Source organism: Tiliqua scincoides, chromosome 5 (genome assembly GCF_035046505.1).
Source record: "Tiliqua scincoides isolate rTilSci1 chromosome 5, rTilSci1.hap2, whole genome shotgun sequence".
NCBI lineage: Eukaryota > Metazoa > Chordata > Lepidosauria > Squamata > Scincidae > Tiliqua > Tiliqua scincoides.
Genome location: NC_089825.1, coordinates 50563851 through 50667116, shown reverse-complemented (window position 1 = coordinate 50667116; position 103266 = coordinate 50563851). Strand labels below are relative to the sequence as shown.

At 45.2% G+C, this 103266-nt stretch overlaps 4 protein-coding genes across 4 annotated transcripts; all 4 read left to right on the top strand.

The window, feature by feature from the left end:
- The first annotated feature begins 41520 nt into the window (after window positions 1-41520).
- On the top strand, window positions 41521-49663 carry LOC136651369 (C-C chemokine receptor type 2-like). The gene is made up of 2 exons (XM_066627684.1): window positions 41521-41691; window positions 47780-49663. Exon 2 carries the CDS (start codon window positions 47791-47793, stop codon window positions 48841-48843), a length of 1053 nt encoding a protein of 350 aa, XP_066483781.1. The 5' UTR covers window positions 41521-41691; window positions 47780-47790; the 3' UTR covers window positions 48844-49663.
- A 9229-nt stretch (window positions 49664-58892) lies between these two features.
- On the top strand, window positions 58893-72413 carry LOC136651007 (C-C chemokine receptor type 5-like). The gene is made up of 2 exons (XM_066627039.1): window positions 58893-58978; window positions 71036-72413. Exon 2 carries the CDS (start codon window positions 71047-71049, stop codon window positions 72103-72105), a length of 1059 nt encoding a protein of 352 aa, XP_066483136.1. The 5' UTR covers window positions 58893-58978; window positions 71036-71046; the 3' UTR covers window positions 72106-72413.
- Window positions 58920-80699, top strand: LOC136652246 (C-C chemokine receptor type 5-like). The gene is made up of 2 exons (XM_066629174.1): window positions 58920-58978; window positions 79636-80699. The coding sequence occupies exon 2, from the start codon at window positions 79644-79646 to the stop codon at window positions 80697-80699; it is 1056 nt and encodes a 351-aa protein (XP_066485271.1). The 5' UTR covers window positions 58920-58978; window positions 79636-79643.
- Window positions 80700-96807: 16108 nt separating this feature from the next.
- Window positions 96808-97989, top strand: LOC136651681 (C-C chemokine receptor type 5-like). Its single transcript, XM_066628289.1, has one exon. The coding sequence runs from the start codon at window positions 96808-96810 to the stop codon at window positions 97882-97884; it is 1077 nt and encodes a 358-aa protein (XP_066484386.1). The 3' UTR covers window positions 97885-97989.
- The last annotated feature ends 5277 nt before the right edge of the window (window positions 97990-103266 follow it).

The window sequence follows — 103266 nt, the reverse complement described above, 5'->3', positions numbered from 1 at the left end:
CTGCGGCTGCCCCAATTCTCTTCTCTCTCAGTGAATAGGAAGAGGATCGGAGAGCTGACTGAAGCAGCTTGAGAGAGCAGTCGGCTGGAGAAACCATGGACAGATGCAAGGTGCTGGTCACCCCTTGTGAATTTGCAACTTCCCTCAGCTTCAAGAAGACGTGGGCACAAGAAGCAGTGGCCTCACTCTTTGTAAATATAAAAACCAGTAGTAATTCAAAACTGCCTCTAATCACAGTTGTTCAGACAATCAGCACAGAAAGAGGATTTCTTCTTTGTCTGTTCTTACAATAGAATTCCTACTTGGAGTGTTACAATGGAAGGATACTAAATGGAGAGAACCTGCAGAGAGGTGACTGAGCCCAATCTAGAGTAGGGCCTCTGAGCCCACAAAATGCTCACAGCCTGTCCATGCTTGTCCTGCACCAGCACAGCAAGCATAACAATACATTGACATACCACAACTGTTATACCAATAGGGGACTCCACAGGGGCATATCTTGAGATTCACTGATATATGGAGTTTTGCAAAAAGTCTAGAGTTCCTCAGATAGCGTAATTTAAGCATAAAATAGTGCACCCTTAATCAATAGCAGCCCAATCCTATGGGGGTCTACTCAGAAGTAGGTCCTATTGTGTTCAATGGGAACTACGTCCAGGAAAGTGTGCAGGGTTGCAGCTGTAGTTGAATTCTTTTTTGAATTTGAATTTGAATTCAAATTTGAATTTGAATTTTGCAGCTGTAGTTGAATTCTATTTGAATTTGAATTCTTTTTCAAATTCAAATACAGGTAATTTCTATATGAGTCAGGTTAGCAAGAACAGAAGATTAGGAAAACTAACTACTTCATATATAGCAACAGGAAATAGTTGGCAGGTTTAATAGTTTCTGTATGAGTCAGTTTAATAGAACGGGTCAGAATTAGCAAACTCTGCTGTGACCATGGAAAATAGGAAGAAGATAGAAATTACCTATATGAGTCAATCTGAAAACTGGAATTGATGAACCTACAAAAATATACCCCATAACCACAACAAATCCATTGGAAGTAGATAACAAATGCACTGTATTCACAGGCAGTAGAAACAGTGACAGGTAGGAATTGTTTTAAAGAAAAAAATCTGGTCAGCCTTAGTATAATCTCACATCAATGCCCTCCTTCCAGCTGCAACAGCTTTGCTATCTCTGTCTTCTGTCTGCCCTACCTTGAAGTTATAAGAATACTCAACATCTGTAGAGTGATCAGAGTGCAAAGTCAGCATGTATATTATACTGATGTTGTCCTTACAACAACCCTGCAAGGTAAGTAACAACAGAAGCCTAGAAATTCAGAAGCCTAGGATTCAGAAGTAAGTTCCAAAGGCTTCAAGGGGACTTACCTCCGTGTAAGTGTGTATGGGCTCACAGCCTATCCACACTCACCTGGGAGGAAGTCCTATTGAACTTAGCAAGATATACTTCTAAGTAGACACACATAGTACTACCCTGTAAGGTATTACTACCCCCCACATTGTACTTGGGGAGCTAAGGCTGAGAGGGAACGACTTGCTGTCCCACCAAATTCCCTTTCCAAACTTTAGAAACCATATAAGAACATAAGAACATAAGAACATAAGAACAGCCCCACTGGATCAGGCCAATAGGCCCATCTAGTCCAGCTTCCTGTATCTCACAGCGGCCCACCAAATGCCCCAGGGAGCACACCAGATAACAAGAGACCTCATCCTGGTGCCCTCCCTTGCATCTGGCATTCTGACTTAACCCATTCCTAAAATCAGGAGGTTGCGCATACACATCATGGCTTGTACCCCATAATGGATTTTTCCTCCAGAAACTCGTCCAATCCCCTTTTAAAGGCGTCTAGGCTAGACGCCAGCACCACATCCTGTGGCAAGGAGTTCCACAGACCGACCACGCGCTGAGTAAAGAAATATTTTCTTTTGTCTGTCCTAACCCACCCAACACTCAATTTTAGTGGATGTCCCCTGGTTCTGGTATTATGTGAGAGTGTAAAGAGCATCTCCCTATCCACTCTGTCCATCCCCTGCATAATTTTGTATGTCTCAATCATGTCCCCCCTCAAGCGTCTCTTTTCTAGGCTGAAGAGGCCCAAACGCCGTAGCCTTTCCTCATAAGGAAGGTGCCCCAGCCCCGTAATCATCTTAGTCGCTCTCTTTTGCACCTTTTCCATTTCCACTATGTCTTTTTTGAGATGCGGCGACCAGAACTGGACACAATACTCCAGGTGTGGCCTTACCATAGATTTGTACAACGGCATTATAATACTAACCATTTTGTTCTCAATACCCTTCCTAATGATCCCAAGCATAGAATTGGCCTTCTTCACTGCTGCCGCACATTGGGTCGACACTTTCATCGACCTGTCCACCACCACCCCAAGATCTCTCTCCTGATCTGTCACAGACAGCTCAGAACCCATCAGCCTATATCTAAAGTTTTGATTTTTTGCCCCAATGTGCATGACTTTACACTTACTGACATATGCCCACTGCAGACTAATTAGTTTCCTTTCTTCTCCCCAAAATGAAACCCTAGGTCTGCAGAAAGCACCACTGGGACCCAACCACCAGCATAGCTTGCCTATTCAAACTGCAGAAGTCCTCCTTCCTCCCTACTCCCATCAGCAGGTTCTCCAGCTACAGCTGCAATACCTTAGTTCTTAGCAGCTCCTGGACAAGGCAGCCACACATCCATACATATGTCCCCTGCTCCGGCACTTGTCTGGCAATGATTCTTTCACTTTTATTCCCAAGGTGCTCCTTATCTCTACCACCTTGCTGCTGTAAACCACCCATTACAAATCAAAGTTCTGGTTTTAATTCCATACTTTTCAGACCTGTCAACACAAGGAGTCACTGCTAACTGCACACACTGTCTCCTCAGGGAAAATCTTCTGCATTTCCGCTATACTTGCCTAAGGTTCCTAAGTGAGTTTATGACAGAGGCAGGGTGCAAAGTCGTGGTGCGCAGCAGCTAGCCATTATGCAATATCAGCTCAGGTAGAGCACACTTCATGGATGATCCCCAAAGGAATGTGCCGAAATAAGGTGGAAATGTTGAGACCAGGATAGTGCAGTTGTTGAAGTTTCCTGGGTGACCTTGGGCTAGTCACTATCTGTCAACCTCACCTACCTCACAGGGTTGTTGTGAGTACAAAAGGAGGGAAGGAACTATGTGTAACACTCTGAGCTCCTTGGAGAAAGGGAGGCATCAAAATGTGAAAAATGCATAAAATAAAATGGGGAGAGAGGTAGATCTATCTGTTCATCCGATTGCCTGCTGAGCATTGAGCGACTGCACTTTAAAATCAGGAATTATAGGTTCTGTAGTGTTAGACACTCTTCATGCATCTTACCCACAGCCACTTATGTGCATCATTAGGTCACATCCTGTCTTTGTTGTGGCTTGGTTCTTTCAAAGCTCTAAAAGAAACTGTAGACTACATCCCCACTAGCTGTTTGCTCTGGAATAGAAATCATTCATTTCCTCAGCATAGAGAATCTGAACAATATTGCTTCCAAACAGACACAACCCATTGATTTCTGTGCTATGTCCTATCTTTTCAGAGACTGAGGGCCCAATCCTATCCAATTTTCCAGCCCCGGTGCAACTACAATGCAGCCCCATGGTAAGGGAACAAATACCTTAACGAGACCTCTGTGACTGCTGCCCCACTACAAGATGCAGTGCATGCCCCATTAGCACAGTTGCACCGGCACTGGAAAATTAGATAGGATTGGGCCTTGAGAGCTCAAGTCTATACTTACTTTGTGCGTACTGAGTGTTCTGGAATTTATTTTATGCCAATAAAGGTATCAGTGCATGCCCCATTGGCATGGCTGCACAGGCCCTGGAAAATTGGATAGGACTGGGCCCTAAATGTCCTGTTTCGGTGGCATACCTAAGGGGGTGCAAGAAGTAGCAGGAGGGTCACACTTTTTATTTATTTACTTCAGTGGTTCTCAAATGTTTAGCATGGGACCCACTTTTAAGAATGAGAATCTGTCAGGGCCCACCAGAAGTGACGTCATCAAGCAGGAAACTTTTTAACAATCCTAGGCTGGAATCCTACCCACACTTACCCAGAAGTGACTATCATTGTTGAAAGCATATATATATATAGTAGCCTGTTAAAAGTACATATCTGTAACATATCCACAAATGCAGTCACATACCAGTCTAATATAATAAAAATAAAATATTGAAATGAATGGGGATGCACCTGAAATTGGCTTGTGACCCACAGTTTGAGAACAGCTGTTGGCGCCAATCAGGCGCTAGCAGCCGATTGCCCCCTCCCTGCCTCGTGCTCCAGGGCTGAGGCTTAAGCCGCAATTGGGTGAAGTGGCTGGGGAGGCGGGACTTGAGCTCCAGCAAGGAGCGCGCGCTCTGGCTGGAGCTCAGTTTGCTCCCGGCTGGCAACGAGGACAGATGGAGCAGCTGGGCGAGTGCGTGTCCTCTCCCCGTTTCCCCTAGGGATCGTGGGTGGCCTCAAAGGCGGGGAGGAGCAGGATAGAAGCGGCTAGGGCGCTGGAGCAGCAATGGAGGCTCTTCGTTGAGGCTGTAGTGCCCTGCCCTGCTGGCGTGGTGGTTCCTGTGACTGGCTTCTGAGCAAGTGGGAGTGAAGGAAGCACACCTCCTCCCCCATTTTGTGCTGGTGTAGCACTTGTATCCTCTGTGAATCTAGTACATGGGGATGGTGGTTTTCACACGGCGGTCGGCGGCAGCGCTCTGTTGTGGGACCCGGGCCGTGCGGAGGACAGCGTGGAGGACGTGAGGACCACACAGAGGACAGTTTGGAAGACGGGTAGGACAGCGCAGAGGACCACGCAGAGGACGCGGAGGATTGCGCGGAGGACTTGGAGGACTGCACGGAGGATGCAGAGGACCGTGCGGAGGACACAGAGGACCGCGCGGAGGACGCCCGGACAGCATCCACCTGTGCCCGAGAGGAGCGGAGAGAGTCGTGGGAGCGCTGGGGAGGGGGCTTCTTCGGCCTCCTCTGTTGTTTTGTGCTTTGTGCACCTGTATCCTACTGTGAAATTTAGCACTTGGGCGGGGGGACACTTCGTTTACAGGTTCCCTATGGGTGAGAAAGCTAGAATAAGGGTGGTAATGCCCCCCCAGGCGTCCAGCACCCCCTCCCTCCCCCTGCATGCCTTCTCCAGAGGATGAGGAAGTTGAGGGTGCTTCTTGCGCGCTCTGAGGCTAGGGAGAAAGAGAAAGCTCTCTGAGGGTCCGGTAAAGGCGATGGAGGTGGAGTTCCCGGTGCAGCCACGCCGCTTCGTAGGGCTACCTGAGAGGGGCAAAGGAGTTGTCTCAAGGAACTCTTGTCTTCCGGGAAGCGTGCGAGGGGACAAGGGGGTGAGGACGTTTCAGATTCTTCCATGCAGGGGGACATTGCTCCTGATGTGGAGATCACAGGTGCCACGCTGGCAGCACAGAAGGGTGCTCAGCCCGCGCCTGGCGCTGCAGATGCAGCGAGGATGGATGCTGGCAGTAGCATTGGCTCTGTATGGCACGAACGGGAAGGCATTGTAGTGCCTTCTGCTGCCTCAGGGGCGCAAGGGTGGCCTTGGTCTCTGTGGGGGGCCCCCTACCCAACATCTGCCTGGAGGGCCTCCAGCCTGGCGTGGGGTGCTCACTCCGATGGCGGGCACCTTATAGCCAGGAGCAAATCGGAACCCAGGAAAGCAACTAACAGTGCCGCATGGGTTCTCAACCCGTGGTCTTGCTTCACATTCCACGCCTCGGGAAAGTGTGGTAGGAACAACTGCACTTTCCTGCATGCATGTGGTCTGTGTGGGGCAATGCATCCGGTGTTTTCCTGCCCGAAGCTGGGGAGGTCCAGGCCAAACGCAGGGCAGCAGCCCAGGTGGGGCCAAAGGGGGGGGGCTCCTCCCCTTCTCCCCCCCAATAGCAAGGGAGCCAACACCGATTAAATTGCCCCAGTTCACGTTTATAATGGGCTTGTCGCCCTGATAAAGTTGCAGCTGTTCGTTTGGTGGAGTTTTTTTCTTGGGGTTTTCAAATTCCGGCAGTAAAGCCAGTTGGGCCTGTGCTGTCCGAGAATTTATGTTCTGTTAAAGGCTTTGAGCATAATTTAGGAATGAGATAGTAAAGGAGGTTGAGGCTGGTAGGGTGGTCGGCCCCTTCTCGACCCCTCCTATTCGAAAGCTGAGGGTGTCCCCATTGGGGGTCGTTTCTAAGAAGGCTCCAGGGGAGTTTAGGATGATTCATCACCTCGTCCCCGGAGGGTAGTTCCGTGAACGATGGCATTCCGAGCACTATGTGCTCGGTTAAGTATACTTCATTAGATCACGCTATAGGGTGGTGGTGATCCTGTGGTAGCGGCGCATTGATGGCCAAGGCAGACATTGAGTCAGCCTTTCGCCTACTTCCGGTCTATCCTGAGGACTTTTGTCACTGGGGATTTTGTTTCAAGGGCACCATTATGTGATAGGGCGCTGCCCATGGGTTGCGCTATCTCGTGTGCCCATTTTGTGCGTTTAGTGCCTTTCTGGAGCAGGCGGTCCAGTTTAGGACTGGAATATTTTTTCACGACTCATTATCTTGATGAATTTTGTTATGGGTCCAGAAGGTATTGGAACGTGCGAGATGCTGCCCTCGAGTTTATGTCTTCGTGTGAGCAGTGGGGAGTTCCCCTAGCACGGGATATAAACGAGGGCTCTGCCACTCAGCTTACATATCTGGGTATTGAGTTGGACACGGTCAATTAGTGTAGCAGGCTCCCTGAGGCTAAGCTGCACAAGCTGGAGGAGTTGCTCAGACTGGCTCTGGTGGCTAAGAAACTGACTCTAAGGGAGTTGCAGGTGCTCGTAGGTAACCTGAACTCTGCCTGTCAAGTAGTGGCACCGGGCCGCGCCTTTCTAAGGCGCTGGGTGAGGCTCTGGCTGGATTGCATGGGCCTTTTCACTGCACCCGAGTCACGGCTGCCCTGCAGGGCGGTGTGGCGATGCAGCTTCAGTTCCTCATCTGGTTTAATGGCATCTCCTTCTGGAGGACTCAGAAGCTGGTTGAGGCTGAGCTGCAGGTGCAGTCTGGCACGGAGGGTGGTCATGGGTTTAGAGTTTATGTTAGGGGCTGCTGGTGCACTGCGCGCTGGCCAAGTGACTGGGTGCATGCAGGGTTCGCCAGGGACCTTGCGTTTTGGTCTTTTTCCCATCCTTGTGGACATGCATATATGGGCTCATGAGTTGGCCAACTCGGTTTTTCGTTTCTGGTTTGATACCTAGGCAGTAGTGGTGGTTATCAACCAGCAGACATCCAAGTCCCCTAGTGTTATGCGCGGGGTGAGAGCTTTTGTTCTCCAGTGCTCGTGATTAATGCTCTCTTTATGCGAGGCACGGCCCGGGGTGCAGAACGGCATTGCTGACGCTCTCTCTCGTTTTCAGGAGGAGCGTTTCTGGCTGCTGGCTCCAGTGGCTCGTGTGGACCCAGAACCCATGCCCCTATGGCTGTGGAGCCTTGGCTCAGTTCTGCCCAAGATTTGATCTGGGCATCCCTAGCGTCCATTACCAGGGTCAGTTAGAGGAGGAAGGTTCAGGATTTCTTGGCCTTTCGCGGGCAGCAGCGTCTGGCGGACGTGTGGCCGGTGCCATGCACCACTTAATGTGCTTGGTTCTTGCCCTTAGGACAAGGGGGCTCTCAGCGCGCTCAATCTCAGTCTATTCGGCGGTGCTCTCTTTTCAATTCAAGGCCCTGGGGTGCGCTGTCAGCACCTCTGCCTTTAGGGTCCGGGGGATGCTGGAAGGAGTCAGGCGGCATGCCCCGGTGGTTCGGGATGCCTGGAGACCGGTCACCCCAGACCTATCGAGCAGCTTATGTGTGGATTTCAGTCTGCACTGTGCATTGCGATATGAAGCCATGCTTTCAAGGCTTGTTGCCTGGTGCTGTTTTGTCCGGGCTTTCGCCCAGTGAAGTCTTGTCTGTTTCCGAGGCTTCTCCTGGGGGCAGGGACTTGCGATGGGATGATTGTCAGTTGGGTGTTAACCATCTTTTCTTTCTTGTTAAGGTACTCTACAACTGACCAGAGAGGTAAGGGCCAGTGGGTCCATCTGAAAAGAGTGGCCTGTGAGGTCATCTGTCTTGTGCGGGCGGTGGTGGAATACTGCCGAGTGGCGCCCTGTGGAGAGGGGCCTTTCTTCCGTCACCAGGATGCTCCCCCGCTGACTGTGTACCAGTTTTGGGCAGTGCTCAACGCCACCCTGCGATGGCTGGGTGTAGCAGCCGGACAGTTCGACTTGCATTCATTCAGATTTGGAGCCGCATCGGCGGCAGTGGGGCTGGGCTTCCGAGCGGGAGCTGTTCAGAGGATTGGGCGGTGGTGCTCTGTGGCGTTCAAGTACTATGTGCGTTGAGGCCAGCTGGGTGGGGGCCGGAACGCAGGTTATTGGGCTCCCCCAGTGGTTGAGGGGGCATGTTGACTGGCATTGCCAGCCTTGGTGTTAATTCCGGAGGGATGTCCACGTTGGAGTCCCTGGTTTTGTTGCCTAGCGGCATCTTGTTACAGGGGAATCAGGAGCTTATGTCACCTTATCTGTTGCAAGTCTGCCCCGGTTGACTCTGGTGAGGGTCCTAATCTGCGGTCATGCAATTGTCTTTTGGGCCAGGAAAAGAGTGCTGGCGGGCAGCTTCAGATTCCAGTTGGGACTGGGGTGGCCTGGCCAGTGTCACCCGGGGCTGCCAGGAGGGGGCATGCGCTAGGAGCAGTTATGCCCATATTGTTCGACTGTCTTAGGTGGCACCCCCCCGCCCCAGGTAATCGTAATGCATTTCGGGAGAACGACTTGGGCCAGAGGACTTCACTGTCGTTGAGGCTCCAGGTCCGTAGGGAGTTCTCGTTGATCAGAAGTTGGTTTACGGGGATCGCCATCCTCCGGTCCGATCTCCTTCCCCGTCATGTTTGGCACGGGGCACGGTGTGTCCGTAGGATCAATGTCACCAGAAAACGGGTGGACGCTTACCTGGGGAGGGTCGTAGTCGGGCAGGGCGGGGCTGTGATTCAGCGCCCTGCCATTGGGTTCCATCAGCCCGCCCTGTTTTTCATAGTGACGGGGGTACCTTTAACCGACGGGCAATGATTTGCTTTTGGCTGATCTGCAGCAGGGCTTGGGGGATTTTCTCCTTGTGGGGAGCGGTGAGGACAAGCGCTAGGCTGTCTCTCCCCTGTGGCAAGGTACGTGCGGGGCTGGGTAGGCAGGTGCTTGGCTCGGTGTTTATCCAAGGCAGCAGGGTGAGGGGTAAGTCTGAACCACTCCTATGATGCCTGACCGGCTCCAGGAGGCAGGCAGGTGAACCCCTTGCCTGGACTGACAGGATGGTGCGGCTCAGCCGAATAGCCTGAAGTCCAGCTGCCTTGCCCCCCTTTGGGGGGTGGCGGTGACAGACCTAAGCTGGCATCTGATGGCCAGGTAGTACGCCCAATGAGTACGCAGGGGGAGGCAGACGGCTAGGACCGTTTCCCCCATATGGCCCCGCACGATTGATGTTCAGTGTTATTGCCCTGCTGCAGTTAAAGTTCAACAAAGTGGCCCATTTTCATCCAAGCCAAAGTCTGGTATCTTCATTGCGGGTGTGGGGGTAAACACTGTAATTAAATTTGATCTTGTCGGGGGGGGGCTACAAATCTTCTTCGACCCCAAGTAGCAGATAGATGCCTTAGCTATGCCACTGGCTGGGGGGAGGTGGCAGAGCAAGTGGGTGGCGAGCTGCTGGGGGGATGGGGTGACCAGATACAATGGAGTGCCTATACCTTTAACCATTGTAAAGAAGAGGGAATTTTGGCAGGTGCAGCTTTTTAAACCCTTCCAGGTTGCACCTGCCAAAATCCCCTCTTCTATAGAATGACCCCCCCCCCCATTTTCACTTTTTTAAAGTGAACTTCCAGTTGTGACATCACTTCTGGGGCATCATTTTGAGCTTGGCATCGGGCTACACAATCGTTAGCTGTGTCACTGTCCTGTTCAAGTAGTACTGGTAGCTGAGTTCTAGTACAGGAAATGATTGATTTCAAGGGCAGATTTCTGTAATGGTGATGGATGTGAGGATGCTAATTCAGGAAATTACTAGATAAAAAGTTAATTTCTGACAGGTGGTGAAGACATTCAAAACCACATCATCTGGGGTTTGCTGACTTACTTTTGCTGACTAAAGGATGCAATTCCAAGCACAGTGTCTAGAACAAGATAGGACTTTGGAGGAAATGCACTTCTGACCTGGGGGCAGGCATTGTGGGATTTGTATGTCATCACTGTAAGATTCTTCAGAGACCCAGGAAACGCCAGAGAAGTACTGACAGTAAAAATGTTTTTATTGCATGTGATGAAATTTGAGCCCTGAATACCATTTGGGGCTGTGCCGCTTCAGCTTCTGGCATTTTAGAGATACAATATTTGGAAAATATGAAGTGGATCTCTGAATGTCACAGAGTGCAAAGTGAAACCACAGTTTCTAACTGGATGCAGAATTGCTGTGTCTCAGTTCTGCTCATTAGGTGCAGCTCTGCAAGAGGCTGACTGTACCGTGTTACTGTTTTTATCCCATGCATGCAGATCCTGATTTCATTGTGCCCTCTGTTGTTTTTAAGATGCTATTGCAGTATGGTTCTAATAACATTAAGGAAGAAATCCTAACCATGAGTTAGGCTGGTGCAAGTCCCTAGGAGGGTTGCAAATGTGTTGTAAAGCATGTTTGCATCTCCTTGGGAGCAAGCTGTGCCAGCACATGAAGGTGCAGTGGCACATAGAGGCTGCATCCAGCCTGGGTGGTGGCTTGCAGGGCAAGCCTTGCATTGGCTGAGCTTGGTGGACACATGGCTCTGGTGTGGATAGGGAAGAGGTGGGGAGGAGGTGGGAGGAAGGTGTTCTGGGGTGGGGGGAGGATGAGTGGGGAGCTGGAGGCAGGGCTGGGATCTGGCTGTTATGCTGAATCCCAACCCCCATTCCTGAGCAGCGCAGAACAGCTTCAAGCCACTCCGCTCTCCTTGGACTTGTGCCACTTCCTGAGGTGGCACGTCAGAGGTGACCCATAGGGGCTGCAGTGGCTTACCCAGTAGGTAAGGGGAAGAGTTTTCCCTTACCTCTGGCTGAGCCACTTTGGTGCCCTATCTTGCTCTGGATACAGCGCAAGCCTCCTGACTTGCCTGTTCTAATGCAAGATAGGATTGCGCTGCAAGCTGCATAAGTTGTAAAATAACTCTAGTAACATCTAATGACACAGAATAGGAGAGTGGCTCTAGCTCAGCAACATCGAATAACACAAAATGGGTACAGGAGAAAGGCTGTAGCCCAGGAGTGATTACAGCACTTGCCTTGGGTGTAAGAAGTCCCAAATTCAATCCTGGCATAGCTGTTTATTATTCATTGGAATATTTGTGTACTGCTCCCTGCATTTAAGTTCCTTAAGTATTCTTGGATAGATGCCATCTGGATCCCATGTGTTGGGTGCTAATTTTTAATTTGTCAATGCACCCTAGAATCTCATCCCTTGTTACTGCTACTTGACTCGCTGCCCAATCCTGAGCTGCCCGGAATACGGGGCTCTCACAGCGGCATAAATGGCTGCTGCGGCATCCAATGTGCAATTGGGCAGCTGCTGGTGTCTCCTCAGGAGAAGGGGACATTTGTTCCCTTCCCTGGGTAAGGAAAGTAGCCCTGCAATGGGGCAACCATTGGGCTGGCGCAGAATCAAAGAGCTCTATGTTGGGCTGCGTGGCCCGACACAGAGTTCAGAATCCTGTGGAGCTGAGCTCCACCAGGCCCACCCTGCTCCCTCCCCTGCCACACCTCCTCCCCACCCTCTGCCCGCCTCCCCCCACCCTGGAACGCCTCCTCTCCGTCTCTCCCCATGCCCCTATCTACCTCTCCACTGCTTGGCAGTTTGTCCTCTCTGAGCTCTGAATCCTGATGGAAGCTGCACAGGGGTGAGAGACCCTGAGGAGAACTCCAGCAGCCAAAAATCCCCCGTGGGATGCAGTGTAGCCCATGCTGGTGTTGCTGCATCGTCACATGGAGATTTAGTTAGGATTGGGCTGTTAGTGTATCTAGACATTTTCTCTGTTTGTGATGACCTGAACATGAATTCATTCAGATATGACAGTAGTATAAGTCACTCGTATAATACACTTTGTCCTTTGAATAGCTCCCTGAAGTCTTTCTCCAAGCTAAGATCACCCCCAGCATTTTGGTCAGGAGGATAATTACAGCAATATATTTGTGGGGGGAGGGGCTGTTATTTTGGTTCTGTGGATGAGTCAGGTATGTGTTGTGCCCCCCAATGTTCAAGTTTGTTGGATTCTGTACCCTCTTTGACCTACAGAATTTCACTACCAGTGGTGTAGTTGTAAATGGTGACATGCAGGAGTTCTTCATAACATTCCCCCATAGCTATGCTTTCAGGAAGGTGCCTAGCGCTTCCAAGCATTTCAGTTTATTCAAAAATGGGGGGAGGGCTTTAGGAACATGCAACCCAGGCAATCTCCAGAGGGACTTGGCTGCCAGGTTTGGAGGAGTGGTAGCACCAAAGACTTCAATTTATTTTGGAGAAAGCAGTATACCTCTGAATACAAGTTACTGGGCAGGAAGGGCTGTCACCTTCATGCCCTGTTTATGGGCTTTGTTGAAGCATCTGGTTGGCCACTGTCGGAAACAGGATGGTGGACAAGGGCTGCAATCCTACACACACTTATCTGGGTGTCAGTTCCACTGAACTCAGTGGAACATACTTCAAACTGTTGCAAGGTCAGCAGCAAAGTTCAAAAGCAAACTCAGTAGGCAAGAGTGGTGATCGTTTGCAAGCTTTATTCGTTGCCAGTAACGGGCTTCTCAGGGACTCCTGTCCAAAAGGAGAGAGCAATGGGAGCTATGTGGGAACTCCCAGCACTCTCAGAGAAAAGCAATGTTCCAGTGTGAGCCTTTTGCTTATATAGTATTTTGGCTCCTTTGTCCGAGAATCTCACAATGTCATTGGCTGGGGTTATGACATCAGAGATGGAGGCTTTCTTAGGATTGGTTAGTTTCAAGTTACAAGTCAAAATTTACATTTGAGACATATAATTTAACAATCACTAGAAGGCACTCTTTACTCATTTATTACAGTGCTAGGTTTTGATATGTCTTTTGCAATTATCCCCTGACCTTCACAAGAGCCACCTGCTTATCTATTCAACATTCTTTCTGTCTGGGCTCATTAATCACTGTAGGCTTTCTGCTAACCTTTGTCTGAACTAGCCTCTTGGTTTTTAATTCTTCCATGTGTGATTCCCTATATGTGATCTGTATAGTGGTATCTTCTATGTGTAAACATTTATTTAATACAAGACAAACTAATTTCTTTTTGTAAATAAAGATTTTAAGAGACTCTTTTTATTTTAATTAAATCCAGCTTTCTCTGTCAGCTTCGAGGCTCTGACAGAGGTCCTCTGGAATGTTCTGCCAATTAGGGGCTTTTTCATATTATCTTGTTCCTGTCTATTTCTGCTTATCTGTTCCTGTCTGGCTAGTTTCTGCTGATGGCTGTATTTGTCAAACTCCAATTTAATTAGCATCGGATTTACTGTCTTAGCCAATGTCTTTTTCCCCATTAAATTGTCACTGACCTGTGTATAAACTCTTAGTTATCTGCTATAACTCTTCCTAATTAACGGTGCAAGTGTATCCTGACTACTCCTTATCTGTCTTTCCTGTATGTTGTAAATCTGTCTCTGAATTGTAAATTTCTAGTTCCAGTTAAGCAGGACTTTAAGTCTAAGATAAGAGTCTTATCTAAGGAGTATACCACATTCCAGGTCTATGAGCTGTCTGATTCTCTTAATTAACTTTGCCAGACTTCTGCCTCAGACTTGTGGCTTTAAGTAAAACTCAACAATTTTCTTTCTCCGTGTATTTCTATACTATTATTTATCTTTCAATAACATCAGGCAATCAAACTATTCCAACAGCCAAAACTCATCACTGTACCCCTATATATGTTGACTACATTTAAAAAAACAATTTCTACAATTATTAAGGCATTAAAACTATTGGCATGCAAGCATGTTGACACTTGTGTTGCTATGGTGTTTATAACCCTTCTTAGTCTTTATTTTGGTTTAAAAGGGAACTAATAGAATAACAGGAAAGTCTGAAAATCCAATATGTTCTCTATTCAGAAACAAACAGTGAATTTCCAGCAACCCTGTCTTCATAGAAACCAGAGGGAGTGTGTGTTATTCCCTTATCAGCAGACAGTGGCTTCAAAGGAACTTCTCTGGCAGGCTTGTTAAACATTTCTTTGAACTGATTTATGACCTGTCAGCTAGCCTGCACTTTCTAAATCAGACTGAGACAAAAATGCTTCTTGGTTCTGAATTTAAACATGTGAGCATGCTCAAGCATATGAACATTTGATTTGGTCCAAGCATTCATTTTCAAACATATAAGCTAATAATTTGTTTTAAACTAATTCACTCATAACATAGCATAACATTTGGTTCATTAACATAAGTAAACATAAATGATTAGTTTCAGCATAATTGCTACATACACTCATAGCATGGCATAACATTAAACATTTGGTCTGTTAGCACGAGTGGCTTCATGGCCTTGTCTCAAAACTGATATAGATTTTAGGGGTTAACCTAACTTCTCTCAGAGGAGGAACATTAGGAAAAACATGACTAGTGTTTTTCTGTTAAAAACAAGGTAGAAAATGTCAAGATGACCTGCAGAGAGAAAAAAACATGTGTGTCATAGCTTTCCCAAAAGGAACATTCCAAGGTCTTGTGAAATCAAAGTGCAAGCCAGAACTTCTCCATACATGGATAACGGACTTCCCAGTTAGGGCTAGAACCATGCACCAGCATGCCAAATAAGGAGAGGAAAATGACGTGTATATCACATGGGTCACTTGTTTTTCATAGAGTACAAGTACAGAAGTTTTGGGTGTGGTTCGGAGAAGAAATCAAAGATCCACCATGGGGTAACTTAGAACCTGTATCCATCCTAATCTATTCTTAATCTGTAAATAGCATGTAAATAAATTTTTCTATATGCTTATACAGAAGTCTATGTCTGCTTAGCAATTTGACCCAGAGACCGAGTCCCAGAAATCTCTCTATCAGTTGGCGACCCAGATGGGACTCTGGTTGTTCTCTGCTAAGCAGTTGGGGAAAAAAAACCAAGCAACTTAAATTGGAAAAGACATGGGATACAGGTTCTCCCTGTACATGATGATTTCTCCCCTGATTGCACATGATGTCTAATGGTGTGAGTGGTGCAAGCAGGTAAGTGTTGTCTAAGTGTCTGTCTGTCTGGTCGACCAGAGGTTGTTGCAGTGGAGTTGCTGCAGTGGAGTTGCTGCATGAGGGTGTGAACCTCAAGGAAAGTACAGGGTACAGAAGTACAGTAATGTACAAGGTACCTACCACAAGGAAGAACAGGGTACAATAGGAGCAGGTGTCCTTGTCTGGTACCTTAAGTAAACCTTGTTGGGTAAATAAGGGCCCTCAGGGAAAATTGTGTGTATCCCCGGTGATTTTACTGTCTGGGTAAGACAGGTTCCAGTTCTGGGTGGCCAGAACTGCGGTGGAACAGGTAAAAAAGACATACCTGTGGGAAAGTTAGTAAGGAATCTTTAATTAGTGCTCACTGTCCTTTTAGAGACAGAGAAAGAGTTTAAATTTGTAAATATTAGAGTGACTCAAGCAGTTTCTGTAGTTAAAAATTCGCTTTAGCAGCATAGCAACTTGGCAGTTCTTCTAAAAATAGTCAGTGAATCTGCTTCCTGTCTAAGGCTGTGTTGTTTTAAGCTAAAGTGAGTTAATAGTTATAACAGAGCTGTGTGCTTGTGTGCTGGTTAAAAAAGAAAATGGGGCAAAGTAAGAATTTAGGAGGAGCGAATACGAGGAAAGTTAAGAAAAAATTAAAAAGGACAATGTGCCCAGTGTTGATTCAACAATGAGATCTAACAGAAGTTAGTACCTGAAGTGGTAAGGCTGTCGTGGCATCTGAAGAGAAGAGAGGTAAGATTGTATTGTAAGTGTGCTTTCAGTGTTGGAAACCTAGGAATGGAGGGAAGTCTGAAGTAAGTATGACATGTTTAATTCTTTTGCATGTACATTAGAGCTGTAAATTATAAGCATGTGTAATGTGAAATATGCTATTTATAGGTGTATAAAGTGAGTAATGTGTTTGGAGTGTTTGAAGTCCATGGACATGTGTGAAGTGTGAGAATGAGAGTGATAAGTAAATATAATACATGCTGTAGTATTATGAAGTGCTCTTTGTCAAAGTTCTTCCCTCACAGGAATTGCTAATTGTTATGCAAACGTTAGTAAGCGTCACTTCCAAAGTGACTGTGAATTTAAGTAATGAACTCATTATGATTTTGACTTTATGCTGCCTGTTTATTTCATGTTTCTTTGTTTCATGTTGTCTATCACATGTGCCTTATCTCCTATTGTCTAAATAGGGTATGTAAACTTCTCTAATTCCTCTGGTTGCAATTAGTGCTTCTAGTTGACTTTTAAGTAAAGTCAGCTAAGTTAACAGCAGTGATTTTTTTTAACAGTGAGTGGAGTCACTCCAGTTTTCAGCCTGGCCAGGTGAGGGAAATCTGAGTTAATTTCCCTAGTTTATAAATGTATGTTTATTTTTTGGACTTTAGAAAGTCCTGAGTTTTTTTCAGTTTAAATGTTAAAAGAAAGAAATTCCTGCTTGTGCTTTTAGTAAAAGTTAAGCTAAAATGGTCTGTCTGGGTGTTCACCAGTTGTTTGGCAATTTCCCAGCCTGGTTGCGTAAGCTCCCTGTTGCAGCTATTTTTAACTGTGATCTGCTCGGTTCGAGTAAGAATTTTTCCTTTCTGCGCAATAATGTGCAAAAAAAAAAAAATTGAAAAGATTTTACTTGAAAGTAAAATAATGCTTGAAATGATTGTTTTAAAGGCTGCACCTCAAGTTACTAGTCCACAAAGAGGATTTTGGTAGCTTGCTGAACGGCAAAGCAAGATTCTGAACTTTTGTTCCCAATAAACAATGAACCAACATGGTAAAAAGAGATTTTACTTGTTGAGTACCTAGGTTGCAGGAAGTTGCAAGGGCAGCAGTTGATGGAGTGTCTGAAACCCTTGAGGACAAAGTCTTCCCTCAGTAGGGCTAAAAGCAATTTGCAAAGCTATCCGCTTAGTTTCCCCTTCCCATTGGAATGCAATACAGTTGCATTCCACTCTGGTAGGTTCCTGGTAGTCTATGGAAGTGCCACCTTGTCACCTTCTGTGGGTTGTAGGTTCCTTGCAGCTAGGAATGCAAGCCCCTCTGGGTTGCTAGGTTATTTTGGTTCAGGCTTTGCGATGCTACTAAGTCTAAACCATACATATTCATAACACTCTCCTCTGCTGACTGAACCTAAATGAATCTCATAGTTGTTTGCAGTGCTGCAGTAAGGTCTGCTTTGTCTTTACCTTGGAACACAGACTGTTGTAGCCCCTGCCTGCCTTGCAAGTGGCTGCATCTCTTCTAGCTTTCCTACAACCGTGATCTTGGGTGGGAAGTGTCAGTGTGGGTGAGCTATGTTGCTAAGTGGGTGATGGCACTGGTTTTCTTTCTTCCTGGATGCATCTTTGTACCTAACCTAGTTACTGATAGGATTTAAAGCTGCAGTACATGCCAGTGAGTCTGTATTCTGAAAGAGTCTGATGTGCAATTGCACACCTCTCTGCAATGAAGTATCCACATTTTGATGAAAACAAAAACACGCTAGTCCCCTAAAGTTGGTTGGCTTGGCTAGCTCAGCTGATGTTTCTCAGTCCCAACCTCTGCCCTATTATTTCTGTGCCTGAGTCCCAGAACTGTCCCCTCATACCCCAGTCCTCAAACCCAGATTTTTCTACAGCGTCACTGTTATGGGTGCAGCAGCAGCCAGAGCTGTGGTAGTGGATTGCTGGCAAGTTCTTGTAGAGGGCTTTGCTGTAAGGATGAGGCAGTAGCCCAGCTAGAGTGCGATTAATGTAACATTGTGCAAGTGGGCTGTGCAGTAGTATGCCTAAGTGTGCAGAAACTTGGACTGACATAAGAATCAAAATCCCAACAGGATCCCTGCAGAAAGCAGGATTGCTCCAAAGGTGACCCCCACCAAAAGGAGGGTGAGGCGTCCCACCAGTAGATTCTGGACTGGGACCAGCACCGCACACGCCCAGCAGTCCAGAGACCCTTGTAGCTCCAAAGCCCTTTCTTAGCATAAAGAGGAGGTGGCAGCGAGGAGACCTCTGGAACGCCTTTGTGCTCCAGGAACCCTGAATCGATCCTTTCAGAGCATGTGTCTGATCCCATGGCAGCTTCTTTTCTAGCTGCACTCTAAACCTGAGTTCTGTACCCAGTCCCCAAAGACAGTCCTACTTCCTTTCTTATCCCTTGAAATTTTTAAACTGGACATGCCTAGGACTAAACTGTAGACAGTAGGGGAGTCTATCCTGAATGAGCTGTTACTTACTCACAATCAGTAATTGCAATAACTTGTTAATGCAATTGTCCTGTGAGAGCAGATGGCATTTCCTCTGCACAGGCTGAGTCTCATTTGAGTGTCCCAAAGCAGAAGATGAAGTCCCACCAAGTTCATTGGGACTTACTACCAAATAAGTATTACCCAGAACCACAGCATCACAAGTTGGCATAAAAGCAGAAGCATCACCCAATGGGAAGCTTCCCATTCCAGCATTCCCGAGAATCTGGTCTGGGATAAGAAAAATACCTGGTTATCCTAACTGCCAAAAGGGAATGGGTAGAGTCTACAATATAACACTGCAAAAAGAGAAGACGAAACTTTACAGTAACCTAACCTGAAGGCTGCTGTAGATGAACCCAGCTGAAGGCCCGCAAAATAAGCCTCTAGCCCACATGTGGGATAATGTCTCTTCTGCATCTTGTGTTCACCAGGTGCTGTTCCATCTCCCAGTTGCAGCTGCTTCAGCTTTTAGAGCTGCTCACTTTCGTGTGTGTGTTTTTAAAGAGAAAGCAGGATGCAGCTGTATACCCAGCAGGGATGGAGAGAGAAGAGCAGAGGCGTAAGAGAGGCAAAGAGAGAGCCAGCATCAAAGCATGAGGACAGGCCTTGGCAGCTGCCCTCTCAGCATCCAATTCCTTCAGGTGGGCCTGGACTCCAAACAGAAAGATACACAGCCAGGGTGCTGGCAGTACCTGTGACACTGATGCCATTGCTTGTGCTGTATTGGAGCATGGCATGGGAATATGAACTGACCATGGAGCAAAGGAGAGGTATGAAGAATGCTGATATTGGACTGAGTGGGGATGGCCCTGGTAGTGTGAACACTTTGTGCATACATAAAGATTATTGCTTGCATGCAGGGCTTCTGGACCAGATTGGAGATTTGGCAAGGAGTGGATTTGTGCTGCATGAAAATGTCCTTTTGAAAAAGGCACTGCAAACAGATCTTCATGCTCAGACCTTGTGGCTGGGTGCAGATGATCCACTGGAGCAATGAATCCATCCATTAAAGATCCATATGTGTGAAATGTGAATGTGTTGATGAATCCTAGATGAGTGGTGAAATCTCAGTTTACTCGCTTGCATTTCACAACAAGGTGGTGAGCTGCAATTGTATCACATGGTGATGTGTTAGCCCCTTCCCACAGTCACTATAGGGAAGTTTCATCTTTCACTATTGGTCTGAATTCCTTTGGATGGCTTTATTTGGAGTTGGCAATAAATGTCCTTTGGGTCTGATTGGTTACAATGGTCACTTGCTTAACCATCGGCCATGCAGACACCCCTGATGTGTTGCCTTCTTCCTGTTCCCATTTTATTTTTGGTACATGATGATATGAGTTACTTGTGTAAGTGGATTACAAAGTCTAGCCCCTTACCATAAAAGTATGCCAAAGTTTCATTTTTAGTTTCAGAAGGGAGGCTACTCTGCAAATAATCCCATTTTTAGTTTCAGTAGGGAGGCTACCTTGCAAACAATCCCAGTGCCTCAGTTTCCCTAAAAACAGTGATCTTTGTCCTCCTGTTGCATAAAATGGGGTGACCCTAACACTCTGAAAAAAATGCTGAAAAAAGTTTCAGGTCTCCTCTTTCCAAAGAAAAAAATTCAGAAAAACTTTTTTTAACCCCTTACTTTTGGTGAAAATAATGCCATTAAATTATTATTATTAATTTAAAGTAAAACAAAGCAGTTTGAATGACATTATCTTGGACCTGATGGTCCTCTGCCCCCTTTCTACAATTGGCAGCAAGACCTACATTCCTGAGAAAGATCTGCAAGTCTTGAATGGCAGCCTCCTGCCCAGTGCTACATGGAAAACCACTTTTGAAATTGAGGGGGCTTTCTAAAGGAGCTTGCGAGAAGTCACTGGGCAAAAATGAAATCATATCTACCTTGCTAAAGGGAAGGGAAATATTTGATTGCCTCTCAACAGCCTCTTGCTTTGCATTTTAATGAGCACAATAGACATTGCACAATAGATAATGCACAATAGACATTACATGGCAAATGAATATTGCTGTCTGCATGTATCACAAATCCTAGGGGACTATGTTTGACCATCTTGCCTGCTTCAAGTACATGTGGTGGTAAAAAGCCTTTGCTCTGGTGCAGTATTGAATATCTTAACCCTGGAAATAATGAATGGGAAGAAACTGTGACTGTATAGTGAAGGCTGGGATGTGGGGATTTTTCCATCTGTAATGCAGGGGTAAGTTCTAGGCCAGTGGTTCCCAAACAGTGAGGCATGGCTCCTAAAGGAACTATGGCATACTCACAGGGGTGTCACGGGATATCCTCTTCCACGTGCTGCCGTCTTGATCATGTGAGATTGTATGCTATAGTATGAGATTTTTGTGATCCAGGATGGCACCCAAGAAGAAAATGCTGTGGACAAAGAGCATTGTGATGCCAGTAAGTTTGGGAATGGCTGGTCTAGGCCAGGACAGAGCATCTTGTCTTACCAGTTGCCTACATAAACATATTCCACTGGAATGCCTGAACCCTTGAGAAAGCCTAAATTAACTCTTTGGATCCCTGTCAATGAGTCCTCATCAGCAATGAATAACTTACCAGGTTTCTGGTCTTTTTCTTGATCCTCTACTACAACAGTGATTCTCAAACATTTTAGCATTTAGCATCAGGACCCACCTTTAAAAAGTTCACTTTACCAGCTGCTCAGACCTCTGTGGCTATAATGATGATTGGGCAGCAGTGCTTCTCCCAAGTAGCAGGTTATTTAACCTTTGATGCACATAGACTAATCTACCCTGTCAGTTTTCTGAACCACCCAAAATTGGGTTGTGGCTACAGACCAGTGGTTGGAGAACCACTGCTCTCCCAGATGCCCCATGTATGGTTGTGTACTCACATTAGAGATAATGTTGGGCTCACATCACAGATAACATTGGGCTACCTCTCGAGAAGCATTACTGGGGATTGCTTTTTTGTTAGCTTCCTAAATTAAACTTGTTCCACCCCAGCCCCTAGTGAGAGTTTTGTAACTGCACAGACTTATGCAATGCTAAAACAGAATTATTGCAACATGCCTTTTTCCAGATGTTTCCCTGGCAATACAGTTATTTGAAAAAACTTAAGGTCTGTGATGGAGTCCCTGCTGCTAGCAAGAACAAATTGATCAGACATACACCCCCCTTTGTAGACTGGAGGTATTCTCCCACACTGCACAAAAAGTACACCTATCCTACTGCAGTTGCAAGACATGGAGAAGCTCATCCAAGCCCAGAGCTTTCAACATAGAAGGGTTGCTGTCTTGTTCCAGACAGGGTTATTGGTCACATGAGCATTCTAGCTAGAACAGCAGTTCAGGCCAGGGCAAGAGTCCATGTGTAGGGGAGCAGACCATGGATAGCTCCAAGTGGACTGAGAAGAGAACTGGCTGAGACCTGAGCAAGCTTAGATCTTCCTCCAGCAAGGAAGCTTACAGTCCAATCCTATGCATGTCTACTCAGAAGTAAGTCCCATTAGAGTCAATGGGGTTTACTCCCAGAAAAGTGTGGATAGGAATGGGCTGTTACTTGTTTGGAGTTTACTGAAGGCTGATCTAGCCCAGTTCAGATGGTTGGGTCTTCCTTCTCCTGGGAAAACCTTCCGTGCTTTAAAGGGACTTGGTGCAGTTTTTCAAGCACTATCTCTAGGCATGATCAAGAGAGATTGGCTGTGTTGTAGAGACCTCATGGCAATCCCCCAAGTTGGAGAAAGAGAGTAGAGTAACATCCTCTGGCTGAGGGCAATCTAGAATAAGGAACTGAAAATATGATGCGTCCTACATGATATTCCAAAGGAAGCCAGGAAACATTCTAAAGGTATGAATTAAAGGTATGAAAAGGCAGGAGGTCTGGTCTAGAGGGTAGAGCCTCCATTTGCCTGAAGATAACATCCGCAGGTCGCCAGTTCAAGGCCACCAGCACCCTGCGACCTTGAAGCAGCTGACAAGCTGAGCCGAGTTATTCCATCTGCTCTGAGCGTGGGAGGATGGAGGCCAGAATGTTGCGACCAGAAAGAAACATCTGAATGTTGTGGTTTCTTGAAAGATAGAACCTTCTTTCAAATTGTAAAAATCCCTACGGGGATTTAATTAGCCTGCCTATGTAAACCGCCTTGAATAAAGTCCGAGGAGAAATCTGAGGACCAAGAAAGGCGGTATAGAAATACCAGTATTATTATTATTATTATTATTTATTATTATTATTATTATTACTACTACTACTACCCTGGGCGCCACCAGAGTGCAGTAGAAACACAATGACCCCGAGGAGGGGATAATAAACTGAGTGCATGTGGAAGGAGCCAAGATGGAAACATTCTCCTACCCCAGATAGGTTCACTACTATTGAGATTGAGATGGTGGAAGCTTATGTGCAAGAACAAGACTCAAAAAGTGAGGTGAGCAATAGCCTGTGGTGATCACGCTTAACCCTTCTGTTGCTCAGAATACGCAAACTGACCATTGTTCTTATACAATGGTCAGCCTTCATTACATAACTTCTGATCTCCTGGAAAGGACCTCTTTGGCCAGTCATAATATAAAGGCCAAGTCTTGTCCATGTCCTGGTTTTGGGACCCACCATTGGCTTGAGTTCTGATACCCACTCTTTCATTTGTATGACAGCAAGCTATGAAAGGGGAAGACATTTGGGGAAGGAAACCTACACACAGAAGAACAAACCATGTTTTACTTGCAGAAGTGTAGGAGGAAGCCTCAGTGACCTTTTTAGAAAGAATTGTTGGGACTTCCTCCTACACTTCTGCATGTAAAATATATTGAACAATTGTATTGAAAGCTACAATTCTGAACAGAGGAATGGGGAGGGGCATTGCTCTTTTCCCTGCTGGCTATTTTATGTCTAAATAGCCTCCACACCTGCTTTGTGAGATCCCAGGATCATGTTTACCCTGATAAGCCTGCACTTGGAACCCCAAGCAGCTGACAATTTGAAGTGGAAAGGCAGGGAAAGGATTAACCTTGCACTCCCCCTGCCACTCTTCCATTCATACACTCTCCTGAAGCTTTTTTCAGTTTAAAAGAAAAGGTTCTTGAAGCCTCCATCTAGACATTTCTGAATATGTAGTTACCCCAGAGATAATGCATACATGACTTTCTACAAACCCTGTTGGTATTCAAGTTGCAGTTTTGTCAGGAAATAGGTCTATTTCTATCTCTTTAGGCAATGTGGGTATATGTGTATAGTTTTACAATTTCATTTTTTCTTTTTTAAAGGACAAAAAAAAATGCAGTTTTCATCACCATGTTCTTTGAAAGAAAAAAAAAACCAAGAAAAGAAAGAAACACGAAACCTGAAAAAAATTGTAGTGTTTGAACATTACCCAATTTCTGCAGAAGGATGACTAAGGCCCCTTCCCATCAACCAACTTTGCAGAGGTGCAAGGTTGCAAACTTCAGTGACCAAAACCTCAACCCTGGGCGGGGCACTGACAGACCTTGATGTTTAGCTTTTGGCTTAACAAAAGCTCTGTTAAACCTTTTTGGCTTAACCACGTACCCAACTGTAATGGAAGCCATCCTTAGCCATCCTTCCTTCCTCCCCCCCTCCCCCGTAGACTTTTCTCCATGGTCAAAATTTAGACAAGGCAGCCCTGGCAAGGCACCCCTCTGGGCTTGGCCTGCCTGCCTGCCTGCCTGCCTCTCTCTCTCTCTCTCTCTCTCTCTCTCTCTCACACACACACGCACACACAATTTATTTACTGCATTTTTTATCCCACTTTTCTCCCTGTAAGGGGACCTGTATCATCATCATCATCAAGGCAACATTTTGCATCATAACAGCAGGATCAGGCTATTGAGGCCACATTATTTTAAGAGATACCATTTGGTCTTGCTTTCCTTTATGTACGGCCTGATGCAATCCGTACATCTCAATGGGATGTAATGACACCCTGCCCTCACATTGCTTGTGGGTGGTAGATTTGGTTTAGATTAGTGGTTCTCAAACTTTGAGGAAGCTTTACTCCCTCAGTATGTTCTTGCGGGGGAGGGGCTAGGGCAGCGACACGATTCCCAGGATTGCGCAGCTGAGGGGGGTGCTTGTGACTTAATTTATGAACACAGGGTTGCATGTCCTGTTGCAGTGCTCCCCGAGGCTTGAAACATTCTGTAATAGCAGGTGCAAAGCACCTCCTGCAAAACAAAAGTGCTTTGCACCTGCTTTCTCTGAACCTTATTACATGTTATTACATATTAAAATTCGCAAACTGACTTGGAGTGGAACAAGCAAGCAGAACAAAGTAATTCCTTAATTGTGTCTAGCTAGAAGTACAATCCCTACAGCTAGCTTCTTAACATTGTCCCAGAAGTACTGGCCTTCTACATGTACTGGAGGGTAAGCAAGTGCGCCTTCTGCAAACCAGCAGCTGGTTCCAGTGGCAAACCTGGCAAAACAACACCTGGCAAAACAAACAATCTTACAGGAAAGAGATCTGGGAAAATGGAAGCATTATCATTCCAATTGTTTTGTTGCAATTCGCCCATGAATCTAATGCTTGGCCCTACTCTGGTTTTGATGTCTATAGCCCCACTTTTACTGGGAGTCAGAGGACTTGTCCATGCAGTTGGCTACACCACAGGCTTTTGGCTCAAGGCTATCTTTCCCCCCACTAGTGAAACTAGTTATCCTTTATCCTCATATAATTATCAATTACTAGTTATCAATTATCCTCATGTAGACTGGGTCAATTTGTGTTCTGGTCACGAAAAGGAGACTGGGTTCCTTGACACGCTAAATGACTATGCCTTAGAGCAGCTAGTCATGGAGCCCACCAGAAGACAGGTGACTCTGGATTTAATATTGTGCAGTACACAGGACCTGGTTAGAGATGTCAGTGTTATGGAGCCATTGGGGAACAGTGATAATGCTGCGAACCGTTTTGACATGCATGTCGGGGGAAGAATACCAGGCAAATCTCTCACAAAAACCCTTGACTTCCGACGGGCAGACTTCCCTCAAATGAGGAGGCTGGTTAGAAGGAGGTTGAAAGGGAGGGTAAAAAGAGTCCAATCTGTCCAGAGTGCATGGAGGCTGCTTAAAACAACAGTAATAGAGGACCAGCAGAGGTGTATATCGCAAAGAAAGAAGGGTTCCACTAAATCCAGGAGGGTGCCTGCATGGCTAACCAGCCAAGTTAGAGAGGCTGTAAAGGGTAAGGAAGCTTCCGTCCGTAAATGGAAGTCTTGCCCTAATGAGGAGAATAAAAAGGAACATAAACTGTGGCAAAAGAAATGTAAGAAGGTGATATGGGAGGCCAAGCGAGACTATGAGGAATGCATGGCCAGCAACATTAAGGGGAATAATAAAAGCTTCTTCAAATATGTTAGAAGCAGGAAACCCACCAGAGAAGCGGTTGGTCCTCTGGGTGGTGAGGAAGGGAAAGGGGAGATAAAAGGAGACTTAGAGATGGCAGAGAAACTAAATGAGTTCTTTGCATCTGTCTTCACAGCAGAAGACCTTGGGCAGATACTGCTGTCCGAACGGCCCCTCCTGACCGAGGAGTTAAGTCAGATAGAGGTTAAAAGAGAAGATGTTTCAGACCTCATTGATAAATTAAAGATCAATAAGTCACCAGGCCCTGATGGCATCCACCCAAGGGTTATTAAGGAATTGAAGAATGAAGTTGCTAATCTCTTGACTAAAATATGCAACTTGTCCCTCAAAACGGCCACGGTGCCAGAAGATTGGAGGATAGCAAATGTCACGCCGATCCTTAAAAAGGGAAAGAGGGAGGACCCGGGAAACTATAGGCCGGTCAGCCTAACATCTATACCAGGTAAGATGGTGGAATGCCTCATCAAAGATAGGATCTCAAAACACATAGACGAACAGGCCTTGCTGAGGCAGAATCAGCATGGCTTCTGTAAGGGTAAGTCTTGCCTCACAAACCTTATAGAATTCTTTGAAAAGGTCAACAGGCATGTGGATGCGGGAGAACCCGTAGACATTATATAACTGGACTTTCAGAAGGCGTTCGACACAGTCCCCCACCAAAGGCTACTTAAAAATCTCCACAGTCAGGGAATTAGAGGACAGGTCCTCTCATGGATTGAGAACTGGTTGAAGATCAGGAAACAGAGAGTGGGTGTCAATGGGCAATTTTCACAATGGAGAGAGGTGAAAAGCGGTGTGCCCCAAGGATCTGTCCTGGGACCGGTGCTCTTCAACCTCTTCATAAATGACCTGGAGACAGGGGTGAGCAGTGAGGTGGCTAAGTTTGCAGACGACACCAAACTTTTCAGAGTGGTAAAGACCAGAAGTGATTGTGAGGAGCTCCAGAAGGATCTCTCCAGACTGGCAGAATGGGCAGCAAAATGGCAGATGCGCTTCAATGTCAGTAAGTGTAAAGTCATGCACATTGGGGCAAAAAGTCAAAACTTTAGATATAGGCTGTTGGGTTCTGAGCTGTCTGTGACAGATCAGATCTTGGGCTGGTGGTGGACAGGTCGATGAAAGTGTTGACCCAATATGCGGTGGCAGTAAAGAAGGCCAATTCTATGCTTGGGATAATTAGAAAAGGTACTGAGAACAAAACGGCTAATATTATAATGCCGTTGTACAAATCTATGGTAAGGCCACACCTGGAGTATTGTGTCCAGTTCTGGTTGCCACATCTCAAAAAAGACATAGTGGAAATGGAAAAGGTACAAAAGAGAGCGACTAAGATGATTACAGGGCTGGGGCATCTTCCTTATGACGAAAGGGTACAGCGTTTGGGCCTCTTCAGCCTAGAAAAGAGGCGCCTGAGGGGGGACATGATTGAGACATACAAAATTATGCAGGGGATGGACAGAGTGGATAGGGAGATGCTCTTTACACTCTCACATAACACCAGAACCAGGGGACATCCACTAAAATTGAGTGTTGGGCGGGCTAGGACAGACAAAAGAAAATATTTCTTTACTCAGCGTGTGGTTGGTCTGTGGAACTCCTTGCCACAGGATGTGGTGCTGGCGTCTAGCCTAGACGCCTTTAAAAGGGGATTGGACAAGTTTCTGGAGGAAAAATCCATTATGGGTTACAAGCCATGATGTGTATGCGCAACCTCCTGATTTTTGAAATGGGCTATGTCAGAGTGCCAGATGCAAGGGAGGGCACCAGGATGAGGTCTCTTGTTATCTGGTGTGCTCCCTGGGGCATTTGGTGGGCCGCTGTGAGATACAGGAAGCTGGACTAGATGGGTCTATGGCCTGATCCAGTGAGGCTGTTCTTATATCTTTTTAAGATTGTGAGCCCTTTGGAGACAGTGAGCTATTTATTAATTTAGGGCACAATCCTATCCTGCGCTCGAACAGGCAAGCCAAGAGGATCCTGCACTGTATCCAGCACAGGATAGGCACCAGAAGCGCCTCAGCCAGAGGTAAGGAGAAACTTAAGGGTAAGGGCCACTGGCCCCTATGGGTCTCCTTGGACTTGCACCACCTCTTGAGGTGCAAGTTCAAGGAGAGTGGAGCAACTTGGAGCCTGTTCCCGGAGGAAAAATCCATTATGGGTTACAAGCCATGATGTGTATGTGCAACCTCCTGATTTTAGAAATGGGCTATGTCAGAATGCCAATGCAAGGGAGGGCACCAGAATGAGGTCTCTTGTTATCTGGTACGAGGTCCCTGGGGCATTTGGTGGGCTGCTGTGAGATACAGGAAGCTGGACTAGATGGGCCTATGGCCTGATCCAGTGGGGCTGTTCTTATGTTCTTATGTAACTGTGCTGAATAGGCACACAGAAATGCAATTGCTCCCATTTCTTTTACCAAGAACCCAAAGTTATAATCCTATCCCAATGAGCATATAATAGAGAACATATGTCAACACAGGTGTGGTAAAAAAAAAAAGAATACATGGACATAAGCGATTATGGCTGTTACCCAATTAAATACGTCATATGACCCAGTCTATATCCCACCATATTTTGCCATGCAACTGTACCCATGGAGTGTGTGCTGAATGCAATGGTGGAGGTAAGTAAAAATTATATTTTTCTTACCTCCTAGTAGGCAACCTTGTTACCAATGGTGTTACCAAAAGGGCTGTTTTGTTTAGGGGAATTATTACACTACCCTTATTGGAACCTTAGGGTCGTAGGCTGGATAACAAGACAATGAATAATGATTTAAGATGCCAGTCTTCCTCCCATAATGTGTGGCCATAGGGAGGTGGTCGTTGTGTAACCATGAGCTTGTGACTTGACCAGAGTTTTGGAAATGTGGCCTGTGTGAGAAGTTTAGCCTGCATGATATTTTAATCCATAGTAACATAACCAAATATAGAGAGAAAATTGCAACTAAAAGGGAAAAAGGGGATTTTCACGTAACAATGGGTCTGATTAGAAATATGTCAGCTATTTTGCCAGTGTAACTCCAAGGAGAGTGAGGAGGAAGGAAAGGGAGATAGGATTGAGCATGCATGACTGCTGCTGAGATCCTCCACCTCCTGCCTCCTCTTCCACTTTGCCTGTACCAGTGGAGCATCTGGGCAATTCAGGCACGCACACAGAGTCTCCAGCTGTTTCCACCCATTTCTCAGAAGTGTGCCATGGTGGTGCAATGTTTATACTGTTGCAAAGCAACTTACAGCAATAGATCACAAGATCTGCAGCTATAACTGGCCCGTAGGATTGGGCCATATGTCAGTTAATGTCATGGTGTTTAATTGATTAAATTTGCAAGTGAATATAAATGATTGTTCTGAAGTAAGAAGAAGCATGTTGAATTTCACTCTACTAAAGCTATCTGGTAAAGCGAAACTCACAGTGCAATCCTAACTTGTGCTAGAACTGGCAGGCTGGCAGGCCTGTGCACAAGTTTGGGGCTGGCTGAGGTTCAACCTGAGGCAATGGGAAAAAATTCCCCTTACTCCCGAGAGAGCTACAGTCTACCAGACTGGGTCTACCAGATCTGTGCCACTTGAAGAGGTCCGAGCAGAACAGGTCCGAGCAGAACAAAGCAGCCTGGAACTGCTCTGCACTGCCCTGGAACTGCCAGATCCTGGCCCTGCCTCCCGCTCTCCACCCACCTGCCCAAGGGACTTGTGCTGGCCGAATGCATCTGTAGGATTGCACTTGTCAGGGAGAAATGCAGCAGAGAAGAATTTTGTAACCATCCCTAATTTTTATCTGTACTATTTTGTACATGCAGACCATGGTTCAACCATCAATCACATGCACACTTATGCCAGCTTGCATTTCCTCACCAGGATCCTGAACGCAGGTTTGTGAATGCAGACTGCTACCAGTGGAACCTGCAAGGCAGCCCTCTACAGTTACAGAAGTCCTGGGTGGTGAATCTGTTTGTAGAACTAGGACTTCTGTGCCACTTGTCAGCATGATTTGCAAAAGTGGGTAGTGGTAGTTGGAGGGTCATTTTTTTTAAAGCCTTCTTGCTTTCACTTCTTGCAAAACAGCTAGGGAGGCTGTGTGCCATCTAATGCAGGAAATGCTACACAGTATTTCTTTCAAAAGCAAGAGGTGCATAGTCTACAATTTTCCTTTGTTACAAAACCAGGGACTTCCCGCTCATCCATGAAGTGCTTTGTCGACTGGTGAGTACTGAAACTTCCCATTCTTCCCTCCCCTATATATTCAGTGATTGAAAACTAATCATGTACCATTGATAACTGACTCAGAAATAGCAGTTTGGATACTGGTATGCAATGGATATTGTTAATAAGAAACCAATTTCTGACTCATACATCATGTTTGATTGTAAAACTTATAGAAGGAAGCTTTACAGAAAACCAGAAATGTTTGACATTTTTATTGTATTCTGTTTGGGATTATCAAAAAAGTTGTGCTTCTTTTTTTCTTCTTCTTCTTTTTTTGCCCCCACTGGAAGCATACAAAGATCTAGCCAGATCTTTGGAATCTAACCAAAAGAGTCAGTTATATGTGTCATAGTTCAAGGTGTTTTTGCTGACTTGGTTCCAGCAAGTGGTTATGGTTAATATGGTTAATATGATTATATTATGGTTAATAATAATCTTATTAACAAAGCAGTTAAATTAGCTGCTTATCCTTATATTTTTATAGCTGCTTATAGAATATTACTTAGGGCGCAATCCTAACCCCTCATGTCATTGCTTTCCAGCACGGGCATAGCTGTGCCAATGGGACATGTGCTGAATCCTGCAGTTGGTTGTCACTCACGGAGGCCTCCTCAAAGTAAGGGAATGCTTGTTCCCTTGCCTCAGAGCTGCATTGCCCTTATGTCAGTGCTGACATAAGGGGTTAGGATTGCGCCCTTACATTCTAACCCATTATAGTTCCATTGGAATGACTCCTTTAAACATATTGTTATGTATAACCATAGAGATTTTGAATGAGAAAAGGATTATAAGACAAACACTGTCCTGACTACCATCTAGTTCCAGATACTGGTCTATTAACTTCACACTTTGATGATCACAATGTCAAAATGAAATTCAAATTATCCGTTTCTCATTATCATAGCCAGTGGCCAAGACTGCCACACCAAACTCCTGTACTCAAAACATGCGAAAGAGAAATAGCGCAGACCCTCGCCTATATGTTGATCTCACAGATAAGTCAAGGGCAGGTTTTGAGGCAAGAATCATAGAATTTTCTATGACCCTCGGATAAGTCAGGGTCATAAACTTGGGTGTGTGTGTGTCTGATTATAGTTTTGTCTGATTTTACCCTAGGCCAGATCCTGAAAAATAACCTACCAGTAATTGTTACCTAAGAACTGACAGTCTCTAATTTATTAAAAATATAGTAAAAGATCATAAGATTCATTTTTATTCATAAACTTTTAAATTCTGGTCTTCACCATCTTTTTGTAAACACTATCAAAGAGTAACTGCACTGTAAACAACATACTAATAGAATAGTGGTTCCCAACCTGGGGTTCATGTACCCCTAGGGGCACTCAACAGGACCTTTAAAGAGAATGGAATAATGGCAGTGCTCCAGAATGCCTTGCAGGGCCAGCAAGGCAGGAAGGGAGGTAGCTAGTTGACTGTGAAAGCCCCACCAATAGCTAATTTTTGGTGATCAATTCATGTATGAACCAGTGATTGAAGACCAGCACAGGAAAAAAACTAAAACATAAAAAAATGATCAGAATGACTGATCATCAAAATGACTCAGAATTTCTCAGGACATATCTGGTGCAAAACAGTGCAAAGGCAGAGTCCTCTGCTCTTAAGCCAGAAGCTCTGCATATAACATACAACTTAGAACACAACTGGGAGTGTGGAATTCAATTCATAGCAGAGACAAGCAACCTCAAATGGCTGTGACCAAGTGCAGCTGCACAAAGCTGAAACCCTATTTACTCAGAAGCAGACCCATTGCTTTCCCTGGGTCTGCTTCCTGTTTCCTGTAATGGTGCTCTGAATTTTAGTTTGTGAGACATTTGATGGGAGTGTTTCCACTTTCAGGGAAGGTGCATCCTGCAGCTGCAACAAGCCCACCCTCACCTGGTCTCTGTTTCCTCCTCTTGATTTACAGCAGGATCAAGGCTTTCAGGGGGGTTTCACTCTGAAAGAAGTGGGGTGATGCTGGGGAGCTGGTTCAGCTCTGCTCTCTGTCTTGGGGGGGGGGATGTGCCAATGGAAACTGCTGTCTGCTGCTCTAATCAGTTTCCTGGTCGGTTTCCCTGATTGCATGGCTTGTAAATAGGGGGCAGAGAAAAAGAGACAGTGGGGAAGGGAGAAGAGAAGGGGGAGAAAACAGTACAACAGAGTGAAGGCTGGTGGAGGGAAGAGAGGGGCCTGAGTGGGCGGGACTGCAATGCCCAGGAGCAGCAAGGAGGAGGGAGCGGTAGGTGAGCCGAGCAACTCCGTCAGGCTCCCTGCTCCAGGTGGGAAGCGTGCAGTGGGGGAGCGGGTGGCGCATCACCCTCCCCAGCAGCACCACTGCTGCTCCGCAGTGTGCTTGAAACAGTCCTGACCCCTAGTGGCCCCACAGATAAGGCGAAGGGCTGATTCAGGAGCGATCTGTTGGGACAAATTTATCGCCCTATAGGTGAGTATCTACGGTAGGTTTGGATGAAGATACTGAATCCAGTATGAAGATGTATAAGTTTCTTTATTCTTGATCTTGCTTTTTGCTCACCAGAGCAGAGAAACTGTGAGGAATGAGTTGAGAGGAGCTGGCAGAACTTCAGTGTGAGTGGTGGAAACACAAGTTCTCAAGCAAATGTGGCAGGGATGGAAACTTGGGTCAAGTGACTCATTCATTCGGGTCAAGTGAAAATACATGTTTTTTGCTGACTCATGTGGACATGAGTCATGCACGTCAAACACTCGGGCAAACACTCGCGTCTGGGGTTGCTGACTCAGGAGACACCATGGATTTGAGCAACTTGAGTCACCCACAAACATCTTGGCGTTGCGCTGCCTCCGTCTTGCTCAAAAGACCTCTTGTGGTGATTGGGAAACCAGACTTTGCGCACATAAGCAGCATCAACCAGCAGCAGCGTACCTTATATTGAGAGACAGGCTGGGGAGTGGTGGAGGGAAATGTTTACTTTTTTATTTGCGTTTAAAACTTTCAGCGTCTCCGGTTGCAGAAGTAACACCTTTTGCAAAAGTGACAATCTTAGCTGGGTGGTTACTCCACGTGAGGGTCCTGCACGTGTACAGAACACCGGGGAGGGAGGTGCTTCTTCGTGTCCCCCAAGAAGGGGGGACAGAGGATGTGTCTCTGGGAGAGGAAGGGGAGAGGAGCAGCTGTTTCACGCCAAACGGACAAGTGGGTTTTGCAAGCAGGAGGGGCTAGAGAAGGCAGGGGAAGCCGGGGGGGGGGGGGGAGGTGGTTCAGTCAGCCCACCTGCCTGCTCCTAGACTGCCTGTGTGCGTGCCTCTGTCCTGGGCCCAGCTCAGCCTCTGTGCCATAGGCTAGATTGCAATCATCAATGAATGAATGTATGCAACTGCAATCCACTTATGCCCTCCACAGTCACCTGGGAGGAAGGAAGCCCCGTTGATGGGCACTATCATCGATGAGACTCTTGTAGGGAGTTCTGAATAGAGCTGCAAAAGAGGAGTGGGTGGGTCATAAGCTAGCCTCCCAGCTACTGTGGGTGAGTGATGTGTCCTGCCCACCTGTGGCCTCTTCTGTTCCCTTGTTTGCTTGCTCGCAATGCCCCCGGTGCCCTCCTGTCTTGACTGGGATGCGTCCTCCCCTCCCTGCAGTTCCACCCATACCTGTGATGGAAAGGGTGGTGCGTCTCATCGTGGCTGGGGTGGGATCATATGGAGGGAACCACTTTCTGCACTGCTGCCTTACAGGCTGGATGGGGAGGGACAGCAGGGGAGTGTTTAAAGAGAACTCTGAAAAACACACACACAGCCCAACAGCAGCCCCGTTTTTTTCCACAGAGCCACAGCTGGCTTTTTAAAGGGACAGACTTATGACTTGAGTCTTTTCGAGCTGCAAAAATGCTCTGGGTGACTCAGAAAGTCTGCCCAAGTTTTCAAGTTGAGTTGCGGGGGGGGGGGGGGAACAGAGACTTGTGACTCGACTCAAGTCAAGTTGCAGTGGAATCGCCCATCCCTTATATATGATCTTGTCTTTGACAACAAATGATCAAAACAAAATAGAATTTGGAGACCTTCCATATAACTAGATTGGTTGGATATGCTAGCACTTCAAATTGCTCTGAAACATGGATGATGAGCCCGTGGAAGGAAAGATACAGTTCAATTAATTCATAATTGAACTAGGTTTTATGGCCCTATGCCAGTTGCAGGCAAAAATGTTTGTTTGGTTTCCATGGTAACTCATCAAAGCAGTAGTGCTGAAAAATGATAAATGACATTTGTATGATATTGGGCTGGAACTCTGTTTGTTTTCCACCATTATGAGAGAGCCTTGTGGGAAGAATTTGCCACATTTCCCAGCATGTTTTTGGTTCGTTCAAGTCCTTGGTTACTTGGGTTACTAAGGGTGCAACCACTGACACAAAAGAAATCCAACCAGAGACTATAGGGATGCAGACAGACTCTTAACAGTGGGTGTGCATGTTCCTTTCTGGTTGAAATTTCAAGCATAAGAGGAACCACAGTGCACATTAGGAATCATGATTTTGAACATTCAGAGCCCAATCCTATGCTTGTCCAGCACAGCATGGTACAGTGAAACGGCCGCCACTGTACCCTGCAGGGCTAGAGAAGCAGCTGGAGGTCTCCTCAGGGTAACGGAACATTGGTTTCCTTACTCTGTGTAGTGCCCCTGCAGCCCCTATGGGTCTACTTGAATCTGCACCAACAAAATTGTGGTGCAGATTTGAGTACCCCATGTTAGGCTTTCAGGTGCAGGGAGAGGGGGATAGGATCCAGTAGCAGCCTCTGCTGCTATCCTTGCCCCCCTCCTGAGCCTGAACGGTCCCACGGGCCACTCTCCCTTGCCCAGAAACACTCCTTTCCCATCTTCCCCCACTCCAAAACACTTCCCCACTGCCCAGCAGAGACACTTAACCGCACACTCCACTTCAGAGACCCACCGGCACAGAGACTCAACATTGATCAGCACTGGCCTCTCCCCCAGCGCTGCTCAGTGCCCACTAGCGACCAAGTGCCTTATGGCAATTTGTGACAGCATTTGCTGGGGCAGCATGTGGGCTGCCAGCACTGCCCTGGTGTTAGATTGGGCTGTCCATCTGTCAGCAAAACTTTCTCTATGTAAAATAAAATAGAACAGATGCAAGAGGTGGGAGTATGCATATATCATGCCTGGGAACTGTATCACTCCTAAATTTATGTATTTAAAAAGTATTATGTATGTAAAATGTATTCTTATACAAAACACATTAACTTAAATTGAAATTTTATCTTTCTGCAACATCTTTACTGGTACTGTATTATTCTGATGCATTAATATTTGAATTGACATTTCTGTAGCGTCTGGTTCTTTTCTGGTTGTTCTACTAACTAGACCGGCGATTTGCATCTACTGTACCGTGGCACATTGGTGTAATGTGAATGATCTGCAGATGTGCTGCAGGAGTTTGGGAGCGGGTCATATATTAGTAGGTCCATTTGGGGATGTGAGCCCCCCAGCTGGCAGTGTGATGTGCCTTGTCAATTGTAAAAAAAAACAAATGGTGTGGCTTGATAATTTTAACGTCTTCTCAGCGGGCTATGAGATTATAAAGGTTGAACATTGTTGTCCAGTTTCTAAATACATTTGCTAGATATTTTGTCCAGTTTCCATAGGGACCCTCTTTTCAGTGCCTTTCCACTTACAATATCATGGATGCTTATAGACTGGTTGCTCATGGGGGGAGGGTTCTGGTATGTTTGCTGTCCTAAGTATTGCCTGTCTCCCTCAACATCTTGTCCAAACCTAAGACCCATCCTGAGTCCTCCATGTAAGGATTTAAACTTGGGCACAGACTGGTGCAGAACTAGTTTATGTCTACAACTCATCATTTGCTTTCACAAACATGTATAACGCTTATTAAGGACAGACACAAGACCCAGTCAGGAAGAAATTAGTTGTGTGTGAGCACAATCATATCCTGTGCTGGAACAGGCAAGCCAAGAGGCTTGCATTGTATCCAGCACAGGATAGTGGCCATAAGCAGCTCAGCCAGAGGTAAGGGGAAACATTTCCCCTTACCTCTGGGTAAGGGCTGCAGGCCCTAATGGGTTACCTCTGACTTGCACCACCTCTGGAGGTGGCGCAAGTCCAAGGAGAGCGGAGTGATTTGAAGCTGGTCCATTCTCCCTGGGAACGGGGGTTGGGATCTGGCATAACTGCTGGATTCCAGCCCTACCTCCCACTCTCCGCCCACCTGCCCCTGGGGCCACACCTCTTCTCCGTCTCCACTTACCTAACCACTGCTTGGCGGTCCCTGTGACCACCAAGCAGCAGAGCTCTGGTGGCTGCCCTGTGGTAGGTCAGCACCGGCCAGTGCTGGGCTACCACCGGCACTCGCCCAGCGGTAGGGCCTGCAAATGTTCCTTATGGCACGTTTGCGACAGTGTGCTCTGATGGTAAGCTGGCGCACATTGTTCTGGATTGGGCCCTTAGTTGGAACTCAAGTCCCTTCTGCTACACCTCTGTTATAGCCCACGATGTTCACAAATATTTCTCTCAGGTGATCATTACTTTCCAGCTTTCCATCCAGTTCTGTTTAGTCTTAGGTAATTCTTAATCTCATCTTCTCAGGATTTTTTGGGGTATCAGTAAAAATTCTGATATAAACTTAAAAAAAAACAAAAAACACAGTTTGACGTTCCCATAAACTCATCAGAAGTTTTCACCACAATTATTTACAAGCACCGACAATTGATTAAAGGTTTTTAGCTGATGCATAGTCTGACGTTGATCTATGAGTCCACAGCCGGGAACCAGTAGTGGGAGGACTGTCTCCTTGTGCATGAATCAGCCTGCTCTCTGAGACTGACAGGGGGGTGCCCTTTTAGTTCAGTTCTGCCACTGATAGGAATACTTCCAGGGGCAACATGTGTAAGTACTTCTGTGGTGGTGCCCAGATTCTGGAACTCTCTCCTAAGGGAGGTGAATTTGGCACCCTCGCTAATTCAGTTCTGGTGTTGGTTGAAAATGCTTTTTATTTTGGTTGGCCTTCCCTTCTTGATTGTGGTGCTAGTTTGACATTTCTAGCTTCTAGCTTCAGATCTGCTTTTGGTACTGTAAACGCAGTAAATCAGTAGTAACTGATTGATTTCTGTGTTTTTGCTGATCCTTGAGCATGTCCCTAAAGGAAGGGGAAAGCATGGCAAGTAAATTCTCTCTCTCGCACGTGCGTGCACACAGACACACACAATCAATATAGATTGTTTTCTGAGGATATTGACGGAAAGATATTACTCTATTTCTCTTAGGTGTGCTTAAAATAAACAAAAGCAGGCCCTCATTGTTAGGAAGAAACCCCACATCTTTATTATGTTACAGCAGTGTTTCTCAAACTGTGGGTCGGGAGCCAGTAGGTGGGTCGCAAGCCAAATTCAGATGGGTCCCCATTTATTTCAATATTTTATTTTTAATATATTAGACTTGATGCTACCCTGGTATGTGACTGCATTGGGGAAGTGTTACAGACCTGGACTTTTAACAAGCTACTATGTATATGCTTTTAACAACGATAGCAAATGGGACTTACTCCTGGGAGAGTGTGGGTAGGATTGCAGCCTAGATTGTTAAAAATTTTCCTGCTTGATGATGTCACTTCCGGTGGGTCCTGACAAATTCTCCTTCTAAAAAGTGGGTCCCAGTGCTAGAAGTGTGAGAACCATTGTGTTACAGGATTAGGTAGATGACCAATTGGTCCAACAGATCCTTGGCTAACAGATCCTTAGCTCTGAAGGATTCTTAAGGGGAGACTTTGCTAGAAGATGGAGGCAACCATGAAAGCTAGAGGAAGGGCTAAGGTGAGTGTATAAGTTGACTCATTTTCCTGTCTGATGTAGCCAGTATAAAAATGAATAGGAAGCAGCTAGAGATGGGCAGAGTTGCTTTGAATGAGACTGAGACATACATTCAGCTGTTCCAGGCAGGGGTGTAGTCAAGAGGGAGCAGTGTGGAGTGAAACTCCAGGACTTCTACAACTGGAAGTGTGGCATTATCAGCTGGAGCACCTGGGTGCTACCTTTCAAACTTTTTTCCAAAGGATTTTAGAAGCATCAGGCTCAGCAGGAGGTAAATTTGCTTAGTTGCATATTGTTATTGTTGTTAAGAATATTTATGGTCTAATCCTATTGAGTCATGAACTGGCAGAACATGTGTTCTGCCAGTGCGCACTCTCACAAAAGTGCCATAAAGCAATTTGTGACAGTGCTTCAAGCTGGCATCATGCTAGCAAGGCCAAAGCCTTCCTGCACAAGCCAGCAGTTCCAGGGGTGCCTGCCGAATCTGGCACAGGGATGGGAGGAGAGAAAAGTGAGGACAGGGAGAAGTGGACTAGGGCGGGAGGAAGGAAACACTGGGGGCGGGGTGAGCAGATTGGACTTGGGAAGGGGCAGAATCAGTAGCACTGGCATGTGTCGTAGCTTATCCCCCTTCCCAGGGTTGATCAGCCTGCCCGAATCAACTTGGACTTTTGCCACGTTATAGCTGATGAAGGTCCGAATTGACCCATAGCAGCTGCTGGGGCTTACCCAGGGCAAGGGGACAAATGTCCCCTTACCCTCTAAAATTCTCCTGTGGGATACAGCGTAGCCTGTATCGGAGCTGCTACAACTCTGCATGGGAATTTAGTGAGGATTGTGCTGCCCTGTATTGCTTTTCAGAAAAGTAGTTCATAAAACTGTTGTCAAAATAGATGGAGAAATGGTTCCCTGTCCCCAAAGGGCTCACATCTAAAAAATGATGCAGAAGAAACACCAGCAAATGACTACTAGAAAAGATGTTTTGCTGAGGTAAATGTTCATTCCTAGGCCATCGTCTTTCCACAGGCTATCTGAGACAACACAGTTCTCGTGTTACATTCAGGTTATAATTGTATGCAGATTTACATGGGAGTCAGTCCTATTGAACCTATCTAGGCTAGCACTCCAATGCATCTTTCACATTTATCTGAGATATTTTTAAATCCCATTTTAAAAAATCTGTTGTGAAATGATTGCAGCCAAGTCCAAGGGTTTGGAAAGAAATTGGCTACATCTTTAACAGCCCAGTTCAAAGCTGTTCTGGCACCCAGAGGAGGAGCACCACCAAAATAGCCACTTCTGTATCCTGTGGGGCTGGGGCAGCCGCTGGAGACACCTTGGGGGAAGGGACCATTTGCAACGGTTACCCTGCACATGCCGGATCTTGTCTGATCTCAGAAGCTAAGCAGGTTCAGGCCTGGTTAGTACTTGGATGGGAGACCGCCTGGGAATACCGGGTGCTGTAGGCTTATATACCATAGTCTTTCGAGACTGAAGGTTGCCAACCAGTGTGGCCCCAATGGGTCTCCTCAGATCTGTGTCTGCTTTTTAACGGATGCAGAACCGAGGAGGCCTGTGCCAGACTTTCTGGCCAGGAAGGGGGCATAGGATTTGGTGGCAGAGCCTGCTCCTGTCCCTGCCCCTCCTGGGAACCATACGGCTCCGTTTTGCCCCCCCCGGGAATGGCTCTGAAGGGAGGGGCCGCTTGCCCACCCTGCTGAGGCTCCCTGCCAGGCTGAGTGCTCCGCCCCCCTCCAGCTACTCCACCAAGCTCATGTAATGATTCTCTCTCTTTTTAAAATCAGTGTGCAAATCTGGCATACACAATGTTTCCTATTACAATGACAGCCAACGTCATCTCAAAAGCAAGCAGATTTCAGTCTCCTCCATTTTGGAGAACATCCTGCTTTAAAAGCTGTATTGAGACTGATTTCTGTTAAGTGGGATCGGCTTCCGAGTCTTCTTGTGGCTAGAAGAAAAGCCATGGAGGCTTCCACTTGAAATTCGAATAACAGTTTGCTTTGTACAGACACAAAGGAAAATCTATTTTTAAGTCATGTTTGCAACAGCTTGTGAACAAGAAGGGGGAAGTTTCCCCATCTGTGTGACTTGAAGGCCTGTGTGCAGATAAGTGAAAATGTGCAGAAAATTTAAAAGGACCCTTTTTGTGACTAAATAAAAGGACGGAAGAAAATAAGAATTTTGAATAGAGACGCACGTTACACATACGAAAGGTTAAAAGATGGGAACCTACCTACAACTTCCTTGTTTCTCTATTCATTCTTTGAATTATTAGCAGGAAATGGAACCATTTTCAGGTACCATTACATTTTGAGGCAAATCAAATCAGTCTTAAGCCCTGTCCAGACATGCATAGAAAGAGTGTGTGCAAGATGGGGGGGGGGGAGTGAGAACATGCCAAGAAGCTCATCTCCTGTTCTGATGTGCTCCCGAATGCCCACTCCCACCAACCACCTATAAAGCATTTCTCTGCACTGCTTTCAACTTAGGGAGAGAGCCTCCCTGTGATCTGGGCCAACCAGGGTTCCTGATCAGAGGCAGGAGCTCTCCCAGGGTACAGAAATTGGCTCTGGAGACAAATGTTGTATGCATGGTCAGTAGGGATGAAGCTTCAGCAGGACACTGGCATTGGGAGAGGGGCTTGCCAGTATGGTCTTGCTCCACCTCCAAGTGTACCTTCTGTGCGTGAACAAATGTCTGAGCAGGGCTTCTGGCTTTTCAGTGGCCCCTGGTCTCTGAATTTCTTTCTCCCTGAAATATGCCAAATCCAAACCACTGACTTGTTTGAGAGAACTGCAGGAATGATTTTCCTGCCAGGTCTATGAGCCATAGACCATTGGGATTGAAATATTGTTGCTTCGATAATGCCTTTAGGTTTTGTGAGTATTATTTTGATGTATTGCTGTAAGCCACAGGGTTACTGAGCTGGATGCATCCTAAGCCCTGAGATTGCTTAGGCAGGGCTTAAGAAGAGTAAACCAACGAAAAAAAATTAGAGAAGAATTGGTACTGGGTCACAGCCCAGCAATTAAAGGGCAGAGCCAAGTGGTAAAGGGCCAGAGGAGACCAGTGAGATGACCTGAGATTAACTGTGATTAATCGATGTGTGATCTGAGATTAACAGCCTCAAAAGATGATCTGATATTAACTGTCCTGCTCACCTGCCGGGGGGGGGGGGGGAAGCAAAAATGGAAGAAACAAAGTAATCTTTAGCAAACTGGCAACCCTAGTAAAACACCTTGTTCCACACTTGGTGGAAAAATGAGACAGGACTTGTACAATAAAACATAAATAAAATAAATATCTGACCCTCCCTATCCCTAACGTTAGAAGTTTCCTGTGTCAAAATTGCCAACGAGCAACTCCTGTCTTGAGCTCCCAGAACTGGTGGAAAGGCAAGGTATAAAACTTGGAAATAAATAAATATTCAGGTCCACGCACTGATTTAGACCAAATTCCTCCTCCCTTTTATCTCCCTTTGGGTACTGAAACTGCTGACCATGTCAGTTTATATTCGTGGCTTGTGGGCAGTCTATTTGTAGAGCTCATGCTCATATATATGCCTAGCTGTTTAATCAATGTTTATAACTTGGCTTCTGAGAAAATGGAATTGGCTATTTCTTGAATAGCTGCTTGGAGATCTTGGCGATTGATGTGGCAACTATGTGAATTGCATGAGACCTGACAGTGACTTCTTCACTAGCCAGGAAGATTTTGGTATGACAGTCCTTGAATTCTCACTTCCTATGCTGCATTGGACTGATTATTAGAAGGTAAGTAATCAGACATTTTTACAACAAGAAACACATCTTGGCTCTCTCCGAAACCTATTTTCGTTGGCACAAATGCTATTTTATGGTCTGCAAAGGAAACTTAACAAGTTTGCTTAAGTGGGTGACTACCCTTCTGTCAAGGTGTGAGTTTTGAAATGAGTAATTCCTCAAGCCACGAGGCCTTTCAGAAATCAGAACAGCCCTGCAAAGAGCTCTTGCAGTTTGCATGCATTTGTAAATATAGAGAGATAAATGTTGGAGCATCTTTTTTTCTTATTATTATTACAAGTAAATAAGTAAAAAAATATTATTTCTTTCTAGGTTATTTTTAAGTCTTGTAAACCTAGGTGGGTCCTGATAGTGTCATTTTAAAAAGTGGGTCATGGTGCTGAAAGGTTTGGGAACCACTCTTCTAAGAGATAACAAATCGTGTCAAATATCATTGCAAAGACTTCCAGTGGAAGATGATTGCATGACTTGGCATTCAGTAATGGTCTAATGCAAGTGTAATGGAAATAATTCTCACAAGCTTTCCGTTTTTCATACTAAAAGACAAAACAATCCTGGAGAAAAAAAGGAAGCTGAAATAAAGCTGAAGACCATTGATGACAACCCTTTTCTTTCTCGGATATTCCCCTCTGGTGTTCTCTTGCTGGATCAAGACAACTATGAAAGCCAATTTATTGCAGCAGAACCTTGGATATGAAAACATTACTGTTTTTCGCTGTGCCTTAACCAAACCCACATTCCCTAGACTTCAGTGCCTCTTCACTGCTCCAATATTTAGTCTTTACAAAGGAAGGGCAGGAAAATATTGATAATTCAGACCCAAGAGTTGACACGCTAGAGTAGACTAAATGACTTGTGTTGAAATTCTGTCCACTGGCCAGCTGAAAAATGCTTGGAAAGAAGCTCTACCAGGAAAAACTGTGACAGGCTTAATCCATTAAATCCTTTCTCTTTAATTTCTGTCATTGGACTTCTCCTAGTCTTAATCTTTTTACTGTATTTTATGCACTCTCAATTGGCTCTATGATTTTAATTACCATGTTAGGTGTGCTGGGCACCTTACACAGGGGAAAGGACGATGTACTCTTACCAAAAAGGGCTGTTATGTTTTAAGGGGAATTATTATATTACCCTTTTGGAAACTTCAGGATCGCAGGCTAGATAACAAGACAGCGTAATGCAAAGAAATTCCTTTTTAGCTTGAAAAGAGACTGAGAGAAAGATGACTTTCAGTAAAAGATTATTTTTATTACAAAAGCACACAGGTAAACATAATGCACATGGAAAAATAACAAGTATATGTTTCTAGTACCTAGCTTGTGGTGGTTGCATGTGCCATGTGCCATGTGTTTGGTGCATCCGAGGAAATCAGGAAAAGGGAAAGATTTTAGGGAAGGATTTTAGGGGTCCCTGATCTGCCAACCCAGTTGCTGACTAAAGATGGGTAGAGAAGGGGAGAAAAGGGGGGGGGGAAGAAGGGAAAAGGTTCCAGATGCAAGATATAGTTACCTGTCCTGAGGAGCAGATGGATGGGGGGGGGGGAAGTCCTGGAAGGAGGACCTGCCTTGGAGGGACAGTCAGAGAGAGAGAGAGAGAGAGAGCTAACATGTGCCAGCCTTCTCTTAAAAGGGTTTTTGCTGACCTGAATGACCCGGATGTGACCTAGAGCTGTCCTGGATGCACTTGCTCACTACACACAGTGGGAAATGTGGAGCATGCAAGAAAAACAGGATGATTAGGAAGTCAGCTATCAGCCATGGCTGACCTCCTGGGAGGGGGGGAAGGCAGTTTGCATACAGTACTTAAGAGTGATTAAGCTACAACAATAGGAAACATTTAAACAACGATTTACAGTGATTGAGACAACAATTTGCTCTTTAGACTTTGCTGCTAAAGTCTTTGTTGCTGTGTGCATGGAGAGGTAGAGGTTGTGTAAACTTGTGACTTTTACCAGGGTTTTTGGAAAAGTGTGCTGGGGGAAGTGTGTCCTGTGTTTTGAGGCTTGGCCTGCATGAGTTTTAGTCCATAATACATAACCAGATATAAAAATCACAACTTAAAAGGAAAAAAGGGGATTTTCACATAACAGTACACATTTTAAAATCAATAAAAATAAAATAAACTCTAGAAAGTTTGGGCAAAGGTGGGAGCAAACCTAGCAAAATATATCGTTTGAATAATGGGCAGTCCAATCTGAAGCTGTGCTGGCAGAGCCAGGCCACATGGCCTGCACTGCATTCAGTGCAGCTTTGGAGGTGGCTGGGGGTCTCCTTGAGGTAAAGGGATTTATTTCTTCCTGCTTTGCCTGCTCAAGAAGATTTTCGGATTGTGTGGTGAGTTACATAAGCATTATTTGGATTGGCTTTCTCACTGACACATTCAGTCTCAAGAGGATCCGAATTACTTTGGTTATTTCCCTCTTTGAAAATGGGGCATTTGTACATCTCTGGAAGTGGGAGGCAAGAACTATATCCTAGCAGTGTTAAAATATTTCTCTGCCTGCTAGAAATCAGAGGTATCAGACCTGCAAAGTTCATATTCAGCTTATTTACCCAAAAAAGAGAGAATAGAGATTTGTTGCATTCCCTGCCTTGAACTGGAAGATATGAAGTATAGCCCCCAAAGTTACTACTCCATTTAGCTAGAAAGTGGAAATCTGGCACCCTCATATTTCAGGACTGCCTGATGCCTAAAAGCATTTTCATGTCTAAGGATCAAAAATGGGGCCTTCCTAAACTCATCATAGAAGCTTGTGTTCCAAGCTAATGCAAACCACGCCACACATGGGATGGAATATGGGTGTGTGCGAAATCCATTTCCCCTTCATACTGTCAGTCTCTGATAGGAGTTGGAGGACCCAATCCTATCCAATTTTCCAGTGTCAGTGCAGCTGTGCAAACAGGGCATGCACTGCATCCTTTGGTGGGGAGGCAGTCACAGAGGCCTCCTCAAGGTATGGGGACATTTGTTCCCTTACCTTGGGGCTGCATTGCAGTCGCACCGGTGCTGGAAAGTTGAATAGGATTGGGCACAGAGTCAGGAAGGTCCTGTATTATCTGAACCCAGGACAAGCAACATATGCAACTGGATGGGTAGACTGGATGGGTAGGAAAACCTCTCTTGACACAGCAGACTGGATGGGTAGGAAAACCCCTCTTGACACAGCATTTTGTTTGATATCGTGATTCATAGCCAGAAGCCTATCCAAAATTGCAAAATGTACTGGATTTAAAAATATAATTGTGAACACACAGAATGCTGATATTTAAGGCACATGTAGGACAATACATCCCCATTACAAAAAAAAAATTATACAAGAACAGAGTTGAAAGGAACTTCAAGACCACCTGCTCAAACCCCTTCTTGAAGCACAGAAATCTTCTCAAAAGCATCTCCAAAAGCTGCCTTTCAAGCCTCTGCTTGAAGATCCCCAGCAAGGGAGAACCCACCACTTCTTTGGGCAGATTAAAAGGGGAAACTTTTTTTAGTCTTCCACCATCACAGCTTCAACTTCCTCTATCCAAATTATCTCATTTCTCATTTCCTCTTCCTTTGCTGGCACTCTCTCTTGGACTGGTCTTGCATGAGTTTCCATTCTTTGGTTTTCTCCTGCTTCCTCTACGTGCTCTTTCCTAGGCTACCTGCTTTTCCCATCCTTTCAGCTTCTACAATGTAATGGTTGCCTAGTCTGATCTCTGACTTCATGCCCCGATTCGGTTACACTGAACCTTCAGTCATACTGAGCCATTGCCAGTCAGAGCAGCCTTTTACCACCATGCAAATATTTGTTTTAATGGCAGGAAGGAGCTGGTTTATCAGCAGTTGATACCACAATGGGGCAACCACAACTGTACAGGATATTCCAAATGTGGCCACTTTCTCCAGCCTTTTCTGGTGGTTTCCTCGCTCAGTTATTTTCAAAGGGTCTCTGCAACTGTTTTATTTGTATAGTGGCATCAGTGTGCATGACATTTTAGAGTAGAAGAGAAGAGAGGGTTTTGCATTCGGGGCGCTCACAATCTCCCTTGTGTCTTACAGCAGTTCTGCTGCTGTAAGACACAAGGGAAACAATGGAAGAGGAGGGGAGTGGTGTGAGGAAATATGAGAAAAAATATAGGATTCTTTCCTGTACACATACATAAACGGGCAGTCCAACCCTATCCCCCACCAACGCATAGCATGCAGCACCACTGACAGAGCATGCATTGCATTCTTTGGGGGGAGGCATTATAATATTAGCCGTTTTGTTCTCAATACCCTTCCTAATGATCCCAAGCATAGAATTGGTCTTCTTCACTGCCGCCGCACAATGGGTCGACACTCTCATCGACCTGTCCACCACCACCCCAAGATCTCTCTCCTGATCTGTCACAGACAGCTCAGAACCCATCAGCCTATATCTAAAGTTTTGATTTTTTGCCCCAATGTGCATGACTTTACACTTACTGACATTGAAGCGCATCTGCCATTTTGCTGCCCATTCTGCCAGTCTGGAGTGATTCTTCTGGAGCTCCTCACAATCACTTCTGGTCTTCACCACTCAGAAAAGTTTGGTGTCATCCGCAAACTTTGAAACCTCACTGCTCAACCCTGTCTCCAGGTCATTTATGAAGAGGTTGAAAAGCACTGGTCCCAGGACAGATCCTTGGGGCACACCACTTTTCACTTCTCTCCATTGTGAAAATTGCCCATTGACACCCACTCTCTTTCCTGGCCTTCAACCAGTTCTCAATCCATGAGAGGACCTGTCCTCTAATTCCCTGACTGTGGAGATTTTTCAGTAGCCTTTGGTGAGGGACCGTGTCGAACGCCTTCTGAAAGTCCAGATATGTAATGTCCACGGGTTCTCCCGCATCCACATGCCTTATGTTAAATTGTACTTTTGATCTTGCCTGTGTTGGTGATGGCTGTAACTTCAGTGTGCAAATGCATTCACCTGGCATTTACCATCTTGAATCCCTATTCTGCCTTTGGATGCAGCATCAACCTGGGATAGTGAGGGTAATAAAAAAAAAGTCTGCTTCAAAAAAAAATGGGCACACTGCTGTTGTTCTCATTGGATTTTGTACCCTTTGGGTCTAGTTTGTGGCATGCATTTTATCTGAACTTCTATCATAGTGGCTTTAAATGATCTCCAGATCATCTGAATGGATTTGATCCTCCTTTCTTCCCCACTTCCTCAGTTTTTCCATGATGGATCTCATCCATCCTAGTGAAAGCATTTGTGGATGGAGGAAATGGACCCTTACAGCATTACATATATATGAAGATGTCAGCACTAGTTTGCTTCTCATGACCTGTCAATGCTATATTTTTCCCAGAGGTTTTATTTTCTTTTTTTGCTGCTAATATTTTACCTGCTAAGTAACATACTGACCTGCACCTTATACAAAGTGTATCAGGCCAAAGACTCAGCATTCCATTGGCATTATACTTTGTATGCAGACTAAGTAACCAATCCTATCCAATTTTCCAGCACTGGTTCTGCTGTGCCAGTGAGGCATGCGCTGCATCTTGCAGTAGGGGAGTAGTTACGGAGGCCTTCTCCAGCTAAGGGAACATTTGTTCCCTTTCCTCAGGGCTGCATTGCAGCTGCACTGGCACTGGAAAGTTGGATAGGATTGGGCCCTTAGGCCTAGTGAACCAGTGGTTCTCACACATTTAGCACCAGGACCCACTTTTTAGAATGAGAATCTGTCAGGACCCACTGGAAGTGATGTCATGACGAGAAGTGACATCATGAAGCAGGAAAATTTTTAACCATCCTAGGCTGCAATCTTACTCATACTTACCCAGGAACAAGTCCCATTGACTATCATTGTTAAAAGTACATGCATAGTAGCTTGTTAAAAGTACAGGTCTGTAACATTTCCCCCAATGCAGTCACATATCATGGTAGCATCAAGTTAATCTATTAAAAATAAAAAATTGAAATGAATGGGGACCCACCTGAAATTGGCTCATGTCTCACCTAGTGGGTCCCGGCCCACAGTTTGAGAAACAGTGCTTTATACTATAGTTTAATGTTTCTATTTTACCACGTTATCCTGTTTCATTTAAATGCATTCTTCATTCTCAGGGAAGAAGAAGATGGACAACTCTACCAGTGTGCTAGATAATGGGCTGGAAACCACAACAGATTATTATGATGATGATGACCCACTATTTCTCAACAATGCCGCCGTCAAAACATTTGCTGCCCATTTCCTGCCGCTGCTTTACTCTTTGGTGTTCATATTTGGCCTGCTGGGCAACGGACTGGTTGTGCTGATCCTCATCAGATACAAGAAGCTCAAGAGCATGACCGATATCTTCCTGCTCAATTTAGCCATTTCTGATTTGCTCTTTGTTTTCTCACTCCCCTTTTGGGCTTATTATGTAGCACATGACAGTTGGGTATTTGGTGAGGCAATGTGCAAAGTGCTTTCCGCTATTTATGATGTAGGTTTCTACAGTGGTAGCCTTTTTATCATTCTTTTGACTATTGATCGATACCTGGCAATTGTTCATGCCATCTTTGCGCTGAAAGCAAGGACAGTGGCCTATGGCATTGTCACAAGTTTCACCATGTGGGCTGTAGCATTTTCAGCCGCCATGCCAGGGTTTATATTTTACAAGGTTCAATTTGCATTTGGGGCAGGTTATAGATGTGAACCTGACTATCCTACAGCATGGGAAACATTGACTCCTTTAATGAATCTCATTCTAGGTCTGGTCCTGCCATGGATCATTATGGCCTTCTGCTATGTGAGCATTTTAAGAATTTTGTTTATGGTGAGGAATGAGAGAAAGCAGAAGGCTATCAGGCTTATTTTTGTGATCACAATTGTCTATTTTATCTTTTGGGTACCATACAATGTTGTTGTAGTACTGCGGACTTTCTCATGTAAAGGGGATTACAATTGTCAGAGCAACTTACAAATAGCACTCCAAGTGACCGAAACCATTGTGATGATGCACAGTTGCATCAACCCTGTCATCTATGCTTTTGTGGGGGAAAAGTTTAGAAAATACCTCTCCACCCTGTTCCGAAAATATATGGTTTGTCTGCATAGGTTCTGTCCAAGTTTTGATCATGCTCCCTTTGAGAGGTCTCCGTCATCCATGAGCACATCAGAGCGTGACATTTCAGCTGGTTTGTGAAGTGCCTTTCAGCTGTGTATATCTGTGTGTATATTTCTGCAGGTTTGTGAAGTAGCTTCTAGTTCCATATCAGTAATGATGCTTACCTTTAGTGATAGGATCAGCGGGGGCGGGGCTTGAAGCAGTATTGTGCAAGAGCCTCCTAATGGCACACTCTCCCCGTGCATTGGAAGGTACGTGTGTGTGCTTAGCTGTCTTCCCACCTTGGCTGAGAACCAGGCAATGGATAGGTGAGAGTCCTATACCACTGCTATTTTTGTTTTGGTGATGGCACAAAGGACAACTCACACTATGGTTTTCATCTGCATCCTGCCACATCCTGCTCAGCCTCTCCATCAGACCCTGGGAGAAGGACAATCTGCTACTGCTGCTGCTTTTCCAGCATCATCCAGTGAGCATCCCCATGGGCCCTGTTGCAGTAGATGGTGGTAAGGAGCAGTAGCAGGCCGCCACTGCTTCAGAGGTTTGCTGGGCACAAGTGTGGGCCCTTGAATGGTTACTGGTCCCTGGCACATGCCCCACCAGGTCCTGCTTGTGCGGCAACTCTTGTTTAGAGTTCACCATTGTCAAATTTTCTGTATGACTTCACTTATTCTCTTCTAGTGTGTACCATAATTCAGGAAACAATCTCACATGCTACACTCTGTTTATGTTTTAATTGATCGATGGTATGATGTTTTCTGTTTTCTTATCAGTGCAAGTCTTGTGATGGCTTGGCAAAGACAAAGAACAAGGAAGAATATCTGTCAAGAAAAATTAGCTGTGTGTCACACCTCAGTCTACATGAAATGATAAAAGAGAAATTATTGCTAGAAAGTTTCATTTGCCTCTGTGTTTCTGTGGCTTGACTTCTTGAATGGCTGTGTCACTGTGAGTGGGAGTGATACATCTGACTGTAAGATGGAGGGAAAGATAAATGCTTGTAGAAATTGTAACCCCTGCTGTGGAAGCCCACACAATACCGCTTCCTCCCTAGAATCTGAGTGGGCTAGAGCACAGGAAGGCTGCTGAGTAAGCAGCCCTGATTGCCTTATGACATTAGCAGTCAGTGGACCTCTATTCGCATGATGAGAGCCACCCAAGCTTACACTGATATTTTTTTAATTAATTAATTATTTTTATTAACACACACAAACATACAAACATATAACATACATTTAAGAGTGCTAAATACCATATACCATTACTAATTAATCATACTGTATCTCCTAATCTACTTACTCATCTATTTCTACCTCTTATTGATTTATCCATTTATTTATATAATATACAATAAATTTTCCCTAATGCCCTATACTATATTTTCTAAATATTCACTTTCTACCAAGCGTAAACTAATTTCAATTGTTCATTTATATTAAAACAAAATAATCTAATTACCAAAATTATCACCTCAGCTATTTCAACTCTAATCTAATTCTCCAGTCTAATTGCACTTTTTTATCTTTGACATAATAACCATATATGACAGTTCTTCCACACGTTTACATTTCCAGCTATATTTTTTAAATACATTCTAATTCATATTTATCAATTTCATACGTATTCTTTTTTTCTTCTTCTTCAAATAAATTTGGACCATTGTTATTAGCTGAATAAATCCTCCAATTTTCTTTAACCCTCAGATTACCCCTCAGGGTTCTTTTTCTTTTTTACTTTCCATTTTTTCTCCTGTAATATCTTTAATAATTTATCTCTATAACAGAATCTGATAAATCCACACTTCCTTATATAGGGTGTGTTCATTCTTCCAGTTAACTGGATATATTTTCTCCTTGTTCCAACCAATTTTGTGATTTGTGCACTCCTGTTACTCTGTCCATCTTATCTTTCTTAATCTCCATCAGCGCCTCTTCTTTGTCCTGTTGATCATCCTGTTGATTTTCCTCCTTGTCCACTTTTTCACTCCCTTGATAATCTTCTGCTTGTTTCTTCACATCTTCCAATTGTTCCTTACAGACATCTATATGTTGGGAAAGAGTCTCCAGACTGGCTTGAATCTGTGAGGACCAATTCAGCTGTTGTCGCTCCATAACAAGCAATCTCTCCATATTAATCAAGATTTTATGTATCCACATTTCTGGAACAGAGTCCATTTTGTAATTTCTCTCTAGTCCACTAGATGTCCACAACATATTATTCTCCTCACTTCCACCACCTCATTACTACTCTGCCATCCGCATTCCTTGCATACCTCTTGCAGATAACAGTCCAGTGCAGTTAACGGAGAGAAAAACCAAAACAAAAGAAAACAGTCTCACAATCTCTGGTGCAGAGAAAACAAAGCTCTTTCAAATCTAATGAGAATTATATTTATATCCAATTATGTCCAAGAATAATGTCCAAGAATAATTTTAGTTCACAACCAAGTTATAGCTGTAATTATAATCCACCACCAATTTATTCCACGACAGAGAAAAAGAGCACTTTCAACCTACTTAAAAAGTCTCTCATTAACGCCTCCAATATATCCAGGGCTTTTAGCCAAATCAGTCAATCAGAGCCAGGGACAATATTAACACTTGCTTATCTTAAATTTCCAACTTAAACTTTACACTTCACACTTCCCCCCCCCCCTCCATATGGCATCTTAGCACGGAGCCAGCAGCTTGATTGCAGATCAATGCACCTCCCCCAATACTGTCACAAATGGTTAGATTCCTCTGAGAAGAAAGGCCCCCCCAGTCGGGCTTTCAGTTTCCCAGATATCTGCACCAATGAAGATCTTGTCTCTCCTAACAAAGATCTTCAGGTCCTCTTCAGACCTGCAGTATTTGGGGGAAAACAAACTGTCTCCCAGAAGCTCCTGGGGACATGTCTGTTCGTCCACTGTTGGCTCCTCCTCCAGCTTTCATTGATATTATGGGGGTGGACTGGAAGGGGAATCAGTGGCAAGTTGGCAATAGGTCCCCCTTGCCACCAAGATGGCACTCCTCCATGTCACTCAATCTGGTAGTGTCCATCTACAGAAGTGCTACTCCTTCCTATCCTTCATGCCACTACCACAACTATAGCAGTGGTGGTGGCAGACTCTCACATGGTTCCCAACCACCATAGAGAAATAGCTAAGCACACACATGTACCTTCCAAAGCAAGGGAGAGAGTGCTGTTGGGGGGCATGGGATAACATAAAGAGCCCAATCCTATCCCCCACCATTGGCGATGATGCCAAGGAGGTGCACACTACATCCAGTGATGGTGGGAGGGGTGATCTGGAGGCCTGGGAGAAGTAAGGAAAAGTATTTTTTTTTCCCCTTTCCTCTTCATAGCTCTCCTGATGGCCTATGGGCCTCCTTGGAGCTATATACCTGGCATAAGTCGGAGGAGTGACAAGGGAAAGGACTAGTTGAAAAGGAGGGAGTAGGATCTTTAAAAAAAAAAAAGATACAGAAGAGACATCAGCAACAGACACTGGAAAAGATGCCATGTTGGGGTGAAGAATGACATTTTCTGTCCCCCTACTAAATATAAGAGGACATCACTTTAAAAGCTGCCTCTCTGTCCAGTTAGCAACATTCCATGTTGATGAAAAGTCAGCCTTGAGCTCACACAGAAATTTCATTGAAGACAAAAGGATTTACATGGTCTCTCTCTGGTGTGAGTTTGTTCATGAGGCATCAGGTCTGAGAGCTGATGGAAACATTTTTATGGAGTCTCCCTTATGTGGGTTTTTCCATAATAAGTCAGGCTTGAGCTCACACTGAAGCTCTTACCACTCTCAAGGCATTTATATGGTTTCTCCCTTGTGTGGGTCCTTTGATGCAAAGTCAAGTTTTTGCTCACACCGAAGCACTTTTCACACACCAAGCACTGATATGGTTTCACCCCTGTATGGGTTCTTTGACATTTAGTGTTGTCTACACTTCAACTGAAGCTCTTTCCACATTCAAAGCATTTATATGGTTTCTCTCCTGTGTGGATTTGTTGATGAAAAGTTAGGCTTGAGTTCATACTGAAGTACATATCTATATAAAATGCATTCTGGGGCAACAGTAAAGGAGCATGGAAACTGGAAGTGGATCTTTAAAACTATCTTTAACTCTGAGAAGCTTGCAACCAGTGCAATTTAACAGTGCATAGGTAGGAAATGGGTTTGGGGTACTTTTTTTCCCTTGTTACAAGGCATTTAACCCATTTTTGCCTGGGCCACAGGTGTATATACTCAGTCCCTGTTTTGTATATGCAACGTTGGGCAGAAATGACTTAAGGTAAACCCCAGTATCAGCAGTGAGTCAAATCAGTGGACACTGAGGTCCCACCTGCATTCTGGGGATAAGACCCTAGCATTTAAAACGTCATGCTCTGATTTTGACATGTGGGTTGGTAAATGAGTACACTGTGAATGAAGGCGGCATTTTTCCCTTGATAGCTAGAGGTGTTTGCTTCCAGTGAGTAAGATAGGATTACAGCCTTGGTATTACTGAACACAATGGGCTTATGAAGGCAAATAACATTATTATAATCCCCCTCTACTTCTAGACTGGGAGCCTAATCCTATGCACATCTACTCAGAAGTAAGTCCCATTATATCCAATGGGGCTTACTCCCAGGAAAGTGTGGAGAGGACTGTAGCCTAAGAGTCCAAGCCTATGCATGTCTGCTCAGAAGCAAGCCCCATTACAGTCATTGAGGCTTACTCCCAGGAAAGTGTGGATAGGATTGGAGCCTGGGACTGGGCAGGGCTTGCGGTTCTAACAGGCAGCCCAGTCCTGGGCAGGACTCAGGCTCAAGTCCCAATGGGGTCCATGGGGCTTTGTCCCAGGAGGGCAATCTCTGTCGCCCCCTCCACCCTCTGCTTCTGCCCCTTGGTTTCCAGACAGGCAGGGCTGGGCGGGCGAGGCGCCCCCTCCTGGCGGCGAGCGGGGATGGACGGACGGCCGGGCGCTCGGAGACCCACTCCGGCTGCGTACAGGGTGCGTTCTGGAGAGGCTCGCCGGGTCAGACTGTGAGTCTGCGAGGGGATGTGCTGCAGCGCTTGCGGGTTCCGGGGAGAGACTGGACCTTTCCTTGCAACGTGGGGCAGCCAAGACCGCGATCCCAGCAGGAGCTGGGCGCCCCCTGCCCACCCCAGGGTTTAACTGGAGACTTCTCGATTGGCAGGCAGCACCAGGGAATGGACACTCTGCACACTGTCAGCTGCGGTGGCGTAGCTAGAGGGGGTGCAAAGCACTACGTTTTGCAGGGAGCCTCCCCGCAGCGTGCAAGCGGCCCCTCCCCTTTGCAGCCATTCTGGGCAGGGGGAGCATTCGCCTCCGTTTTGCTCCCCCCACCCGGAATCTCCAAGGGGGAAGGGCTGCCTGCACCCCCTGCAAAACGTAGCGCTTTGCCCCCCCTCTAGCTATGCCACTGGTGAGCTGAAGCCTTCATGTGGAGGCTTCGGCCTTTGTGAACAGAAGACAAGATACTCGCTGCATTCATCAGGCTCAGCACTGCAGGTGGCTGTGCTGGTCCTTGCAATATACAACCACCATAACATAGGGCCAGGCTTTATTTAGGATCAGGCACAAGAAACAATGAGACAGTGAGCTTGCAAATCCTTCCAGGTACGTATGGATAAGATTGCAGCTCAAGTCCCATGCTTAGAATTTGTTCCAGTTGAAATCCTACCCCAGTTGTCACAAACCACCCCTTTCATCATTGTGGGGTGATGCTGCGGGGACGTTGGGAGAGCCTAATTAGCACACTGGTTGCGCTTTCTGCAGCGCCGCTTCTGCCAAGGCTTCACTTCACACACCACCTCTCAACCACTGAGCTGAGCTCTCTTGTATCAAGAAATTATTATCAAGATTTGCATGTTTTCTCTTCTGTCGTTTGCAGTTAATGGACTTCTGTGTGAGAATAAAGTACATATTTCTAGCCGTCATCTGCTTAATGACTTCACTTCCTGTGTAATGATGTCACTTCTGGCCCTCAGCAGGTACCATGAAAGCTATTCAGTCCACTATAGGAAATGAGTTTGACACCCTGATATATAACATGATGGTATTATTCAAAAATACCAAGCTTTTCATATTTTTGGCCAGTAGTGTTATCATCACCCCACAGGGTGTCACCCGGTGAGGTCCATACTCCCCAAGTAATGCCACTGTCCCAAAGTGAGCATCTTCTCTTCCCAACATAGAGCAGAAAGAGATGTATGTATTGTATTGGCAACCTTCAGTCTCGAAAGACTATGGTATCGCGCTCTGAAAGGTGGTTCTGGCACAGCGTCTAGTGTGGCTGAAAAGGCCAATCCGGGAGTGACAATCCCTTCCACACCGGGAGCAAGTGCAGTCTGTCCCTGGTCTGTCTCCCTGGCTATGGGCCTTCCTTCTTTGCCTCTTAGCCTCAGACTGTTGGCAAAGTGTCTCTTCAAACTGGGAAAGGCCATGCTGCACAGCCTGCCTCCAAGCGGGCCGCTCAGAGGCCAGGGTTTCCCACTTGTTGAGGTCCATCCCTAAGGCCTTCAGATCCCTCTTGCAGATGTCCTTGCAGAAAGAGATACTCATTCAACAATGGCCACGGTACAGCACCTGGCGACATCCTTGACGTTCTTCCTTTAGATTGACCTTTCCTGTGAATCAGCCTTTGGTTGGGAAACTTGCCTGCCAAATGGAAAGGAAGCCCAAGCATGTGGGATTGGCATCTGTGCATCTCCAAGATGTGTGTGCCTTGTTTTGCTGTGGTCATGTAAGAATCTCCTGCAAGTGAGGAAAAAAAAAAGAGCACTACAGTAATGTAAGGGTTAATCTCTCCTGCAAGTGAGGTAAAAATGGGGTTGCTGTGGTCATGTAAGGGTTAACCTGTCTTGCAAGCTAGGCAAAAAATGCCCCCCCAGTTGGCCCCCCCATAAGAAAACCCATTTGGCCCCTGATCAGGCCAAAGGCCCATCTAGTCCAGCTTCCTGAATCTCACAGTGGCTCTCCAGGTGCCTCAGGGAGCACACAAAACAACAAGAGACCTGCGTCCTGGTGCCCTTCCTTTCACCTGGCTTTCTGAGGTAGCCTACTTCTAGAACTAGCAGATTGCACGTACCCATCATAGCTTCTAAGCTGCGATGAAGTTCTTTCAGTTCGTATGAATGAATTTCCTTTCTCAATTTATCCATTGGGTTTTTTTTTTACATCTCTCAGTAGCACCAATCATGGGCAGCATGTGATATCCCCCCCCCCCCCGGAAATAGGCCAGGCATGGAAGAAACCAACCCACATCCTGGGACTGCATACTGTCAGCCCATCAATGCACCAACCTGATGTGGGTTGCATCGGTGGCAGATTGCAAGAGATCTGAGGGGTGGTGGATTCAGGGTGCCATTCAGTCTGAGTCAGCTGCAGCCATCACCTCCTTCCAACCTGTCACCCAATCCAAGTTTCCCACCCAATCCATTTACCACTCACTTGAGCAAGGAGCAGATCAGTCCCCTTCTTTCCATGCTCCTTGTGTGCTCCCGTGAAACCCTAAAGTGCAAACTTCTGGTTTCATTTATCCTGTAAATCACTGATTCCCAACCTGTGGTCCACAAGACCCTGAGAAGTAGTCTGCAAGGTCTCAGGAAAAAAATCACCTTTGATCACTTCCAATGTCTTGTCAAGCAAGCACACCCTCATGAACCACCAGAGAGGGTGGACAACAGACTGTCCACAAGTGGCAGTGAAGAATGGAATCATCATGGACCACAAGCAATGCCAGCTGCGGAAGGTCCATTCTTCGCCCTCTCTGATAGGGAGAGGGAGTACTCACGTGGGAGATGCTTCCCCATGGACCACTAGATAAAGTGGAGGCACTGCAGGCTGTGGGCTGTCTCTTCTCCACCCTCTCTAGTGGTCCATGGAGGAGTGCTCACTTGGGAGGTGCTTCCCCACGGACCACCAGAGAGTGAGGAGAATGGACTGCCCAGAGCTGGTATTGCATGTGGTCCAGGATGATTCCAATTTCTGCCTCAGTCGTCTGCAGGCTCCTAAAGTTTGGGAACCATTGTGTTAGAGAGACCTAGTGGCAAGGTATAGCCTCAAAAAAGGACTGAAATTTCACATCTTTATATCTTATATTCAAACGTTTTGGCTGAATTTCTAGCTAGACCTGACAGTCGCATGGCAACCCCAAATATTTCCCATGGAGATATGAAATCTGTTTCCTGGCCTTGAAAGATGTTTCACTTGCCACAAACTCAAGGCAAAACTAAAGACCTGAATATTTTTGTATGCTTTCTCTGTTTGGAAAGCAGTTTGTTTGGGATACTGTTACAGAAAAGATCCTGTCTCATGCACCCACCCACCACCTGAACATTCAAGAAAGAGGGCAGGGGTGTGTATGCTGATCTCCGTACTTAGATAGGTTCCTATGTGAGGGGCAAGTCTTTAGGTATTCTGGTCCCAGACCAATTAAAGGTTTAATTGGCAGACCCAGGACTTTGAACAAATTGGTAGCCAACACCCTGAACTGCAACTGTTTGTTAGCTTTGTTCAGATATGAACATAAGAACAGCCCGCTGGATCAGGCCATAGGCCCTTCTAGTCCAGCTTCCTGTATCTCACAGTGGCCCACCAAGAAAGAAAAACGTACTCTTAAATTACTTTTGCATCAGCTTTGGAAAAGGAAGGAGGACAGGCCTATGTGACTTGAACAACCATGTGCAGAAAAGTGGTATAAAGAAAAAAAAAAACACCAGTTCAAATAATACATAAATTAAACCGAATGAACAAATTGTGAAGCATGTTGCATATGAAAAAGACTAACAGCCCGATCCTATCCTTTCCCCTCCCCCCCGATGATGCAGCTGCACCATTGGACGGGGGGGGGGAGATTGGGAGAGGCTTGGGAGAGGTAAGGGAAAATATTTTTCCTTACCTTCGGGTAAGACTCCTGCTTGCCAATGGGTCTTCTCAGATCTGTGCCAACTCATGAGCTGGGGCAAGTCTCAGGAGAGAAAGGGGCATGTTAGGAAGCAAGGAAGGGGACAGCCTACAGACACAGGTTGCACGTACTACTACACATCCCCTCCCACACCATTCCGCCCCTGCCCTCATCCTGCCTGTTCTGCCCTTCCCCACCACTATCTTACCTGATCCAGCAGGTGTGGTGGAGTCCATCGGCTGAGCTGTGACATTGCCATTTGTTGCAGCAGTGCTCACAAAATAGCCACCGATGGAACACTGTGTGCTCCATCCAAAGCCATTTAATGACAGCAGAAGTGTCTTCTGTTGTCATAAGAGGCCCAGCACAATGGCCTGCAAAGGACTGGGATGCAAATGTTACAGACTAATCTAGAAGTTTCCTTGCTTCTCTGCTCCTCCCTCTGAATTATTATCAGGAATTGAAGCCCACCTTCAGGTGCCAGAATATTTGGAAGACAATCTAATTAACCTATTTTTGCCCGGCCCACAGGTGTACACATTTGGTCCCTGTTGCATATATGTACCATTGGGCAGAAATGTCTTAATCTGAGACAAGACCTTTCTCAGCTATAACCCCTTGTCTGCTTAGAAAAGCCATGAAAACATTTCTCTTCCGCAGGTGTTTCAGCCTTCAGGCCACTGGGACTGAAACATGAGGCTTTGAGATACTGCCCTCAGCTTTTGTGATTATTGTGTGTTTTTTGAGTTGGTTTGCTGTATTTGTTGTTGTGTAAGTCCAGTTGAGAATTTATGTGTGTGCAGGGATTGGATATGCATGTTTAAAAAATACTGCATAGTTAATATCTAAAAGTGCCTAGCCCTGCTATTAGAAGCCCAATGTAAAGCTTTTCTCTTGTGCCAGAATTGCCAACACCTCCCCCTGAACTTCCTTATCTGGAAGGTGCTCAATGTGGACCAATTCCCCCCCCCCCTTCTGCTTCACTTTAGATATTATACAGGAAGTATGAATTTATGCCCATGATTTGTGTGCAGACTGTAAGCAGAACACATGCTAATGCATGCGCCTATCTGTTTTATCAATATTTACAGCTTGGCTTCCAAGAAAACTGGATATCAGTGTTGCATATTTCTTGCACAGCTGCTTGAAGTTGTACACATCTCAGAACAGTTTGACTAGCGACATGGCACCTATGTGAATTGCAAGCAACTTGAGCCTGGCTTCTTCATTTGCTGGAAGAGCTTTTGGTACAGGAGTCCTTGAATTCTCATTTCTTGCGCTGAATTAAAACAGTTACCAGAAGGTAAGAAGCCTGACAATTTTACTATAAGAAGCACACCTTGGCTACCACAGAAGCCACTTTTCATTGACACAGTACCATTTTACAGCAGTGCAAAGGAAACTTGATTTACAATTTGCTCCAGTTGGAGTCTGCCTCCATAGCCCATGAAAGGGGGTTGCAGGGAGTACATTTTACCTGGGCCTGAGGTAAAAAAAGGTGGCCTGGGAGCCAAAGGAGAGGAGCCAAAAATTTCCAGGGATCTCAGAAAATGTTTACGTATATTGTGTGGAGACTAGCATTCACATTTTGTGTACACCTACATATTTTTATGTATAGTACAGGTCCAGCCTATTTATACACAGATTTTTTTATACACGGATTTGACTCAGAATGAATGACCCCCTGCAAATGAGAAGGAATGTGCTGATCCCTGGAGAAGCGGAAAAATGCATCCCTTTAAAATCAGTTTAAAAAACTGAAAAGTCCTTTAACAATAGCCTCATTAATGAGAGAGGGGGGGCAGCTGGCTGACAATCCATCAGACCTTCTCTCTCCAGGTGACCCCTCCCTTTCCCCATAGCACATAAAAGAAAAGTGATCACTTTGCATTGGTGAAGGGAGGGGCTGAGTGAAGCTCCTTTCTAAGCTCTTAGAGGACTGATTGATGGATTGTTTTCTTAATAACTCTTATCTTACATCACAAAGGTCAGCAAGTCTGTTTTTAAATCACTGGAGCAAAGAAACTTTGTTTTTTAAATTGATTTGCTATAGTGCTTGTTTTTTTTTTGTTTTTTTTGCCAACCACATGAGTGCTTGGAACGGAATAATGAGGCTCAACCTGTAATTTGTAGAAATTATGATCCAATGGAGAAGGGAAGCAACCCAAGAGAAACTTTGTATCCCCTATTAAAATTCCTCTCAGAGGTCATGTCTGACTCTCTGCGCAGCTACTGTGATTTAAAGGTGTTAGTTTCAAAATGAAACAGCTGGTGCAGAAAAAAGATAGGTGAAGAATGTGGTGTGGAGATGGCAGGAACTTGCTAAAAGGCAGAAGATGAAATACAGTACAGGAGTAAAACAGCAAGTGGAGATAAGGGTAGTTATAGGAAGAGATAAGGTAGTGTGTCGAGAGGGTTGTGTCACAACTGCTCCAGAGCGGTGTTCTTTAGAAGATGGAAGAGAGTAATGGGTCATGGGAGGAACATTTTTAACCCAAGTTTTACCCAAACTATTATACAGCACACCCTTTATTGGCATATTTAAGATTGGAGAGAATAAATAACATAATAAATAGAACAGCTTTAAAGATGCTAACTTTGAACTTTGGCCTTGGAGACTACCGCTAAAAATTCCGCCACCAAGTTGGTAATAGGAGGGGAATAATCACTAAGAAGAATTGGGAAAGGATCAACAAGGGAAACAGGAAGAGAAGAAAGAAAAGAATCAAGTAAGTGAAACCTGAGATTGTGATGAGCAGTGCACCGAAGAAGGATATGATCCAGAGTGTCTGGTTCAACTGAGCAAAATAAGCATAGTCTCCCCTGGGGCAACACCCACCAGGGGCTCAGCTCCTTTCCAGGGCTGAAGCCATGGCCACAGTCCCAAACACAGGAGCAGCCAGTGGAAGGGCTGGGTCTGGACTAGGTGTGGGTGGATTGGAAGGCGCAGGACTCCAGGGGCAGGCCTCCCCTGAGGAGGAAGGAGTGGGGCCTGAGGAGGCCGGCCTCCCGCATAAAACTCAGCCCACCCGAGGATGAGGGTCAGTGTTGACTAGGCTGCCAGCTGGAGTAGAAGCCGGCCAGCCCGAGCCAGGAGCCACAAGGTTTAGAGACCCTGTGACCTTAGGGGAGAAGGAACCGGGTGATGCAACCCCCTTCCCCCACAACTGTACTGAGGCCTTTGGGGCTGGGTTGCCCATGCTGGAGCTAAACCTGGCAGTGCCCTGCTGCTACCCTTTGAGGACCCAACAGGCCTCCATGGTATGGACCCCAACAACTTTAAAGAAGGACTCTTATTGAAATGCACATTACATTAGTTTTTCACTTACATTACGGGTAACAACATTCTCTTTTCCACAGAGGGCAACCAATTGCCTCTGGAAAGCCCACAAACAGGAGAGAAAGGCATCAGAAAGGCCTGAGGAAACAGATCAGGGAGGTGACAAGGAAGGACAGGGTTGTAATCATGGGGGACTTCAATTATCCTCATATTGACTGGGTCAATTTGTGTTCTGGTCACGATAAGGAAACCGGATTTCTTGACGTGCTAAATGACTGTGGCTTAGATCAGCTAGTCACGGAGCCCACCAGAGGACAGGTGACTCTGGATTTAATTTTGTGCGGTACGCAGGACCTGGTTAGAGATGTAAACGTTACTGAGCCATTGGGGAACAGTGATCATGCTGCGATCCGTTTTGACGTGCACGTTGGGGGAAGAATACCAGGCAAATCTCTAACAAAAACCCTTGACTTCCGACGGGTGGACTTCCCTCAAATGAGGAGGCTGGTTAGAAGGAGGTTGAAAGGGAGGGTAAAAAGAGTCCAGTCTCTCCAGAGTGCATGGAGGCTGCTTAAAACAACAGTAATAGAGGCCCAGCAGAGGTGTATACCGCAAAGAAAGAAGGGTTCCACTAAATCCAGGAGAGTGCCCGCATGGCTAACCAGCCAAGTTAGAGAGGCTGTGAAGGGCAAGGAAGCTTCCTTCCGTAAATGGAAGTCTTGCCCTAATGAGGAGAATAAAAAGGAACATAAACTGTGGCAAAAGAAATGTAAGAAGGTGATAGGGGAGGCCAAGCGAGACTATGAGGAACGCATGGCCAGCAACATTAAGGGGAATAATAAAAGCTTCTTCAAATATGTTAGAAGCAGGAAGCCCGCCAGAGAAGCGGTTGGCCCTCTGGATGGTGAGGGAGGGAAAGGGGAGATAAAAGGAGACTTAGAGATGGCAGAGAAATTAAATGAGTTCTTTGCATCTGTCTTCACGGCAGAAGACCTCGGGCAGATACCGCTGCCCGAACGGCCCCTCCTAACCGAGGAGTTAAGTCAGATAGAGGTTAAAAGAGAAGATGTTTCAGACCTCATTGATAAATTAAAGATCAATAAGTCACCGGGCCCTGATGGCATGCACCCAAGGGTTATTAAGGAATTGAAGAATGAAGTTGCAGATCTCTTGACTAAGGTATGCAACTTGTCCCTCAAAACGGCCACGGTACCAGAAGATTGGAGGATAGCAAATGTCACGCCTATTTTTAAAAAGGGAAAGAGGGGGGACCCGGGAAACTATAGGCCGGTCAGCCTAACATCTATACCGGGTAAGATGGTGGAATGCCTCATCAAAGATAGGATCTCAAAACACATAGACGAACAGGCCTTGCTGAGGGAGAGTCAGCATGGCTTCTGTAAGGGTAAGTCTTGCCTCACAAACCTTATAGAATTCTTTGAAAAGGTCAACAGGCATGTGGATTTGGGAGAACCCGTGGACATTATATATCTGGACTTTCAGAAGGCATTTGACACGGTCCCTCACCAAAGGCTACTGAAAAAACTCCACAGTCAGGGAATTAGAGGACAGGTCCTCTCCTGGATTGAGAACTGGTTGGAGGCCAGGAAGCAGAGAGTGGGTGTCAATGGGCAATTTTCACAATGGAGAGAGGTGAAAAGCGGTGTGCCCCAAGGATCTGTCCTGGGACCGGTGCTTTTCAACCTCTTCATAAATGACCTGGAGACAGGGTTGAGCAGTGAAGTGGCTAAGTTTGCAGATGACACCAAACTTTTCCGAGTGGTAAAGACCAGAAGTGATTGTGAGGAGCTCCAGAAGGATCTCTCCAGACTGGCAGAATGGGCAGCAAAATGGCAGATGCGCTTCAATGTCAGTAAGTGTAAAGTCATGCACATTGGGGCAAAAAATCAAAACTTTAGATATAGGCTGATGGGTTCTGAGCTGTCTGTGACAGATCAGGAGAGAGATCTTGGGGTGGTGGTGGACAGGTCGATGAAAGTGTCGACCCAATGTGCGGCAGCAGTGAAGAAGGCCAATTCTATGCTTGGGATCATTAGGAAGGGTATTGAGAACAAAACGGTTAGTATTCTAATGCCGTTGTACAAATCTATGGTAAGGCCACACCTGGAGTATTGTGTCCAGTTCTGGTCGCCGCATCTCAAAAAAGACATAGTGGAAATGGAAAAGGTGCAAAAGAGAGCGACTAAGATGATTACGGGGCTGGGGCACCTTCCTTATGAGGAAAGGCTACGGCGTTTGGGCCTCTTCAGCCTAGAAAAGAGACGCTTGAGGGGGGACATGATTGAGACATACAAAATTATGCAGGGGATGGACAGAGTGGATAGGGAGATGCTCTTTACACTCTCACATAATACCAGAACCAGGGGACATCCACTAAAATTGAGTGTTGGGCGGGTTAGGACAGACAAAAGAAAATATTTCTTTACTCAGCGCGTGGTCGGTCTGTGGAACTCCTTGCCACAGGATGTGGTGCTGGCGTCTAGCCTAGACGCCTTTAAAAGGGGATTGGACAAGTTTCTGGAGGAAAAATCCATTATGGGGTACAAGCCATGATGTGTATGCGCAACCTCCTGATTTTAGGAATGGGTTAAGTCAGAATGCCAGATGTAGGGGAGAGCACCAGGATGAGGTCTCTTGTTATCTGGTGTGCTCCCTGGGGCATTTGGTGGGCCGCTGTGAGATACAGGAAGCTGGACTAGATGGGCCTATGGCCTGATCCAGTGGGGCTGTTCTTATGTTCTTATGTTCTCTCCAGTCATTGGCATTCAGAGGCACATGGCCGCTGAACCTAGAAATAGCAATAGAACATCACCATCATGTTTATTAGCCATTGATAGACCTGCCCTCCATGTGCAATCCCGTTTTACATTCATCCAAGCTGATGCCCATCACCAGATCTTGTGGTAATAAATTTAACAGACTAATTATGTGCTTGGTGAATTATGTGCTTTTATTTGTGCTAAATCTCCTCCTCATTGGTTTCATTGGGTGACTCCTGGTTCTAATATTGGAAGAAAAACATGTCTCTCACTACATCATGCATAAGTCTCAATTGTGTCCTTCCTTCACATTTTTTCCAAGCTGAAAAGCCTCAAATGCCGTAGCCCAGGGTTTTTCAGACTGGGGCGTCGTAACGTCCCAGCCTGTGGGCCCTGGCCTCTGCCCCCTTAAGGGGCGGGGGCAGCCAGGAGGCAGGGAGGAGGCAGCAGCATGATTCCCAGGATCACGCTGCTTAGGAGGCTGCAGGGGCTTGGGTGCACTTACCAGAGCCTCCTGCAGCCTCCCGGGGGGTGGGTAGCCCTGCGTGACTTTCTGCAGGGCTCCCTGCAGCTTCGAAAGTGAAAGTGGAGCGATTGCGCTCCACTTCCGCAAAACTGAGGTGGAGCGTGATCGCTCCACTTTCACTTCTGAAGCTGCAGGGAGCCCTGCAGAAGGTCGCGCAGGGCTCCCCACACCCCAGGAGGCTGCAGGAGACTCTGGTAAGTGCACCCAAGCCCCTGCAGCCCCCTGAGCGGCGCAATCCTGGGGAACACACCGCTGCCTTCCCCCAGCCCCCGCTGTCTCTCCCCTGCAAGGACTTACAGCGATTTTCAAACTCCCGGAGAGTTTGAAAACCGCTGCTATAGCCTTACCTTGTAAGAATAGTGCTCTAGTCTCTGATCCTTTTGGTTGCTCTTTTTGCCCTTTTCCCAGGTCTACAACATCCTTCTTGAGGTTTGGCAATCAGATGTGTATAGGGGCATTAGCAGCATGATTCTTGATCCCTTTCCTAATGATTCATAGCATGGAATTTGTCTTCTTCATCACAGCTGCACATTGGGTCAATGTTTTCACAGAGCGATCCACCAAGGACTCTGTTCTGAATCATCATCAGCAGATCAGACCCCACTGGTGGATGTGTGAAGCTTGGAGTTTTTGCTCCAATATGCATCACTTTTCTCATATCAACATTAAATGACACTTGTCATTTTGTTGCCCAATCTGCTAGTTCAGAGAGAACATTATGAAGCTCTTCACAGTCTGCTTTGGCTGTTTGCCAAAACCCCACCCTTCTGTACAAGTACAGTGATGTGTAGGTGAAAGTTTGGAAATGAGTAACGGTCCAGAACTCACATCACTTCTTGGAAGAAATGAACATGTAGGCAGAGTACTCTGAAGATCAAAACGGAGAGCTCTGAACTTCAGAGTCAAATGCTTAGAGAGTAACAATCTGAGAGATAACGAACCAAGCCAAATATACTAAATTTTCATATGAAAGAGCATTGGATGAATTTGGGTTCAGCAATAGCCTCTATTTTTCTGCAATTCCCACCCAAATACCCTTGCTCTTTATTTTCTCTTTCTTTTGTGCCATTCCTTCCTCAGTTGGTCTTTGGTGAAAGTTTCCACTTCTTGAGATTTTGCCTCCTCTACACATTCTTTCCTAAAATAACTGCTTTCCCCGTTCGACCTTGCTTCAGCTTCCACAATCTAATGGCTGCCTTCTCTGGTTCCTTACCTCATGCCTACCTCTGTGACATCAAACCTTCAGTCATACTGAATATTGCTAGTCAGAGCTGCCTTCCATAATCATGCAAATATGTTTTGATGGATGGAAGTTTTACTGACAATTGATGCCTCAAAGGCATTCAGGCCTCCGCATTCTGGCAGTGGTGCTCTGGTTTATTCAGTACAATTCCTAGGGAGAAGGCCATTTGGGAGGCTATCATAAGAACATTCAAACTTTGCAGAAGGTCCATCTGTTTCAACATCCAATTTCTAGCAGTGGCCAACCAGGTGCCTCTGGGAAACCTTTAGGCTAGTCATGGAGACAAAGCATCAACCCTTTCCCATGTGTCCCCTCCCCACCACCAAGGTCTGAGGCTCTCTGCCTAAGGTGGCCTTATGGACTGGCAAGACCTGTTGAGACTGGTGGCAACCAGAGCTATACACAATTGTCCAAATGCAGTCACACTTTTTCTAGCAAGCTAGATGTTACCTAGCTAGCTCATTTCTGGTTTACTTGCCTCTCAAATTGTTTTCAAGAAATCTTTGCACCTGTAAAACCCCATTTATTCCAGTGTGACATGTGGAAATGAAAGTGGTAAGTAGTCTTTGGGGACTTATCTTTGCCATTTTATTTTCGTACCAGAAAATGTATATAAAAGTGTATACATTGATAAAAAAGGCATTGAACACTAGGTGTTTTGTTCTCTACAATTCTCAAGGCTTTTCACTGCTGCAGCATGCTGAGCTGATATTTTTGGTAAGCTAGCCTGCCTGACTCTAAGATCTATTTTCTGGCTAGTCAATAAAGTTGGGTGTATTTGTTTTCACAACGAATAGAAACAAAACTGGATGGGTTAAGTTTGATTTAGCTTCTATTCATTATGAAATAAAAGGGGGAAAGGACCCACAGGATTAAATTTTGGGGTTTATTTTTGGAGACTTATTTATTATAGGGTTTTTTCCTGATGCTTGTATTGGTGGTGGGAAAGCTTCAGTGTGCACCTGCCATCTGACAAGTGCCATTATAAATACTTATAGTGCTCCAAGATGCAACATCACCTTAAGGTAGTGTTTCTCAAACTGTGGGTTGGGACCCACTAGGTGGGTTGTGAGCCAATTTCAGGTGGGTCCCCATTCATTTCAATATTTTATTTTTAATATATTATACTTGATGCTATCATGGCATGTGCTGCATTTGGGGAAATGTTGCAGACTTGTACTTTTAACAAGCTACTATGTATATTCTTTTAACAATGCTAGTAAATGGGGCTTACTCCTGGGTAAGTGTGGGTAGGATTGCAGCCTAGGATAGTTAAAAATTTTCCTGCTTGATGATGTCACTTCCAGTCATGACATCACTTCTGGTGGGTCCTGACAGATTCTCATTCTAAAAAGTGGGTCCCAGTGCTAAATGTGTGAGAACCACTGCCTTAAGGTAATATGAGTTTTAAAAAAAATGGCCAGCACCATGAATAATGGCTTCTGGTATATCATGCTAGGATCTTCTTGATTTTGTTCATACTATTTGGGCTAGTATGAACAATTTATAGTATTTGGTATAGTATAGTATGTAGTACTGTATACACTATAGTATATAGTATTGGTCTACACTATGGTCTGCATTGTGTCTAAATTTCTATTATGGTGGCTTTTAAAAAACCTCCAAATTTTGTGGAAGGTTTTGAAACTTCTGACATCAGGAAACATAGATGTTATTTTAAAACATTTGAACAGATGTCTCAAGCTCTTCCTGAAATCACAGGTTCCCCAAGTACAACATGCTACCTTCCTGGGCTTCTCCACTTTCCAATTATATATCCCATATATGTGGCAGAATTCAACTATAGCTGAGGAGAATGTGTTGGGCCCTGCAGTTGACCCAGGTACCCAACGAAGACCCTGTCATGCCAGGTCTTTGGAGGACTACCAGGGTTTGCCCCTCTTATAGATGTTCCTGCCAAAGATCCTGAGATCTTGTGGAATCTTTAGGGAAATGCATCAAGACCCCTGGCTCAGCTATACACTCCCCTCTGTAATCCCAAGGACCCCAATAGCAGTTGGAGTGCCAAATTTGGGCCAAGGGTCAAAACCGATGAAGAAATGGTCACTTGGCTGCCTGAGGAGTTGCTTCCCTTGGGCTGACTCAGGAGAGAGAGGAAGCAGGCTGAAGTTAGGCCATGAATCAAAACCTTGCTAGATCCGAGAAGGGCTGAGACTAGCTAAATCCTTGTGAGTCCTTTAGTCTGAACTAGACCCAATCCTATCTTCGTGGTCTGCTGGAACTAACGTTCCGGTGGCATAACACTTTCCAGCCAGTGATCCGAAAACATGAGTAGCTGCTGCTGGAGAGGCCCAATGCATGACATCAGGAAGAGGAATGCCCACTGACACCAACTGTTACCCTGCACATGCCCGATCTTGTCTGATCTCGGAAGCTAAGCACCGTGGGGCCTGGTTAGTACTTGGATGGGAGACCGCCTGGGAATACCGGGTGCTGTAGGCTTATACCATAGTCTTTCGAGACTGAAGGTTGCCAACCAACCACTGATGATGGTGAGTTGGCAGCAGGGGTGAACAAGGCACAGCGAGGGTGAAATGGGGAAGGATGGAAAGTGTGTCAGAGGTGGAAAGGGGTGGCACCAGACTCAGACAGCTTGCACTGGATGCTGTCTCCTCTGGAGTGAGCCATCATGCCCCTTTGTCTCCTCAGACAGCTGAAGAGCAGGCACAGGTCCACAGAGACCCACTGGCCGGAGGCTTATGAGGATGTAAGGGAAAGTAATTTTATTTACCTCTCCCCAATCTCCCAATCAGCCCCTCCCCCATAATATGCAGCATAGCCCATTTTGGTGCTGCTGCATTCTGTGACAGCAAAAAACCATAGGATTGGGCTGTTATTCATGCATAAACTCTGCCTCAAGAGCTCCTCTAGAGCTAGCTTCCAGCCTTCTGCCATGCGTCCTTACCCTTGCTTTCTAATGCAGCAATCTGCTCCTCCTCTCTGTTACAGCCCCCTGTTCCTACCCTCCTGTTCCAGGAGACTCTGCATTTCATCACTCCATCCTAGCTCACCAGAACCTCAGCCTGCCAACCAGACTCACATCCTGAACTCTGAGCTTCCTGGTTTGTCTCCTTGGGCAGTCAGGAATTGACTCTATGCCACTTAAGCCATTCATAGATGATACAGTACCATAAATACAGGTGGGATCTCAGTATCCAGTGATTTGGTATCCACTGATTTAACTCACCACTGATACCAAGGTCCACTGTTAAATGATTTATAACAAGAAAAAGGCACCAAAATGCAATTTCCTGCTTTCATGCTGTTAAAATTTTTTAATTTCTTCCACTAGATTCCATTATTCACCCCATCTAGTGGCTGAATGCCAAATAGCATATATATCAATGCTTTCTGGGGTGACAATGGAAGAGCAAAGAACCTGGAAGTGAGTTTTTAAAGCAGTGATTTTCAACTTTTTTCGTCTCACTGCACACTGACAAGGTCCTAAAATTGTCAAGACACACAATCAGTTTTTTGACAATTAACAAGGCACACCATGCTGTTGGTGCGGGGCTTACATCACCCAATGGCCCTACTATTAAATAACCCTCCCCCAAACTCCCATGGCACACCTGCAGACCATTTGCGGCACACCAGTGTTCAATGGCACAATGGTTGAAAATGGCTGCTTTAAAGCTATTTTTCCACTGAGTTGGTATTCACTGAACAGAACTCCAGAATGGAACCCCAGTGAGTAACGAGGCACAACCTGTTCTACTCCTTTGAATTTCTAAGTTAGTGTGGTCTGCTCTAAAAAATTGAAGTCTGTTTGATTGCAATAGAGTCAGGAAAGTCTATAACGTTAGTGTAGAAAAAAAGTGCCTGAGGGGGGGACATGACTGAGAAGTACAAAATTATGCAGGGGATGGATAAAGTGAATAGAGGGTTGTTCTTTTCTCTCTCACACAACGCCAGGACAAGGTGACATCTCCCATGATGTTGGGAGAGTTGGAACAGACAAAAGAAAATATTTCTTTACACAACATGTAATTAGTCTGTGGAACTCCTTGCTACAGGATGGGGTGATGGCATCTGGCCTAGATGCCCTTAAAGGGGGATTAGACAGATTTCTTGAACAAAAGTCTATTGCAGGTTACAGGCCATGATAGATTTGTGCAACCTTCTGGTTTTAGGAAAAGGCTCCTTCAGAATGCAATGTGCAAGGGAGTGGCAACAGGATGTAGCTCTCTTGTTGTCTTGTGTGCTCCCTGAGGCATTTGGTGAGCCACTGTGAGATTCAGGCAGCTGAACCAGATGGTCTGCTGGCCTGATCCAGCAGTCTCGTCTTATGTTCTTGCAGCCCAATCCTACCCTTTTCCCCGCATAGCATTTCCCTGTGCCAAAACAGGCTGCACTGAACTACGGTCAGGGGGTGCGGAATACTACACTTCGGAGGGGATGGGAATATATTTTCCCTTATCCCTCAGCAAACCTCTTGACCACCAATGAGTCTCCTTGGACCTCCATCAGCTCTTTAGCTGGCGCAAGTCCGAGGAAACAAAGCGGGAATGTTGGTTCGCTCGGGAGGGGATAATATCCAGCATGAGTTGCTTATGCCAGGTGCCACCCCTCCCGCCTGTGACAGGCCTCCAGCCCTCTGATCCTCCCTGATCCTCCCACCCCCCTGCCCTGTTCCACCCACCTTGCTGACTTACCAGCTCAGTGGGGCCCGTCTTTGCTGCTGCTTCACTCTGAGCCGTCCCTGCCATCTGCTTAAATAATGCACAAGGAGTGCACAAAATGGAGGAAACCATGACCAGGGAGTAGGGGGTGGAAGGCTTTGGGAATTTCAGAACATCACCTTTGCCATATTTACAATGCTGGTTGTACACTATTTGTAGGAGAAGAAGAAAAAGATTCCCCTATACATGGTACTTGGGGGCGTGCGCACAATCAGGGTTGCAAGCATAATGGGGGCGAAGTTCTAACACCTCGTTACCACTCACCGTAGTGCTGCCTGTTTTTTGAACTCTTCTCCCTGCACCATCCAAACAAGTAAAGAAAAAAATCCCTGTGCCAACTCCCATATATAGTTTGGCCCTTAAAGCACTATAGATAAAACATAAGCACTAATTTGTTTCCCATTTTCTGCCACTGCTTTACTTTTTTAAAAGCAGATCTTTTTCATTGCTGATATTTTGTCTACTGAGTAGAATACTGACCTGCACAAGCTATATAACTTATTGGGCCCGTGGTTCACAAACTGTGAACTGTGCCTCCCCCCCAAGAAACTGCAGAAACCAGCTAGGGGAGCCTCAGAATCTTTGCAAAAAAAACCAACTGCCCTATACACTGCACAGGGTTGTAGCCCTAATGGGGAGCAGCAGCCAATGCCCAGTAGGTCAAGCGAGCCACCATTCAAAAAAGTTTGGGAACCACTGCATTAGGTGAAAGACTCAGCATTCCATTAGCACTATACAGTGATTGCGGACTTAGGCTTTACACTATAGTATCCTGTTTCTATTTTACTATGCTATCAGGTTTTATTTAAATACGTTCTTCATTCTCAGGGAAGAAGAAGATGGACAATTCCACCAGTATACTAGATCATGGGCTGGAAACCACGACATATGAGTATGACTATGGCATTGCACCAGTCCGAAACGATGAAGTCAAATCATTTGCTGCCCATTTCCTGCCACCACTTTACTCTTTGGTGTTCATATTTGGCCTGCTGGGCAACGGACTGGTTGTGCTGATCCTCATCAGATACAAGAAGCTCAAGAGCATGACTGATATCTACCTGCTCAACTTGGCCGTTTCTGATTTGCTCTTAATTTTGTCACTCCCCTTTTGGGCTTATTATGCAGCACACATGAATTGGGTATTTGGTGCAGAGATGTGCAAGATCCTTTCAGCTATTTATGATGCAGGCTTCTATAGTGGAAGTTTTTTTATAGTCCTTTTAACTATCGATCGATACCTGGCCGTTGTTCACGCTGTCTTTGCGCTGAAAGCAAGGACAGTAGTCTATGGTATCATTACAAGTCTTATCATGTGGGTGTTGGCATTTTTAGCTGCCACGCCAGGGTTTATATTTTACAAAGTTCTACCGAAATTTGAGATGGGTTATTCATGTGAACCCTTTTATCCTTCAGAAATGTGGAAAAAATTTGTTCCTGTAATGATGCTCATTCTAGGCTTGGTCCTCCCATGGATCATTATGGTCTTCTGCTATGTGAGTATTGTAAGAATTTTGATTAAGGGGCGAAATGAGAGAAAGCAGAAGGCTATCAGGCTTATTTTTGTGATCATGATTGTGTATTTCATCTTCTGGGTACCATACAACATCACCTTTCTGTTACAGGGCTATCAGAATCCTTTTTTCTGTAATAATGATTGTGTGAGCAACTTAGAAATAGCACGCCAAGTGACCGAAACCATTGCAATGATGCACAGTTGCATCAACCCTGTCATCTATGCTTTTGTGGGGGAAAAATTTAGGAAATACCTCTCCACCTTGTTCCGAAAATATATGGTTTGTCTGCATAGGTTCTGTCCAAGTTTTGATCATGCTCCTTTTGAGAGGTCTCTTTCCTCCATGAGTACATCAGAGCGTGACATTTCTACTGGTTTGTAAAGTACCTTCCAGCTATGTATTAACAGCTAGCATTAACTGTGATCAAGCATTTGTGTAACTTTTTTCCACTGTAGTGTGTACCAAAATTCAGGAAATGATCACCTGAACGATGTAGATTTTAATTGTTCCATAGCATGTTGTTTTCTTTAAGTGAGAATATGGACTGATGGAGTTGTTATGAATGAAATTCCTTTTGGAAAGGTTATTCAGAGATGGCTTTAAAAAGACAAGGAACATGATGTCATAGTAATGTCTTTCAAGAAAATGTAGCTGTGTGTCAGAACATTAGTCTATCTGAACTGATAAAACAGAGAAATTATTTCTAGAATGATTTGCTTGTCTCTGTGTTTGTGTGCCTTGTTTTCTTGAATAGCAGTGTTGTAATTGGGAGATATGTGCCAGACTTTTAAGAGAGAGGGTAAGACATATATTGAAAGAAAGTGTAACCTCTGTAGTGGAAGCTCACTAAATTTCCCTTCCTCCATCGGAACCAAGTGAGCAAGAGTGTAGGAAGGCTGGCAGAGTAAGCAAGCCTGAACATATTTATGACACTAGACTTCAATAGACCAAGCACCTGTCTATCAATCCGTATTTACATGATTACAAACACCTATCAACAGGTCCCACTGATAGATCCATACCAGTGCCACTCTTTCCTGTGCTACTAGGGTAATGTAAGAAGCCGAACTCTACAGAAGGAACCCAAACTGCTGTTTCTGCCTATCTCAGTAATGGACCTGGCCCCCATGCCGCGCTGGGGTGCAGGTTCGCAAACATGCCATTCCTCCCATGACACCGACCCTGCGGGGATACTTACCTAGATGCATAGAGCCTTGCACAACGCTCTGGAGCACTAAAAAAAAACCTTCTGAAGTTTCTGGTGTGATCTAAAACAGTACTTCCAGTTTCCTGACAAAACTGGAAGTACTCTTTAAGATCACGCCAGAAGGCTTTTCGGAGAGCCACGTGGGGCTTCACCTGTTCACAGAACTGTTTTGAAGGGTAGGCGGAAGCAGTGTGGTGGGTGAAGGCAACAGTGTAGTGGGTGCAGCACCTGGGGCTTTTGCTCTCCCTTGCCACCCCACCCCCCCCGTCCTCCACTGCCAATCTTAACTTACTGTCAATCTTAACTTACACTGTCTTAATCTTAATCTCCACTGTCAATCTTAACTTACAACTCAATCCTATCCAACTCTGGTGCAGCAGGGCTGAGGCAAGGTCATGAAAGTCAGCCATTTATGCTACGCTATGCTATAGCGGTTTGACTCTGTCAGTCCGCTTCTCCGGGGGCTACATTGGCTGCCCATTTGTTTCCGGGCCCAATTCAAGGTGCTGGTTTTGACCTTTAAAGCCCTATACTGCTCTGGGCCAGGATATCTTAGAGACCGCCTACTCCCGTACAATCCGGCTCGCCCTCTCAGGTTATCAGAGAAGGCCTTTCTACAAGTGCCGCCACCCAAGGAGGTCCGGGGGGCGGCTGCAAGAAATAGGGCCTTCTCGGTAGTGGCACCAACATTATGGAACTCCCTTCCCCTTGACTTGAGAATGGCTCCCTCTCTTGAGAGTTTCCAGCGAGGCCTGAAGACACTGCTGTTTACACAAGCCTTCTGATTCTTTGGCCTTTTAACATTTTTTACACATTGTGTAGTTTTTACAGGCCTGATTCCTCTGTAACTTGCTCTTTTGTACTCTTTTTAGTCTGTCTTTTAATCTGACTACTGTTTTTAAGGTCGCTGTTAATGTGTTTTTAATGTTTTTATCTGCTACTTGTCTTAATTTTATGTTTTTAAATGTGTTTTTTATATGTTGTTAGCCGCCCTGGGTCCCTTTAGGGAGAAGGGTGGGATATAAATAAAGTTGTTTATTATTATTATTATTATTATTATTATTATTATTATTATTATTATTATTATTATAGAACAGGGCTGTCCAAAGTTTTTGGCAGGAGGGCCACATCATCTCTCTGACACTGCGTTGGGGGCCGAGGAAAAAAATAAATAATTTACATTTAAAATTTGAATAAATTTACATACGTTTACATAAATGACTATATTAAAGATGAACTTATATGAATGATTGAAGTTCTTGAAATAGCTCAAGGCCTGTAAAAGGCCTTGCACAAAGCAAGGCTGGCCTTTCCTTTGCTGCCACTACTGCATCACAGAGTGAAACAGCAAGCAGTGGAGGAAGCCCTCATCCTACAGCTCATGTGAGAGGTCAAACAGTCGCCCTCATGCTGAGAGCAGATGCATCGGGCCAGTGCGGGCTCCAACAAATTTCCAGAGGGCCAGAGACTCATTGGAGACTGGGGGCTCTGTGAGGGCCGCATTGAGAGGCCTTGAGGGCCACAAGTGGCCCCAGGGCCAGGGTTTGGGCACCCCTGCTATAGAACAAACCAAATGTTTACAAGCTTAATGGAGCAAGTGCTTATGCTATGCTCACAAACAAATTATTAATTTATATGCTTAAGAAATAGGGAAAATGTACACATGCTTAGAACTTAATAAATCCATTTTATTTCTCTGTCTCTGCTTAGAAGCAAGCCAGAAAACTGGCAGCTTTGAGAGACTGCCAAGTTGCTCTTGGCAGCGTACCATCCAGATAAGAGAACAATGCACGCTTCATGAAAAGGGAGAATGGGAGAGGGAAACTCCCAGCATTTCAGGCTCCCTGCTTCTAAACAGAGAAACAGTTGCCATTTTAAAAACATAATGCATTTAAGCTTCTTTAAACCAGAAAAAACAGTGTTGAGTGCATGTATTGAACACTGGAACCAAAGCATTTTAGAAGTTTCATAGAAATGCCAAAGGATTGCTTGCTTGCAAATATTTTTCAATGCCTTAAGTGTAACCAATATATAAACTAGCTATTAGAGTAAAGTTCAATTGCCTGATGTTATTAGAATGTTTAGTAAAAGCATAAAAATACACAGAAAGGTGGAAATGTTATTAGGTTTCACTGTTAAAGAGGCTTAAGCCTCAACTCTGAAAATGTAACTCAGATGCAACCTTGAGAGGCAGATGTCTGGCAAAAGCATTCACAAAGCCTGTATCTCCTCTGTAGATCTTGAGAACTCCAAGTCTGCAGAATTAGAACTAGGGAGTTACAACTCAAAGAGAGACCTTTGGCAACAATATGCGGGGAAACCACGGATTTGTAACACTGAGATGAGCAATGTTATCTGTCTTGGCACAAGAAACGGGGAAAATGAAATAAGGCTAAGAATACACAAGTTTGCAACATTTTAGTGGAGAAACTTGCAACTTGTAGTAGAGAAGTCTAAGCAACATTGTACGGACAGCTTATTTTGTTTGGCAAATGGAAATAGCATTTTCTACAAACACCTGCAGGAGACAGCTAGACATAAGATAAGTAAAAGCATCTATGAGAAAGCCCCCTGATTGAGCTAAAACATCTATGAACAGCCTCTGTCTGAGCTAAAGCTGACAGAGAGAGCTGAAATTTGGTCAAATAAAATGAGAAAGAGTTCTTAAAATTCTTTTGTACAATAAGAGTTTGGTTTGTCTTGTATTAAATATATGTTTATACCACTATACATCACAGTAACAGGTCAACATATAGAATCACAACATGGAATAGAGGCAAGTCAGAGGACTTGGTTTAAACAAGGTTGGCACACAGCCCTATGGTGTCTGGAAGAAAGAATTTAGAGAGATAAACAGGTGGCTCCTTGCAACATGCCAAGGACACCTAAGTTGAAGAATGCCAAAAGATAAGTACAGGAACATACCAAAAAGGCAGTTTGGAATATAATTGAGGTTACAGTACCATCTACGTTTTTGAAATCTTTAAATTGTATATGTCTCAATGTATATTTTTGCCTTATTTGAAACCTGTAATTTGAAGCCAACCAATCAAATGCTTGTAAAGTTATCTGTAGCCAACCCAAAGAAAGCCCCATCTATGATGTCAAACACCAGCCAATGAGAAGTGTAAGACTCCTCAGACAAAGGAGCCAAAATGAAATATAAGCAGGAGGGTCAGACTGGGAAAATGGCTCTCTCTTCGCTTTGGACAAGGAGTCCCTGAGAAGCCCGTTGCTGGCAATGAAATAAAGCTTGCAGACAATCACCACTTTTGCCTACTGAGTTTGCTTTTGAACCTTGCAACACCTTGCAACAGGGCCACTGGAGTTAACAAATGATATTCAATTGTGCCACAACTCTATATTTTACTATGTCTATATGCAAACAAGTTGCATACAGAACTAGTAAAACTTAGAGTTACTACAGTATTTTTGCATTCACTTTACTTGAAGGTGCATTTTACTTGCAGGTGTGGATCATTCTTGATGGACCCTTGTAAGGCTCCGGGCTCCTGACACATGCCATGAAAGGCCCCACCAGTTGCTCCGTCCCTGCAGAAGCATTGCCCCTTTTGCTACTGAAGCATGCTAAGTAATGTTCTCAGTGAGCTATTCAGCATGATCCCAAGATCCCCTCCTTAGACAGTCATAAGGAAAGTGTGCATTTGCTTATGGAATGACTAGAAATCAAACTGGATTAGATTGACAGAGCCCAGTCCTGAGCTTGGGGCACCGGCTCAGCGCCAGTGCTAGCCCAGCACTGGCTGGTGCTGGGCCAGCGCCAGGCGAGCAGCAGAGAGATAGCTGGCAGTGTGGGGGAAGGCAGGGAGGAGGCATTTGGGGAGGGGGGAGGTGGAGGGAGGGCGAGGAGGAGGCAAGTGGGGAGGGAGTGGGGCAGGAGGGAGGGAGGCTCACCGCCCGGCACCCTGTAGCACCCTGTGGGCACCCCACTCCCACCCAGTGCTGCTTGACAGCCTACTAGGCTGCTCACCAGCTTGACACTCAGTGGTGGCTCTTGGTTCTCAAATCAGCAGCTCAGCTGAGAACTTGTCAAGCCTGAGTTCAGCAGGTGCCATCTAGTCCCACTATGTCCCCAGCCTGGCATGGCCTGGGGATCACATGATGGGAATAAACAGTGCATGAGTGTTGGTGGTGTGGCAAAGAGAAGTGTTGCCTCAGGCATACTATGGAGATGGACTGGGCCTGTCCCTCTTCTCAGGTTTCCAGTGATGTCTCCTATTAAAGACGGTGAATCATTCATGCTGGTTGAAGTAACATAACCTTTTAAAAACAAAATATTAGAATGCTATACCATGAGAGAGAGAGTCAGACGCTGCCCTTGAACTATTCAATTTTGCCTCCCTCAGGCTGTCAGGAATTGACATAAACGTCACTCATGGAGGGATGTGGTATGATAATAACTAAAGAATTAAATATTAGAATTGTCAATGATGGGTTGGAATTTGATCCTTGGTCCTTTCAATTTCCAAGGTAGGGTGCTCTGTACAGTAATAATGAAGCATGCCTGTTTGAATGCATTAAGGCAGTCCCATGTTGTTGTTGTTGTTGTTGTTGTTGTTATTAACAGTATTTATATACAGCTTTTCAACTAAAAGTTCACAAAGCGGTTTACAGAGAAAAATCAAATAACTAAATGGCTCCATTATTTCTAACTAAATGTTGAAAAAGTGGGTCCTGGTGCTAAACGTGTGAGAACCACTGTTATAGGCAATAGTAAGTTATATGGACCAATGTTTCTGCCAGTGGCGTCGCTAGGGGTGGGTGGGGGCTGCAGTCTGCATCGGGTGATGTGCACAGGGGAGGTGACGCGCACTTGGGGGGTGACATGCTAAAATCACGGTGGTTAGGAGTAACCCCATCATATTATATACCGTTGGATGCAGAATTTTGAGCGGAATGCAATGCAAAAATCCAGAGTGAAATACCTCCTTTCTATCAAAAGTTATGGCCAAAAAAAACTGGAGAACAAAAATGCATGGATCTCTATGGAAAGTGAAAGTGAGCCGTATCGTGCGTTTACTCGCAAGCAGGCGAACTTGCCTTAGTCTATCGGAAAGGGTAGGCTGAGAGGAATCCAACGACACCAGAATGGTCCTGATCCAATGAATGCAGCCCCCAAAAACACCTGAGAAAGAAGTCCCTCCCTCCAAGCAGATGAATGTATTGAAAGCGAAACTAAGTCTCACAGTTGCATTTACTGGCAAGTAAGCAAACGTGCCTTGGCTGGTGGTCAGGCCAGGCAAAGGGGAATATGAGGCCACCAGAATGGTCCTGATTGGATGGGACTGGAGCTCAACAAATGCTCCAGAAGCCTCCCCCCCCCCACTAAAAAGAATCAAAACAGAGGCTTCAGCTGATAAGGTGAACTTTTTTGAGACTTGCAAAGCCAGGTGGATCCTGACAGTGATCTGGTTTAAACAGAAGTTCTTAAATTGAACTGGGCACTGGGTAGGGCTGAAAACCTTACTGATTTTGGAGGAGGGGTGTTATTGCAGGCAGGCTACAGAAGAAATTCACTTGGTGGACCAGGTCTGGCTTCTACTTATTTAATTATTTGTTTTACTTTATTTATACTTATTTATTTTAATTTGCCGGATGATGTTACTTCCACCATGACTTCACTTCTGGTGGCTCTTGGACAGACTGTCTTTCTAAAAAGTGGGTCCCAGTGCTCAAAGTTTGAGAACTGCTGCAATAAGGTGTTAGTAAGTTGACACCCGGTGTGTGTGTGTGTGTGTGTGTGTGAGAGAGAGAGAGAGAGAGAGAGAGAGAGAGAGAGACACCACTAGTGACCAAAATCACTAAAATCACAGTTCGGAGGAAAAATTCCATCATGCTATATATCAATCAATGTGTCATTTCATGCAGAATGTGTTCTATCAAAAGGTACAGCCAAAAAACCAGTGGGGGTGGAGTGATGTTACATCACCACGCCCACCACCTGAGGTGTTGCCCCGCCCACTACATGGGGGGTGATGCACTGGCATCCCGCACTGGGTGACGCGAACCCTAGTGACGCCACTGGTTCTGACCCAACATAAGGCAGCTGCTTAAACATATTTCTTCTAGAAACTAAAACCCTATACAAAAGAGGCAATGAGAAAATCTAGATGTGGCATCCTATGAAATGATTGAGGATTTGGATCCAGAAAAAGAGGATTGATAGCAATACACTGAAAAACTGATTGCCTCCTTGATTGCCTCCCCATTGCAGGATGCAGTGCATGCCACATTGGCACAGCTATGTCAGTGCTGGTTAGGATTGTGCCCTATATCACATATTGGGACAAACAGAATCTTCTAGAATTTGAGTCCTGATTTATGTAATGGGGTGAGAGGAATGTGGTCAGGCCTAATGAATTATGTCAACACTGGTTTGCTTCTCATTTTCTGCCACTGTTTTACATTTTTAAAATCTTCTTTTGGTTGTTGCTGATTTTTCACCTGCCAAACAATATACTGACCCACACCACACACAAAATTCATCAAGCTAAAGATTCAGTATTTCCTTAGCACAATATATCGTATGCAGATTTAAGCACTGATTATATTATAGTGTCATGTTTCTATTTTATGGTGATGTTCTACTTCATGTAAATACAGTTCATTTTTCATTCTCAGGGAATAATATTTCTATTTTACTATGCTACCTGGTTTCATTTAAATACGTTCTTCATTCTCAGGGAAGAAGATGGACAATTCCACCAGTATGCTAGATCATGGGCTGGAAACCACGACATATGATTATGATGATGTTGAACCAGTCCGAAACTATGAAATCACATCATTTGCTGCCCATTTCCTGCCACCACTTTACTCTTTGGTATTCATATCTGGCCTGCTGGGCAACGGACTGGTTGTGCTGATCCTCATCAGATACAAGAAGCTCAAGAGCATGACTGATATCTACCTGCTCAACTTGGCCATTTCTGATTTGCTCTTAATTTTGTCACTCCCCTTTTGGGCTTATTATGCAGCACACATGAATTGGGTATTTGGTGCGGCGATGTGCAAGATCCTTTCAGCTATTTATGATGCAGGCTTCTACAGCGGAAGTTTTTTTATAGTTCTTTTAACTATCGATCGATACCTGGCAGTTGTTCATGCTGTCTTTGCGCTGAAAGCAAGGACAGTGGTCTATGGTATCATTACAAGTCTTATCATGTGGGTGTTGGCATTTTTAGCTGCTACGCCAGGGTTTATATTTTTCAAAGTTGTATGGAGATTTGAGAAGGGTTATTCATGTGAACCCTTTTATCCTTCAGAAATGTGGAAAAAATTTGTTCCTTTAATGAAGCTCATTCTAGGCTTGGTCCTCCCATGGATCATTCTGTTCTTCTGCTACGTGAACATTGTAAGCATTTTGATTAAGGGGCGAAATGAGAGAAAGCAGAAGGCTATCAGGCTTATTTTTGTGATCATGATTGTCTTTTTCATCTTCTGGGTACCACACAACATCACCTTTCTGTTACAGGGCTATCAGAATCCTTTTTTCTGTAATAATGATTGTGTGAGCAACTTAGAAATAGCACGCCAAGTGACCGAAACCATTTCAATGGTGCATAGTTGCATCAACCCTGTCATCTATGCTTTTGTGGGAGAAAAGTTCAGGAAGTATCTCTCTACTTTTTTCCAAAAGATGTCAGTTGATCTCTGTCGGTGCTGTCCAAATCTTGAACGCCCTCGTTTTGGACGGTCTGTGTCATCCATGAGTACGTCAGAGTGTGACATTTCTGGTGGTTTCTGAAGCACCATCTAATAATGTGAACTGTAGTCAAGCTTTCTGTGCAATGTCATTTCTACTCTACCAAAATGCAGACTCTCTATTTGGATTTCAATTGTTCCAAAGTAGGGTGTTTTCTTTAAGTCTGACTATGGAGTAATCACTAATGGACTTGTTATGAATGACATTTATTTGGAAAGACCATTCAGAGATGACTCAACAAAGGCAAAAAAAGTGCTATCATGAGAATTTCACAAAATTGAAGCGGAACAACAGTGTTGGGAGATGTATGTCAAACTGTTAAAGGGAGAGGAAAATAAATGTTTACGGAAACTGTAGTCTCTGCAGTGGAAGCTCACTAGATACCTCCTCGGAAGCAAGGGCAAAAGTTCAGAAAGGTTGGTAGAACAAGCAGACCTGAATGCGTTTATGATAAGCAGTCAGTGGACCAATTGCCTCTCTCCATATTTTCATGATTATAAGCACCAAGCTTTCATTGATATTAGGGAAGTGAGGTCGAAGGGGAATCAGTTGGCCACAGCTCCCATAGCTCTAAGACGTAGCACTCAATGTGGTCTACCATTCTACCATTCCTTCTGTCTACCATTCCTTCCTATACTACTAGGAAAATGTGAGACACCTCAGAAGGAATCCACACTGCTACCTCATCGCACCCACATTTTAACTCAGTTTCCCATTGATTTACACTGGTGAGTGGAAGAACTACAGCTCGGGCTTCGTTTGCATGGCCTGTAACTTCTCAGTTTGCCCTAGCAGTGCGAAAGGTTTGATGCTACAATGGTTTCCACAACGTCAAAAGGGCTATAACCTAAAGTAGGGGTGTCAAACATAAGTTTGGGCTGGATGTGGTCTCCAGAAAAAATTTATCTGCCCCCCGTCATTATTGGGCTCTCCCAGCATAATAATTGAGCCCTCTCATCTCTTGAAATTATGAACAAGATTTGCAAATTTTCTCTCATGTCATTTGCAGCTAATTAGTTTCTTGTGATAACAAAGTGCTTATTTCTGACCATCACCTGCTTAATAACATCACTTCTTGCTTAATGACATCACTTCTGACCCTCAACAGGTGTCATATTCATACTATTTGGCCCACTACATGAATTGAGTTTGACACTCCTTGCCTAAAGCATCACAGGAAAGGAACTTAAGATAAGGCAGCAAGGACTTAGGATAAGGCAGCAAGCAGGTGAGGGATGAACAAAGTTAATGTTCGCTAGCCCATGGTGGAAATATCAGTAGGAAAGGGGAATCTATCAAACCAGAAAAGGAGAGAAAGAAGGAAGTGCTAAGGAAAGGCAGCCAGGAGAGAACTGGTTGGAATTATGGAAAAACAAAGGTGAGGAATTTGATGGAGGATGAAATATGAATGACTCTCCAGAATGAGTCTCAAGGACAGTATTGTTTATTGCAACTTGCATTCAGGTCTATGACATGAACACTAGTAGGGCCATGTGGAGCATGTGAGCTATAAACCAGAATGTTCCCCATTCAAATCTTTCCTAAGCCATGAACTCAGTCATAGATGGTTTAAGAAAACAAGTTTCTCCTAGTCTAAGGCCCTCAACTGCAAGATGGGAATAAGTGTACTGATCTAGAGATTACACTGTTTTTGTAAGGATTACTTGGATCCATGTATGCAAACTTATGTGCTTGAAGCTACATATATTTGCCACAGCAAGAATGGGCAACCATCAATTTACTACTAAGGCTATGATCTTCAAAAAAAAGTAGTAACAAAATATATTTTGTGCAATGCAGAACCATATATTCTGTAATAATGCTTTGGTCCAAACAGTCCCCCACAGTGGCATCACAAGGTTTGCATCACCCGGTACAGGAGGCTAGTGCATCAGCCCAATGATGAACCTCCTGCCATGCAGTGGTGGGCATCGTGATACACCATTGTCCTACCCCCCGCTGGTTTTTTGGCTATAACATTTGATAGAATTGAGATATCTAAATGTGGCTTGTTTCACTGCATTCTGCATAAAATTATTTATCCAGTGATAAATAACATTATGATATTGTTCAAAAATACTAAGATTTTTCAAATTTTGGGCAATAGTGGTGTCATCCCCCCTGTGTGTGACCTGGTGAGGCCCGCATCCCCACACCCCCTAGTGATGCCACTGTCCCCCCCTCCCAGTGGCTTTATTCTTATTAATGATTGTATTTATTGTTATTACACATTGTATATTTTAGTGTGGAACTTGTAAGCTACCTTGAGCATTTGCTTCAGCATGGGAAAGGAAAGAGATAAATCTTCCAAATAAATAAATAGATCATGTGCAGACCTGTGCTACTGTGCCATTTCTCTGCCTGCTTCAAGGACTTAAGAGAGTATAAAGTCAAGCTTGATATCGTAGAGCTGCCTGGAATGACAGTGGCAACATAACACCTCAGCATTGGTCTTCAACTGGTGGGTTCAATACACCAACCTGGGTCAGGGCCTGCCATAAAGTGCATCTGAACTGTAAGTGAATCACCACAATTTTTTTCCGTGTTTGCACATTTTACAGAGCACAATTAGAAAAAGAAAAACAGAATGAAGACAGTAGAAAAAGGGGGTGAAGGCGGAAAACAACGGTAAATAATTAAAAATTGTATCTACCAAATATCTATGTCTAATAATATGTTTGTTGAATTGAACTGAATTAAAAAATGGATCTCAACTTGCAAGTTGGGACCAAAGGTGGGTTCCATGCCAGAAAACTTTTGGTGACTTCTGTTTTATGGGATAAAGAAGAGCAATTATTATCAGCAAATCCTTAAGGTTCAATTTAAGACCCTGACTACAAGTAACTAAACATTGGTAGAGGGGAGGTACTTGGATAAACCCACCCCTTCATTTGAAGTGGTCTTGTATTGAACACCTTGTATCTATCTTGTAATATATCTTGTATTGAACAGGTGGATATTGTATTCTACCTGTATACACTTCCAGCACACAGGAAACCATCTGGCTGGAAGAGGTGGGTCCATAGAAGGTGACTGTTCCTGGCTTGTATCTCTACCTTTCCTTTCTCTGGAATATTGCCTTAAAAATACAGGCAGTCCAGGGCCCCAAAGTTGATCAGAACCAGGGGTACCTGTACATTAACCCCAGAGTGAGAGAGGGCTCAATCCTATCCAACTTTCCAGCTCTGATATAGCTGCAATGAAGCCCTGTAGTAATGGTACAAATGTTCCCATACCTTAAGAAGGCCCCAGGGACTGCCCTTCCACCACAGAATGCAGCACACAACCCCCAGGAACAACTACACCAGCACTAGAAAATTGGATAGGATTGGGCCCTGAGTGATATTTGGGGGGGAGGGGGAGGATCATCTGGGAGAAGGGTTAATCCCCCCTTCTGTAGTGCCATAATCTCAGTTACATTTAGGACTGTTATTGCATATTTAAAACACAGGGAGATGAGTCCCACTGCCATAGTCAGTTTCACTCTCATCATATAGGTCCATGTAGGTCAAACGGAATCTTTCAGTTAGGTACCATTGCTCTGCATTAGGCACATCAGTACCATAACCCTTAGTCTAGGCATGGGCTAGCCAGGCCAGCAAACAAATAAACAAAAAATAAAACAAAAAGGGGGGGGGTATAACCCATGGGATTGGGAAGCACTACAAGGCACATCTGGGAGCATGCAAAAAAACCTTGAGGTATGCACACCCATTTCCTCACATTGCAAACTCTGCACTTTTCACTGCTGCAGGAAAGAAGTGGAAAGGATGTGGTTCTAGCACTAACCACAGTACTGAGCTGTGGGTTCTGAGACTTACCACACTGCAAGTACACAACCCAGAGATAGGTCAATGCAGATATGTTTTTGTAGCCAACAATGAAACTATGGTACCCATGGCACACACACACTGATAGTCATAGCCAAGTGAAACGAAAACAAGTAGTTAATTCCTTTTGACTGAGCCTCCTAAAACTGTGATTTTTCTGGATCAGGAGGAATCTTGCAGCATAGTTGGTCTGCTGCAGCATAGAAGGCCAGTACATTCTATCATGTCTTAAATCAGTGTTCTTCAACCTTGGGGTCATGAAGCTGCAGCTGTGAGGTCACAGCAACTTACAGGAAAATGGTTGAAGATCACTGGACTAGAGTGGCACCAGGTAAAGGGGCAGGCATCTGGAGTAACTCTTCAGGTACCTGGAAGAGTGTCCCAGTCCTGCTCAGGTTCTTAGCAGTTGTGCTAAAATGGCTTTCACTAGTGCCAGGCGTAATGGTAACTTTTTCTGCTCTCTCTAATAAGAATATTTAGCTACAGTGAACAGCGCTAGAAGGGCATAACAGGGTGGGGAGTTGTCGCCCAGGCCCGGCCCTGACAACTCAGGTATCCTTGGGAGCAATGGGCTCCATGGGAGTAGGGGGCTCCTTGAGAGTAGGGGGGCAACACAAGTACTGCCTGAATCCAGCCCCCAGGCTAGGTGTTTCCCTGGAAGAAGGGCCTGAGATCTCAGGTGGATCACATGGTCGGAAAGGGTGGGGCCAGCTGGGCTGGCTGCTGGGTTCATAAGGAACCCAGCTGCTAGAAGGAGAGGTTGCTCTTCCTTGGGTCTGGGCTCCAGGAAGATAGCCAGGGGAAGCTACAGCTACCCCACTATCATTAATTGGCCTGTTGGTTACCTTGGAGGGATGGAATCCATCCCTCTGTGTAGGGTGTGGCCCCAGGAGGGGCTAAAGGGGAGAGGGGTGAAGACACTAAGGGAAGGCAGCCACAATACCTCTGTGTGTGGGGTGAACCCTGGGAACCGCCTTGCCCTGCCATTAATGGGATGCAAGGGAAGACCCACCTACCTGAATGCAGCCAGCCGGTGAAGCTGTAACCCCATTCCCTAGGAGGCCTCAAGGCAGCTATGAGCCTCTTCGCAGGGCACCAGCAACCCTGCCTGGGCAGAGGTACCTACCTGTGACAATACTCTTGTTGACTTGTGGACTTTGAGCCAGGTCCCTTGTGGCACAACAAGGGGTCTGATGAATGTGAAGTCTATAACCTGAATAAACCGCCTCTCTCAAGCAAGCAAAGGGTCTCTATGGTCCATCCCTAGGAGAGGTAAGTCATCTTCACCGCTTCCACCCTGCCTGTTAGAACCAGACCCCCTAGGAGGAAGGTGGGGTCCCACCATGGACATCACAAGAGTGGACAGTGAAGAGGGCAGAGCGTGAGCGGATAGTCCCAGGAGATGGGGAGGACAAACAGTGGGCCTCCAGTCTCATACTTTGTTTGGGTCAAGGTCCAAATAGGTTGAAGACCATTGTCTTAAATAAGAGTTGGTAGAGGTACTACACTGTTCATTCGCAACAACGTCTGAAAGCCCTTCTGTGTACAGGACATCCATGAAGCCAACATTATGTTGAAAACATTCTTGCCCTACATGCTTCATATGGCATGCCAACAATGCTCAGCCCATGCAGATGTGGCTGTGATGAACAGATGCTGCAGATGTACATGATCACTGGCTGCAGTGAGCTTCTCCTGCAGCAGGGGCTGCTTTTGGTGGTGTTTTACACAGCCAGGAAAACTTCTAAAAGGCTTATGGATTTATTGCTGCATGAGGTTTCATAAATGCAAGAGCTTGTTTCATCAGGCTCAAGATATGGATTTAAATACCATCACCACTGTTACTCAGTAATATGAGTCCTGGACAGTACAGGTGAAGCTTACGTATTAAATCAGACTTGGATTTTTCTACCCCCAGTGCTATCTACTGGAAGCACCAGTGGCGTCACTAGAGTTTGCGCCATCTGGTGTAGGAGGTCAGCATGTCACCCCTATGATGCACATCCTCCCATGCAGTGAGCGGGCAGGGAGGTGGGGTTTGAGACCAGGAAAGGTGCTGTACCAGCCACACCGATACTGCCCATATTCTATCCCCCTTCCTGGCCTCTGTCTGTCTTCACAGGTCCACTTGGACTTGTGCCAGAAAAATTGCAGTGTGTGCTCTATTGGTATGGCTGCATTTGTGTGTATTTTTTTTAATGGAATTGGACTGTAAGTGGACCAGGCCCACAAAGTTTTGAAGACAGTATGGGAGCACTTCTCTGACAGTTCTTTCATAACTACATTGGAGCAGGCTAAACAAACACTTAAATATGAACTAGTAACCCCACTATCATACCTCCTCTGGAGAAAACATTTTAAGGAACTAGTTTTCATAAACACCTTCAGCTGCAAAATGTGCAGATGAATGATAAGATGAGATTTTTGGGGGTGTTGTTACAACATGTCACCCAGGATTAAGCAATGAAGTTGACCTAGTAAAATAAACAACTTTGCAGTTTTTAAAACATTTTGCTGGGGGAGAACAGAGACAGGTTTTTGAAGTGCTTGCATACCAAAATATTATATTTAGCAGAACGGTTTCTTTAAGACCATAAAAAAATAAAGAGGAACATATTTGTTCATTATAAGCTTTCTGAACTGGACCCCCATCTTTCTTCACACAGGAAAGGGTTATTTCTAATTGGCATCTCTTCTGGTTCTGACAAAGAGTCTTTTCCAAGGAATTAAGTTTTCAGTGTCATCTGTGAAACCTTTACAAATTGGTAAGTCAATTTAAGTTTGGATTTTTGTTGTTTATTTATATGGATTTATATGGATAATAAAGATTTGGCTTTGCTGCTAGATCTTCTAAGCCCGAAAAGTAATCTACAAGGATGCTAAAAGGAAAACGATGATGTATCATGACGGTCGACTAAGATTAAATGCACATTTTCCTATTGTGTGGTCATACTGTTCAGTTTAAAAGTATCAAAATGTAACATGTGCAGGAAATCCAAAGTTAAAGCATCCATAATTAATATAATGAACAATTTCCACAAATCTTTCTGTTCTGAAATCCTTAAATCCCCGATACTCCTAAAATGGGCATCATCAATACTAATGTATTACTTGCATTTCATCAGCAGGTAGTCCACTTTCCCAATGACAGTGGTCAGCAAACCTTTAACTTAAGCACCAAGGCTGCCATCCTAGGCACACTTACCTGGGATTATATCCCATGAAACATAGGCACTTACTTCTGAATAAACATGTACAGAATGAGCTGTAAGAAATATCAAATGTGATTGTGATCAAAATGATCCCTTCAGTTCTCTCCTTAGAGAGGTGTTTCACAATCTGACAGCAATACTGAGAACAAACAGAATTACTCAAATAGAATTACTATGTATTCCATTTTGCAAAATAAACTCTGTTGGAAAGAGAACTTTTAAAGCAGTAGGTAGTTCATTCTGCAATGCTTTTTAAATATACATCTTTAAATAAATATTGGAAGGATGTACAGTACAATACAGTCCCTGTTACTTTCAAATACAAACATTAATTTATTATTAGTGTCTGTTCAAATAGCTATTGCAAATCTTGACTAAAGGCAGTGAGAGATAGAGAGCGAGTGCTATTTCACACAGAAAGTAAGAAGTAATATAGTAAAATATGTGTAGTAGTACACCTAGTAGGAACAGCAGCACTCACTTGTAGTAGGATGCACACATGCTGCAACTGACTGCACTTGATCTTAACATATGATGATCTGAATGTGGGTGCCATAGTTTTTTTAAGTGCGGTGTGTACTAGTAACAAGACCAGGAATTATTGACATTATTACTAGCGAAATGTCCATTATTCTACTGGTTGCGATATAGAGAACAGACTTGCCTGTTATAGGGATTTCTTTGGATTGCTATACATCTCTGTGTATTGTGCACCCAAATGAAACTGCATAGCATCCTCAGGATCCTGACCATGCTAGTTGTAATGTCATGATACGGTGTTAGGCAAGCAAGCAAGGGTGCTGTTTAAGCAGTTCAAACTGCTCAGTCCTACCTAAATCCCTGCATGGTGATGCAGTGGCACTGTTGAGGCTACTGCTGTATCCAGCAGTGGATTTTTGACTGCAAGAAGACTCTTTAGGGTAAGGAGACATTTATCCCCTTGCCCCAGGGTAAGCGCCAGCAGCCACTATGGACTGTCTCAGACCTGTGCCCTGTTCAACCCCTTCCCAACCTCCCTCCAATCCCCTGTGTTTGCTCACCTTCTCTAGCGGGTCTTCATGTATCCACTGGTGTGCAGCAGACTGCTCCATCCTTTCCCCCAGTGGGTGGGATAGGATTGGGCTGAAAATGAATGAAAAAAGGGATGGTTTCATTTCAAATTAAGATCAATACAACTTATAGAACAGATCAAAGGATAGTGGCATTGCTAGGGGCGTGGTGCCTGAGGCGGCGTTGTCATGATGTTGTGCAGGATGGAGACATTGTACAACATCATGATGTTGCTTCCTGGGGACAAGGCCTCCTCCTATTCAAGCATGGTATGTGTGAAGAAGAGGAGGCTATGGTGGTGGCTTCTTGGACTGGCTGCTGAGTCCACCTCCCCTGGGGGAGAAGGCCAAGAGGTGACTGTGCTGTGCCATGCGTGAGGAGAAGGAGGAGGCCATGGTGGGGCCAAAACAAGAGGAGACAGTGGGGGCTTGGTGGTCTCACTGCTGTCCTGATCCTTCTCCTTTGGAGGGTAAGTCTCCAGAGGAGCAGGATAGTGGTGAGATTGCAAAGCCACCGAAACACAAGGAGGTGGCAACAGCATTGGCTTACCTGCAACCGTGCTGCTGCTGCTTCTCCCATTGCTCTCATCTTGGCCGGGCTTCACATGCCAGATCCTTCCAGCTTGGTATCTGGGGCTGCCCCCTTATTCCGCTTGCTACACTCCTGGACACCAACAAACAGCCACTGGGGGGGGGGGGAATGACAACACTATGCTGGGGTACATTTTAGCACAAATAAATGGTGTGGCAAAGATGAGAAACTTAGTGTGGGTGAAGAAATGAAACTGTAACAACCAGGGCTTTTTTTCTAATGGAACGCGGGGGGACGGAGTTCTGGCACCTTTTTTCAGGGGCCCCTCCCTTTTGGAGGCATTCCAGGCAGGGGGGGAGCAAATTAGAGGCATTTGCTGGGTGGGTGCTGGGGGGTGCAGGGTAGGCAGGCGCCTGGCCCCTGCCTGACCGCACAACGACCCCCTCCTGCCCCATCTCCAAGCTCTCGCCTGAGCCCAGCCTGCGCTCTGCTTCCCAGCGCAGCTTCCAAGCCGGTGGAGGGCTTGGGGGGACACACGCTGACACTGAGGAGGAGGACGGACAGCCAGCCAGCCAGCCAGCAAGCGAGACGGGCTGCGGCACCCACAGAATGCCCAGGTACTGGCTTGGTGGAGGAGGAGGGGAAGGAAGCTGGCTGGTGCAGCCCCGTGCCAATCTGCAGCATGAGCCTAGGTGTGTCTACTCAGAAGTATGTCTCATTGTGCTCAATGGGGCTTGCTCCTGGGAAAGGGTGCATAGCCTTGCAGCCTGAGAGCCCAAGCATGTCTACTCAGAAGTAAGTTCCATTGTGTTCAATGGGGCTTACTCCCAGGAAAGTGTCATAGCCTTGCAGCCTGAGTAGACAGGCAGAGGAAGGGCTCTGAGGCTGCAGTCCTGTCCACACTTTCCTGGGAGGAAGCCCCACTGCCTCTAATGGGACTGACTTCTGAGTAGACAGGCACAGGATTGGGCCCTGAGGCTGCCACCCTATCCACAGTAAGCCCCATTCACTAAAGTGGACTTCTGAGTAGACATGCATAGAATTGGGCTCTTGGGCTGCAATCCTAGGCACTTTCCTGGGAGTAAGCTCCATTGACTAGAACAAGACTTACTTCAGAGTAGACATACCTAGGATTGGGGTCTTAATCCTGGCAGAGATATATATCTGCACCCGTTTTCACATGCTAAGGGCAGGTGAAAAGGGATTCTACGTGTGTACAATGTGCTGTCCAGCCTTGCCAGAGATCCTCCTCATCCTTCCCCCACAAGCATGCCCTCTGCCAGCCAGCGTTTGCAGCTCCTCTCCAGCAATGCACAGCAGCTGGTCAGGGCAGCAGAGAACATACAATTGCATGCCAAGCGCCTTCCCAAAGACACAGAGTATTCTGATACCTGAATTAAACCATATTTAATTGCTTGTTTGCAAACGTAGCTGTTTCTGTGTGCACCTAAGGACCCCTCTCGTGTAAGAATTTCTTTTTTGTTCTTACTCCCACAGTTGCTTAGAGTAATTTTATTACATGGAACTCATGTAAGCCATTTTCTGGAATCCATTCACTGCTTCCTCTCCTGGAAGTAGTGCCACACTACATACTACACGCTACAAGTGCACCTGTATAGTATTTTTCCCCATGTGTAGAAAAAATAGCTAGGGGGAAGGGGATGTGGAGATTGACAGCCCAATCCTATGCATGTCTACTCAGAAGTAAGTTCATCTTTAGGGGGGAAGCACATAAAAATATTTTATTTCTCCAATAAAAAATGGTTTAAAAATAAATAAATAAATAAATACATAAATAAAGATTAACAAGTTGTGAGTTCCTGCACCTTTTTATTTACAAAAAAAGCACTGGTAACAACATTATCCCAATGGGAAATCTACCATTGGATTCTGGGGTAATTTTGTTCCCAAGTATTCTTTGCTCATAGGAAGGAAATGGTTAAAAGGCTGCCAGTGATAATGTTATAGCAAAATGACACATTCAGTAACTTCTGAGTTTTTACCAAAAAAAAAACACGTGTTCCTGGGACAGGCAATTACTCAAGAAAATGGATGAAAATAATAGTGAATAAACCACAAGTGAACCTTGGAAATTTACTAAGAATTTCCCTTCCCTCTTATTGAACCCGGCAATGTTATCTTTGCAAACCACTATTATCTTTGAACCATATCCACCCCGTCCTTTGCACAATAAGGAGCTACAATACTGAATTCCTCCAACAGGGTTGTTGTAAGAAATTGACACGAAGCTCTATGAACACCCAAAATGATGATCTCTTAGGGCACAATCCTAACCAACTTTCCAGCAGTGGCATAGCTGTGCCAGTGGGGCATGTGCTGTATCCTGCAGTTGGGGGAGGCAGTCATGGAGGCCTCCTCAAGATAGGGCAATGTTTGTTCCCCTACCTCAGAGTTTGCATTACCCTTATGTCAGTGCTGGAAAGTTGGTTAGGATTGTGACCATAAACATGTTTTAAAATATGAATGAATTAAACAAGTTTGTAACAATATTTGTAAAATGTTTTACATTGCACTTCTCAGTCTAGAATGATTAATGGTCTGTAAGTACTATTTGCTCACTGTTTATTGTCAATAAATTACTGAATTGTGGTTTGAATATGTAAACTGGTCACTTGAGAACTTGTAGGTGGGATGGCCTTGCCTTGTAAATATATCTGAAGACCTTAGACTGTAACCTTAGAAACACTTACAGCCCATTTCTGTGCTTCCCAGTGCTGCAGTGAAGTCAAAATAGCTACTGCTGCATTCCATGGGGCTGGGAAGCAGCAAGGGCTCTACTCGGGGTAAGGGAGCTTATGCTCTCTTACCCTGTGTAATCCCCACGCAGCCCTTGGATCTGTGCCCGCTATTGAGAGAGAGCAGATATGAGGAGACCTGTCTCAGGTCTCCTGGGCTGGGAGGGGGGTTAGGTTATGGTAGCAGGGCCTGCTGCCATCTCCACCCCCTCCTGCCCCGCTCTCTCCCTGCCACACCTTTTTCCCCACTCTCCCCTGAATACTTCCCCTCAGCCCGGACTTATCAGTCTGCTGCTGGTCGTTGTTCCTCTGCCTGGCACTGGTTCAGCGCACGCACCAGCCCATTGGTAAGTGTCATAGGTTTGCCTTAAAGTACGTCTGTGACTCTATGCACTGCTGCGGGCCTGTTTGGCACCGGCCCAGTAGCATCGCAGGTGTGCCTTAAAGCACATGTGTGACACTACTCACTGGAATTGGGCTGCCGCAGGCCCTTCCCTGAGAATAGGTTTCACTCAATGGGGCTTACTTCTGTGTAAACATTCACAGGATTGCACAGTCATTCTTTCCTGATTTGAGTGGAAAAGAAGATATTTATGTTCCTTTCTGAAGGAAGTGTTAAGTGTATCAGAATACATACATGCATCTTCAAGCAGAAAAAGACTATTTGGTCCCACTAATTCTTGCCACAAGAATATTGACAGCCTTCTCCAAAATACAAATTATAACATATTTTTAGGAATGCTAGCCTCACTTCAGTTGAAGAATTCCCCTGTCACTATTGTCTCTTAGATAACTGACAGTATACTGTGTAAATTCTTGGTTTTTTAAAATAAGTTAGTGTGACAGTACCTCCTCTCTGACTGTGCCATTGCATTCCTGCAGTGACTTCTTTTCACAGTCAGTCATTTTCTATGTTCATGTGCCATAGAAACTTCTACTTGAAGAACTCTTTTCAAGGTTATAGTCACTTGACTCATGAATAATCACTTGAATAATCATGTATTCAAGGTTAGGGCTGGTTGAGAAATGATGTATATGTGAAACATATATCTTGTGATAGAAGCACCAAGCTCAGCGGGTGTTTCTTGCACCATGTACTTATATGAAACATGTATTTTCAGACACAAGTATCAAGGATCTATTCGTTATTATGGCAGATACAAAACTGTGAAACCTGTTCTGGGAAAGAACTGAAGGGGGGGTTTAGCTTTCTTCTCAATCAGCAGCCCCTCATGCTATGTAGTGAAACTGCTCATGAAACTGTGACCCAAGCATACAGTCACACATCTATTTCCTGTGATTTTTATCTTTAACCAAAAGCAGGTTTTGGAAAGTATCAGTTTGCCTAGAGAAGCAGTGTGAAGGGGCTGCTTTACCCCCCCCAGTCATTTTCAGACTCAAAATCTCTCCCAAACTTCTTGTCTCATTATAGGAGGAAATACCCATATTGGGAGTGGAAAAGTAATTGGGGGGGGGGGGGGGGAAGAGAATTTTGAACAAAAGCAGCTGGAGTGAAAAGGATAAAGCAGTCGTTTTGTGCTCTACCTTTCTTGGGCTCAAACCTGTAGGTTCCTGAAGGTGCTTTAAGTTACAAATGAGCTTTAAGTTACTAAAGGAAAGAAACATGCTGCTTTCCTCAGTGAATTGTCTTGCTTAGAATACCCTGCTAACTGAGCAAAGAGGCACTTTTTATTGAAAAGTGGTATATAAATATTCTTAATAATTTGGGGAGTCATTCAGATGGAAACTCATAGAGAGATGTTTATAAAAATAGAGCAAGTCAGGCTAATAAGTGTGCTATAAAAGGAAAACTGTCCCTGAAAGACTGCAGCCTAGATTGTAACCACCAGGGTCAGTTTTAGAAACAAAGAAAGCTGAACTGACTGCAAAGAAGTTGAAAAGTCATGTTCTGATCAGGGCCACAATATAGAAATATCCGGAATTTAATCTCTTGCATTGGGTGATATGGTCATTTGCCTTCAAAAGCTCACACAACCATAAATGTCTTTGTACAATCCTATGCGTTGTCTACTCTAAAGTAAATTCCACTGAATTCAGTGAGACCCAATGGTGTAGCTAGTGGGGAGTAGGAGATGCTCCACCCCGAGTACCACCCTTGGGGAGTGACACCACTAGTAAGCAAAATCGCACTTGTTAGGAATAATACCATTATGCTATATATCATTGGATGTGTAATTTACAGCAGCATGCAATGAAAAAACTGGAGTGAAATATCTCCATTCTATCAAACGTTAAGGCCAAAAAACCAGCAAACAATAATCGTCTAATGTAATGAAAAAATTTTCTTAACTCAAAATGGACCAATGAGAACGATTATTAAAAGAGCCAATGAGATGCTAATATGACACAGCATGGAACCAATCACGTGTTGGTAGGGTGACACCCTGGGGAGGGGTGACACAGGGCTGGATCTAATGTTTGTGTTTAGGGGGGCCATGAACACTACCTTAACTCCAGAGCTACTCTGTAACAGACCCCAGACTGTGTCAATAGTGGCAATGGGCATGGTGTGGGTGGAGAGGAGAGAGTAGGGGGTATTTGAGGGGAGGGAGGGGATAGATCTCAGCAGCAGTGACTTGTCTCAGGATTCTATCACTGAAATCCCACCTTAGAATGCCTTGGCTCTCTTTGGACATACACCAGCAAGATGGCTGGTGTTGGTCTGAGGGGGCCCACAGGGGATTTGACAGCCTACTTGGGGGGGGGGGGTTAATAAAAATACTTGCTATCTGATCATCCCCTACTTTAGCATGGAGCAGGATAGGATTGGGCTGTAAGTCTTTAAAGTGTTGCAGCATCCTGTTTTTCTTTATAATACATTGGTTTGATTTGGGCTTGCAAATAAAAAATAAAAAGAAGGTTATGTTGGCAAATTATTATATGTATCTCATTAAAAACTAGGCAGCTTTGCTTAGCCCAAACAGATCAACCTCTGTTCAATAAATTGTCACCAAGACACTAAAAACTGCAACAATCTGCAACATGAAAAGCCAATGAAACATTTCAATTCGGACCTGACTGTAGGGTCACCATATGCCAACAAAAGGGGTTCAGGGTAAGGCTAGAATGTGAAGTTGAAAAGCTGGGAGTTTATCAGCAAATCTGAGGCAGTTCCTCTTGACAAAGTATTTTATGAATGGCTTTCTTACTACAGAATGTTGCCCAGGTGGCATTAATAGTACTATCCACATATGTAAGTATATTTAATGCAAATTGGTATGGACAAGGGCTCTTTGCCCTCTGGCAACAAGCGGAGAAATATAGGCCTAATTTGATCAACTGGATGATGATTTTATCAATGCTGTGCATTTATCCATCTTCTGACAGACAAGATAATATGCAGCACAGGAGGCACAGAAACAATCTCTTGGGTTTACAAAAAAACCCAAGTCTAATTTGCTTCAGAATGCTTGATACAGAGGCAGTGCTAGGTGGAGGAATCTCTCTCTCTCTCTCTCTACCTGTGTGTGTGTGTTGGAATATAGGCATGATACAGATGCATTTAGATCTGGCATTGGGAGAAAGAGTTCATCCTCTCACCCAGTGGCGCCAATCAAATTGGAGCCCCCCTGAAGCTGTCTAGGGAAACACAGCATTGGAGATCTGACCACAGATCTCCAGCATCACATCAGTTTCAGCCCTTTTTTTAACCAGCTTAGCCGGGTCAGCTGAAATATTCCCAGGTATCAATATCAGAAATATAAACTATGGCTCCCCCAAGTGCCAGGAAGGTAAGTTGCAACACTTATCAGGGAGTAGGTTCCAAACTTAGTGGAGCTTGCTTCTGAGTAGATATACATAGGATAGCACTGTAACTGTCTTACACCAGACTGCCAAAGCTCAGCTCCTGGAAAAACTGTGAGCAGCCTTGTCCCCATGACGTTAAACACACAAAGACTCTCTCCCACACACCCTCACTCATTGCACCAGAAAAAAATAACCCTAATACTCAACATTGACATGCTGATATTTCATGCATGTTGACCTGACTCACCAAAAAACTGACCAACGTCCAGAGGTGTTTGCAATCTCTTCCTTAAATAAATTCCTGAGCCACACAAATGTTTGTGTGTTCACCAGTTAGTGATTTTGAAATGCATGGAACAGCCAGGGTTGTTGCCAGGATCTGAGGAGCCACTGAGCAAAACCTTGAGCTAGGTACACTCTGCCTTGAGTGTGGATGCACATACATATGTACACCCGAACCAAGGCCCCCACAGACAGAAAAAGGGATGGAGTACTTCTTTCTTCAAAAAAGTCTTTGTCCACCCCATTCCCTTTCACAGCTGCCAAGGAGGTCAATTCTTAATAATGTTGCAGCAATGAGAGAATCTTAGTAAGTGAATCTTTATCCCAAGACTCTGTGCCAGGAGGAAAGCCAGGATGGTGTAGTGGTTTGGGAGTTAGACATTGAAGATCCAGGTTCAAATCCCCACTCAGCCATGAAGCTTCCTGGGTGACCTTATCTCTCAGGCTCACCTACCTCATAGGATTGTTGTGAGGACAAAAGGTGGAGAGGAACTCCTACCTTGGATGAAGGGTGGTATAAGAATGTGGACAGATAACACTTGAGTGAACAGAACCTCTGCTATTTTCCATATTTTGGTTGTTTTTTGCCCAAGTAACATGCAGGGCACTCCGGTTATGAAATTAGCATTTCACCATGAGTGTTTTCAGTGCACATTATCATTTGTTGTTCATGTAAATAAATATATCTTTTTTGAATATGTTTTCTTTAGGCAACAGGAAGATGGGTTCTGCTACAAACGTACCAGATAATGACGTTACCACGGAATTTGACTATGAAACTTTACTAGATGGAACACCATGCAGTGAGGTCATTGCCCAAAAATTTGCTTCCCATTTTCTGCCACCGCTTTATTCCCTGGTGTTCATATTTGGCCTCCTGGGCAATTCACTGGTTGTCCTGATCCTTGTCAAATACAAAAAGCTCAAGAACATGACTGATATCTATCTGCTCAATTTAGCCATTTCGGACTTGCTTTTCATTATCTCACTGCCCTTTTATATTTATTATGCTGCGCACCACTGGATCTTTGGAGACATCATGTGCAAGATCCTCTCTGGAATTAATCTCATAGGCTTTTACACTGGCAGTTTTTTTATCATTCTTCTGACCTTTGATCGATACCTGGCAATAGTCCATGCGGTGTTTGGATTAAAAGCCCGCAAAGCTATCTATGGCAGCATTGCCAGTGTCATCACGTGGGGGGTAGCACTGTTAGCCTCTTTGCCAGCGTTCATATTTACCACAGCTCAGGAGACATCCAGTCACTGGACTTGCAGCACTCGTTATTCAAATGAAACTCAGGACAGATGGAATCGGTTTATGACCCTGAAAATGAATCTCATCGGCCTGATCTTTCCAATGGTGGTGATGATCTTCTGCTACTCACGCATCATAAGCACCCTGATGAAGTGCAGGAATGAAAAAAAGAACAAAGCAGTCAAGCTGATTTTTATCATCATGATTGTTTATTTCCTCTGCTGGACCCCCTTCAACATTACTCTGCTGCTCCAGACATTCCAAACTCAATTTTCCCTCAACAACTGTGGGGGCATTTCGAATCTGTTCATAGCTGTACAAGTAACGGAAACAATTGCCATGGTCCACTGTTGCATCAATCCTCTGATCTATGCCTTTGCTGGAGAGAAATTCCGGAAATACGTTTACAGCTTTTTCCAAAAGAGTATTGCCCGCCAGCTCTCCAAATATTGTTCCTTTCCACATGCAGAAACTTTGGAACGTTCTAGTTCCATGTATACGCCGTCAACTGGGGAGCATGAAATTGCAGCTCTCTTGTAAAAGATGTCAAGAGAGAATAAGCAAGACAGGCTGTACAGGAATCCAGCGCAGATATGAAAGGGATTGAGTCACTTGGTATCCTTGCTTCTGACAAAGCTTCTTTTTGGCTAAGTCAAAGACAATGTCTTTCCTTATGACAGTACACAAACTGTGTAAAAAACAACAACAAACCATTGATATATACAATGAAACTATAGATTTTATAGAAGGATAATCAGGAATATCTTTATGAGCAAAGACATTTACATACTGTACACTGTGCTCAATTGTCTGAATCATTCAGTGCTGTATTTGCATGTATCTCCTAAAGCAGGACAAATGTGTGCCACATTAATTGTTTCTCTTCTATGCTATTTGAATGCCACAGTTCCTTGCACAAGTGACCAGTAGGTTACTTCTACTCCTTTCTCTAACAATACTGAATGCCAACTCCATGAAGCTCCTGATCAAGTAGACTGTTTCCTACAGGTTCGTGCAATGAGAGACCAGGCCCAGGTCATAGAAGCATAGAGTTGCAGAATATTAGAATTGGAAGGTGACCTTGGAGGTCATCTAGTTATCTCCTGTAGTCGGTGCAGGTGTCTACAGCACTTGAAAACCTCCAATGAGGTAGAGCCCCTAACTTTAGGAGGCAGACTGTTCCAGGGCTGGATAGCTCTTACTGTTAAGAAATTCTTCCTCATATCTAAATCTAGCCTACATCTACTTTCCTCTAATTTGACTCCTGCCCTTGGGAGCCACAGAGAATATGTTTTCCCCTTCTTCTATGCAACAGCCGTACAGATGCTTGAAGGCAGCTATCTTGTCTCCCCTTAGCATTTTCAATGCTAAACACACCAAGATTTTTAAAACTGCCCCACATAGGACTTCCTTTCCAGACTTAGAGTCCAATCCTGGGCTCGGCGCTGCAGCTTTGTGCCGCTGCGCACTGTTGCAAATGTGCCATAAGGCATGTCTGCAACACTTACCGCTGGGCTACCGCCTGTGCTAGCCCAGTGCCATTTGGCACTGGGCTAGCGCCGGGCTAGTGTGGGGTGGGTGCCCAGCCTCCGCTGCTCAGCGGTCTCACGGACCGCTGAGCCACGGCACGGTAAGTGAAGGTGGGGGCATCCTGGGAGGGGGGAGGCATGGGGAGGGTGGAGAGAGGGTGGGTGAGAGGCATGATGGGGAAGCGGGAGGGCAGAGAGAGGGCGGGCAGGAGGCGTGCCAGGGGGGAGCGGGGAGGGAAGCGGGTCCGTGCAGCTTGCTCCACCGGATCCAAGGCGTTTGTGTGGGGCTCAGCGCCCTACACGAATGCCTTTACCGCCAACCAAACAGTTGGCGGTAAAGTGAGTAGCCCCATTGCAGGGCTGCTTCCCTTACCCGGGAGAAGGGGATGAAAGTCCCCTTCTCCCGAGGCGCCTCCCGTGGTAGCCCAAGGCACGCAGGATCCGGCGGCAGTTGTTCTCGGTGCTGCTGAGGCTGGGCACCCCGGGCAGCTCAGGATTGGGCTGTAGTTGCTCCCTCCAACCCCTCATAGATGCAGGCTGCACTTATCCATTCTCAGTCTGCTAAAAGGGAGCAGAAAGCAGATAAACTGCCTCCTCACTGGGCTCCTTGCATGGTTTCTTCAGGAGTTCTGCCTCTGCATAATTAAAAAAAAAAAGCAGCTCTTGATTAAGCTTCTTCCATTGTGGAAGTGCAGGACTTCCAGTTTGATTTCAAGGGCTTACACAAATTATAGAGCTCCTTCATTCACACAGTCCCTATCAATCAAACCAGAAATTCTGCAGTTCCACAACTGGAGACACACAGTAAAGAGTTGCTTTTCTTTTATTATTGTGTAGAGGCAGCAGATGTGAAGTGGTATAAGGCAGAGTTCTCGGTCGCACCATTGTTGCCTAGATTTTTTTTTTTTACAAATGTTGCTGCCACGTTTCCCCAATCTTGTCTTTGTGCCTCTGATGTTTTATTCCTATGTGCAGGACTTACACTTGTTTCCACTGAACCTCACCTTCTTGGCTCAAGTCTGGACTGACAAGAGCATTCTGAATCCTGATTCTGTCTTCCAGGGTATTAGCTGCTCCTCCTAGCTTTGTATCATTTGCAAATTTGATAAGTATTCCTTCTACACCTCACACATGCCATTTATTAAAGTGTTGAATAGCAAGGGCCCAAGACAGAGCCTTCTGGCATGCCACTCAACATACCACCCTTCTGGAATGCCACACTCTGGCATGCCACCCTTCAGGTTGCAGTTGATCCATTTTACAACTCTCATTAGAATAGTTATTCAGTCAGCTTTAAGCTAACCCAACTGTATGTTACCAGTGGTTGTTTTAAAGGTTATTTTGTATTATTCCTGAATCATTGCCTCATATTCATGTAACCTATGAGCTATGGATTGTATCTTAATGCTTATAAATGCATGACAGGCAGCACAGTGCAGGTAATTTCTGCCTATCAGCATCAACTGTTATCAGCAATATACTCCTGGACATTTTTTTTAAGTCTCTATACACATCAGTGGACCATAACTTGAACTATGGACACTGCTCTTTCTGGAACTTTGGTCAAGCTCTCAAAACTCCATCTGGATCTCTGCTATTACATTGCTAGCTCATGCAGATCTTTGGGGGAAAGAGATGATGTTGCAAATTGCTTATCACTGATGTTATTGTGTCACTGATGTAATGCTGTTCCTGTTGGATACCTGCATTTTAATTATATGGTACAATCCTGTTTGCATCACTGGCTTTATCCAGGGATACATATTGTACATATTGACCAGGTTCATCAGGAAAAGTGAGCAGATAAGGAAAATACTCCACACAGAATAACACCCCCCCTCCCAAATACTAACATAAGCAATTGCAATCTCAGGAACCGATAGAACAGTGTTTCTCAAACTGTGGGTGGGGATTCACTTGGTGGATCAGGACCTAATTTCTGGTGGGTCTTGCAGAGCCTCCAATAAAAACATGGAAAGATCACATAACTAATTGCCTCAAGCCCTGAGGCAATTCAAAAATCAGATAGCTGCTAACTGTCCTGCAAAGAACTGAGCTCCTGCAGTTGGCTAGATAGGTTCTAACTGCCGTGCAAACAGCTGAGCTCCTTCAGTTTGCAAGCTTGTGTAAGTATAGAGAGATAAATGTTTGAGTGCAATTTTTCTGGTGTGTTTTTCCCCAAGTCTGTCAATGACAGGTAGTGGGGGTAGGTGAAGGCTGGTCACGTAAGTAAGCCCTTCAAGCCTTGAGGCTGTTCATTAGGGCTGCCTCATTGTGAAAAACGAATCAACGAATCAATCAAATGAATTTTTTTGTTTTTTTCAAATAAATATTACTTGTAAACAAATACAACAATTATTTCCTTCTAGATCAGTGTTTCTCAACTTCGGGCCCTGCCTGTACCACTTTGCATGGTTCACCTATAGGAAGTACCACTGGAAGTAACAGATGATGATGTCAACTCCAGGTACTTCCGAATTGGGAAGCCAGATGCAAAGCGACATAAGAACATAAGAACAGCCCCACTGGATCAGGCCATAGGCCCATCTAGTCCAGCTTCCTGTATCTCACAGCGGCCCACCAAATGCCCCAGGGAGCACACCAGGTAACAAGAGACCTCATCCTGGTGCCCTCCCTTGCATCTGGCATTCTGACATAGACCATTTCTAAAATCGGGAGGTTGCACATACACATCATGGCTTGTACCCCATAATGGATTTTTCCTCCAGAAACTCGTCCAATCCCCTTTTAAAGGCGTCTAGGCTAGACGCCAGTACCACATCCTGTGGCAAGGAGTTCCACAGACCGACCACACGCTGAGTAAAGAAATATTTTCTTTTGTCTGTCCTAACCCGCCCGACACTCAATTTTAGTGGATGTCCCCTGGTTCTGGTATTATGTGAGAGTGTAAAGAGCATCTCCCTATCCACTCTGTCCATCCCCTGCATAATTTTGTATGTCTCAATCATGTCCCCCCTCAAGCGTCTCTTTTCTAGGCTGAAGAGGCCCAAACGCTGTAGCCTTTCCTCATAAGGAAGGTGCCCCAGCCCCGTAATCATCTTAGTCGCTCTCTTTTGCACCTTTTCCATTTCCACTATGTCCTTTTTGAGATGCGGCGACCAGAACTGGACACAGTACTCCAGGTGTGGCCTTACCATAGATTTGTACAACGGCATTATAATACTAGCCGTTTTGTTCTCAATACCCTTCCTAATGATCCCAAGCATAGAATTGGCCTTCTTCACTGCCGCCGCACATTGGGTCGACACTTTCATCGACCTGTCCACCACCACCCCAAGATCTCTCTCCTGATCTGTCACAGACAGCTCAGAACCCATCAGCCTATATCTAAAGTTTTGATTTTTTGCCCCAATGTGCATGACTTTACACTTACTGACATTGAAGCGCATCTGCCATTTTGCTGCCCATTCTGCCAGTCTGGAGAGATCCTTCTGGAGCTCCTCACAATCACTTCTGGTCTTTACCACATGGAAAAGTTTGGTGTCATCTGCAAAATTAGCCACTTCACTGCTCAATCCTGTCTCCAGGTCATTTATGAAGAGGTTGAAAAGCACCAGTCCCAGGACAGATCCTTGGGGCACACCGCTTTTCACCTCTCTCCATTGTGAAAATTGCCCATTGACACCCACTCTCTGCTTCCTGGCCTCCAACCAGTTCTCAATCCACGAGAGGACCTGTCCTCTAATTCCCTGATTGTGGAGTTTTTTCAGTAGCCTTTGGTGAGGGACCGTGTCAAACGCCTTCTGAAAGTCCAGATATATAATGTCCACGGGTTCTCCCGCATCCACATGCCTGTTGACCTTTTCAAAGAATTCTATAAGGTTCGTGAGGCAAGACTTACCCTTACAGAAGCCATGCTGACTCTCCCTCAGCAAGGCCTGTTCGTCTATGTGTTTTGAGATCCTATCTTTGATGAGGCATTCCACCATCTTACCCGGTATGGATGTTAGGCTGACCGGCCTATAGTTTCCCGGGTCCCCCCTCTTTCCCTTTTTAAAAATAGGCATGACATTTGCTATCCTCCAATCTTCTGGCACCGTGGCCGTTTTGAGGGACAAGTTGCATACCTTAGTCAAGAGATCTGCAACTTCATTCTTCAATTCCTTAATAACCCTTGGGTGGATGCCATCAGGGCCCGGTGATTTATTGATCTTTAATTTATCAATGAGGTCTGAAACATCTTCTCTTTTAACCTCTATCTGACTTAACTCCTCGGTTAGGAGGGGCCGTTCGGGCAGCGGTATCTGCCCGAGGTCTTCTGCCGTGAAGACAGATGCAAAGAACTCATTTAATTTCTCTGCCATCTCTAAGTCTCCTTTTATCTCCCCTTTCCCTCCCTCACCATCCAGAGGGCCAACCGCTTCTCTGGCGG

Excerpts from the sequence above, each read along its gene's own strand:
- LOC136651369 (XM_066627684.1), top strand. The coding sequence starts at position 47,791 with ATGGACAACTCTACCAGTGTGCTAGATAATGGGCTGGAAACCACAACA.
- LOC136651007 (XM_066627039.1), top strand. The coding sequence starts at position 71,047 with ATGGACAATTCCACCAGTATACTAGATCATGGGCTGGAAACCACGACA.
- LOC136652246 (XM_066629174.1), top strand. The coding sequence starts at position 79,644 with ATGGACAATTCCACCAGTATGCTAGATCATGGGCTGGAAACCACGACA.
- LOC136651681 (XM_066628289.1), top strand. The coding sequence starts at position 96,808 with ATGGGTTCTGCTACAAACGTACCAGATAATGACGTTACCACGGAATTT.